Source organism: Camelus bactrianus, chromosome 19 (genome assembly GCF_048773025.1).
Source record: "Camelus bactrianus isolate YW-2024 breed Bactrian camel chromosome 19, ASM4877302v1, whole genome shotgun sequence".
NCBI classification, from domain to species: Eukaryota; Metazoa; Chordata; class Mammalia; order Artiodactyla; family Camelidae; genus Camelus; species Camelus bactrianus.
Window position 1 is genome coordinate 47556369 of NC_133557.1, and position 144179 is coordinate 47700547.

The 144179-nt window shown below is 42.9% G+C and overlaps 2 long non-coding RNA genes across 4 annotated transcripts; both read left to right on the forward strand.

Moving 5' to 3' along the window:
• The first annotated feature begins 8711 nt into the window (after positions 1–8711).
• Positions 8712–25246, forward strand: LOC141574012 (uncharacterized). 2 transcript variants are annotated; one of them, XR_012500512.1, is made up of 8 exons: positions 8712–8840; positions 10230–10395; positions 13596–13725; positions 14121–16597; positions 21801–22184; positions 23835–23978; positions 24836–24922; positions 25064–25246. It is a non-coding gene; the product is annotated as an uncharacterized LOC141574012 (long non-coding RNA). The 2 variants fall into 2 exon arrangements; XR_012500513.1 differs by lacking the exon at positions 21801–22184.
• A 5861-nt stretch (positions 25247–31107) lies between these two features.
• LOC105069774 (uncharacterized) lies at positions 31108–89256 on the forward strand. 2 transcript variants are annotated; one of them, XR_012500515.1, is made up of 8 exons: positions 31108–33855; positions 34065–34360; positions 42196–42321; positions 44357–44550; positions 45437–45583; positions 53205–53339; positions 84165–84240; positions 88561–89256. It is a non-coding gene; the product is annotated as an uncharacterized LOC105069774 (long non-coding RNA). The 2 variants fall into 2 exon arrangements; XR_012500514.1 differs by having other exon boundaries at positions 31108–34360.
• The last annotated feature ends 54923 nt before the right edge of the window (positions 89257–144179 follow it).

Genomic DNA, 144179 nt, shown 5'->3' on the forward strand with positions numbered 1-144179 from the left:
TGCTGTGCAGTCTCCCGACCGTCTTCCCTCTCTGCCAGTCACCCTTGTCTTTACCACCGAGTGTACTGCATGAATTCAGGCACAGGGATGCCCAAAGCAACACAAGCCCACCGGCTGTATAAACAGTAGACTCCCAGCCCCACCTGGGCTCCATGGGGACAGTAGGCGTCCTCAACTTTCATGTGTCTAAGACAATCTTCTTCTTCAGCTGGAGGCTATAGAGAAAAAGAAAAGGTCCAAAACTTAGTTAGGTGAGGAATTCTTCCAAGGACCTGACTCTAGAGTCTACAACCAGGTGTGCCTACTCCCCTGACCTGGGGTGAAGATGGATTATTGATCAGCACAAACCCTGGTGGCCCAGCTCCTCGGCTTGGCTGCCCAGAGGGGGCTGGGGGAATGGGTAAGGCCAGGGCACTCAGGAAGAGCATGGAGGACCTGCCCTCTCCCCTCCACAATTGTAAACCCTTCCCCAAATATCAAGGAATTGGACAGCCACCACAATAAGGAGATGCTCCCATCTCTTCACTCACTCCTGTCCGTTCACTTACGTGCTGAGCATCCACTGAGTCACAGGACATGACACACAGGATGGCCGATGGGACAGGCTTGGTCCTTCCCCCTGGACCCTGTTCAATCTGATGGAAGAATGCTCACTCATAAACAGTTTCTCAAAAGGATACAGAGACCGAACACAAACTGCAGAGTGAATCAAATTTAAAAATATTTATGAAGATCCCCCAGTCTCCCCGCCTAAGGTTAACAGCACAAAGCAAAAAGATCTTGCCTTTGATCACAAAGAAAGTGGTCACCCCCTCTCAGGAGGAAAGGAGTTATTCTTTGAGCAGGACACAGAGTGCTCCATCGGATTGGACCAGGGCCTCTGCATTCATTCAGCAAATCTGTATAAGCTCCTACTATGTATGGGAATCTAGTAACTAGACCCGTTCCCAAGGCTCTTGGGCTTTATCAGTCAACAACAAAGACATGACTCCCCATCACTGGGGGCTCAGAGTTTTAGCAGAGGAAACAGGCAGCATGTTGGAGGTAGCAAGAGCTTGGAAAAATAAAAAAAAAAAAGAGTGATATGAACAAACTCAGGTGATGGAGTGGGGTGGGAGGCAGGCAGGAGAGAATAAGGCAATCCTGGCAGATGTCACGGAGTAATGAACTTGAAGCAGAATAGATCCGGAGGAAGAAGGAAGAGCCGGAGCCAGAAGCCCCCAGAGTGAGGGGGAGAGTGTGGGTGAAGAGGCAGAGCACGCCGGGTTCTGAGGCCTTTGTGACGACTTTGGCTCCTAATGAAATGGTGACACGTTTAGTGAGTTTTCAGGGGAGGAGAGATGTACTCCAATTTATGCTTTTTTGGGGGGAGGATTGTGAGGGTAATTTATTTTAATGAAGGTGCTGGAGATTGAACCCAGGACCTCATGTATGCTATGCATGCGCTCCACCACTGAGCTACACCCACGCCCTCAATGTATGCTTTTAAAGGCTCCCTCTGACTCTGTGGATGAGGGATTGTAGGAAAGCAAAGATGGAAACAGGAGGCTATTGGTGTCCAGGAAGCAGCTGAATGTGGCTCTTAGGAGGGCAGGGAGTAGGTGGTTAATGAAGACAGAGTAGACAGAATTTTCTAACAAGCTGGATTTGCTGTGTGTCTGTGTAAGAGGGAGAGAGAAAGGACACAGTTCCAACATCTGGACCTGGACAATGGGAGGGATGCCCTCTCCATCCACAGGGGATGGGACAAGGTGGGGCTGAACAGGTGGAAAGGGGCTGGAATCAGCTCAGTTCTTCAATGTCATGGTTAAGGGTTCCATTAGATATTAGATATCTTTCCTTTTTTCCTTTCCTTTTTCCTTTAAATATATTAATTGTATTATGTGAACGATTTTGGAATTTTGTTTCATGCCAATGTATATGTTATATATAGCCAAATGGAAAATGTATCAGAAAAGGGGAGAAATGAGGGCTTTCACATAAACTGTCCATAACATAGGTAACATTTCAATAAAACCAGTCTTCATTGCAAAAACCTCATCTTGGTGTTACATAAAAATAAATGAAAAAGACTATGTTGATGTATCATTATTTAATGTTACATAATAGCCCCAAACAAACACACTGTTTAACTATGTGGCTTGTGGAAATATTATTCACTTTATTCACATAAATACAGAAATGCAGAAAGGTTCTAAGGTAGAATAAGCATCTTAGTGGAAATAATAGAGATCTGAGCATTTTACATGATATATAAGGACTGATTCAAAATTTGGAAAAGTAATTTACATAGTAGAACATATGTATGAATGTGAAAGCAAGATGAATGAAAGAAAAAGAATATGAGTATCAGGGAGAGAGTTCCAAATGGAAAGGGCAAATCAGGGAGTTTTGGACAAATCGAGAAATTGATGGCATGCCAATTTCCAAGTCTGGTTGCTTCCACCAAAGGTACAGCAAAGAGAAGAGAGACCCAGGACCCAACTCTGGGGCACATCCACAGTAAAAGTTTGGAAAAAAGAGGAGACTTTGGCAAAGGACCAGCCAGTGGATCGAATGCGGAGCGATGGGCTGGAGGCCAAGTAAAGCAGGAACACGGGGGAGGAGGGATGGAAGAACTGGGTCAAATGCTTCCAAAGGCCACACATGATGAAGACTAAAAACTGACCAATATATTTAGCAATTTGGGGTCACTGATGGTCTTGAAAGAGCAGTTTCCATAGAGCAAGGGATCAGGGGAAAAGCCAGAGTGGGTGTAAAAGGGGATGACTCAAGAGACTATGCAGACAGTGAGTTTAAACTACTCCTTTAAGATTTGCTGCAAAGACAAGGGGTGGCAATTGGTGGGGGCGAATTAGGGTCAAGAAGTGCTGTTTGTTTCTTTTAAGAGGATGGACTTTTATATACTGATAGGAGCCATCTAGCAGGAGAACAAAATAGATGAGATAGTGAGAGAGATGATGGTTGTGGGAATCACAGCTCAGAGAAGAAGGGAGGGATGAGACCTCCGGGGACTTTTGGAGGAACTGGCTTTCATGTCACTTGTAATAAGAGGTGGGGCACCAAGAGTGAGGTCACAGACATCAGAAGGCGAGCGGATGTGAAAGTTGCTGGTGAAAGTTCTCTTCTGTTGGCTTCAGCTTGCTTGGTCAAAGTAGAAATGTAACCTTACCAGCTGAGGAACGAGGAGGAAGAAAGAGTTACTGAAGTCATGAGCAGAAAATACGAAAGAGCCTTCAGGGATAATGGGACAGTGAATAGAGCAAGGGGAGACAGGGGGAGTGTGCTACCAGAAAGTTACATTTTATCTTTGAGGTCCCCAAGTGTGTGATGTGTGATTGCCCTTCCTGCTGTCTATGAAATAAAAATTAACTGTGGTTCAGGGAAAATGCTATTTCATTCTAAGAGGCTGCCTGTTTCTCAGGAATGTTCATCTTAAACTGCAAACAATACAGAAAATGTTGAAAAGATGAACTTGTGTACCTAAAGACCCACTATTTTCTATAAATTTGGTTACTATTTAGTTCCCCTATCAATAACACATAACTGATACTGCCTAGGATATAGGTACATCGATGCTTAAAAGGAAATGAGATCTGTATCCTTTTCCTAAACTCCATGGCTTCCTTAACATCCCATTTCCCTTGGAATTTAAGGAAGTCCGGTATAAGAAATGAGAAACAGTTTGAGAAAAACCCGGCTCAGAATTACACAGCACAACCTCAGCTCAGAAGTATACAGCCATAAAAATTTTTAGAAGCAAAACTCCGTAACTACTCTTAAAGACTTTTGAAAACCTGAGCCTGCCCATATGTTTCCAAACTGGAAAGGTACTCCAACCAATTGCCCGGTACGGGGACCAGAGGCTGGCCAGCCTTTTCTGTAAAAGCCAGAGAGTAAATATTTTCAGTTTTGGAGATCATTTTGTTGTAACCATGCAGGTCTGCAATAAGAAAGTGAAGAGCACTGGGAGACAGGAAACAATTCGACATGCCCACACCCTCCCTTCCACTCAGGGCAGCTTCTCTATGGTGGGGAGCTTTGCCACAATCACTTGTTGCTTTGTTTCCACCTTACTGCTCAAGCTCAGAACTTCAGGTGAGCCTGGTCCTTCAGAATCCATGCAGAGAGAAGGCTGAGTGGGGTTGGGGACCCCACCTGACAGAGAAGAGAGATTGCTTGTCACCATGACATGAGACAATCACACCTTCTGGGGTGAAAGGGAACAAAGACAAGGGAGGGGCATAGCAGTGGGGCCACTGGGTCACCTGCTAGTCTTGCTCTCACTCCACGGCCACACTGGGGGCCTGGGAGGTGTTGGGCCTCAGCTACAGTGATTAGTCTGAGGGGACTCAGGATTAAGGACCCTCCACCCCCTCACTGGGTTCCAAACACAGCCTAAGTCTACCCTATGAGTTTCTTTATCTCAGCTGGAAGAATACCTGATCAGGCCAGACCCAGAGCCCAAGCCAAACACGACAGGGGTCACGTGGGGTTGTAACCCCGTGATCAGTGGTCAAGGTCTCCTTGCAAATCTGCAGAACTCCCTGTTCTGCCTCATTCCTGGGAGAAACCCCAGATCTCCTGCTCTGTCTGTTCTTCTCTTGAGGCTATTGTCCTGGAGGGATACAGAGTCTTTGAACCTGACCCTCCAAACGTACATAAGCAGCCTGTTCAATAAAAAAACTATGCACTTTTTCACATTTGCCAGTTTTTTGATTCCAGAAAGGCTGTGGGACTCATTCTCACTGTCTCCTGTGCCCCCACCACTTCGTGGTCCTAGCTCATGGAAACAAGATTTCCCACAACTGCACCCTGCCTCCCAGCTGGTCAGAAGGAAGTGTCCCTCTAAGACACAGGTGTTTGTGAGGATCCTGTCCCCCCGCAGAAAGCCTACTCCTGGAGCCACAGACAGGGAGCTGGCCTCCTGAGACGCTCAGCTCTAATTCAAAGCCTAAACTGAGGACCCCAAACATTGCTGAATGACTTTCTGAGTCACCTGGACTGGAGGGGCCTGATTTTTCTATGGAGGAATGTATGTAGCACAGCCTCCATTTTCAGGGCTGACATTCATGATGGATATAGTTCCCCCAACTGCACCCCAGGAAGGAGAGGCCCTTCCATCACACTGGTTGGAAACTCATCCCAGGGGAGTCATGAAGCACCGCATCGCTGCCAGGTTCAGCATCCCTGCAGAGTGGTCTCTGCCCCTGAGTGAGCCCCTTCAATGGGCCTCCCCTGCCCCGACACGACAACACCCCAGGCTGTGCCACAAATCTGGGGCTCTGCATGTCCAGGGCACACAGGTGGGACCTGAGCCAGGTGTCCCCTGGGCCTCCAGGGGCAGAGGCCTGCCTCTGCATCAGGGGAAGGTGACCCCACATGTCTGGCTGGACATTCTCACTATGGACCTCCAGGAGCCCTGGGAGCACTTTTCCTGCAGGTGTTAGGGAAAGACTTTGGGCAGAATGACTTGCTGTTCTGGGCCCACGTGCTGACCACAGGAATCTACACTCCCCAGAAAACCCCGGGAGCCTCACAACTTGGTCACTTGGTGGCCTGGGTACCATGGTCTCCTTGGCCATCCCATGAGGGTCGTCCTGGCAGGCATGGTCTCCAGGTGCTCCCGTTAAGATATCCCCCTTGGTTTCTGTGGTCACAGAGCCCACACCAGAAGCTTCCAGTCCTGTAGTGACCCCCACAGCAGTCACCTCCCCTGTGCATGTCCAGGGACAAATGACAGCAATTTATTGCCAGGAACCGTGATGAACAAGGGGGTGGGATTCCATACTAAGTTCAGGATCCTAGTAACTCACTCTGCACCCCAAAAAGCATCCATGAGAAATGTGTGTATTGGGATGTTTGTGCCCCTAGGAGAGCTGCTCCTCAGGGCTACTGGGACCCTCCAGCCCCTCTCAATGTTCTCAGAACCTGGGTCTAAATTTCTATCTCCCTGCTTTGGTGGAAGGCCGCCTGTGTCTTGTGGTCACGGGTCGCTTTATTGCATGACTTTGCATGTTCTTAGTGCCCGTCCTGCTGTCCTGTGCCCGACTCCCAAGATGATCCCACTGACCCTTGGCTCCTTGTGTGGGTCAGGGACTCTAAGGCTGCCCCTTCACTCTCCTCCTCTGCCCCCACCCCTGGGACCACCCCAAGATTGAATGGGAGGTGTTTGTAAATGAGTCTCACACGAGGACATGACTGAACAATGCAGGGCCTCCCAGGTGGGAAGCACACATGCTCCGTTCTCTGAAGTGGACCCTACAGCCCCACACTGCCTCCCAGGGGTCTACTCAGGACACAGTCTCCCAGTTCTGGACAAGGCATCTCCCTGGAATCCTTGCTTCCAGAAGAGTCTGTCTGCCCTTCTTCAGAGTTTAGAGTTGTTCCAGTGTCCCTGACCACCAGAAAGCCCAGCAAGGACCCTTCAGAGAACTGGGGAGACAAGGAAGTTATGTGGCCACAGGTTTCACAGGACACATCTGCTGGAACACCGGGCCAAAGGGCCGTCCTCCTCCCTTCTCAGGTGTGGATCCTGTGGTAACTTTTTGCAGGGAGCCCGACTGGGGAGTGGGGCCCAGGGCAGTTCATGGGGCTCTCAGGGCAGGGAAGACTTGGGTCAGGCGGCCTTGCTTGGTTTCCCTGCTGGGCCAGCTCTGAAAACCCCAAGTTCCTCTGGCTGTGGCTGGAGACCCCCCAAGCCTCAGGGCAGGGCCCTTTCTCTCGGACTCCATTGCCTGCAAAGCCACGCTGGTGCTGGCACTGGGGAAAGAGCTTTATTGCCCTCTCGTGACTAGGTTGCCACAGGTGGATGCTGCGGGCAGCTGGACGGAGATTTAGCACTTGCTCAGATGTGAGTGTTTAGGCAACTTGACACCATGTCAACTAGCCTTAAACATTGGAAAGAGGACTTTCCTGGGAAAGATGGAAATTACTTTCAGTAATTTGTCTATAGATTTCTTTTTTTCTTTCTTTCTTTTCTTTTTGTTTTTTCCTTAAGGACACATAAAAGTTCTCCCAGGTCATTCCTGGTAAGGACCATTATCCAGGGATCAATCAAGAAATGAAGGAGGAGAGGGGTGAGGATATGGGGAGAGAGGAGGGGAGATCAGATCCCAAAGAGAGGAGATGCCTCTCCCTGTGGCCGCACACTGGGCAGTGGCTGCTGGCATCCAGCTCTCCTGTTCTCAGACCCATTTCATCCGGGGGGTGTTTCCGAAAGAAACAATGTTGGAAGGGCCATGGAGGACACCTAGACCTCCCAGAATGGACAGCGGGAGCACAGTCATCATGCTGGCCCTGGGCTCTGGAGCCAGACATGCAGTGGAGACCACAGGTCTTGTGAGAAACGACTCCCAGCGTGTTCAGAGCTGTTTCTGGCCCTGTCCCAGCTAGAGGGCAGAATCCCCAACCTCCAGAAAGAGAGGCCAGGCCGCCCACACACCAGGTGCTGTTGCATTTGTTGGGGAACACTGATCTTTGTTTGTGACATGTTTTGCGGCTCTCTCTAAAAACTGCTTTGACTTACGTTTGTATCCCAGTCACCCATTCCAGGGCAACAGAAAAAGCATACCCTACATCCCTTTGCACTCAAATCTTCCCCAAAGAGCAAGTATTTGCCCATGAAAATGCCAGCTGCTTTTCGAAGGCCCCCTAAATACCCAGCAGTGTGGGCGATATACTCATGATCAGGGACAGGAGGAGAGGGACCAGCGGTCCTCCTGCAGGCTTGGCCTGGTGTGGCAGCTGCCCTGTGGGTGCGTGGTGGGGAGGGCCATGCAGGGAATCCTGTTTGAGGGGCCTCTGTTCACGCCTGCATTATGGTCTGAGGTTTCATATAAAGGATCCAGGTGTCCTAACTGGTCAGATACAGCCCCCCACCTTCAGGGTTAAAGCCACTGGGAATTCAGTACCTCTAACAGTGAAGTGCTCATTATGGGGAAAGGTCATGTGACACTCCGGGAACAGGGGCAGTGGTGCTGGGGAAGGCAGGGAGTGCAGTGAAGGGTGGGGGGAGCAAAGCCCTTTGCTCTGGAGTGAGGGTTCTTGGGGAGATCACAGAGCAAGGCACACACCATCCCCACTCTATACCCCAAACTCCTAGCCCCGCCAACACATGGGCCGCTCTGCGCCCTCTCAGCATGGCCCTCCTGTGAGACCGCAGCCAACCCGGAATCTGGCACCCCTGTCCTACCTCCCCTCTTGTGAACAGATCCCGTCTTCTTGGAAACTGCCCAGCAGCTTGAATTCAAGGCCGGCAGCGGGCCTCTTGGATCTGCAATTCAGGTGCCCTAACTGGCCAGCCGTGTGTGCCTGGGCTCAGTCCTCTAACTTGCCCACCGTCAGACCGGGTTCACGTCCGGTGAAAGTGGAGGCCTCGGAGGCCAGGCAGAGCCCCGCACACGGACAGGTGATGGTGCCCCCGCCCGGCAGCAACGCCCAAGCCTCTGGCCGGGGCCACTTCAAGGTGAGGATTTCCGCGCGGCCTTGCCCACCCCAAACCCGCCCAGCTGCCCCATAAGCCTCCCCCTCACCACCGTCCTGGGCGTGCCCTGGCTCCCATTGTCTCCTCAAGTTCTGCCCTAGCAAGTCTAGTCTCCTGAGGACGCACGACTGAAGCTCTAAGGGAGGGCCCTGAGGCGTTGCCATGGCTACAGGCTCCGCCCTCCGCGCGGGCCGGCGTGCACTTCTGGGGAGGGGAGCGGGCTCAGGAAGTGTGTAGCTGCCAGGGACCATGGTGTTGCTTGCTGCTGGGGATGGAGGCTTGCTCGACCGGGCAACTAGTTCTGGCCTGGTCAGTCGGCGGCCGACATCCTGTCTGAGGCGGCGTCCCACAGACGGTAAACATATGTCCGCGCCGTCGGTGTGGCCGGTGGACATGGACCGGGGTGGGATCGTGGTTGGGGTGGCAGCCGGGGGTGTCTGTGGTGCCTGGTAGCAGGTTGGGGCGGCGGGGACAGGGCTGGGTCACAGGCTGAGCCTTTCCTCCCCCTCAGGCCCTGGGGCTGGGGCCGCGAGTCTGGGTCGCCCTGGTTGGTCGCAGCCTCCCAGAACCCACAGGGAAGGGCAGGCCTTAGACCCCTCTTAGATGAAGCAGGGCCTTAACTGTGTTTTGAAAAGCCCCAGAGTCAGATGTTGGAATGGGGTGGTTTATCAGCCTTTTTGATCTGCAAGGAAATTTCAGTTCCATCCAGTTGGTTCCTTCAGTAAACCTCAGGAATAAGACACAAGCGTCAGTGCCAATTAGCAGTTATCTAGGGCTTGACCCAAAATAGACTGTGCGGGGTGTAGGGATGGTAGAAGGGATCCTCCCTCTCGAAGTTAGCAGTCTTCTGGGATAAGAGGCCCCAGTTGAGGATTACATCCTCATCTGCAGTAATGGAGGTTGTGGGAAAGACACAGAGAAGGGATGAGTGGGGAGGCTGTAACTCATTAGAGAATCCAGGACCCTTGCCTGGCTCTTGTGCAGAAGAGTCTCGCCTAGGATAGGGCAGAAGTTATCCAAGTGTATCCAAGGCCCCTGAGGTGCAAGACCATTTTCATAGAAATGCCGGGATGTCACCTGCCTTTTGCACACTCTTGCTCTCCCGAGTTCCTGTGAGGTTTTCCAAGGAAAACCTGGCATGTGATATCACAAAATAGGGAATGCAGAGGCAGTTAGAATTCAGCTCTCACCAATCCAAAAAGAGATTTGCAGAAATTAAAATCACTGCTATTCTACTCACTAATGATTTTTGTTTTGAAAAATAGACTTATTCTTTGTTTAAGAGTATTAATGGTAACATGTAGTAGGTTGTTAATATTTTTAAGTGAATTCATACACTTTTTTTAAGTTCTTATTTAACTTCTAACACAGGACCTGTTGATAGATTTAACTCACATAAATAGCAGCCTTTTGGAATTCTCAGAAATTGTTAAGAGTGTATAGGGTTCTGTAGACCAAGAAGTTTGAGAGCCCTTGGAAAACGGGTGCTCAGATGCTAGTCAGGTTCTTAGTGGTGTTAGACGGATGCCAAGATGTCTTCCGCAACTGCTCCCGGACTTGAAGTAATTGGCCACATGGAGATGGGTGGGCAGTGCCTCCACTTTACAAACCAGAAGCTGCTGAATGTGTCTGGAGTCTAGGCCGTGGGCTGTTCAGGGATTCCTGTTCTATCTGTTATATCTAAGCCGGGATTCGTGTGCAGAGGCCTGGCCCTGAAGACCCGCTCTCCTTTGTTCCCTGACAGGTACATTCTGTGTGACGTCAACCTTCCAGAGGGCTTCAGTCTCCGTAGGAACGTCTGCATCTACATTGCTTTCCTCCTGAAGACCCTGCTGAAGATGGAGGAGTCGGTACTGGTGCCACCCCCTTGGGGACACTTCTACCAATGGCAGAGTCTCGACATCTACCAGGTCAGGATTCTCTGGTCCGACTTCTTTGATCTCCCAAGTCTCAAGAGAAACATCCCTGACGTTGAGTACGAGCAGTTCATGGCACGTGAGGTGGTGGTCATTTAACTGGGGCCAGGTGGTCGTTGTTCTGGTTCCGATCTGAAAATCGGGCAATCTTGCTCTGGGCTTGTCAGTCTGCTTAGGTGCCCTACTCATGTTTCCCACACTGCAGGTGAATTTGGTCTTTCCATAATTTTTCTTGGGAAATAGATTTGAAGTTTATGAGCTCTATGTCCCCTCCTCTATGAAAACCCTGGCCTCCTGGTGAGATGGAGCGTTGAGAAGGAGGCCACTGCCACAGAGGCCTTGTCCCGGTGGGACTTGCTCCCTGTGCAGCCAGGGCTTTTCTTGTAGGAAAACATGTTGTTTGTGTAGTAGCATGTCCCACGTGCTGGAGAAGATATGTAACTGCCCATCCAGTATACTTTGGTCCTGCTCAAGCTTCCCATTTTAAGTTTTGTAAGAGACGAGAGTTGAAGATTTTCTTTGAATAAAGGTATTTAGAGCTTATCAATTTTTTTAAATTGAAATGTGGTTGATTTACAATGTTTTGTTAGTTTCAGATATACAGCTTTTTTGTTAATTTCAGGTATACAGCATAGTGATTCAGTTGTATAAATACATAGTCTATTGTTTTTCAGGTTCTTTTCCATTATAGGTTGCAATATACTAAATATTGTTCCCTGTGTTCTACAGTGAATCCTTTATGTTTGTCTGTTTTACTTATAGTAACTTCTATCTGTTACTCCCAAACTTCTAAGTTTGTTTTCTAAGTCTGTGAGTCTGTTTTTGTTTTATAAATAAGTTCATTTGTATCATTTTTTAAAATTCCACATATAAGTGATATCATATGATACTTGTCTTTGACTTATTTTAGTAAGTGTGATAATTTCCAGGTCCATCCATGTTGCTGTAAAGGCATTATTTCCTTCTTTGTTATGACTGAGTAATATACTGTTATATCAAAATATCACATGTTTATCCAGTCATCTGTCTGGGGACGTTTTGTTTGCTTCTATCATTGGCTATTGTAAACAGTGCTGCTGAGAAAATTGGGGTGCAGGTATCTTTTGGAATTAAGGTTCCCTCAAGATATATGCCCAGGAGTGGAATTGCTGGATGAAGTGATAAGTATATATATATATATATATATATATTTTTTTTTTGTCTTTTGAGGAATCTCCATACTCATTTCCACAGTAGCTGCACCAAGCTACATTCCCACCAATGTAGGAGGGTTTCCTTTTCTCCACAGCCTCTCTAGCATTTATGGTTTGTGGACTTTTGAATGATGGCCATTCTGACTGCTGTGAGATAATAACTTATTGGAGTTTTGATTTGCATTTCTCTGATAATTAAGCGATATTGAATATTTTTTTATATGCCTATTGGCCATTTGTGTGTCTTCATTGGAGAATTGCTTGTTTAGTTGTTCTGCCCATTTTTGGATTTGGTTGTTTATTTTTTTCTTATTAAGTTGTATGAACTATTTATATAGTCTAGAAATTAAGGCATGGTCAGTCTCATCTTTTGCAAATATTTTCTCCCATTCCATAGGTTGTTTTTTTGTTTTGCTTATGATTTCCATTGCTGTGCAAAAGTTTATAAGTTGAATTAGGTCTCATTTGTTTATTTTGGCTTTTATTTCTGTTGCTTGTGTAGATTACCCTAGGAAAACATTGCTTAGATGTATGTCAAATAACGTTTTGTTTATGTTTTCTTGTGAGAAATTTATAGTGTCTTGTCTAATGTTTAAGTGTTTAAGCCATTTTGAGTTTGTTTCTTTTTGTTTTTTTGTGACTCTATTGTATGCTTTTGATTTGTGCTTACCTTATTTTTCAACTATATCAACCCATAACTATATCTGTTTCCTATTACTATATCTGATAATCAAGTAGGCTCCAACACATCCTAAGAATAATGAAGAAAAAACGAAAGAAAAAAATCTATATTTTCTTGCTCCCCTCTCCCATTCCCACCTTTTTTTATTTTCATATCCTTTTTCATTTTTACATCTTCATGTTTATTCTCTTGTAACTCGTTATTGCATTTCCAACTATTGTTTTCATGTTTCTATAGCATCCTGCTTTCTCTCTGTTTAGAATAGAACATTTTAATGTCTCTGTTAGGTTCAATATTGCTGAGTTATCTCCCCTCTCCCCTCCACCCCCATCTCTGAATCCTCAGTCCAGGATAGACAAACCATTCTAGCCTTCATCGGTTCTGGGAAAGCAATATTCAGAGTGGGAAAAAAATTGAAAAATAATATTTTGTGTGTTGCTTTCTACCCTTGCCCAGAGATGAGAAACATCTGAAAGTGGAGGAAAAAGTTGGAGGTGGGGAGCACAAAGTCTTTTCTTCGTTTGCTACTGAAGAAATGATTGCTTTTGTAATTAATGATGATGCCCTTTAAATTGGTGAGATCGAGATTCCACAGCTTCAGCGCCTGTGAATAACCAGCCGGGATAAAGCTCTCCAGGGCCCCTGCAGTGGGAAAGGCAGCCCCTCTGAGTACCTGTTGTTCTGTATTCTTCCTGCCTCCACACGGGTTCGCTAGGCACCCTGCAGGACAATGCAGTTACCAAGGTGGAGGACAGGGAGACCCCTGCTGGGTGGCGAGCCACAGAAGCCCACATTTGAAGGATAAAGTGAAGAGTAGTGAGGCGGGCGTAGGAACAGAGGATAGTTGAGACCCAGGATGGTGTCCTGGAGTCCAGCAGGTGAGGCTGGTGGGGCAGATGGGGCCCTGGGGCATGGGCCTTCCTTGAGGGATCAGAAGCAAAGATATGAACCAAAGAACTGGATTCATGTGGGAGAACGGTGCCCCCTGGTGTCCGGGGGCAGCGCAGTGTGCCCAGTGGGAGCTGGCACTTCCCCAAAGCTGGGTTGACATGTCACAACCAACTCACTGGGGACCGAGAGGCACTGAGATATTTTTAACTTTTTGTCCATCTTCCTGGAAAAGAAACTGCTGCCTGTTGAATAGCCTGTGTCCTTAGTGAAAATTAAAGACATGAAGCAAGATTGCCTCAAAAGTCATCCATTGTGTAGTTGTTAATAAGGGTCAAATGCAAACTTGAATAGATGAAATCAAACATTCATCATCGGATTTTAAAATCCTTTAAAATAAAAATTCTTGCTGCCTTTGTTCTTCATTTCAGGGTTCACTTGGTGATAATAATAGTAACCAAAGCAACAGCAAACCCTCACAGAACTCTGTCCTGCTGTTCCAGGAATTCCTTGTTCACGACAACCCAATGTGTTGGCATCGTTATGAGTTCCACTTTACAGGTAAGGACATTCATTAATCACATGGCTAGTAAATGGCAGAGCTGGGACTTGAACCCAAGCTGTGTGGCCCCGGATCCCCCTCTCAGCCCCTTCATTGTAGCTCATCACTTGGCATGCTCGACACAGGCCAGCATTTAAGAGCAGCATGAATTTGGTCAAGGCTGCTTCACCGTTTCGTCTCTGTTTCCTCATCTGTAGAATGGGGGTGTGGGAAGTGATCTCTTTGAGCTCAGTGGTCACTTCCTCCAGCTCTGCTATTCTACTGCTTTGAGTTAGTTTAGTAAGTATCCGAGCCCCTGCATGGCCCACACATGGGGTGGAGCTTTGCTAGGCCCTGGGTTACAGAGAAAAGTAAGGTCAGCCTGCTTCTCCAAGGAGCCTGTGTCCCTCCACAGGAAACAGCTGCGAGGCCCAGGCTCCCTCACTGGCATTCAGGGGCTGGCAGGAAAGTCTGATAGGGGAAGATGGAGGCAGAGCCGCTCCAGGAACAGTGGTGGCCTCACAGCTCTCAGAAGTGGGAGCCTCTGTCCAGTCTGCTGAGAGGGGAGTCCTCAAGAGGCCAGTAGCCCTCCCCAACCTAAGCACTCAGGACAAAGTTCCAGCCATCCCTGCAGTGTCACCATAGAGCCAGTCCATCCTCATCACTTTACCTCTGTGCTCCTTTGTCCTGGGCCCTCTCTTCTCCCTACACCCAGAAGACTTTTCTCCCTCTCTTCTCTGAGTGTCCCCTCACTTCACCCGTGGTCCCTGCTTCCTGGGCAACCATCTCTGGATTTGACGCTTTGCCCTCTTACACCCCCCCATTTGATCAGGAACCTGGGATGTTCTCCTTGTGCTCACTTTCCACCTTCACATCATTGCTCCTCTTCTCTTGGGAGCCACTGGAAAACCCAGATCCTTTCCTAGCAGTGCCTGCCACCCTGGCCTCCCTGCTCATCTGCCTCAGTCAGGAGCACCTGGACAACCAGCTCTGTATTGCCTCGCCTCCTACCAACAAGACGTCAAAGTTCATTCTCCCTCCACCACCCAGTATTGTCATTTTAGGGTCTTCTTCTCCATCAGCCTGAGCCAGCCACCCCCATTTACCCTACCACCGGGCTCATACCTGGGCGTTTCTCCACTCCAGGTCCAGCCTCTATCCTTTAAATGTTCACCCCTAGCCATCCAGCTGTTTATCCATCGGCCTCACTGGCCCTCCTTTACCCTCACTGGGGCATCAAGCGCTGAGCACTCTGCTTTCCTGCCTGTGCACGTTCCTCTTACTTCCACTTCCCCAACTTCCAGCTCTTCATCCACAGTCAGCACTCTCTTTATGACAGAGAAAACTCCCTTGACCGTTGATCTTTTCAGTTCCTCACCAGTCCGACTTCCATCTCGTTTCACCCAGCTCTATTCGTCCTGAGCCTGCAGGCAGCAGGCTCTCCCAGCACAGATTTCTAAGACTACAAATCAATGTCCACCGTGTTGCCACTGCCAGGCAATGCTCCAGGATTTCTCTAGTGAGCACATTTCCCCACTTATCACTCAGTGGTGTCAACATTCTCTGCTCTCTGCACAACCCTAACCTTCCCTCTGTCTCTTCCCTGACTCCCAGCAAATGACCTTGCCTCCTGCTTCAGATAGAATGACATGTTACTGGAAAGGAACTCGCTCACCTGCAGCAAATATGCTCACCTCACCTTTTATCTGTCCTTCTCCCACCTGGAATCTATCTGTAGTTGTTCTTACTTTAGTGACTTTAGTTTACATATATATACACAGTTAAAAGTATAGCATACTATTGGTTACCTTCTAGGGGTTACTTTTTTCATTTAAACTAGAGTGCATGATTCATCCATTTCATTGCATGTACCTGCAGTTCATTTGTTTTAACTGACCTTAAATGCTGTGTGTGTGAAAATAACACAAGCTTAAGCCAGGATTCAGGATGCTGGTTACTTCCTTTGAGAAGAGACCAAGAGCAGGTTAGGGAAAGGGGACACAGTATGTCATTCCCAATAGTCCTGTTCTGATGCTGGGTGATACGTTCACAACTGTTTCTTATAATACTAATTTTAATACATAAATAACTCTGTCAGATGCGTTAGATGAGAATGTGCCATGAACAAAGACATATTATGGGTAATATTACATAATTATTGTTATGTAATCTTGTTATAAATTATATTAATCATAATCTTACATTATGTGTTATATATTATATAGATGCATGAATTATATATTATGTATATAAATACCTACATATGTGTCATATATTATCTGCTAATAAATAAACAGGACATAATATGCTAGTATATCTACTATTATATATTATTTAATAAATAGTAGCATATTGTATCATGTTATTTGACATGGCACATAATTTTTAATAAAATAAGAAATATGTCACTATATATAATGGTAATTAATAGAATTAAATACAAACGCCCACAAGTTTTAACTGCAAGACCGCTCCAGCTGTCACTGTGATTTCTCTTCCCTTTCATGGTCGAGGTCCTCACATTGCTATCCATACCCCCTTTCATCTCCTTATCCTGAACCTTCCTCCTCCTCCCATCCCATGTTGGCTTTTGCCCCGTGGTCCCGCTAGTCACCAGCAGCCTCTGGGGCACTGATTTCCGGACACGGTCTCATGCCCCAGCTCACCTGCCTGTCCGCTGCCTCTGCCACCTCTGTTGGGGGTGGGGCGGGGGGCAGTGTGCACCTCTTGTCCTGGAAGAGAACACAGCACAGACTCAGTGACCAGCAGCAGGTGTGGCCGGGACCTGCAGGACTTGGGGGAGAGCCAGGCTGTCTGCATCCAGACCGGGGGCACTTGGAGTGTGAAGAAGCGCCGTCCTCACTGCCCCTGAAGTGAGGAAAACACCCTCAGGTGAGTTAAAGTGCTTATGACCTAGGTCTGTTGGCTGGAATGGACAAACGGGCCCCTAAGGGGAGGGTAGTTGATGTTCCAGGCCCCACCAAGGCCCTAAGGGCTGGCGGGGAACCAGGCTGGATGCCCAACTGGACCCAGTGACCCCTCGGTGGTGGGGCCTTTGAGAGCAAGCAGAAAGCCCTTGGTCTCTGGGAGGAATGGGGCAGTGTGGGAGCATCCCTGCAGCGAGACAAGTGACATCAGGGCCTGTGGGATCCGTTTTTATGGCCACATCGAGCCTCAGCAGAAGCCACAGCAGGAGTGGATCCTTGTCTCTCCAGCTGTCATCCTCGTGTCTGAGTGCCAGGCTTCAGACCCGATACCCTGAGGGCGCTAGGACTGTTATAGACAGAGTTGGCTGAGGGAGGCCTCAAGAGGGCGGTACTGGCCTTCCTGCCAACACGATTACAGGAAGATCGAACAATCCATCGATGGGAAGACAATAAGAATCATGGTCACATCTGGACCCCAAGCTTAGACGTGGCTCATGGGTAACATGTATCGACAATTCAGCGAGGTGCTCGCCAGAGCTAGATGCCAGGGCAGCCATTCAGGAGTGGCACTAAGGAGCATCGTGGTGCAGAGAATGGACTGGGGGCCTGCAGGCTCCTCCCAGGAGGAGCCTCAGTGTTTGGGAGGTGACTAACATGCCTCCTTCATGTCACCAGCAAGTGATGCCACCTGTGGAAAATCAGCTGTAATCCTGAGCCGGGTCAGCCCTGGGTGGTGTGATAAAGGCTCCTACAAGGGGGTGCTCCAGACGGACACTGGTCCAACCAACAGGCTGATGAGTTTCCGGCCTCTGTTTATCATGCTTCCATAGTCAAGAATAAGGAGAGAGTTGAATGGCTCACCGTGAATATTTTAACAACTTGAGAGGGTTCTGTGTCTCACTGCATTTCAGTGTCATCCGGAGGAATTCATGTGGTGTTTAGATCCAGGTGTGGCTAATGGGCTCTCGGTTCCTTATCAACCTGGCAAACCCACCAACCCTGTATGGCCAGACTTTGGCAAATGCTTTCCCTTGTTAGAGCAAAACCCTTCCCACCCACGCCTGTGATGAGATTTTTTTTTTAATTAATGGGAATGATGATACCTTACAGCCTCCTCAGAACTTTCCTTAGGGATTCTGCCCTTAGACCATGGCAAGGGGGCCCGCTGCACTGGGTCCTGCACTACAGAGGCTTCCTCTGGCTCTGACACTTCCTCTGGCCACGTCCTTCATGGGGTGGAGTCAGTAGGGCCAAGGGGACAGAGTTATTGGCTCCATCCCATGCTCTGGAACCCCAGAACACAAAATGCCCTGCCTCAGCAGCCCCTGACCCATTTCTAGTGTGTTCACTGGCTTTCCCCAGAATTCAGATTCCCAGGACACACAGAGAGTCCAAAGGGCAGCTGTTGGCATGGAGGGTATCGGCAAAGCCCGGACGTGAAATCTGAGTGTCCCCTTTGCACATCCAAGGCCCCTTGTGGCAAGGGATGGACCCAGCATTGGGAATAAAAGGGTCAGGGTAGTGATCAGAGACTGGGAATCAGCTCTCCCCACATGCTCACTTTCTTTGCAGGACTCCCCTTGGTCTGGGAATTCTGAATTTGAACCTGGCCTTCCCCCTAATAATGAATGTAAATTTGTAAAGGCAGGAGTTAAAATCTACTGCACTTAAAATATTTAGATATGTAGGATGTGAGTTCCCAGGTATGCTCTGGCCTTGCACTTCCAAAGGTCCAGAGCAGTTATATTGGCTCTACTGAGACTGTAAGTGGCAAAGAACATCTCCAGATAGGAGGGGCTCCTGCTTCACGGTACGAAGTCAGGATCTTCTAAGCAGACAAAACAATGGACACTGAGACCCTCAATTGTAAGTTGATTTAGAATAACGCCAAAGGTGTGTATGACATGTGTGTGCACGCGCGCGCACCTGGGGATGTATGTGGTACATTATTGTGACTGTGTGTATGTGTGTGTGTGTGTGTGTGTGTGTGTGCATGCACCTGGGGATGTATGTGGTTGTGTGTATGTTATGTGTGTGTGTGCACCTGAGGACGTGTGTAGTTGTGTGTATGGTATGTTTATGTGTGGTAAATGAGTCCGTGTGTGTGTGCTTGTGGGGATGTATGTGGAGCAGAGTCAGTGTGTCTGCACGTGTTTATGTGCACGTGCATGCATTAGTTTTAATAGTAGAAGCTGTCTTTTAGAATTCTGAAGTAGTAAAAATTGTATGATGTCCTTCGCTGTATAATTCAAAATTAAAATAATCTTCAAGCACCAGAAATTTATTCCCCCCCAGACTCTGATTTTTTTCCATATTGATTATGTCCTCATTTTACTGATGAGGAAACTGTAGCTTAGAGATGTTAACTGACTCAACAAAGGGCATGGAGCTTGCGAGCCCAGGGCCAGGATGCAGTCCAAGCCACGCTGGTCCAGAGGCGTGGAGCCCTGCTCATGATCACGTGTGGCCTCTTGGCCGGGGGAACAGATTCTGATGGGCTGTGGCCAGCGTTCAGGCTGCCCAAGCCGGGGACTGGGGAAGTCGGGCAGAGAGTACCAGACTGCATATGAGAGTGAAGGGCTGCCCAGAAATCAGATAGGTTCCTCTGTCTTGGATGAGTATGGAGGCTCACTGCTCATCCTTGATCCCTTTCCTGCTGGCTAAAAGGGGCCAAGGCCCGCAAGAGCACTTCTGAGAGCTGCCTGCCAAAGCCTGGAAAAGGACTGTTCAGGACTGGCTCTGCAGTATGGGCAGAGGAAGGAAATGTCGCCTCTTGGTGGACATCCTTGGTGATGGCAGTAGGAGACCTAGCAGCCTTGGTATGGATGTGGCAGTACAAGGTCCTAGTGGATGATCATTTTCACGTGTCTTAAAAATCATTGCTTCATATATTTTATCTATTTTGTGGTTTATTTTAGGATGGTAAATATGGTCTCTGTTACTGCATATTAGCTGGATTGATTAATATTTTTATTGTTAATTTTCAATCATTTGGAAGCTATATTGCCTTTTAATGAAAATTCTCTCTAAATTTTATAGATCATTTCTAAGTTCATAACTTTATATGTAATTGGTCCAGTATTCCTATAATAGTCTCAAAAGTGAAATAATCTCTTAGATGCTGTTCCTCAGTAGTAATAAATTTAGCATAATTTTCCTCTTTGCTCTTCCAAATTGTCTGCGTTTTGTGTGTGTGTGTGTGCGTGTGTGTGTGTGTGTGTGTGTGTGTGCTCCAGTTATTCCTTTTTAGAGAGTTGTTCTAAGGTTGTTACATTAACAATGAAAATATAGGTATAAACTTCTTGGATTACATTGCTCACTTCCACTATTTAATCACTTGCCTTTCCCACTTTTGAGTTATTTACTTATCGGGACTTCCAAATCAACTGGATACATGACTGGCTAATTATTTTCAAGTGGTAGACTTGGAACCCTTACATGTCTGTATGCAGCTTTATGTTCTTCTCATCAACAACTCTCAGTGTGTTGTTGAAGGACCAAGCCTTTTTTTTTAAAATATGGCATTATTTTTCATCACCAAAAAAAAAAAAGTTTTCTTGATTTAAAGTTCTGTCTTTTTATGACTGTCTAGTCTAGTCTGGTGAATTATATAAACAGAGATTTTCTTAATCTTCCTCCTTCTTTTTGCCACAACTCTTATTAAATGAGAAGCATGTTTTTGCCATTTCTCAGATGGGCTTCCACTTTGACTTCCGCTTTAAACCATCACCGCACTCTTTTTCTTCATGCTTATTATTGAATAATTGAGCTCTCTATCGGATTAAAGATGGTTGCCGTCAGAGATGTGTGGCTCCCTGTCCAAATGTCCAAGGGAAGAGTAAAGGAAAGATTCCGGTTTCTGGTGGTTACATTTTGTCAGGTTACAGATCTAGTTATCCATGAGGCTGCGGTGGAATCTCCAATATCTTCACTCAGAGTTTCCTTTTTCTGGCTTACTAGGGGAACCGCATTAGCTGGGTTCACGGCGCTCTGGCCCTTGTCAGGATCCCTGTGCTGTGGCAGCCCCTCTCCCCCCTTGTCATTTTGATCTTGTAAACTGGGTCCCAGCTTTGTGAACCCTGCCCCTGGCGAATTGGATTGCCCCCCACGCGACGTGTCCCCAGTTCCTCGGCGTCCTTCACTGCCATCAGCTAGCTCCAGTAAGGGCACGAGCTGGCTTCCACTGAGGTTCTTCCTCCTTCCTCTCCAGTCAGTCTCTCCTTTCCCACCAGTTGGCCCTAAACCTTCTTTCCTGCACTACATACGCTGAAGGAATGCCTCATCATTTCCAGCAGCTAGGTGGCGCTCTTCTATACTTGGACCACTTCAGTGCTTGCAGTGGACATTTAGGAGGTGGGAAGGAAGAGCTTGGGGGTTCTCCGTATCTAGGGGCTCCCTATCCAGCAGATTCAACTAACTGTGGAGAGAAAATATTCTGGAAAAATCAGAAAGTTTCAAAAAGCAACACTTGAGTTTGCCATACACTGGCAACTACTTACATTGCATTCATGTTGTATTAGATACCACGAGTAAACTAGAGATGATTTAAAGTACACAGGAGGACACAGTGAAAGAGAATGTGACAACGAATGTATGTGTATATTTATGTATAACTGAAAAATTGTGCTCTATGTTGGAATTTGACACAACGTTGTAAAATGATTATTACTCAATAACAAAACGTTTGTATATATAAAACAAAGTACATGGTAGGATGCATGTAAGTTCCATGGGTGGCTTTGTGGTATTTGTCTAGACAGCTAATGTCTGGCACAGACCCTGGGTCATCGGAAACAGTCTGCTGACTCATCAAGAAGAATTGTCGAGTTTGTGATGTAAGAAAGACGACATGATCTCTGATCTTACACCATCCGGCAATGGTAAAAATAATTTCACCTAGAACTACAGAGGCAAAATACGTGTATTCTTTTCCTCTTTGTGATCCTGAGATCATAGGCATCCTGGAACGTAGCGGTCACTCTAAGCTGTCTGTCCCCTAGGCTGTCACGTCCAGCTTCAACATATTTTTTAGAATTTGTAGGGATATGTGTACATCACCCCGTCTTAGAGCAAATGTCACTTCAGCCTGACCCAGTTTAATGTTTATGTAAAAATCAGAAATCTTCCAAATTGAAGCCTGAAGAAATATTTCCCATCTCTCCTTCTAGTCTGTCTGCTATCTGCATCCCACATCACCACTGCTCACCTGTGTCAGGCCACCTTCCATCTAGAAACATTTTCGGTGGGACACTTGGATGGGACCTAATTACAGCAGTAATGAAACTGGTGCCATGAAAGTAGGCTCTGCACAGCAAGGATGCTTTGATCAGAGGCCTCAGCTGTGGCCTGCATGGTCTGTTCACGTGTTCTGCCTGGCTTCCCTGCAGACGTTCTGCAGAAAATCAAGGCTGCAGTTAAAGTCATAGAAGGCCTAAGAAATCCAGAAAAATAGAGTGAAATTCATCTCCTTGGGAATATTTTTGAAAACCACCCACTAATAGGAAGAAGAGATTTAAGAGGTTCGTTTCAGAGCAGATGATGTCCAACTGCAGGTGGGTCAGTTTTGTCATTTATGCTCGCTAGTTGGCTTTCTGCTGCTTCTAAAATGTCTCTGTTTAGAGAAGTGGCCTGAGTCGGCACTCAGACCAGAATGATGAGCTGGGCCTTGTGACAGCCAAGCTCCTCTGCTGTGTAGTAACCCGCTGAGAAGGAAGGGATGGCCCAGGGCTTCCTCTGACTCTCTCCCTCAGTTATAAACTCTCTGAAGGGAAAATGGAGTAAAAAAATCTTAATTCAGTATGGTATTGTCAAAGTATAAAAATAATTGTCTTTAGAGGGGAGGGTACAGTTCAAAATGTAGAGTATTTGTTGGATTCAATTCCCAGTACCTCAATGTAAAAAAAAATAAAAAAAATTTTTTTTTAAAAAGAAAAAAGAACAAAGAAGAGAAGAGATCTCAAGCAACCCAACTTTAAAAAGGAAAAAAAAATGTTTTAAATAAATAGTAATCAGCTTGGTATTTGCTAGATTATGAGTTTGGGATTAAAAGATACACACTACTATGTATAAAATAAATAAGCAACACCCAGGTCCTTAATAACCTAGTTCAACCTGAATCCTTTCTCTTTTTTCCCCTTAGCAACCCATGGAATCCTCTGAAATTCTCCTCTTATAAAAGAATTCATTTAAGGATCTTTGAAAGTTACTGGTTAAAACAGTTATATGTGGTTCCATGTATGTAGTTCTAGTAGGAAAGATAGACAATAAACCAGTAAGCAAATAAATATATTATGTACTGCCAGGTACTAATAATTGCCACAAAGAAACATAAAGCATATTAGGAGAGAAATGTTTAGGAAATATGTGTGTGCTATTTTAAATAATATGGTCAGATAAGTCCTCTCTGAGGGTAAAATAATCTGAACAAAGACCTGAATGAAGTAAAATAATAAGCCATGTAGGTAACAGACAAGAAAAGCCTCCCAGGGCAGGAGAAGTGTAAGTACAAGACTTGGAGTTACAAACACAGCTGTCCTGGTGGGAACCATCTGGGCGCTGAAGATTGGCTGGAGAAGAACGGTGAGAGCTGAGGCTGTAGAGATGTGTGAGGGACTGGATCACACAAAGCCTTGGTAGGGACTCTGTGTATTCTTCGGAAAATCACGAGAATATTTTGTACAGGAGAACAACTTGATCTGATTCATACTTTAATAAGACCATTGTGGGTAATGTATGGGGAATAAACATTGGAAGCAGGGCAAGGTAAGCTGATGGGAAGCCAGTGGGAAGAGTGCTGCTGAGCTGGAGAGAGACACCGAGGTTGGGCTGGGATGATGGCGGGAGACGGGCTGTAAGGGGTACATGACTTGACAATAATGGTCGCAGGCCTTAGTGCTTGAATTTCACACAGACAGACAGAGTGGTTCAGGTTGACGGGTATGTGATATTTGGGGCTGAGTCACAGTTTTTCTGCTGGGACCTGACAGGAGAATAAAGTGGGAACGTTGATGTTAGTAAGAAGGTTTGGTGGGCATTGAATTCCCCCTAGTGCCGTGGGTCTGTTTCTCTGTAGATGAAGTCAGCAGAGCAGGGATGGGTTTTCCTACTTCTGCAGAGAATTGCGTATCCTCCTCATCGACAAATTCGAGAGGCCGATCTGCCCATCCAATTGCAACACCTTGAATCTCCTTCTTTCTACCTAGGAGGAGATTTACCTCTAAGATGCCAATCAAAAATTCCCGTGTCCAGAGTTAGAGCTGTGTGCCTTTGGGATGATCTCCGAGTTGCTTCCACAGAGGCTTGGTGTGCTCTCTCTCCCTCAGATCACACAGTTCTCCTTCAGCCAGGTGAGTCTTAGCAGAGAAGGTTTCACAAATAGCCCCTCTCAGGCCCTGGGGAGCAACCTCCCGATGGGCCAAGCTCTGAAAGCAAGCATGAGGTCGAGACAAAGGAGCTGGCCATGTGCGATCTTGGTGAGGGCTTTCTCCAGGGAGCCATCTGGAAGGTTACATGAGGACATTCTACAAAATGGTGGGAGGGTTGATGGTATAAATGGATTTTAATTTTTGCTCTAAATCTGATTCTGTCCTTCCGTTTTGTTAAGGAAGTGTTCTTAGGCTAGCCATGATTCTCCTTTGTCTTTCTTTCTATTTGATCATATTAGAAATTTAGATAGGGTATTTATTTTAGGGTAAGAACCTATAAAAAAATTCCTTGCAAATAGCGTCTTATTGGGCATTTGGACAAGACAACCAGTAAATTCTCCCAGCAGTATTGAACCCCCTTGTTCCTCCAGGGGGTCTCCAAATATATACATGTCCCAAATCTGACCTAAAACCAATGAGCCTTTTTTTATCACTTCACCATGGACAAAAGATGTCACTAAAGAAGGTGAGGAAAGAGCAGGTCCAGAATCCCTCCCTAAGAGCCCACAGAAGTAAAGAGGTAATGAACGAGACAAACAGTTTATTTATACACATGCAGGAGCCAACCAGAAAAGTAACTACCATGTTAAATGGTGAAAGTTAAAGGCTTTTTATCAACCTAACTTAATAGGGCAAAGGTAGAGGAGAGAATTGGCTTCCATGACAGGTTTTCTTCTACATCTATTGAATCTCAGGTATCTTCAGCTTAAAGTGCTTTTGTATTAACCGTGGGTTCCATCTGGCATCCTTTTCCTCGAACTTTGTTCTTCTTTTTCAAGATTCACTCATTTATTCGGAGCCCCTGGATTTTCCACGTGAATTTTAGATTGATTGTCAGTTCCTGCAAAACACCAGCTGGGATTTCGGTAGGCATTCTTTGAATCCTTAGGTCTATTCGTGGACTATTGTCATCTTAGTAGAAGGAAGCCTTCTGCTCCATGAATTTGGGATTGTTTTCTGTGAATGTGGGTCTTAATTTCTCTCACAAAATCTCTCATGTATTGTAGTGTTCAGTGTCCAATTCTGGTACTTCTTCCTCACCTCCATTGTATGCTGATTCAGAAAGGACACTACCTCCTGGAGAACCTCTGCTGCCACGGAGCTGACTTGGAACTGAGTCCTGAGAAGGCTTTGTTCTTTACAGATTCTTAACTCCTGTAGAATTCATATTTTACTCTCATAAATGCTTATTGTCCACATAATAAATCTTTTAAAAATAGGATTAATTTACTTTAGTTACACCATAAATGAGTAATGAATGTGTTACATTAACATAGAATTTTAATCCTTTTAGAATTAGTAGAGCAACGCAGACACATTACAAATAATTGAAATACTACCTATAAGGGAAGGGAAGAGATTTGTAAATCCCACCCACATAGGTGACTGTCATGAATGATTTGGTGCTTATCTCTCAGTCTCTGTGTCTTTCAGTATGTCTCTGTCCATCTCACTCACAATCAGATTCATTTACACCTATGTTGATTTCACACATATGTGGTTGTGCAGATGGGACCCTGTATGCAGATGGTGGGTCTGCATACTTCCACCCTGAGGCCTCCCTTGACATTGGGTAGAGACCAGGCACCCACTTTTCCAACTACAGAGCATTCATTCATCTACATGAACCAGAACGAATGGACCCCATCCCCTCTCCATTTACTTTAGTGTTTCTTCAATTCCAAATGTTTTGACCAGTGCTGTGATGAATACCGTTGAAAAGACATCTTTGAATAGTTGTGCAAGGATTTTAGTGGGATGAACTTTAAGGATCCTGGGGAAGGGATGTACCTGTGGCCCTTTGATGCATACTGCACCCTGTTCTCCCGAAGAGGAGTGTCCGTTCACTCTTCCCTCCAGGGTACCTGCTGGAGCCTCTGCCTGCTCACATTGTCACCAGGGCTGGTTTTCACCTAAAGACCTCCCAGTGTGATGGTGACAAGTGTTGTTTGCATAGTGTATCCATCTGCCTGTGTCCTCACCTGAGACATCAAGCATCTGAAACACACACTGGCCACCTGCACTGCCTCTCATTGGAACTGCCCATGTCTCTTCTGTTTCTTTATACAACACTGGGTTTCAAGACCTTTTTGGGTTACAGTGATGTGAAAACTTTCTCCAACCTTGGGTTATGAGGAACGCTTTTTCCAGGTTGTGGTTTGCATTTCCAGCTGTTTTTCTGGGCTTTTGCTTGTTTTTTGATTGTTAGGTTTTGTTTTTGACACAGGAAGAGCTAAGAATCTCCTTTCTGTCTTCTGGCTGTGGTGTCACAGGGGGAACAGCAGTGTCTAACCTGAGATAATGCACAGTTACTAGAAGGGCTTCATTTTGCACATCACATCTTTAATCACCCTGGATTTCCCTTTCAAATAATAAAAATGCTATATCAAGTGAAAACAAACAAACAAAATAATTACCAGCCCCAGCTTAAAACATGTGGACAGGCACAAAAAACCACCTTTCATAAAATTTCATTGACAGGGAACACCCATGAGAGGTAAAGATACCCAGAGAGAAAGAGGACTCGGGGCTGTCAGGAGCTGGGTGAGGGTGGAAGGGGAGTGCACACTCTGGATCCAGGGTTTTACTTTGAAGACAGAAATAGTGTGAAACTTGATGGTAGTGATGATCGCACATCATCGTGAATGCACTTAATGCTCCTGAATTGCACAATTTAAAAGGGAAAAAGTCTATGTTTTACTACAGGAAACTTTAAAAAGAAAATATAATCTGAAACAAACAAAGAAAAGTAAAGAAAAACTGAACAAAAACATCTCCAGCGGAAGGGAAGTCAAGTTTGGGTGAGGGAGGGGACTGATGGTGGGATTTTGGAGAAGAAGGTGTTGGTGGGTGCAGAGGGGGCTTTGCCCCAGGGGTTGGTGATGCCTGAACTGCTTCTCCGTTGCCCAGCAGTCCAGGTGCAGGTGCAGGTGCAGGTTCAGGAGTAGCTGCAGGAGCTGCAGGAGGGAGCTCGGGGTCTCCTGCTGGGTCCAGATCGTCCTTTTTTTTTTTTGTCTCTGATATCTTCCCCTGTCCCTGCCTGCTCTGGATCTGTAACTGTTGGAAGTGGAGAGAGTTTTAAGTCTTGTGGAAGTGCTCATGCTGTGGGAGAGTAAAAATTGACCCACCTGCCTCCATTTCCATGTGCCTCTTCAAGGACAGAAATCTTCCCAGAGCTTTCCAGACAGCTCCCACCCAGAAAGTGCCCACAGGATTGTTCTGTGACTGAATTCTTCCAGACAGCTGGTCTGAGGCCATTCTTTGAACTGGTCCCAACAGTAGCCTCTGGGGACGCCTCCCTGTGTGGTCCAGACCTTGGCCCTCCCTCACCTACACACATGCACCAAGCCCTGCCCTTCTCAGCTTCGGGCTCTGCTTTGGGGGCTCCTGCTCCTCCACCTGACTTACAGCGAGGTGGGCACGGTGCTCCAGGTCAGAGCCGGGTGTGCTGAGCTGCCCGTCACTCCCGGGCAGGTCCCTGGGAGAGCCTTGGGTGATATCTGGGTTGGAGGCCTGCCTCATTCATTTCTGGGCTGTCATGGTAGGGACACCTCGGTATCCAGACTCACCTGAATCCTGCGCTGGCCCTCAGAACTGTGGCACACCAGCCCCTCACTTGGGGAGGTGGCGTGGGTGTTTTTATCTATCAGCTCCTGTTCAATGTGAGGAGTCTGGCTCTGCAATGACAGTGACCAGCAGCTGGCCCGGTCTGGAAGTCTCAGAGCCCTGCCTGACCAGGACCACTCCTGCTTCTGTCCACTCAACCCTCTGCTGCCAGATCAGACTGGAAACTTTTCAGCTCAGACAGTCACCCGGGAGGGAAGAGATATACCCAGAGAGCATGTGCTCCACCTCGGGCAGCAGGATGCTGCCCTGGCTCTCCACATCCCATTCAGCCAGCTTTGACCTGGGCTGTGGATGTGACCGGCCTCAGGCCTCTGACCTGCTCTTCCTTGAGGTAGAAACCCACCCCCTACATTACTGCCCCACCTCCACCAGCCAGGAAGGGGCCGGGTCTACCTGGGTTGGATGTGAGTGGTGGCCCGACCTGGGCGGGCCTGCCTTGGGCTTCCCTATGTTACCTTGGGTCTCTCTGCCCAAAAGGCCAGAGGTGCCTGGGGTGAGACCTAACCCAGCACCGGCACCACTGGCCCAGCTCCTCGCTGCAGGCTTCCTGGGGGCTGAGACCTCGGGATGTTGGGATGCAGCAGAACATGCCTTTGTCTCCAACCAAGTGAGCTGAGTAGGGGCTTCTCAACAGAGTGGGTACCTGGTGACCTCGGTTCCAAATTGTGCTCTTTTGCCAGGGAAGTGAGGTCACTTCCTGGGGTCCCCTTACCCAAGCTTCCTCCTTAAACAAACCTCCCCAAGGGTCTTTCTGGGCTGCCAATGGCTCACTTCCCCCCATGCCATGTTCTCACATAGCGACACCAACCCAGCCCTCCCCATAGCCCTGGGGAGGCCTGGATACAGCCAGGGCCGCAGCTCTGAGGACACAGCGGGGTTCAGACCTGGCTCCACCCACTCAGCAGTGCTATCACCCTGGACAAGCCACGTGACTTTCAGGGTCTCCCCAATCCCCCATCAGCACAGTGGGGATCATTATGGCCCCTGCTTCCTAGAGAAGCCATCCTATCTGTAGACCAAGTAACACCTACTGCACCCGTCACCCCCACGGGCTGGCATCACAGGGAGCTCGTGCACAGACTCAGCAATGAAGGACCCCACAGAAAGGACCCCACAGAGGGCTGGCAGAGTGCAGAGCACATGCCACACAGACCGAGGTCTGCCCTGGGGTCTGGAGAAAGTCACCTTCCTTGCTGCTTGCTTCCCGGCTTCCGGTCATGGGATTGAAATTAAATACAACTGTGACATCATCTGCTCTGGCATACAACCTCCTAGGTCATTCTGTCATGTTGACATACAGGCCCAGTGTCCCATCTCGTGCTCTGTGGTTGGCTGCCCCACAAATGGCTCCCTGTTTTTTTCCTTATGGTCACACGTCCTTGTGTGATCCCCACACTCTCCCCTGGAGGGTGGATGGACATTGGGACCAAGTTCTGACATGTAGACTGATTTGTGAAAATGTGCGTGCGTTCCACTCATTCCCAGCTCCAGTGTTTATCTTCTCTGTCTGTCTCTCAGTGCCTCTCCCTCTGTCCTGTCTCTCTCTCTGTTTCTCTGTCTCCCTCTGCTTCTCTGTGTTTCAGTCTGTCTGTCTCATTTCCTGTATGTATGTGTGTATATATTTATGTGTCTATGTGTGTATATATTTATGTGCCAATGTGTGTATTTATGTGTGTGTATTGTTAGGGCCCAGGGAAGGTCACTTCTGAAAATGCCTTGATGACATATTGATTATTTTGAATTCATGCTACTGAAGAAAAATCACCTTTGAAACTTGTGCAAGCACTTTGGTGGGATCAGCCCTAAGGATCAGCACTACTGGGGAGGGATGAACCTGTGGCACTTTTATGTGTCCTGTACCCTGTTCTCCCAGAGAGGAGCGTCCATTTGCTCTTCCTTCCAGGCAATCTGCTGGTTCCTCTGCCTTCTCACATTGTCACCAGAGCTGTTTGTCACCAGGCTAAAGACCTACCAGTGTGATGGTGGTCAATGCTGTCTCCACAGTGTGTCCGTCTGCCTGTGTCTTCACCTGACACACACTGGCCACCTGCACTGCCTCTTATTGGAACTGACTTTGTGTGTCTTCTTTCTTTTCAGAGCACTGTGTTTCAAGAAGTTTTTGGACCACAGGGATGTGAAGCCTTTCTCTGACCTTGGGTCATGAGGAATGCTTTTTCCAGGTAGTGGTTTGTCTTTCCAGCTGTCTTTCTTGGCCTTTGTTTTCTGGTTTTGTTTGGTTTTATTTTGCCACAGGAAGAGCTAAGCATCTCCCTTCTGGCTCTGGTTTCACACTTAGAAAAGCAGTGCCTACCACGAGATTACGCACATAGTTACTAAAAGGCCTTCATTTAGTACATCTCATCTTTAATACATCTGGATTTTCCTCTCAAAATACAAAAATTCTAATTCACATAAAAAAAAATTCACCCATCACTGCTTAAAATATATGGGCAGACAAAAAAATAAATAGCCACCATTTGTATGATTTCATTGATAGGGAACCTGCAGGATAGGTAAAGACACAGAAAGAGAAAGGGGATTAGGGCTTGTCACAGGCTGGGGGAGGGAGAACATGGGGTGTGCTTTGGATACAAGCTTTTACTTTGAGGAAGAAAATAGTCTAAAACCAATCATGTTGGTCTCACAGCATTGTGAATGCACCTAATGCTCCTTAATTACACAATTTAAAATGGGAAAAGTCTAAATTTTATTCTTATAAACTTAAAATATAAAAATAGAATATACTATATTTGAATATAAAAAATCTGACTCCATATTAGGTCTGTTCTTTTGGCTTTAATCCTATGCCTGTTTTCTAGGCTTAGTCATGCTAGCTCTGAACCTTTTGTAAAACAATGTTGCCTTTATCCTGAAATATACAGGAGAGCTTATTCTCAAGGCTCTGATCTTTAAGAATATTAACACCTTTGCACTGATATAAAGACAACAAGTTGCAGAATAGAAAATAACTTTTGTCTTGTTAGAGGTTTTACAGAGGCACTATGACCTGATCCACGTAGACAGCTGCAGATCAAGATAATGACAGACTAATGTCCTGGAGAACCATCTTCCCCGAGTCAGACTTCAGGCTCTTTTTTTAATAATAAGGGCAAGGGCTGTCGTTGGTTGCTGCAAACTTGGCTTGGTGTAGGATTACTTTGTTCTTGGAATCCTTTGCTGCTGTCCACGTGAGTCAGATCATGGTGTCCCTGTAAAACCTCTAAGAAGACAAAAGTTATTTTCTATTCTGCAACTTTTTGTCTTTATATCAGTGCAAAAGTGTTAATATCCTTAAAGGTCAGAGCCTTGAGAATAGGCTTTCCTGTTTATTTCAGTGTAAAGGCAACATTGTTTTACAAAACGTGCAGAGCTAGCAAGACTAAGTCTAGAAAACAGAGCACAGGATTAAAGGAAAAGGAACAGATCTAATATGGAGTCAGATTTTTTCTTTTCCATTACAGTGCCTTTGGGTGAGAGCTAAGAGGATGATGCTTCCTGGGCGTGTCCTCCACTGTCCCAGGCTGGGGTTCAGGCAGGAGCCCTGCCAGATTCACCATGACTGTGGACCTGATCTCCCACAGAGAAAGTAACAATTATTGGATTAAAATTACCTGTCAAAATCCCTTCAATTGCCTGTAAACTATACCACAGCAGGGGATGTCTCATTGGCCAGTCCATTGTCAGTCTCCCTTGATGCAAGGGACCAGCATCGTGGCGGGCTCCAAGGTGGCCTGGCCAGTGCAGCTGCCTTCTTTGCTCTGCAGCCTTGGCTTCCTAACGTTGGCACTTTCAAAACTCCCATCCCTCTTCCCTCTGGCCTGGTGTGAATGAACAAGGTCACTGCACCCACCTGGGCTGAGCCCAAGCCACACACAAAGCCCCATACACACAGCCCACCATCTGCTTTCTACATTTGGGCTCAAGTGCGCCCTCTGAACTCCCCCACTCCCAAAGGTCCGTATGCCCAGTGCCTCCGCCCTAGGGGTCTAGATCACCATCAGGACCATCAACCACCCAAGGCCCACAGGCCAGTGGTGGTCTGCCTGGGATCACCCTGACCTGTAGACTTAGTTGAGGCACAGGGAGCTGGGATCAGGGTGCCAGAGCGGGAATTGGAACCTCCTCCAGCCCAGCCTGCCTCACCCTGTAGCCTCAGACACTAACTATGCAGGTGCACACTAGGCCGGATCCCCCGCTGGTGGCAGTAGTCATCATTACAGGAGCCCAGATTTCCCCGCCCCAACCACAGGGTGAGGGGTGAGGGAGTCAGCTCAGTGTAGGGGTGCACTCGGAGTGAAGGGGATCCCGTGGTGACGGGGTACAAGTTGAAAGCTGAGGGGTCCACTCAGAGTGGAACTGACCTGGCTGAGAGGTGAGGGGGACAATCTCAAGATGTTGGGGGTCCTGCAGTGAGGCACGAGGGGTAAGCTTGGGGTGTAGGGGCCATAGCTTAAGACCTAGCAAGATGGAGTGTCAAGGCAGGGACCTCAGTGTGAGGAGAAGGAGCCCTGTCTTCAGGGTCTGGTGGGATACTGGGCCTGGCCGGGAGTGGGAGGGTAGTAACAGGAAGGGGAAAGTTAGCAGGGGGAGAGGGGCTGGCTGGGTGTGGACTGGACCAGGGCGGTTGTGGTTCTAGTTCAGTGCCAGGACCCAGTCGGTGGCGGGATGGGGCCGTTGGGGATGAAGTCCCAGCGGGAGGAGCAGGAGGGGCGCCATCTGGCTCCTCCCAGCCCCAGTGGCCAGGTTCGGTAAAGCAGGAGCCCAACCCGAGCAGTTTGCGCTGCGGGAGGGAGGAAGGGGGCGCGCACTTGCAGACGCACAGACGTGCGGATGCCGGAACCGCCCAGAACGAGTGGAAGCTGGCGGGAGCCGGTTGCTCCTGGACCAGCTCCTGGAAGAGGAACACGGCCTGGGGTCTGGGCCGCTGCTGGCCCTCGGCTCAGCTGTCGCTGCTGGCAGGTAAGGGGGCGCTGGTGGGGCCGCGCTGGTCGGGGAGCCAGCTGGTGAAGCCTGGGCTGTGCAGTTGGGAAGGCGCACAGGGAGGGGTGCATAGGTGAAGTACAGGCCGCACTTTCGTTAGGAACATGAGGCAGGTCCCGGCAGCTGCTGTGGTTCATGGTGACCCCCCTACATTAGTAGTCCCTGAACCCCGCATTTTTGCCGCCACATATACCCGGGTTTAGGATAGCAGGTACAGCCCCAGGAGGTGGGAAGGCGCCAGACGTCCCAAGAGCATCTCTGACTGGACCTCAGACCATGGCCTGCTCTCAGGAGGCAGGTGCGGTGCTGTCTCCGGGTCTCGGATGGGATGGGGCTGCCCCATGAGAGCCCCTGAATTTGCTCCCATCTCCCCCACGGCCTGACCATGGGTGCTGCCTCTAAAGCCCCAGGTTCGAGGGACTCAGCTTACAGGTCAGTCTGCTCCTGGGAGGTTGGCGCGGTGCGGTCAGTTTGTGGGGATGGCTTCAGCAACAGCGGGAAATGGTAGCAAACCCCCGCGCTCTCACAAGGCAGCCCCAATCCCGCCATCGCAGGTGCCGCCATCCCCTGACAGCACAGCACCCGCCTTCCAGGAACAGGCTGACCTGTAACCTGAGTTTCATGAAACTAGGGTAGCAGAGTCCAAGCCCAGGCCATGCGCTGGGGAGTTTGAAGCAAATCCACAGGCTCCCATGGGCAGACCCCATAATCCGCTGCTGCCTTCGACCACACCGCACCCTCCTCCCGGGAGCAGGCTGACCTGGGGACCGTGCCTGGGGCAGCAGAGGCTGAGCCCAGGACAGGCCACGGGGGAGATGGGGGCATATTGACCAGCTTGCCATGGGCAGCGCCCCTCTCCCCGCCGCTGCCCCAGGTTCGCCGATCAATTGTTTCCAAGTCACTGGGCTCCTGGCAGGCAGGTGCGGTGCCGTCAGGAGGCGGGGGCTGCGGGGAGGGGTGCTGCCCCAGGGGGAGCAGGTGGACTTGCTCCCATCTCCCCCAGGGCCAGGTTCGTAGGACGCATGTCATGTCAGCCTGTTCCTGGGAGGAGGGCTGAGTGTACTTGGGGCAGCCTCAGTGGCTGACAAGGATTTTAGAAGTGGGATCTAGCCCAGCATAACTAACTCTCCTTTCTTCTCTTGCTTCCTCAGTTGGTGGCTGTATCGCCTTTTTCATTATAGGTTATTGCCAGGTAATGAACATAGGTCTCTGTGCTATACAGAAGAAACATTATTTAAAATCTGTTTTTATATATAGTGGCTAACATTTATAAATCTCAAACTCCCAAATTTATCCCTTCCCACCCCCTTTCCCTGGTAACCTTAAGATTATTTACTAAGTCTGCAAGTCTGTTTCTGTTTTGTAGATGAGTTAACACTGTCTTTTTCTTTCTTTTTTTAGGTTGCACATATGAGTGATATCATTTGGTATTTTTCTGTTTCTGGCTCCCTTCACTTAGAATGACGATATAGGTCCATCCATGTTGCTGCAAATGGTGTTATTTTGTCCTTTTCATGGTAGAGTAGTATTCCAGTGTATAAATATACCACAACTTTATCCAGTCATCTGTTGCTACATTTAGGTTGCCTCCGTGTCTCGGCTATTGTATAAAGTGGTGCTACGAATACTGGGGTGCAGCATTCACATTGGAGTTCCCTCCAGTTATATACCCAGAAGTGGAGTTGCTGGATCATAGGGTAAGTCTACTTTTATTTTTTTGAGGGATTTCCATGTTTTCCATAATGACTACAACAAACTGCATTCCCACCAGCAGTGTTAAGAGGGTTCCCTTTTCTCCAAAGCCTCTCTAGCATTTATCATTCATGAACTTCTGAGTGATGGCCATTCTGACAGGTGTGAGCTGATATCTCATTGTAATTTTGATTTCCATTTCTCTGTTAATCAGTGATATTGAGCATTTTTTCATGTGCCTATTGGCCATTTGTATGTCTTCATTGGAGAAACGGTTGCTTAGGTATTCTGCCCATTTTTGGATTGAGTTGTTTGTTTTTTGTTATTAAATTGTATGAGCTGTTTATATATTCTGGAAATTAAGCCTTTGTCAGTCGTATAATTCGCAAATATTTTCTCCCATTTGTAGGTTGTTGTTTTGTTTTACTTATGGTTGCCTTTGCTGTGCAGAAACTTATGAGTTTAATTATGTCCCATTTGTTTACTTTTGCTCTTATTTCCATTGCCTGGGTAGATTGCCCTAGGAGAACGTTGCTAAGATTTATGTCAGAGAATGTTTTGCCTATGTTTTCTTTTAGAAGACTTATCATGTCTTGTCCATGTACATCTTAAGCCTGTACTCTAGATCTGTGCTTCAGTTTTGAATTTTGAGCTTTTTAGAGAACACCTACTCTTAGCTCATATGTCAGATTCAACATGTATAAAGCTGGTTTCATAATCTTTTTCTTGCAGTGTCTCCACTTATTCAGTGGGATAATTATTCTTCCAGTCCTGAATACCCAAAGGCTTGGAATAGTCTTTACTTTATCTTTCTCTCATCACACTCCACATTTTGTCAGCTTCTGGAACTGTATGATTTTGGTTTCAAGTGTCTATTCTGATTGCTGATACTCTGATGAAGAGCTTTCATCCCTGATACTTGGATGTTCTCTCCCCACCTTTCGATCTACCTACAGTTTTGACCCTCCAACATGTTGAGTCAAGTCAAAGACTTACTACAACCTGATCTCAGCCAGGTCGTCTCAGCCCTCCATTTTTGGCCTTACCTTATGTGTTCCAATCATTATGTGCCTTAGTCCCCTAGTGTAACCTGTGCTTTATCAAAAGCCAGGAGTCTCCAGCCTTTTCCTATCCAGTCCTCAGTTAAAACAGCTTAGAATTGCCCTGAGAACTAGTTGGAGCCCCGTCCCCTTCATAGAGTCTTCCCTACTTACTCCAAATACTTCTAGCTCCTCTTTGTATTCCTGCACTGTTTATGACTGGTAGCCCGTAATCTTGGCTTTGAGTACTGACTTGGTACCATTCCCGGGTGGTTTCCAATGTGCCTCCTCACTTAGCTGGTAACTGGAGAAGACTCCCTTGTTCAGCCTCCTTTATACCCCTCACCCTGCTTAGCATCAGGCAATAGCAGGCATCAAGACAGTGCTTACCTACTTTATTCACAGGGGTGGTGGTGTGGAGTACAGCTAATAACTTTTAATTCAGTGTTGCAATTAAAAAAGAAAGCCAAGAAAATCCATAAAACTTTATCTCCATGTTCAGTTTAGTGCTTTACCTCAACAGTTTTCTTAACTCTGTGTTTAAATTCACATAGTGTTCAGTGCTTGTACAGTTCCCTGAGGCAAACAGGTGAGATGTTATGTTTGACTTTCACGTTACATATCATATTGGATATATTTATGGAATGACAAAACCTTCTTTTATAAGTAAACAGCCGGAAGCCCAGAGAGACTAAGAGCCTAACCCAGAGTCACCTGGTTAGTGTTGGGCACAGGCCAGGACCACGGTTCACATCTTCCAGCTGATCCTCTTCCAGTGCCTTTTCATTCCAGTGCTGGGAAATGCAGCCCCATCAGCCAAATGGCCAAGTCATTTTGCTGCCCTCTTACCTGCCAGTGATGGCAGTGCTATGAAAAGTGGCAAAAGAAAGGTCAGAAATAGGAGTGATAAAAGACATAGAAGTGCTGGAAATGGATCCTTAACCTCCTTCTCCCTATTTAAGCACCTCACAAGTGTCCCACTCTGACAGTGCTATTCATTTTTTATAACATAGCCTTTAAAATGAGACTGATCTTTTATAGGACATGCTTTTACCGTGATCCCTTTCCTGCTAGTAGTCACTGACAGGGACAGAAAGTGCCCGACTGTGCTCTCTTTGTCACGTAGGTGGGAGGGAAAGTGGGAGAGGGAGCAAGTTGAACTGGAGCTGAGCTTTTTACAGCTCTGTTGTTCTAGGATCAGAGCAGTTCCACTCCTGCTTTTGTCACCTCTCCACCTCTGAGTCCCAGACACCCCCTCCTGCCTGCTTCCACACACACCACTTCCTGGGGGAGGACATGGTGGTGGGCAATGTGCCCTCCGCCCTCCGCTCTGGGAGGTGCAGGCGTCTGCTTCAACTGTTAAGCCATTATGGTAATTGGGCATTCCCAGCTTTTCTAGACATCTCCTTTCTAGCTCTGAGAAATTGGAAATGTAACTTTTAGCCATAAATGGACTATATTAATGTATTCAGTGTCATTAATGTGATGTTACCTGTAAGGTATTCTGTGACTGGATATGAGGTTTTTTATCTCACAGGATGCTTCACATCCAATTCTAAAAGCCTACAGACTGCAGGTGTAATTCAAGTTCTTACATGTCTATAGGGCAGACATGAACATTATTTGGTAATATAACCATATGTTCATAGATTACAGTTAGTCTGCCAGCTCTGTATCTAATTAAAGTTTAAATTCCAAACACTTGAAGAAAATTTGCAGAACATGTGTTTTTGCCTGTAACTAGTTGCAAAAACTGAAAGCAAAACTCTACCACAAACTATAGTGTGTCCAGTGGAGAAAGCCCTCTGCTTTTACAACCTCTAAGTAATGCAGTGGTTCTTTGGGTGAGATGAAGGATGCCAGCGTATTTTGTTCGGAAACTAGAGTGGCATGACAAGTATTCTGGGACTGGTTACAGTTGAACCTCTACTTCCTATATCCTGGACTCATTACAGAGGCAATGTTAGTGTGGTAACCAGCTTCTGAATGCAAGTGTATCTAGGAAGACAACAGAGAAAATAGAAGGGATATAAAGTAATGGAGGAACTTCAGAGCAGTAGAAATGATGACTTTGACACCACCACCAGCTGCTGACGTGAACTTGGCAGGAATTTGTGAGAAGCGGTGGTTGACTCATTGCAAGCAGGGAAGCCCTGCAGGTTTTGGGTGAACAGGCAAAGGGGAGAGCAGAGATGGTGGCCACCTGGGAGCTGAGTATTTGTGTTCTGAATGTGAAAATGTCTGGCTCCCTGTTCAATTTTGCAGCCACAACTTCACATGACTCAGGGCATTATTTCCACCAGAAAACCATAAAAACATAACCTCTGTTTCCTTAAGTGTTTGTTCTCGATCTGAGATGATTGTCCTGTGGTGGGAGGTAAGTGGGTGATGGGGCCTATTACATCACCCCTTTTCACTAAAAGTCTACCTAGCTGCTTTTCACCCTACTCCTAGAGGTGCTCTCATTCTGTTATACTTAGACCTGTAAAAAGGGCTTTCCTGAATTCTTACATGAAGAGGGATGGTTATGTGTAGTTTTAAAAAATTGCTTGGGTCATATGGTCCTTTGTTCCCTCTATTGGAAATCACTCTTCCAGAGCAAATTGTATGCATCTAAAGAAACTATGTTATTTCTAAGATGTCTTCAGAAGTTTTGCTGTAGGTTTAAATCTTTGCTTGGTGATGGCATCCTGATTGTTTGAAGGAGGCAGCCCTCATTAGAGGCTTTATTTGCTTCCTGTCTGAGAGTTCCATTACTGGCAGTAGATTGTTCTTAGGCAGAGTTAGAAAGTTACCTGGTCTGAGAAGCTGACCTTGCCTGCAGTTGGGAATTGGCAGAAGAGTCAGTTATGGAAGGAAGGCTTTAGGATTATCTGGTAACAGAGTTCTGGGATTCCAACCCTGGGAAACCTCAGCTCTTGTAGAGTATGTTCTGTAACAATAGGCTATTGGAAAAGTTTAATACTTGCTATGGGATGTAGAGTTGGGAAAAGACTTAAAAGTAAAAGAACCTTAAAAAATAATCTCCTGGGGAGGGTATAGTTCAAGTGGTAGAGCTCATGCTTAGCATGCACAAGGTCCTGGGTTCAATCCCCAGTACCTCCTCCAAAAATAAATAAACTTAATTATGTATGCCCTGCCAAAATAAAAATAATTAAATAATACAATAATAAATAAATAAAAATATTATAAAAGAATCTCCAAATATTTTAAAGACAGTTCTCAGAATGACAGCTTTTCTGCATAAGACTAACTCTTCACAGGGGAAGCAGGGAGAAGGTGTAACTTCACTTATGGTAACTTAAAAGGTAAACCTTACCCTCCCACTTGGCTGTTTCCTGGTGTACGTTCATCTTCCACATCTGTAGTTTTAGACATGATGTATCAGTTTTTGGTACTCCATTCTGCTTCTGAGTGAGAGACTGACACAAAGTCACATAACAATTGAAAAATTGTACAAAGGACTTTATTATTAAAAATGTAGACCTGTGGCAGGGTGCTGCATTTGCAAGTGACTCTCAGTACAGAGAACACTTAAAAGAATGCAGTGTTATTTCTTCTTTATTCCTTTAAGCCTTTGAATAGAAGCTTTTCTTTGCAGAGTTTCTGGAGTACATCAGAAAAAGCAGGAACTAAAAACAGCTTTAAGAAAGCACCAGTATAGACGTTGCTTATTGTATGTTATCTGCCTTAAAGATAATTCTTTAAAGCAGGAAGTTGTAATTCTCAATTTCTTAAGCAAATATAAATATTCATGACTCTTAATAACATTCTTTGTAGGACAGAGCTGCTTTTGCTTCCATTCTGAGCATTGAAAGCCTTCTATGATATTTCTACCAGTCCTCAATATTTTATTTTCCCTCTGTTGTGAACTTAAATTATTAAACTTGAAACAGATATAAATATCATTAACTTGCTACATATGTAGATATTCAGTGTTACATGGTCAGAAAGTTTGTGCACATCACATGTATCTTCATAATTCCCCCCTTTCCAACTGTGTTCCTGATGAAAGGTTGGTGGGAAATGGCATTATGGGGATATGTCTTACAGTACACAGTGTTTCCCCTGTCCCCTCTACCAGATCTGGATGTTCTTTCAACTTTCAGCTTCTAAACTTACTAGCTCTTTTTCATAAGACAGGTATAACTCATCCCCCTGTGCACACACACATGCGCACAGACACACACACACAGACACACACACACACACACACACACACACACACACACACGGCTGTAGGGGTTAGCGTGCACCATCCCATTCTCCCACTCCAGCTCTGGACCCACCCACTGGAGGCAGTGTCTTGCACTAATTCATTTGTAAGTTCCCTTTAAAAACTCTAGTGGTCGGGAAACTGGACTGATATCCACACCTAGTAGGCAGGCCCTCAAGGGATCAGGTGTCTCTCAATTAGTGTTGATTCTGGGCCTGGGGACATGAGCAAGGTTAACTTCTATGGTTAATGCCAGGTTATCTTAATGTTTGAGTACCTGGGTTTCATGGCTTCCTGTACCATCTGTGTGACCAATGATTCCCACATTTCTGTTTCCCACTAGACTTTTTTATCCAACTCTGGACTCTTACAATCTTCTGCTGATTTGACATCTTCACTTGGAACTCTGATATTAAAACCAACATGTGTAAAAACTGAGCTCTTGGTCCTCCTACCCCCCAAACTGGTTCTTTCTGCAGCCTCCCCCATTCAGTTAGTGGAAACTTAATCCTTCCAGCTGCTTGGGTCAAAAAACTTGGAATTATTCTGACTCTCACTGACATATCACATGCATTCTGTTAACAGATCTGGTTTAACACTGCCTTTAAAACATATCCAGAACCCAGCCAATTCTCACAATGGCTCCTGTCTCCACTGCTGCTTCCCTGCCCTGAGCCACTGTCCTCTCCTCATGCACAGCCCTTCTCAGTGGCTTCCCTCCTTTCATCTCTGACCCGTATTGAATATTCTCACCTAACAGTCAAGTGAGCCTTTGAAAACCTAAGTTAGATTGTGTCATCCTTCGGCATTGCCTCCCCATTTCACTCCGGGTAAAAGCCACAGTCCTTACAACGTCCTCCAAGGCCCTACAGGATCTGCACTGACCCTTCCCCGCAGCCCCCACCCTGCCCCATCCTGGAACATGCGAGGTGCACGCTGGCCTTGGTGATGGTTATTCCGTCTGCCTGGGCCTTCTCACCTCTTAGTCCTAGTCCTAACCTCAGTCCTCTGTGTGGCCTGCTCTGGTATTTAATACAACATCACCCTCATCCCATACCCTCAACTCTCTTTACCTTGCCCTTTTTTCTTTTTTCCATGGTTCCTCTTTCCTAACATGCCACCTCCACTGCTGCTCTGTTGTGTGAATTGTCATCTCCATCCCCCACCCCAGCTAGACTCCAAGCTCCGCGAGGACAGGACTTTTATTTTGTTTATTGATCTATTCCAAGTGCCTAGACTAGTCCTGGGTACATAGTAGGCAGTCAAAAATTATTTGCTGAATAAATTAAAAGAGTATTTTAAAAATGAATCATCCTTTCAGGAACGGGTGAGGAAAGGAAATTGCATGAAGGAAGATGGTGCAGTAAATAATGATATTTGCCTGTTATTCTTTGTGTGATATATATATATATGTGCTTTAGTCTTAATTTGGTATCCCAGTTTCTTAATTTAATAGCTGTATTAAGGTATAATTTACAGGCCATAAAAGTCACAGATTATAATTGTACAAGTCAGCCATTTTAGCTATTTCTAGAGTTGTGCAACTGTGTCCTCAAAAAGTCCCCTTGTGTCCGTCCATATGCACTTAGACTCCCCCCCAGTGGCACCCTGATCTTATTTGTTTTTGTTTTTGTTTTTTGGCAACCACATCTCAAAAGAATAATTTACACAGCAGTACTAATATAGCTTTGAACATTTAGAAATGACACACTTAAATATGAAATCAACTGTCATTGCTGAATGTAGGTAGCAGTATTAGACATCGGTGAGAAGAACGGACTTGAGTGTCAAACTGGCTGCAGTCTTACCCAGCTCCACCATTTACCAAGTTAACCAAATTATATTCTGCCTCAAGCTCTTTATCTGTTATATGGGGGTAATAATAGCAGCTTACAGAGTTGTTGTGAGGATTAAGCAAATAGGGAAACAAAATTTAGTATAGTGGCCAGCTTATGTTATTACCTGAAAAATAGCCTTGCAGGTAAACAGCAAAATTCAAATCAGTTTCTAAGTTTCTAAAGTATGTGCAAAACATGATCCAGTTCCTGCCTGGTTTGTAAACACGTATGCCTACTGCAGAAAGTAAAAGCAGTTTAATTTCCAGCAGAAAAGATCATTTCTCAGCATTTATTTCAAAGGTAGTTGCAAAACCATTTTTACTAAATTTTCTGTGCCCATCTCTGATAGATCTCTGACACCAGGGAGGTAATTATCTACTTTTTTGTTAAAATTATGCTGACCATCAGAAAGTGTTCTGAATTATATTTTAGACTTTATGTTGGGATATACTGTGAGACTTCCTCTAAATGAATAGGGGGGAGGTGCATTCATTGTTGCTCTTGTAGCCTGATAAGCCTGAACTAAATTATCTTATTTTAACTTTTAATTAAAGTAATTAATTAATTTTTGCAGGGGGGTGGTAATTAGGTTTTTATTTTTTATTTTATTTTTAGAAGTACTTGGGATTGAACCCAGGCCCTTGTGCATGCTAAGAATATGCTCTTTCACTTGAGCTATACCCTCCCCCCTAAATAATCTTTAATAAGGTCTTTTTCTCTGTTTTGTTATTTTCTTTTATGTACAGTTGCGCAAAGCAAGGTCATCAGAAGCCTCTCAGTTCCAAAGATGATAATACTGAAAAATATTTCACAGTGACAGTAAATCCTTGGCATATGAAGAAAGATTGTAAAGTCCTGAATGAATTAAGAAGGTATTGTTACGTTAACATACATGTAACCATGGCTCTCTTACCTTTATTATTCACTTTATAATGAAGATATTCCCCACCCATCAAGGTTGCTTAGTTTGATATAGGGAATATCTAAAGCATTTTTTGAAAGTTTTTTTAAAATAAGTAAGAAAGCAGGTAATTTATCAGAAGTGTGAATGGTGTAATCTTCTCTGTCTAGTATGGTAGCCACCAGCCACATGTGGATATTGTGAATTGAGATGTTCTATAAATGGAAAATACATAATAGATTTTCAAGACTTTGTACGACAAAAATAAAGTAAAATATTTATTAATAAGTTTTAAAAGTGTTAATCATACTTTTGAAATGATAGTATATTGGATATTTTGGAATAAATATAGTTATTACTGGAATTAAATTCACTTGTTCCTTTTTATTTTCTAAATGGGATTACTGGAAAATCGTGACTTGCATTATGTTTCCATTGGACAGTGCTGGCTTCTAACTTATTGCAAATAATATGAAAAGAAAACTTTGTTTAAAAATTTTGTAATCAAGTAGTTGATTTACATCATATTAGTTTCAGGTGTACAACAGAGGCTCAACATTTTTATAGATTATATTCCATTTAAAGTCACCATAAAATAATGGCTATATTTCCCTGTGCTGTATTATACATCCCTGTAACCTATCCATTTTATACGTAGTACTTTTTACCTCTCAATTCCCTACCCCCATCCTGCCTCCTCTCTCCTCCTTCTCCCCATTGGTAATCACCAGTCTGTTCTGTGTACCGGTGAGTCTATTTCTGTTTTGTTATAGTTATTAATTTGTCTTGTTTTTTAGATATACATATAAGTTAATACATAGAATATTTGTTTTTCTTTCTCTGACTTACTTAGCATAATACCCTGTAGGTACATCCATGTTATTGCAAATGGGATTATTTTATTTTTTGTGGCTGAGCAGTATTCCATTGTGTGTGTGTGTATGTGTATATGTGTGTGTGTGTGTGTGTGTATGTGTATATATTATACATATATGTATATAATATACCACACCTTCTTTATCCAGTCATCTGTCAGTGAACATTTGTGTTGTGTTGTTTCCATGCCTTGGCTATTGTAAATAGTGCTGTAATGAATATTGGGGTACATGTGTCTTTTTTAATTATATTTTTCTCCAGACATATGCCCATGAATGGGATTGCTGGATCACACGGAATTCTATTTTTAGTTTTTTCAGGAACCTCTATACTGTCCTCCATAGAGGCTGCACCAATTTACATTCCCACCAACTGTGTAGGAGGGTTCCTTTTTCTCTTAAAAGGTCAAAAAGTCTCTTCCTTTATATACTTTCCTTACAGTTTAGGACACAATTTGGCAATAGCCAGATAGAATTTAATAGCAGTAAATACAGTATTTTTTTAAATGGTCATGCAATATGGATAGATATGTTATTGATGAGTTTGTTCCCTATTTTTGTAGATGTGGAAGTTTTTATAGCTTCACAGACATTTCAGTCTTGCAGACAGAAAATTTTTTTGCATTTTGCTGAACTTGTCTGGGTGGTTTTATCAAATTTGGTCCAGGCCTGCAGAGGTGAATACACATCCAAACCTGAACCATTTGAATGTCTGCAAGATTTTAAAAGTCTAGAATATCAGATCTGGACTATAAATCTGGTAAATAACATCAGTGAGTGGGACACAAAAAAACTCCATTTGAGTGCAAAACCTTTCATAAGCCAACAAAGGCTTTGAAATTGTGGCAAAGCCAGAGACTTTTGTGCACCACAAATGGCCACAAACCCACGGGGACAACCACAGGCCTTCTGGAGTGCCAAGGGAATTCCATGTGAAGAGTCCAGCACTCACAGGAATCCAACAAGTCCCTGCCAGCCAGAGCAACTTCATTGCTACTGTGCTGTTTTAAGCAAATGTCTTTTCATCAGGTTCAAATTGATTTGTTGGTTTTTTTTGCATAAAAATATCAAACAACTTCTTGTTCCCTTGGTGAAAGTAAAAGCCTAACATTTTCTGATTTCTTTTGACAGCGAAAAAATGAGCCTATGAATCTAACCTCATCTGTGATGGTCTGCAGCTGGAATCAACCAGATCAGTGTCAGTCCCTTTGCAGCCATTGGCTGGGAGCCTGCATGTTACCTGGAATGACATTTGAAACATATCACCCCAGCCATGCCTTCTTTTTGGGCTGTGAGAGGACCAATCCGAATTTGCATTATTGAATGTATGTTTCAGTTTCAAAGCTAGGAGATCTTTTTTAATAGCCAGAGAATGTAGTCATAAATATATCTATTAATGTATTTATGCAAGAAAATTTTAAAGATTTTTTATTATAAAAATTTACCCCCCAAAATTGAAAATGTAAGAATAGTGGAATTAAAAATCATCTATAACTTAATTATCTATAAAGAATCTTAAAATTCTTCAAAACATTTTTTTTGCTCAAATTAGATATTTTTCCCTTCCAAAAAGGAAAATTATTTCACATTGTTTTGCTTTTTCCTTTTATTATATATTCCATAACAATATACATAATTCTTCTAAATCCTTTTTAATGATTGTTTAACACTATATTGAACAGATATATAAATAGTCCTAGGTTTGAGAAATTTAAAAAATTTTCATTACAATACCACGTCAAAGGATATTTTAGTGTTTTTATTTTTAGTTACTACTTTGGACTAAAAATTAACAAGTTTGTTTTTCTTCATCTAAAACTTTGGTAATTTTATGAATGAACTGTAAGGATTTTAAATAACTTTTCAGTAATTTCAACAAAGAAATTATCTTTAAGGCAAAAATATATGATGGTTTGCAAATCTATTTTTATTATATCTTCACTTTTACCAGTGTCATATGTGTGTGTGTTTGCACACGTGCTTTAACTACCAGTAACATAAGAAAAATCTATGTACTGAAAATGTGAAAATAGTTAGTTTCCTGGTTTGTGTTTTCATTCTCCCAATATAAGTTTTGGATGACAAGCTTGTATTTGCAAAAGTACACACCCTGTGTGAGGTGCTGTGTATTTACGCTGAGATAATGCACATAAAATTGCCTCTGAAACCCAATGATCTGAAAACCCAGTCCTCAGCTTTCAATAATTTCAGCTGTTTTATGAAAGTCCTCCAAGTGGATGAAAGTATCATCAAGCCAAGCAAGAGTTTTTCACTGCCCTATTTGAGAAGAGCTGCGTGAATGACTTTTATATTCAGGATAAAGATACGTTCTTCAATCCAGCCACCAGAAGCCACACGGTAAGTCTAAACCGAGTTTAGCTGCTGTCTTAGGGGTGATTTAGAACCTGCTGTTGAATTATCAGTGATTTGGTTTGGTTGGTTTGGTTTGGTTTTTAAAAGCTGCCCATAAGAAGGAAAAAAATAGAAAGAAAAGAAATATGCTTACAGATTCCTGTTAGGATAGTACACAGTGGCTGTTTAGTTATCCTGTATAAACCGCACACTCTCTTTTAGAATCTTTTTAGATTTACTTCATCCTTTCTCAGATCAAGTATCAAGTAAGGGACAGTGTTACAAAATTCAGGATTAACAGGCTTGTGAGCTCCGGGATCTGCAAGGCAGCTTTCCCTCGCCATGGTGTAAGTCAAATGGCAAAAATGAAATAAAGTACCTCATGTATCCTCTGGTGTTAACAGGAAAGGGCTAATTTTCTTGACCTTGTTTCTTCCTGGGTAAAATGAAGATAATATGTCAGGAGGCTACAAGCTCATTTAGGGCAGGAACCATGTTGTCTTGTTCACTGCTGAATCCCAGGCACCGGGAAGACCGAGTTTAAATGAGTGAGTGAATGAATGAACTGTAGTTCCCCCAGAGTTACCATGTGTGGCAGTGTGGATTAACAGCTAAGAGCATAGACTCGAGAGTGGAGGGTACAGCTCAAGTGATGGAGCGCATGCTTAGCACGCATAAGGTCCGGGTTCAGCCCCCAACACCTCCTCTAAAATAGACAAATTACCCTAATTACCTCCCTACCCCCCATGAGAATTACCTTATCTCCCCACTACAAAAAAAAAAAAAAAAAAAAAAAAAAAAAAGAGAAGTGGCCAAGAGCGTAGACTCAGGCTGGAACACCTGTGCTGGTTTCTCACTGTTGACCTTGTAAAAGTCATTTAGCCTCTGTGTTTATCAAGTTCCTCATCAATAAAATGGGGATAATAATACTACCCACCTCGTAGAGTTGCTATGGGGATTAATGAATCTGTGTCAATGTTAGAACAGCCCTGGCTAAGAGTAAGTGCTATGCATCAGTCAGCTCTTTTTATAATTACTGATAGATGTTATTATCAACCAAAGAAGTATTAGTTCTTTGTAAGAGAAACACATGTTAGACCATTTCATTTATCATTTTCTGTAATTCAGGCTTTTTCCCTCTGAAATACCATTTTCTGGCTGTGCACTAGAATACCACAAGGCTTTCCAAAGTTTATCTGTCTGGGTTCTTGTCATGATGGCAATGTTGGAGAGTGTTGACATTTTTTAGGGACTCCGTCTGAGATGAAAGCAACCCCTCAAGTTCAGGAGCACTTCTCTAACTTATAACACCTCTCATGAAATGAAGTTTTTAAAATGTGACTGCTTCAGACGCTTAATGATGCCGTAAATGCAAGGATGTTATATCCAAGCTCTTTAAATAAATACTGTCATTGAAATAAAGGAAATACTATATTATAGTGCTCTATGACTTTGTTATCTTTGCTATCCATTTATCTGACTCTCTAAGACCAAAGAAAGCAAAGACTGAGATTGATCATTACTATTGTGTGGTACACGTATTTGTGGATGAAGGCAATACTGAAATGCCCTGTTTAAGATATTAAAACGGACACTAAACAGCTGTTTGATACACATGCATGAACAGAACAGGGAGCTGGGTGCAGGGAGCAGACACTGAGCTTCCTGGCTCAGAGACCCAGCATAGCAATCCAGCCCGGCAGTCCACATGTTTTATATTTATGCCCCAGCAAAATTAGCAGTGAGAGCCTGAAATGAAGTTTGGGGACACTTGCAAACAGCTGTCATGATTACTAATGTGGAACATCAGGATTCTACAGTGTTTAGTTGGCATCTGCACACAACCAGTTCTTTTGCACTAAAGCCTCTTGTAATTGCTGGTCCCACATCCAGGCTGAGATATCATCTCATGTGGTGTTTTGGAGGGAGGTAAATGGAGTCAGGGCCCACATTAAGGCTGGGTGGGTGATAATCTGGTTCTAGTACAGGAGAAAGGAAAGTAGGTCAGGTGGGAAGGAGAATGACTTGATTTAAGCTTTGTTTCTTGAGTAAGCTAAATATATAACATCATGTCAAGTTTCTTTGTTGTTTATATTCCATGTGCTGTCACAGAATAACTACTGAATTGTAGGGACAAAAAAGCCTGGGTTTTAGAGTTGACCCTGCCCCTAACCAGCCAGAGTCCAGGTTCCTCTGGGTGTCCAAGGAGGGGGCTGGACCATCAGGTGTCCTTCTACTGCAGCAGTTTGGGCACTTGGGTGGCCTAGTTTTTTGCTGTGTAAGACTGGCCCGCTTGTAGGACATTAAGCATCTGCAGGGCTCTCACCAGGTACCCACGGTGGTCCCAAGACTGTAACATCCAAGTGTTCATTTCTACCCACGTTTGCAAATGACCCTCAAGGGGTTAGTTTTAGCCCTGGGTGAAAATTATGAAAAATTATATGGTACTTCCATCCCTCCTGGCAAGTGAGGGCTCCTTATTTAGAAATGACCACGAAGTGTTAGCACCACATTTTATCAACAGAACATGTGAACACGTGGTGATTGTGATGCTCACCTGTTTGCTTCTGCTTCCCAGTGCAACTTCAGCCTCCGTCAGAGGACCTCAGCTGCCCCAATGAACAGGGCCTTCTGTGCAGGGAAAGGGCTCCTCCTCAAAGCATATACAAGAAGCAGCTCTTGGATCTCATCAGTTGAGCTGTTGTGGAGAGCACTCCAGTGGGAAGGGCTCAGGGTTTCCCTCACGGCATCTGAGTGTGATAGTCCTCCAAGAGTGTTACCAACCAGGAAGCTCACGGAGCTCTGAGCTTTGTTGCCCCAAGGTTTTACTGGAGGCTTTATTACAAAGGCATGATTGATTGAGTCACTACCAACATGGCTAACCCAAACCCTAACTGTAGCTCAAACCTTTCCTTAGCCCTAAACCTTGAGCCCCTTCCTCTCCTGGTGGTCACTCACCTGACACACAGCTCAAAGCCCCATTCCTCTAATCACATGGTTGGTGTCTCTGCCATGCCAGTCCCCATCCTGAGTCATCTTATGAGCACAAGCCATCCAAAGGTCCACCATGAATAACAAAAACACTCCTATCTTGGGAAATTTCAAGGCGTTAGAGGTTGCCTCCCAGGAACTTGGACCAAAGACCTCCCAAATTCTTCATTAAACAGGATTAAAAGTTAGATTTCACTTAAATGATAAAATGAGAGAAATTCTCACTGCTTTGCTGTATCTGCTGTCTGACACTGTCCCACTACACCACATGACTGTAATGTCTCACTCAGCATGGCTCTTCTCAGAGTACCAACGTCGGCTGCTCCCCGGGAGCTTATAGTGTTTGGCAAGGCGGCTGGGAAGAGGGAGACCAAGAACAACTGAGCAAAGAAACATAATTGGGCAAATAAGGAAACAAAACGTCTGATTGAAATGAAGGAAATAACACAGTGTTGAGATGGGGAGACATGGGGGGAATTGAGTCAAGAAAGCTATCTTTGAGTGGGTGACATGTGAGCTGAGATGTGGATGGTGAAAAGGAGGCCAGATTTTGAGGATCTGGGAAAAGTCATCCCAGGGATACAGGCAGCTTGTCCAGTGGCCCCAAGGCACATATGCATTCGGCAGGTTTGAGGAGATTCTGGAGCCAGTGCTGCTGAGAATGATGAGACACGAGGTTTAGAAGGGCATCAGGAGCACGGAAAGGAGTGTAGACACTAAGTGCAGTGAGAAGCAGTCATGAGAGTTTAAGCACTAATTTTCTCTCACTCAAATTTTGCAAAGATAATGTGGAGAATGAATTGCAGGGGCCCAGGAAGCAGGGAGATTGGGTAGGAAGCTCTTGGATTGGGCCAGTTGAGAGATGGTGAGAGCCAAGGTGGAATGCATTTGGGAAGTGGAGCTGACATGATGCAGTTATGGGCTGGATGTGGATGGTGAGGAGAAGAGGAGGGTCAAGGTAGCCCCAGGTCGGCCTGGAGCCAGGTGCCTGTTCATTCTAATCTCAGTGCCCCATGCACGTGCCCACCTACTTGGGCAAACCTCTTAATCTTCAAAGTGAGAGTTTTGAAACACTGTGAAGTATTTTCACTTGTTTCATATTTTATGGAAAATTTCAAACATGTACAAAAATAGGACAGTATAGCTAGCCTAGCTGTATCAGTCACCGAGCTCTAGAATTATAAACTCAATCACTGTTGTTGCATCTTTTATCTCCACCTCCTCCCCTCCCCCGCTACTGGGTCATTTTGAAGACAATCCTACATAGCTTAACTTTTCATTAGTGAAATGACAGGATCTCTTTTAAATACAATGGTAATATTTCTTTTTTTAGGGTTACAAAATAATTCCCTGATTGTCACAAAAATACATGTTTAAGTAGTTTTTGGATTGCCATCAGGATATAGACTAGTTTCAGACATTGCAGCTAACATATCTCTCAAGTGGGTTCTAATCTATGATTTTCCTGTTTCTCATTTTCCTTGAAATTTTTGAGGGGTTTCTCTATTTTCTGTTTGGCTGATTTCATTCCCCCTGTGGTGTTAGACTTGTTTCTCCATCCTATGTATTTGCTTTAGCTAAGTGATTTGATCCTCCCGTAAAAGCTTGATCTGATTGAGGTTCAACTTTGTGCAAGAATACTTGTTATGTAGAGTTTTGTCATAAGGTACATAATGTCCAGTTGTCTCTATTTTTTGTGATGACAGCAGCCAATAATGATTGTCACTTGGGATCATTATTTCATAAGGGATTTTATTTCATGCGGTCTTATTCTAATTTCCTCCCTTATTTATCAACAGGATCACAGTCATGAAGAGGCACTTTCTCATTAACCCAGGTTATCCTGTAGAACAGTTTTAAGAGGATGTTTTGTACATATGTAAATATTTAAAGTTGATACTTTTTTCTTTTCTTTTTATTTTTTTTTTTCTAATGGAGGTACTGGAGATTGAATCCAGGACCTCATGCATGCTGAGTACACACTCTGCCACTGAGTGTACCCCATCCCTCTTGAGATTCATATTTATATGATGTTTTCCTTCTGTTATTTTTGTTTTATGTTATACAGTATTTGATGGCAGGGCAATGGGTTTGATGGCTCTTTAATCATTCTTTATGGGCTTTTGGGGTTTGTGTGTGTTTCTGTTTGTAAAGAAAACAATTTTCCCACTATTTTAAGTATGTTTTGCTAAGGAAAATACGTTGATCTGTTCCCTGCTCCTGGTTCACGTGTTCCCTTTGTTGCTTCCAACTAGTGACCCCTTGAGCTCTGTGATAAGACTAGCATGTTGTTAATACAGGTTGAAGGAGATCTGAAGAGATTTATTCAAGGAGATGAAATTTGTAGACAATGTATTGGAAAGTATTGAGAAAGTTATTCATTAGGAGAAGTTCTGGGGTTGAATTGTTAAGTGCACAGAAAACTAAGCTATGAACCACCAAGATAATTATTAACTCCAGGAGAAACAAAGTAGGGAAGTAAAAAGTAAGCCTAGCAGACAACTTGCTACAGGTGTGAACAGTCTGTACAGAGCCCTAATAATGTAAAGTAAGGATATTGAGCTGGTCAAAATCATAATATAATCATGTCAAAAGTTTGGAAGAATGAAGGTTTGGGTGTGTAGATGAGATGGGGTTTGAAAGAGAGCTTAATCCTCATTTATCAAAATAGAAAGTAAAATATATATAAAGCTGAAAAAGTCAGTAGGCTGTGTTACAAGGATATTAGTCAGAGACAAGGGGGTATTTATTCCAAGAGTCAGCAGTAGGAGCTGAACGAGGTTGCTTCTGGCCAGGAAATGGGACAGTTGTTGGGAACTGCTCTTTTTTATAATCGGTGTTCTAGAACTGTTTGACTCTTTAATGAATGTATGGTATAACTTTGATAAAAAGAAATCAAAGCTGAATTTTGAAAAATTGATATCAAGAATTGGGGTGTTTTTGACACAGAGAGATAACAATCTGACAAAACTACATTTGAAGGGATCCTCATTATTCCTAGCCTTTCAGCAAGGACTAGGAGGCAGACATCTGTTTAAGGTTCAAAAATTCTTTCCGACCTTCTTGCCAACATGTAACCTTTGGAAGTAGTGAACTCCCCATCACTGTAAATATCCAGGCAGAGGCTGCCTGACCAGCTCTCTAACAGTAGCAGGTTGTGTTTACCATTGGCCAGTTGGAGGAGACAACTTCTAACATTCTTTCAGTTTTGAATGTGGCATTTCCAGGGTGGATAGTTGATAAGAATGTATTTCAAAAAGCTTAACAAGAAAGAGCCCAAGACATCTCTAACCCATTGCCAGGGTTTTCTCTGTCAGACACCATCCTGAGCCTGCCATCCATGAGCCAGGCAACAAAGCCCAGTCACATGAGAATGAACACACTTTGTCCCTTCTATCTGATTCGGTATCAGGCTCAGCCCTTTTCCCCATGGAATGGTCCACACCCAGGTCTCTGACGATGGAGCTGGTCTCACAGCTGCCCTGTGAGCGCTGGTCTAGCCCAAGGGTATTCCTGCGTGAAGTTTTCCAGGACTCCAGACTATTCTCAGAGCTGAGTCCTCACTAGGCTAAGCCCACAGAGGTCAACCCAGCTCCAGACTGAGCTGGAAGCCTCAGAGAGAACTCAGAGCTAAGGAAATCCACAGGTTTTAATGAACACTGCCGAGTCAGCAGTGAGACAGTTGAGGGAAGTATAAGCAACAGCAAGACACACCTGAGCAGCCATCTCATTGTTCCGCCTCATGTCTAAACTCTCTGTGTCTGCATGTCTCTGTCCCTTTCAGGACCAGACTGGCACCGCTTCCTGTCCTGCCTCCTTTCTTATAATCTTGCCTCCCTGGCCTGTTCCATCTACTCCAGATTAACTGAGAAATATTGAAAGGTTTTTAAAACCTAGGAACAACAGACATGCTAGATACAAAGAATACAGGGCAGTACCTTCCTCAGTCACATCCCTCCTGCCCTCTCCCATTCCCACGAGTTTTATAAATATTTTGTCAGAGAGACATTGCACTCCTAGTTGTTATCATTATCAGCCATTTTCTTATTATCTGTGGTTTACAATGCAATTGCTCCAGGGAAGTTCCCGAGATGAGGCAGGAGCAGATTACTGAGCCAGTTGTTGACGTTCACTTGTGTCATACTTGTTAAGATCGATCTTTGGGGGGATTTGTTGAATGTTCCAGTCTTTCTGGTGAGTGATGATGATCCCCTGCATCTGCTCTGGAGTTGGTCTTGCCCCCTCCTTTGTTCTGTTCTCATATACCTCTCTTCAGCAAGTGAACCTGTGATCAGTAAATCAATGATACATAAAATACTTCTTATTTCATAGTAGAATTTGGGGTCTGCTATGAAAACGCATATGTTTTAAGTGTGAATTGAGTCAGAGGCTTAAACTTCAAGCCCTCTTGATTTAGAATCAGAAATTAATATGATGGAGGGAGGGTATAGCTCAGTGGCAGAGTGCATGCCTTGCATGCATGAGGTCCTGTGTTCAATCCCCAATGCCTCCATTTAAAAAACAAATAAATCTAATTATGCCCCCGCAAAACCAAAGAAAAATAAAAAAGGAAATTAATATGAGGATGAAGCTACAGAGTGATTATGTGTCTTCTGAAACTACCATCTTTCTGCAGGAAATCCTATGGAGAGAAGGTCGGAATCTACTTTTCTTGTCTGGGCTATTACACTCAGATGCTCCTCCTGGCAGCAGTCGTTGGGGTGGCTTGCTTGCTGTATGGATATTTTAATCAAAATAACTGTACCTTGAGGTAACTTCTCTTTATTCCTTGTTACCATGCTAAAAAGTTGACTAGATATAAAATGATTTTCAGGATCTCCGACTGGCTTAGTAAAAGAAGACTCATTGCAGAGCACTTTCTGCTTTGGATGATACATCCCTTTTGTCCTGAGGATAATAAATAAGTGAAATGGAAAAACATTTTTCTTAGATAATGCAGCCCAGCCTCTGAAAGGAATATTACCCTTAGGAAACACTCCAATATCTTAAGACAATACTACACTTGAAAAAGAAATGAGGTCTTGAGGGAGGATCATCCTTGAACTTCTGGCCCCTAGAGGAATGCTTCACTCAGCCCTACAGATGTGGACTAAGAGCAGCCCTGATATCTCAGGGTTTCAATGGCAAAACTGGTAAAATTAGTGCTTTTCTGTATTTAGAAATGCTTCTTAATATATATGGAGATATACATGTTCAAAATCTCAAATGAGCAATATTTTATTATTGTTTTACTTAAGCAAACAAACAGCCCTTACAGTGTTAGGAAGGCAAAAAAGTGATAAAGAATTAGTTTGTGCTTTATGTCGAAATTAAAACACCAACTGCACTGTCTGAAGGGAAATACGTGAGTGCCAGAACACTGAATTTCACCACCACTGCTCTGAATTGTGTGATTAGTCCTTTGCTTTTGGTGGCCTCAACCTCCAGAGGGGTGCAGCACCGAACCAGGAATTTTCTCTTGTTCATCTGGCCTCTGTCCAGCTGTGATGGTCAGATCCACATTTCTGGGTACCAGCAATGAGCTGCTGACCAGATTTCTCTAGCCCTGAGCCTATCAGCCTGGCTTTTCAGGAAGAAGCTTACACGGCAGCTCTGATGTATGGGCATAATTATCCATTCTGTTTAACAGGATTCTGAGGGTGTGTGCCCAGTATGGCTTCTTAGCTAGAAAGCTGCAGATGGTTTTTGAAGTACTCTCCTCTCTTCACCAAAAAAAAATGAGTTTAGGGCCAAAGGCTGAATATTGATGTCTTTTGCCTAAGTTTGTCTTTGGCTTCTCCATTGTTTTGTATATTGTTCCAACCAGGAAAAGGCATCTCAGAAATACAGTGGCAAAGTAAAAAGGTCATATTTTTATAAGGTTCTTGCATGGTAGTTTTTCTTATTATAGTTCATTTTAGGAAATGACAGTCACACCACAAATGTCCTACTCTTTGACACAGATTAATTTACACAAAATGTAGAGGGCAGAGGTAGGGATATTTTGGGGATAATCCTCCTGTGCTCAAAGCTATTTGGGCTCTGTTTATTTAATTTTTAAATAGTATTAATCTTATTTTTTTTATAGAGGTACTGGGTATTGAACCCAGGACCTTGTGCAAGCTAAGCATGCACTCTATTGCTGAGCTCTACCCCCTAAATATTTTCAGTTAATTTTACTCCATACTGAGTAGATTCACAAGAGTAGAAAATGTATTTAAGCTGTAAGGAATAATGATCTGTCTTCCAGTTTAAGAAAAAGAGCATAACTGTTACCAACTAAGTGCTTTGTTTAGTTTCATCCCCCCAATTTAAACTCTGGAAGTAACAACTACATTAAATACTGATTTTTTTAAACTTTTTTTTAAAAATAAGTTATAGTCATTTTACAATGTTGTGTCAAGTTCCAGTGAAGAGCACAATTTTCAGTTATACATGAACATACATACATTCATTCTCACATTTTCTTTTGGTGTGAGCCACCACAAGATCTTGTATATATTTCCCTGATCTACACAGTACAATCATGTTTATCTATTCTACATTTTGAAATCCCAGTCTGTCCTTTACCAGCCCCTGTCCTCCTGGTAACCACAAGTTTGTATTCTATGTCTGTGAGTCTGTTTCTGTTTTCTATTTAGGTTTTCTTTTTTGTTTGTTTGTTTGTTTGTTTGATTGTTTTTTAGATTCCACATATGAGCGATCTCATATGGCATTTTTCTTTCTCTTTCTGGCTTACTTAACATAAAATGACATTCTCCAGTAACATCCATGTTGCTGCAAATGGCGTTATGTTGCTGGCTTTTATGGCTGAATAGTATTCCATTTTATAAATATACCACAACTTCTTTATTCAGTCATCTGTTGATGGACATTTAGGCTTTTTCCGTGTCTTGAGTATTATAAAGAGTGCTGCTATGAATACTGGGGTGCAGGTGTCATTTTGAAGTAGGGTTCCTTCTGGATATATGCCCAGGAGCGGGATTCCTGGGTCATATGGTAAGTCTATTCCTAGCTTTTAATGAATCTCCATACTGTTTTCCACAGTGGCTGTACCAAACTGCATACCCACCAGCAATGTAGGAGGGTTCCTTTTTATCTACAGCCTCTCCAGCATTTGTCATTTGTGGACTTTTGAATAATAGCCATTCTGACTAGTGTGAGGTGATACCTCATTGTAATTTTGATTTGCATTTCTCTGATAATTAGTGATATTGAGCATTTTTTCATGTGCCTATTAATCATTTGTATTTATTCCTTGGAGAATTGCTTATTTAGGTCTTTTGCCCATTTTCAGACTGGGTTGTTTGTTTTTTTCTTATGAAGTCGTACGTGCTACTTATATAGTCTGGAGATCAAGCCTTTGTCGGTTTATTTGGCAAAAATTTTCTCCCATTCTGTAGGTTGTATTTCTGTTTTATTTATGGTGTCCTTTGCTGTGCAGAAGCTTGTAAGTTTCATTAGGTCCCATTTGTTTATTCTTGCATTTTTTTCTATTGATTGGGTAGACTGCTCTAGGAGAGCACTTTTGAAATGTATGTCAGTTAATGTTTTGCCTATATTTTCTTTTAGGAAGTTTATTATATCTTGTCTTATGTTTAAGTCTTTGATCCATTTTGAGTTCATTTTTGTGTATGGTGTAAGGGAGTGTTCTAGCTTCACTGATTTACATTGCTGCTGTCCAGTTTTCCCAACACCATTTGCTGAAGAGACTGTCTTTATTCCATTGTATATTCTTGCCTCCTTTGTCGAAGATGAGTTGACCAAAAGTTTGTGGGTTCATTTCTGGGCTCTCTTTTCTGTTTCATTGGTCTATATGTTTGTTTTTGTACCAAAAACATGATGTCTTGATTACTGTAGCTCTATAATATTGTCTGATGTCTGGGAGAGTTTACTCCAGTCTCTTTCTTTTTCTTCAGTAATGCTTTGACAATTCTAGGTCTTTTGTGATTCCACATAAATTTTACTATGATTTGTTCTAGTTCTGTGAAATATGTCCTGAGTAATTTGATAGGGATTGCACTAAATCTGTAGATTGCCTTGGGCAGTATGACCATTTTAACAATATTGATTCTTCAATCCAGGAGCATGGGCTATCTTTCCTTTTTTTTTTCTTTGTCTTCTTTAATTTCCATAATCAATGTTTCATAGTTTTATGTGTATAAGTCTTTCACCTCCTTGGTTAGATATACTCCTAGTTATTTTATTACTTTGGGTGCTATTTTAAAGGGGATTGTTTCTTTACTTTCTTTTTCTGTTGATTCATCATTAGTGTAAAGAAATGCAACTGATTTTTCAGCGTTAATCTTGTAACCTGCAACCTTGCTGAACTTTTTTATTAGTTCTAGTAGTTTCTGTGTGGACCTTTTAGGGTTTTCTATATATAGTAACATGTCATTGGCATATAGTGACACTTTTACCTCTTCTTTTCCAATCTGGATCCCTTTTACTTCTCTTGCCTGATTGCTGTGGACAGGACTTCCAAGAATATGTTGAATAGGAGTGGTGATAGTGGGCAGCATTGTCTTGTCCCAGATTTTAGTGGGAAGCTTTTGTGTTTTTCACTGTTGAGTGCTATCCTGGCTGTAGGTCTGTCATATATAGCTTTAATGATGTTGAGATATGTTCCCTCTATACCCACTTTGGCGAGAGTTTTTATCATAAATGGGTGTTGAATTTTATCAAATGTTTTTCCTACATCGATTGAGGTGATCATGTGGTTTTTGTCCATTCTCTTGTTGATGTGATGTATTACACTGATTGATTTGCATATGTTGAACCACCCTTGTGTCCCTGAGATGAACCCCACTTGATCATGATATATAATCTTTTTTATATGTTGTTGGATTCTATTTGCTAGTATTTTGGTAAGGATTTTTGCATCTATGTTCATCAGTGATATTGGTCTGTAATTCTCTTTTTTTGTTGGTGTCTTTGCCTGGTTTTGTTATCAGGGTGATGGTGGCTTCATAGAATGAGTTTGGGGGTATTCCCTCTTTTTCAATCTTCTGGAAGACTTTGAGAAGGACTGGTACGAGTTCTTCTTTGTATGCTTGGTAGAATTCCCTGGTGAAGCTGTCTGGTACTGGACTCTTATTTGTAGGGAAGTTTTTCTGTATTGCTAATTCAATTTCATTTCTAATGATCAATTTGTTCAAGTGGTCAGTTTCATCTTGATTCAGTTTTGGTGGACTGCATGTTTCCAGAAAATTGCCCATCTCCTCTAGATTATCCATTTTCATTCCATATAGCTTTTCATAGTATTATTTTATATTATTCTGTATTTCTATGTTATTTGTTGTAATTTCTCCATTTTCCTTTCTTTTTTAAACATTTTTATTGATTTATAATCATTTCATAATGTTGTATCAAATTCTACTGTTCAGCACAATTTTTCAGTCATTCATGGACATAAACACACTTATTGTCACATTTTTTTCTCTGTGAGTTATCATAACATTTTGTGTATATTTCCCTGTGCTATATAGTATAATCTTGTTTATCTTATCTACAGTTTTGAAATTCCAGTCTATCCCTTCCCACCCTCCGCCCCCATGGCAACCACAAGTCTGTATTCTATGTCTATGAGTCTATTTCTGTCTTGTATTTATGCTTTGTTTTTTGTTGTTGCTGTTGTTGTTTGTTTGTTTTTATTTTTGTTTTTTAGATTCCACATATGAGTGATCTCATATGATATTTTTCTTTCTCTTTCTGACTTACTTAACTTAGAATGACATTCACCAGTAGCATCCATGTTGCTGCAAATGGTGTTATGTTGTCGGTTTTTATGGCTGAGTAGTATTCCATTCTATAAATATACCACATCTTCTTTATTCAGTCACCTGTTGATGGACATTTAGACTGTTTCCATGTTTTAGCTATTGTAAATAGTGCTGCTATGAACATTGGGGTGCAGATGTCATTTTGAAGTACGGTTCCTTCTGGATATATGCCCAGAAGCAGGATTCCTGGGTCATATGGTAAGTCTATTCCTAGTATTTTGAGGAATCTCCATACTGTTTTCCACAGTGGCTTACCAAACTGCATTCCCACCAGCAATGTAGGAGGGTTCCCCTTTCTTCAGAGCCTCTCCAGCATTTGTCGTTTGTGGATTTTTGAATGACGGCCATTCTGACTGGTGTGAGGTGATACCTCATTGTAGTTTTGATTTGCATTTCTCTGATAATTAGTGATATTGAGTATTTTTTCATGTGCTTTTTGATCATTTGTATGTCTTCCTTGGATAATTGCTTCTTTAGGTCTTTTGCACATTTTCGGATTGGGTTGTTTGTTTTTTTTCTTATTGAGTCATATGGACTCCTTATATATTCTGGAGATGAAGCCTTTGTCGGTTTCACTTGCAAAAATTTTCTCCCATTCCGTAGGGTGTCTTTTTGTTTTACTTATGGTTTAGTTTGCTGGGCAGAAGCTTGTAAGTTTCATTAGGTCCCATTTGTTTATTCTTGCTTTTATTTATACTAAGAGAAAATTTTTGAGATGTATGTGAGATAATGTTTTTCCTATGTTTTCCTATAGGAGGTTTATTGTATCTTGTCTTATGTTTAAGTCTTTGATCTACTTTGAGTTGATTTTTGTGTATAATGTAAAGGAGAGTTCTAGCTTCATTGTTTTACATGCTGCTGTCCAGTTTTCCTAAAACCATTTGCTGAAGAGACTGTCTTTATTCCATTGTATATTCTTGCCACTTTTGTCGAAAATTAGTTGACCAAAATTTTGTGGGTTCATTTCTGGGCTCTCTATTCTGTTCTATTGGTTTTTATGTCTGTTTTTGTACCAATACAATGCTGTCCTGATGACTGTAGCTCTACAGTATTTTCTGAAGTCTGGGAGAGTTTTTCCTTTAGCCTCTTTCTTTCTCTTCAGTAATGCTTTGGCAATTCTAGGTCTTTGATGGTTTCATATAAATTTTATTATGATTTGTTCTAGTTCTGTGAAATATGTCCTGGGTAATTTGATAGGGATTGCTTTAAATCTGTAGATTGCCTTGGGTAGTGTGACCATTTTAACAATATTGATTCTTCCAATCCAAGAGTATAGGATATCTTTCCAATTTTTAAGTCTTCTTTAATTTCCTTCATCAGTGGTTTATAGTTTTCTGTGTATAATTCTTTCACCTCCTTGGTTAGATTTATTCCCAGATATTTTATTATTTTGGGTGCTTTTTTAAAGGGGATTGTTTCTTTACTTTCATTTTCTGTTGATTCATCGCTAGTGTAAAGAAATGCAACTGATTTTTGAATATTAATCTTGTAACCTGCTACCTTGCTGAATTCTTCAATCAGCTTTAGTAGTTTATGTGTGGACCTTTTAGGGTTTTCTATATATAATAACATGTCATTGGCATATAGTGACACTTTTACCTCTTCTTTTCCAATCTGGATCCCTTTTATTTCTCTCTCTTGCCTGATTTCTGTGGCTAGGACTTCCAGGACTATGTTGAATAGGAGTGGTGATAGTGGGCATCCTTGTCTTGTCCCAAATTTTAGTGGGAAGCTTTTGAGTTTTTCACCATTGAATACTACGCTGGCTGTAGGTTTGTCATATATAGCTTTAATGATGTTGAGATATTTTCCCTCTATACCCACTTTTGTGAGAATTTTTATCATAAATGGGTGTTGAATTTTATCAAATGCTTTTTATGCATCGATTGAGGTGATCATGTAGTTTTTGTCCTTTCTCTTGTTGATGTGATTTATTACATTGCTTGATTTGCATATTTTGAACCACACTTCTGTCCCTGGGATGAACCCCACTTGATCATGATATATAATCTTTTTTATGTGTTGTTGAATTCTATTTGCTAGTATTTTGGTAAGGATTTTTGCATCTATGTTCATCAGTGATATTGGTCTGTAATTCTCTTTTTTTGTTGGTGTCTTTGCCTGGTTTTGTTATCAGGGTGATGGTGGCTTCATAGAATGTGTTTGGAGTATTCTCTCCTTTTCAGTCATCTGGAAGAGTTTGAGAAGGACTGCTATGGGTTCTTCTTTGTATGTTTAGTAGAATTCCCCGGTGAAGCCATCTGGTCCTGGGCTTTTATTTGTAGGGAGGTTTTTAATTGCTATTTCTATTTCCTTTCCAGTGATCGGATTGTTCAATTGTTCAGTTTCTTCTTGTTTCAGTCTTGGTGGACAGTATGTTTCAAGAGACTTGTCCATCTCCTCTAGGTTATCCAGTTTGTTTCTATATAGTTTTTCATAATATTCTCATATGATATTCTGTATTTCTATTTTATTCTTTGCAATTTCTCCATTTTCCTTTCTTATTTTGCTAATTTGTGCTCTATCTATTTTCTTCTTTGTGAGTTTAGCCAGAGGATTGTCGATTTTATTTACTTTTTCAAAAAAACAGCTTTTGGTTTGGTTGATTTTTTTCTATAGACTTATTAATCTCTATTGTATTTACTTCCTCCCTGATCTTTATAATTTCCTTCCTTCTGCTGCCTTTTGGGGCTTTTTGTTCTTCTTTTTCTATTTCATTCAACTGGTGGGTTAAATTGTTTATTTGAGATTGTTCTTTTTTGAGGAAGGCCTCTATCACTATAAACTTCCCTTTTAGCACTGCCTTTACTGTGTCCCATAGATTTTGAGTGGTGGTGTTTTCATTATCATTTTTCTCAAAGTATTTTTTAATTTCAGCTTTGATTTCCTCATTCACCCATTGTTTTTTCAATAACATATCATTTAATCTCCATGATTTCTTTTTTTTCTCCTTTGTTTCCCTGTCATTGATTTCTACTTTCAGGGCATTGTGGTCAGTAAAGATGCTTGAGATAATTTCTATCTTCTTAAAATTTTTGAAGTTCCTTTTGTGCCCAAGTGCATGATCAATCCTGGAAAATGTTCCATGTGCACTTCAAAAGAATGAATATCCTTTTTTTGGGGGGGTGTAATGCTCTGAAAATATCCACCAAATCTAGTTTTTCTATTGTATTATTTAATTTCTCTGTTGCCTTATTTATTTTATGTCTGGAAGATCTGTCTAGTGATGTTAATGCAGTGTTAAAATCTCCAATATGATTGTATTCCCATCAGTATCCCCCTTTATCTCTGTTAGTATTTGTTCCAATTACTTAGGTGCTCCTATATTGGATGCATATAAACGTGTGTTATTTCCTCATCTTGTATCACTCCTTTAATCATAAAATGTCCTTCTTTATCTTTCTTTATGGCCTTTGTTTTAAAGTTTATTTTGTCTGAGATCATTACAGCAACACTTGCTTTTTTGGCTTTTCCATTTGCATAGAATATACTTTTCCATCCTTTCACTCTCATTCTGTATATGTCCTTCTCCCTAAAGTGGGTCTCTTGTATGCAGCATATTGAAGGATCATTCTTTATTATCCATCTGCCACTTTATGTCATTTGACTGGAGCATTTAGTCCATTAACATTTACAGTAATTAATGATAGATATATGTTTATTGCCATTTTGAACTTATCTTTGCAGTTGAATTGGTATATCCTCTTTTTTCCTTTCTTCTTCCTTTTGTGGTTTGGTAATTTTCCTTTGTATTATCATGGATTTTGTTTAATTTTTGTGACTCCCTTGTAAGTTTTTGGCTTGTGATTACACTTTTTCATTAATCTATTAGCCCATTACTATAACTGTTTTTATTAAACTGATAGTAACATGATCTCAAACACATACTACTGATAAAAAAATTGAAAAGAGAAAGAAAAAAAATATTCTATATTTCCCTGCCTCCCTCTTCTACTCTCAATGATTTGTATGACTTTTTTTTTATAATTTTATGTTTAATTTATTTGTAATTCATGAGTTATCACCTTTCCAGTTGTGTGTTTCTCATTTCTGTAGCATCCTGCTGCTTTTCTATTTAGAATAGACCTTTCAATATTTCTTTTAGCATGGGTGTATTTTTGCTAAATTCCTGCAGCTTTTTCTTGTGTGTGAAATTCTTTATCTCTCCTTCTATCCTAAAGGATAGCCTTGCTGGATAAAGTATCCTAGGCTGCATCTTTTTTTTCATTCAGGACTTTGAATATATCTTGCCACTCCCTTCTGGCCTGTAGTGTTTGTGTAGAGAACTCAGCTGAGAGCCTTATGGGGGTTCCCTTGTAACTTACTCTTTGCTTTTCTCTTGCTGCCTTTAGAATCATTTTGTTATCCTTGACTCTGGCCATCTTGATTATGATATGTCTTGGTGTGGGTCTGTTTGAATTCTTCTGTTTGGGACCCTCTGAACTTCCTGTACTTGGATATCTGACTCCTTTCATTTTGGGAAGTTTTCAGTCATGATTTCTTCAAAGACATTTTCAATTCCCTTTGATCTTTCTTCCCCTTCTGGGACCTCTATTAGGCGAAGATTGGGATGTTTTATATTATCCCATAGGTCCCTTATGCTATTTTCACCATTTCTATTTGTTTCTCTTGTAGCTTTTCTGATTGGGTGCTTTCTATTGTCCTGTCTTCTAGGTCACTAATTCGTTCCTCTGCTTTATCTAGTCGGCTTTGCCAGCTATTAAATCATTCCTCATCTCTGTCAATGAGTTTACCCATTCTACTTGGCTCTTCTTTATAGCTTCTATTTCATTTTTGACATATTTTATATCTCTAAACACTATCTCTTTTAATCCCTTCAGCACTTTGATCACTTCTATCTTGAAATCTTGATCTAGTAGGCTATCGATATCCAGTTCATTGATCTTTCTTTCAGGCGATTTCTCTTGTTCTTTAAATTGGGAATGGTTTCTCTGCTTCTTCATCTTGCTGATACCTCTCTGGCACTGTGGTTTATGGAGTATCAGTTATCTATTGTCGTCTTTAAGGAGTTTATCTACCTAATGCCTATGTAGGAATAAGACTTAGGAAAAAAAGAAAAAAATAAGAGAGAGAAAGAATTTTAAAAAAAGGGAGAAAAAAGTTTTGAAAAGAATGTATAATGAATAACAGAAGAGCAAGTTGAAGCAGAATATCAATCAGGTTGAGAAGTCCTTTTAAAACCTTTAAGAAAAAGAGGAAAAGATGTATTTGCAACCTGTGTCTAATCAATAACAGGACATCAAAACCCAAAAGAAATAGAAATGAATTAAGAAGTAAAAATTAAGAGGGTAATAGGAAATTGAATAAGTACAGATTAAAAAAAAAGGGGGGGAGGGTCGGTGTTCTCTTGGAGTCTGTGTGCTTTTAATGTGAAGTATTTCTGTCTTCGGCCTGTTTTGTAAGCTCAGCTTGCTGTTTCCAGAGGCCCTCCATTGGCGCCCTCTTCTGTGCTGCTCCCAGTACCTGTTGGCAAGCAGATCATGCCTCCTCCCAACACTGGGTCAGGTGAAGCTCTCCTTTCCTGTGGGCGGGCGGGTCACTGCCCCTCCCAGTGCTGCAGTCAGATGTTGCAGACTGGCCAGGTAGGAGGGCAGGTCGCTTCCCTTCCCAGCAGCGCTTTCAGGGGCTGCTTTCCTGCCTGCAAGGTGGGGGGCTGTCCTCCCTCTCCCGACACCGGTAGGTCTGCTTCTCTGTGCTGCTGCGAGCTCCGCCTTAGGTCGGCGCTCCGCAGGTGGGCTCGGGGAAGGCCTAGGAACAGCCTTGTCCCTGCTCCGGGCCAAAACCCAGCTCCTTGTTTGTCTTGGCGGAGAAAGTTCTCTGAGGGACCAGGATGGAAGGATCCTATCTGTCTCGGGCTGTAGAAAAGTCTCTGTCTGCTCTTTGAGGCTGCTAAGCCCTTCGGTGTGGATGCAGGTTTCACCCCCGCCCTTGCCTGGATGCTAAGCACTGGAGGATATGGTGGCTGTGCCTGAGCCCTGCCTCTCTTGTTCTGAAAACTTTCCGCGGGTTTTCAGAGATGGAGATATGCACCCTTCCCCCCAGGGTACATCAACCGTGTTGTTTTATGGAGGGCCCAGGTTGTTCTACCCTGTACACCCACAGCTATGGCGCCCAGCCCCTTGCAGTCCCCCGGGGCTACCTCAGTGCAGCCGCCCCCATCATCCACCTGGTTTGGGCAGCCTGGACCTGCCCCCAGCTGCCAGCCCGTGTTTTGGGCTGGGTGTTGGGGGTAACCTCTGTGCCCATTTAACTTAGTTCTGTCAGTCAATGGCTGCTCTGTACAGATCCGAGCCTCAGAGTCTCCCTCTCTGTCCCACTGGCCTCTCATCTGGAGAGGGGAGACCCAGCGAACGAGTGCCAGTCCTTCTTTGCCACTCCCTCCCTGCGGGGCCCATCCCACCCTGCTTCGTCTATTGTTCTTTCTTTTTTCCTTTTCTCCTACCAGATTTTTGGCATCTCTATCTTTTGAGGAAGGAGATGTTCTGTCAAAGTTCCGCAGGTGCTCTGGTTGGCTGAGTGGTTCTGTGGATGTGAGTTTTGGTGTATTTGTGGGAGAGGGTGTGCTACGGGCGTCCTTCTGCTCCGCCACCTTCTCTCTTCCTCCATTTTCCTTTTTTATTTTTCTTATTTGTGCTCTCTCTTTTTTCTTCTTTGTGAGTTTGTCCAGAGGTTTGTCAATTTTATTTACTCTTTCAAAAATCTGGCTTTTGATTAAATTGATTTTTCTATTGTTTTTTAAATCTCTATTTTATTTATTTCCTCCCTGATCTTTATTACTTCCTTCCTTCTGCTGACTTTTGGGTGTTTTTGCTCTTCTTTTTCTAGTTCTTTTAGCTAGTGGGTTAGATTGTTTATTTGAGATTGTTCTTATTTTTTGAGGAAGGCCTGTATCACTATAAACTTCCCTCTTAGGACTGCCTTTGCTGCGTTCCATGTTTTGTGTGGTTGTGTTTTCATTTGCCTCAAGATTTTTAAAATTTCAACTTTGATTTCATCATTGACCAATTTTTTTATTTTTTTCATTTTTTATTGAGTAATAGTTATTTTACAATGTTGTGTCAAATTCTAGTGTAGAGCACAATTTTTCAGTCATACATGCACTTATATATATTCATTGTTGCTTTTTTTTCACTATGAGCTACCACAAGATATTGTATATTTTTCCCTGTGCTATACAGTGCAATCTTGTTTATATATTCTGCATTTTAAAATCCCAGTCTGTCCCTTCCCACCTCCTGCCCCCTTGGCAACCACAAGTTTGTATTCCTTGAGTCTGTTTCTGTTTTGTATTTATGTTGTTGTTGTGTGTATATGAGCAATCTCATATGATATTTTTATTTCTCTTTCTGGCTTACTTAACTTAGAATGACATTCTCCAGGTACATCCATGTTGCTGCAAATGGCATTATGTTGTCAGTTTTTGTGGCTGAATAGAATTCCATTCAATTAATGTACCACATCTTCTTTATTCAGTCACCTGTTGATGGACATTTAGGCTGTTTCCATGTGTTGGCTATTGTAAAGAGTGCTGCTATGAACATTGGGGTGCAGGTGTCATTTTGAAGTAGGGTTCCTTCTGGATATATACCCAGGAATGGGTTTCCTGGGTCATATGGTAAGTCTATTCCTAGTCTTTTGAGGAATCTCCATACTGTTGTCCACAGTGGTTTTCCTTGCTTCCCTCTCCCACTGTTAATGATTTAGATGTCTTCTCTTACAATTTTGTGTTTATTCTTTTTGTAATTCATGGCAGTTATCTCCTTTCCAGATATGAGTTTCTCATTTTTGTAGCACCCTGCTTCTTTTCTATTTAGAGTAGACCTGTCAATATTTCTTTTAGCATGGGTTTAGTGTTTCTAAACTCTTTTAGTTTTTGCTTGTCTATGATATTCTTAATCTCTCCTTCTATTCTAAGGGATAGCCTTGGTGGATAGAATATCCTAGGCTGCATCTTTTTTTCATTCAGGATTTTGAATATATCTTGCTACTCCCTTCTGGCTTGTAGTATTTGTGTAGAGAAATCAGCTGAGAGGCTTATGGGAGTTCCCTTGTAATTCACTCTTTGTTTTTCTCTTGCTGCTTTTAGGATCATTTCTTTATCCTTGACTTTGGCCATCTTGCTTATGATGTCTTGGTGTTGGTCTGTTTGAGTTCTTCCTGTTTGGGACCCTCTGAGCTTCCTGTACTTGGATATCTGATTCCTTTAGATTTGGGAATTTTTCAGTCATGATTTCTTCAAATACCTTTTCAATCCCCTTTGTTCTTTATTCCCCTTTTGGAACCCCTATTAGGAATAGATTGGTGCACTTTATATTATCCCGTAGGTCTCTTATATAGTTTTCATTGTTTTTTATTTGTTTTTCTCTCAGCTGTTCTGATTGGATGCTTTCTGTTCTCCTGTCTTGTAGGTCACTTATTTGTTCCTCTGCATTATCTAGCATACTTTGTACAGCCTTTAAGTCAGCTCTCATCTCAGCAAATGAACTTACCAATTCTACTTAGTTCTTTATAGCTTCTATTTCATTTTTGACATATTTTATACCTCTAAACACTATCTCTTAGTTCCTTCAGTTCTTTGATCACTCCTTTTTTGAAATCTTGATCTAGTAAGCCATCAATGTCTGTTTCCTTGATTATGCTTTCAGGGGATTTCTCTTGACCTTTTAATTGGGAATGGTTCCTCTGCTTCTTCATATTGCTCATATTTCTCTGGCACTGTGGCTTAAGGAGTATCAGTTATCTAGTTCTCCTGGAGATGCAGTGCTCTTAATGGTTTTATCAAGAGGTCTTTGTGTCTTTACCCTGTTTCATGAACTCAGCTTGCTGTTTCCAGAGGCCCTCTGTTGACACCCTTGTTTGTGCTGCTCCCAGTGGTTGTTGGCTAGCAGATCGTACCCCCCCAACACTGAGTCAGGAGCTGAGCTCTTACCAGGTGGGCAGGTGTGTCACTCCCCCTCCCAATGCCACAGTCTGATACTGGGCTTGGGGGAGGCAGGTGGGTGGATCACGCCCCCTCCCGGCACTGTGGTCAGGTACTGTGTTCCTGCCAAGACGGCGGGTGGCTGCCCACCCTTTCCTGGTGCTGGTCGCCCCACTGCTCTGCAGCTGCCCGCTCCGCCTTGTGTCAGCACTCCGAAGGCGGGCTCCGAAGACCGCAGAACGGCCCCAACCCTGCTCCATGCCAAATCTCAGCTCTTTGTTTGTCTTGGTGGTGTGAGTTCTCTGAAATTCCAGGGCAGATAGGTCCTATCTACCTTGGGCTGTAAACAAGTTTCAGTCCTGCCTAGGAGGTTGTGCAGCCACCACGTGTGGATTCAGGTCTCAGCCCTGCCCCCACCCAGGTGCTGTGCACAGGAGGACATGGCAGCTGTGGCTACACCCCGCCTCTCTTCTCATGGGAAGTGTCAGTAATGGCAGCACAGTTCTGAGGAGACAAAGGCTACGGTGCCCCTCCCCTCAGGTCACACCAGCCGTGTTGCTTTGCTTTTTTTTCATAATTTATGGGGGCCTAGGTTGTTCTTCCCTGTATCCCCTACCAGCCATGGTGCATAGCACCTTGCAGTCCCCCAGGGCTGCCTCAGTGTAGCCGCCCCAGTCCTCCACCTGGCTCAGGCAGCCTGTCCTGGCCCCCAGCTGCCAGCTCATGTCTCAGGCTGGGTTTCACAGGAACCCTCTGTGCCTGTTTAACTTGGTTCTTTCAGTCAAGGGGTGCTCGGGGCAAATCTGAGCCTCAGAATCTCCCCCTCCTTCTCACTGGCCTCTCCGTTGGAGAGGGGGAGATCCAGGGAACGAGCGTTGTTCCTCCTTTGCCACTCCCTCCCCACGGGACCAGTCCTGCAGTGTTTTGCTTTTTCTTCTTTCTTTTTTCCTTTTCTCCTTCCAGATTTTTGGCATCCTTGTCTTTCGAAGAGGGTGATGTTCTGTCAGAGTTCCGCAGGAGCTCTGGTTGGCTGAGTGGGTCCATACATGTGAGTTTTTGTGTATTTGTGGGATAGAGTGAGCTATGAGAATCCTTCTACTCTGCCATCTTGGATAAATGTTCGTTAAATACTGATTTTTATCATTCCTTAACATACACTATATATTCTTTTTCACATATACTTGTATGATTACAAAATATGACTAACTTTGTGTGCTTTTGAAAGTATATTTGCATAAGCAGAGGATACCAGAAATAATTCCTCTTTTATAAAAGGCCTGTTTAAAGATTATGTGTCCTTGAAGAATAACAGCTTTATGGAGATATAATTCACATACTATAAAACATAGCCTTTGAAAGTTACATTAAGGGTTTTAAGTACATTCCAGGGTTGTGCAGCCATCACCGCTATCTAATTTTAGAACATTTTCATCACCCCCAAAAGGGACCAGTAACTTTTAGTAAGTTACTCCCTAATCTTCCTTTCCCTTAGCCCCTGGCAGCCGCCACACTGCTTTCTGCCTCTATGGATTTACCTTTTCTGGGCATTTCATATGAGTAGAACCATACAATATGTGGCCTTTTGTGATTGTCATCTTTCATTTAGTGTGATTTTGTCAAGGCTCATCCATGGTGTAGCATATATCAGTACCCCATTCCTTTTTGTGTTCAAATAATATGCCATTTTTATAAATACACCACATTTCTTATCCATCCATCAATTGATGAGGAATAATTCTGTTACAAATGCTCATGGACAAGTTTTTCTGTGAACACATATTTTCAGTTCTCTTGAGAATATATCATAAAAATGGAATTACTGGGATATATTCTACTTTTAACATTTTGAGGAATTGCTAAAGTATGTTTTAAAGTGACTGTACCATTTTACATTTCCAGTAGTAATGTATGAAGAGTCCAGTTTCTCCACATCCTCAACTCTTGTTATTACTGGGTTTATATATATATGTATTTGTCAACCTAGTTGGTATGAAGTGGTATGTCATTGTGCTTCTGATTTCTGTTTCCCTAATGCCTACTGATTTTGAACATATTTTCATGTGCTTATTTGCCATTTGTATGTCTTCTTTGGAGAAATATCTATTCAAATTCTTTGCCCATTTTAAATGTATTTGTCTTTGTATTGTCAAGTTTTAAGTGTTCTTTGTCTATTCTGGATAAAACTCCCTTATCAGGGAAAATACTGGAAATATTTTTGCCCATTCTGTGTATTGTCTTCTTACTTTTGTGATGATATCCTTTGAAGCACAGAAGCTGTTAATTTTACTGAAGTTCAGTTTACTTGATTTTTTCTTTCTTTTGTTGTTTGTGATTTTGGTGTCATGTCTTAGAAGCATTTGTAATCCTAAGTCCTGAAGATTTTCTCAGTGTTCATTTTCTAAAAGTTTTATAGTTTCAGGTCTGTGATTTATTTTGAGTTAATTTTCATAAATGGTATAAGATAAAGGTTCAGTTTTCTTTCTTTCCAGGAGTATGTTCATGTGTCCCAGCATCAGTTTTGTGAAGGTTACTTTTCCCCATTGGATTGTCTTGGTACCTTTGTCAAAAATTACCTGGCTACATGTAAGAGTTTGTATATGAACTCTCAGTTCTTTTCTATCAATCTATTGCCTGTTCTTTATGCAAGTACCACACTGTATGGATTACAGTTTTGTTAGTGAGTTTTCAAAGTGGAAACTTCAAAACTTTGTTCTTTTTCAAGATTGTTTTGACTATTCTGGGTATCTTGCATTTCCATATTAAATTTAGGATCAGCTTGTTCATTTCTGCAAAAAAACCAGAGTTGCATCGAATCTGTAGGTCATTTTGAGAATCATTGCCATCCTAACAGTAGTAAAGCGTCTGATCCATGAACACAGAAGAGCTTTCCATTTATTTTAGGTCATCTTTAACTTCTATCAATAGTATTTTATAGTTTTCAGTATACAAGTTTCACACATTTTTCTCAATATTCCACACATTTTTCTTAATTTTCCTAAGTGTTTTATTCTTTTTGATGATATAAATTATAGTGTTTCCTTCATTTTATTTTTAGATTATTCACTGCTATTGTATAGAAATGTAATTACTTTTTATATATTGACTTGTGTCTTAAAACTTTGGTTGGACTGGCTTATTTTAATAGGCTTTTTGGTGGATTCCTTATGATTTTAATATATAATATTATGTCATCTGGAATAGAAATAGTTTTATTTCTTTCTAATCTAGAGGCTTTATTTTCTTTGTCTGATTGCTTTAACTAGAACCTCTAGTACAATGTTGATCTTGGGAGGAAAGAATTCAGTCTTTCACCATTAAGTGTGATGTTTGCTCTAGGTTTTTCATAGATGTTCTTTGTCAAGTTGAGGAAATTCTCTTCTATCCCTAGTTTTTATCCATTATTCTATTAATATCGCATATTACATGAATTGACTTTTGTATGTTGAACTAGCTTTGCATACCTGGATACATCCCACTTGATTGTGGTCTGTTTTATATGTTACTGGATTGGATTTGCTTGTATTCTGTTGAGGATTTTTGCATTTATATTCATAAGAGATAGTCTGTAGTTTTCCTGTGATGCCTTTGTCTGGTTTTGGTATCAGTGTAATACTAGTCTCATTGAATGAATTGGGAAGTGTTCCCACCTCTTTATTTTTAGAAGAGTTTGTGAAGCACTTTTTTCTTTAAGTAGTTGATAGAATTCACCAGCAAAGCCATATGGACTTAACATTTCCTTGTGGGAAAGTTTTGGATTACTATTTCAGTCACTACTTATTGTAGGACTATTCAAGTTTTCTATTTCTCCTTGAATTAGCTTCAGTCATTTATGTCCTTCTAGGAATTTAACCATTTCATCTACATTATCTCACTTATTGACTGTATAATTATTCATGGTATTCCCTTATATTCCTTGTTATTTTTGTAAGGCCGTAGTGACATCCTTCCTTTCATTTCTGATTTTAGTAATTTGAATCTTCTCTCTTTTTTTCTTCAATGCTAGCTAAAAATCTGTCAATTTTGTTGATCTTTTCAAACAACCAACTTTTCTTTTTGTTGATTATTATGTCTTGTTCATCTATTCTCTATTCCATTTATTTCTGCCTTTTGTATTTTGTTTGGAATATTTAATTCATTTGCATTAATTAATTTCTTATCAGGTTGAAGTTTTCTATATGTCTGTTTTCTATATGTCTTTTCTTCCTGTCTGCTATCTGTTTTCTATATGTCTTTTCTTCCCCATTCCTCTATTACTACATTTTTTGTACAAAGTAGGTATTTTCTAGTGTGCCATTTTAATTTGTTGTTTATTTTATCTTTTTCTTCTTCTTCTTTTCTTTCCTTTCTTTTTTTTTCATATTTTCTTAAGTGGTTGCCCTGGAGATTATGATTAACATCTTGTTTTAAAGCAATCTAGTTCACATTGATGCCAACTTAATTTCAATAGTACACAAAAACTTTACTTTGGTATCAGTCTTTTCCCTCCCCCTCCTCATGCTGTTACTATCATACAAATTACACCTTTATGCATTTATAAGCGCATCTGCACAATTGTTTTATGCAGTTGTCTTTTACATCAAATAGAAGAAAACACTTACATGTAATACTCTATTTATACTGTTTTATTTTTTTACTCATGTAGTTATCTCTACTAGTGCTCTTTATTTTTTCAGGTGAGTGTCCTTTCATTTACACCTGCTGGACTATCCTTAGTATTTCTTGTAGGGCAGGCCTGCTAGCAATGGATTCTTTCAGATTTTGTTTTTGTAGGAGTGTCTTAATTTCTCCTTTAACTTTTTTGAAGAATCATTTTACTGGATATAAAATAAGTGGTGACAGTCTTTTCCTTTTATCACTTTGATGATACCATCCCACTGCCTTCTGGCCTCCATGGTTTTTGATGAGAAATCAACTGTTTTTCTTACTGAGGAGCCTTTGTATATGTTGAGCCACTTTTCTCTTTCTGCTGTCAAGATTCTTTGTTCTTGTCTTTTGACACACTGAGTCTAATGTGCCTATGTTTAGATTTCTCTAAGTTTATACCACGTGGAGTTTGTTGAGTTGCTGGGAGGTACAAATTAATGTTTTCATCAAATTTGGGAAGTTTTTCAGCCATTATTTCTTTATATATTCTTTCTGCCCCTTTTTCTCTCTCCTTCCTTCTGGCGCTCCCATTATGTGTGTATTGGTATTGTTGATGGTGTCCCACGTATCTCTGACACTGTGTTCATTTTTTTTTCATTCCTTTTCCTTTCTGTTCCACAGACTGGATAATCTCAATAGTTTTAAGTTAACTGACTTTTTCTTCAACCAGTTCATATCTACAGAGAAACCTCTTTAGTGAATTTTTCATTTTAGTCATTATATTTGTATCTCTAGAATTTCTAGTTGGTTTTTAATAAAAATTTAATCTATTGACATTCTCTGTACAATGAGATGTTCACATACTTTAATTCTTTAGGCATGGTTTCTGTTAGCTCTTTGAACATATGTGTAATTGCTTATTTATGTCTTTCTCTAGTAAGTGCAGTGACTGGGCTTCCTCGGGGAGTTTCTATTGACTACTTTTTCCCCTGTGTTATGGCCAAACATTTCTGTTTCTTTGTACATCTTATAATTTTCTTTTGAAAACTGGACATTTAAAATATTACAATGTGGCAGATCTGAAAGCCAGATTTTCCTCATCTGCAGGGTTTATCATTGTTTCCATTGTCAATCCTGCTGCAGCTATTTATTTAGCTACTTTCCTGAACAAATTCTGTAAAGTCTGTATTCTTTATCATGCATGGCCATGAGATGTGTATGTGTGCAGAAAACCTAGTTGTCATCACTGTAGTAATGATTGGACAGTGATTTCTTTCAATGTCTGGAGCCAAACACTTGAGCTGTTGCCAGGTGGCTGTGTGTCTGCATGCTGAGGGATGGCCTCAGCACCGGCAGGCAGTCTGCAGCTCTTCCATAGCCTTTAGTTCTTGCTTATGCAGAACCTCAAGTTCAGCCAGAGTTGAAGGCTTAAGATTTTCTCAGATCTTTCCTTGCCATGTGCCACACATGTGTATGGCCTTCTATAATTCTCAGAATTTTTTGGAGATTTTTAACCCTACCTCCACCCCCAGAAAGTCTCATTACTCAATTTTGCCTTCTAAGTTTCCTAGTCAGCATCTAGCTAGCCTCTACTGGTACCACTGCCTCAGGCAGTTGTAATGTTAAGTACTCACTGCTGATTCTTTTCCACAAACAATCTGAGGATAGGCTGTTTGCACAGCATGAGTTTGAGATAGGTCAAATAGTGACAGCTCTCTGGGGATGGTTTTTTTTTGGGGGGAACTCCAAACTACTTCTGCCCCTACCTTGATTGTGAGACTTTTGCTTTTAAAGGCCACCATTTAGGTGAGGATACGGGGATGGGGTAGGTCAAGTTACAATGCCACCAAACTCACTATCTTTATGGAGATTTAGCTGTTTTTTCCTCAAATAAACACTCCCCGGATTGCTGGAAGCCTTTTTTTAATTTCCAGAGTCCTACAGAGGTTAATTTTGACAAATTTTGCCATTGTCATTGCTTCATAGAGGAGTAAGTTTTCCAAGATTTTTACTCAGATATTCTAGAATTGTACCCCATTTACATTTGTTTTTAACGGACTTACTTGCAAGAATAACTAATTCTACAGCTCCAGCCCCATTCACATGAGTCCATCTGCATGGCTTCTACAAGGAGCAGTGTGCAAGCTGTTGTCAGTTTGTTATTTTTCTTATTAAAGTGTAGGAGTTTTTAAAAATATACTCATGTAATAGCCCTTTGTCATTTTTACATGTTACAAAACTTCCACTAGCCTGTGGCTATTTTTTTCCCTCTCTTTTCGTTGCTTTAATGAAGTTCTCACTTTAAGGATTTTCAGTATATCAATATGTGGGTGCTGATCACATGGGAGAGACATCTAACTACTGTCTAAACCTCAGTCTTTGCTATGATTCACTGTCTAGAACATCTGAACACATCTACTGAACCCAGTATACCAATGGATGCTGACAGCCCTAGTTTAAAAAATGCTTTTTAAGTAAAGCAAAAAATATTAAATTTGACACTGGAAAAGACAAATCTCAAATTTTCTAGCTGATCTTGCTTTCTGTGATCATTAGCTACATCATGTTTATAGAGCCGACAGGAATATTGAGGTACTAATTTTATTTCATTGGATTTTAGAATGCAGATCACATTTCAGGCCCACTTATAACACCATATGTGTATCTTTAAGGATATGTACATATAATGATGTCTTTATTTGAAGTATCTTATTTTATTTTAAGTACTTACTGCTGTGTACCTAATTAAGGAAACCTAGGAACTGCAGAACTGAAATTTTTCATACCACCATCACCCCTTAGCATCTCTTTTGCACTTAGATGTTATGTGGCAGAGTATTTTTCTGCTCCCTAGAAATGACCAATGTTGAAGGAAAAAAAAAAACCCTCTTCTAATAAATATAGTCCAAATCACATGCTTATCTGAACAATAACCACCCTTTTAGTCCACACCAATCCATCTACTCATACTGACTCAGTCCTCAATACCGACAACCCACGGCTGAAGTCAGGGTGCTCAGCACACGTTCTCTCCCCTCCCCATTCCTTGTTGTTTCTGACCTACTTTTGTCCAATGCATCCTGCCAGTCTCTTCGTTGTCTGACTGCAGTTTTCAATTTTTACCTTTGAGTTCCAGTCTGGGCCTAGTGACTTCCAGAGAAACGCCAGTCACCTGGCTCAACAGGAGGGGTGGGGAGGATTTCAGGAAGCTGTTACCCTAACTCACTTGCACATCAGTGAGTGGCTTTTGTGACCATTCCTTCTAGATCTCTGCCATTCTGGCTGCATCCACCCCAGCAAAATAACGTAGCTCCTCCAACAACCTCTGCCTCCATTCATCTGGGTTTCTGCTTTCAGTGACACTCAGATGATGCTGATGGGCATTTTAAAATATATATATATACACACACACACACACATATATATTTTAATTGAAGTATAGTCAGTTACAATGTGTCAATTTCTGATGTACAGTACAATGTTCCAGTCATTCATATTCACGTATATATGTATGACTTCCTTTTCATATTCTTTTTCATTAAAGGTTATTACAAAGTATTAAATATAATTCCCTGTGCTATACAGAAGAAATTTAGTTGTTTAGCTATTTTTATATATAGTAATTAATATTTGCAGATCTCAAACTCTGATGGGCATTTTTAAAGCCACATCTGGAACCCTTGCCTCAGAACAGTCTGAGAAATATATTTTCAACCTCATAGCCTTTTGGTTAGGAAGTTGGAATAAAGGCTGAGCTGGCTTACCTACCTTGTCTGCCTTTGTGAGTAAAGAGGTCTGGAGTTTCAAGGCCCAATAAAATGTCTCAGCCCCTCAGCAACAAACTCTTAAAGCAACCAAAATGCTCCCATCTACCAGAGCATGCCTTGTCCTTAGACACTGCTGGACATAACCACCAACACTGTCTACGGGCATCGTCTTCACCTGGTGCATAATTTCTTTAGATGTCTAATATCCTGATTAAGAGGAAAAGCTGGTTTGGATTCCCAAGGTCACAGGCAGCCTTCTGACTACCTTTGGTGTATATATGTTCATAGAAGAGTCCCCTCTTTCTGATCAGCTACAGCTGCCTGGTGTGTGGTTTGCCAGAGAATGTGGGTGCAGTGCTCCCAACCAGAGTCCTACTAGTTGTTTTATTGCAGGAAGAGAGAGAGCAAAAGGGACAGAACAGGAAGTTCTTGTCCAGCCTCAAACACAGTCACCCCCTCCCAGGGCTCTCACTTTGGGACACACAGCAGTGCAAGTCAGCAGTGATGTGGCCCTGGTGTACTCCAAAACATGGTGTGGTTGTACTGGGCTATCAGTGTCTTTCATGGACACTGCAAAGTTCTCGGCTTTGTGAAATGGGGAACTAAGGAACTCCCACCCATGCCTGTAGCTCCCAGGGTTTGCATCCTTACAGGTTTTGAGGATTTGCTGACAACTCATTCTCTTTCACCAGGTCATTTCTCGGTTACACGGCTGTCCTGTGACTTCCTTATCAGAACTGCTCCTTAAGTTCAGGATTTAGTGAAAGATGCCATTTTACCCTGTATGTTCAAGTTCAGGGAGGAGGAGGAAGAGAGCACAGATCACAATTGCTATTTTGCTTTTTTATTTTGTTTTCATAAGCCATCTCCTATTGTCAAATAGACACTGAGCAAATGAATGGCCGCTACACTCCCATTTGAAGGATGAGGAAAATGACACTCATGGAGAGGAGACAAATTGCCTGAGGCACCAAAGACAAAAAGAGATGAGCACAGAATAAGATTCCTGCAAATTTCTTGGCTGTCATCAGCCTTTAGGTCCATGACAGAGTGCCGTGTGTAGTAGTAAAGTTGTAGCGTGCTTTTAGAAGGGTGTAGACGTACTTGTTTTTGTTGATACAATTGCACTGTTTTGTCTGGGACTCTGAAAAATAGAAATGGGTTGGAAAATGTTGGTTTCTCATCCTTGGTCCTTCCTCACCTTCACAGATATAAACCCTACCGTCTGTAGCAGGAATAAGACAGCCCCAGCCTTCCCGCCTCATGAGATCAGTCCTCATTCATTTCATCCCTGCCTGCCTGTAGGTGCTAAAGCACAGCACGATTTTCATGTACTGCATCACAGATTCTTGTGAAATTAGGTGTTTGAAGATAGAAACTCATGAAAGGAAGCTGCTTTTTTAATATAAAGTGCAGTAATTTTCTTAGCAGAGAAGGAAATTGAGGATTTTCTTCATTGAAAATCAATACAGATTTCAAGAACATCTGTATTTCTAATGCATAGAGTAAAATGACAAAATCTAGAGGGACGATGGAAACACAAGGAAGATACCCAAAGTGGCTTTAAAGCGCTTTTCCCAGGCTGGGCTCGTGAAGAGACTGTTAATTGACAGAGACCCTCTTCTCACCCGTAGTCCCTCTCCTTAGTTGGAAAGGGCCAGAGCTTCCCTTGTGTGGAGTCCTGGTGCTTCAGGTGAGTTGTGCGGTAGGGCAGTGCACATGGTGCTGCCTTCAGTCTGTCCATCCTGAATAACCCCCGGCAGTCAAGGGGCGAGGGTGTTGCAACCTCATGAACCAGCCGCCATGATCTCTGGGGTGTGTGCTCATCTCAGCTCATCCTGGCTCAGGTGATGGCAAAGCAGAGTGGTGGCTAGAGGTCAGTCATGAACAGCAGGGAGTAGCTGGAGTCAGCTGGAACCCAAGTGGCTAGGAGTCCCAGGTGGAATTCCCAGGACTTCCCACAGCTCATTCATTCAGCTAATACTTCTCCAGCACCTGAAATGTGCTGGTGCTTCTGCTGTGAACAGAACCAAATCCCTGCCCTCATGAAGGTGAGGTTCTAGTGGACATGAGAAATGACCATGCAGAAGCAGATCCAAGTCAGGACACATGGGTGCTGTCTATTTTGGAGTGCACAAGATGAGATCCTTTGGGAAGGAATGTATGATACAGGAAAATGTGGGGGAGAGGATGGCCATATCCCAGGTCTTTGTTGGGTCCCTGGGATTCACCTCACCAAGTGTGGGTCCTTGGCTTTGCACAGGAAATAATTCAGGAGTGAGCCACGGTTCAGTAAATGTAGATTTATTCAGAGAGCTACATACTCCATAGACAGAGTGGGCTGTTTCAGAAGGCAAGAGAAAGGCCATGAGGCGTGGGGTTTGGGTGCTCCATTTTAAAGTAAAAGTAGATACACACTCTACAGACAGAGTGTGGGCTGTCTGCCTCAGAAGGGAGAGAAGACACGAGGTGAGGGGTTGTTAGTTTTTACGCACTCAGTATCTTCATATGCTAATAAGTGGGAGGAATATTCCAACATCTTTGGGGAAGGTTCTGGGATTCCCAGGAATTGGGCCACCACTCACCCTTTGACCATTTATGGTCAGTTTGAACCTGTACTGGCACATGTGGGAGTGCCATTTAGCATCCTGCTGTATTTTGTTGAGTGTGTATTGAAGCTCAAGATCTACTGAGAGTTGACTTTTCCACCGTCTTGGTGCTAATGGCTGTGCCATTCTTTTAATGGCTGTGCCTGACCCCCTTCCCTCCTGTCTCATGAAGGAGCTCTGGACTGATTGCACAATTGCAGAGCAGGGGACAGAGTGGAAAGAACTTCATAAGTGGAAGGTGGAATGCAGTGTTGGCAGTAGAATTCTCAAGTCAATTATAAAGTAAGGGTCTTCTGTTTGCTGGGGGTACCTGGTGTCACATTAGGGAGCTGTGAACCTAGGGGACTTCAGTGAGTGGGTGGTTCACTGTGTATCCTGTGTTGCTTCTTAGGTGGCCCAAGGACAGTTGACTTATAGGTGACTCATACCCTCAAGAAGGGGTCTCTGTGGATTTTCTGCACGTGAGGCTAACATGGGTCACATAGGGAGCAGAACCAGCCAGTCACAGCTTGGTCCACAGTCACCTAGTGCCCTCAAGTCTTTCATCCCATGGATGTGTTACCTCCCCTTGGATGGGGACAAGGGCACAAGTGGTGGGGCAGCTTCTCAGTGGTGGAGATGTTGCTCTCCAGACCCAACACTCAACAGCATGGACCCCTGATATTGGCCACAGTCTTGGCTAGATGAGGCTTTTGGGTAGCTGAGCTCATGAGATGTGGGTGTTACGTTTCCATTCTCACCAAGACCTCTACTTTTGAAGGTTCTGGTCAGAGAGCCACAAATACTGCCTTACCCATAAACTAAGAACAGTTTCTTTCAGTCGGGGAAGGGCACACAGAAGGAGAAAGAGGATCACCCTGAGAGAAGGAAAAGCCAAATCAGTCCTGCCATCAGGGGCCTGACAGGTGAACCAACTCAGTTTCTTTTATAAGTTGTTTACTTGGAGGATCTGGGCTATTTGGGTGACCTGCAAGTGTCAGGAAATAATATGCAATTGTAGATTTCCTGATCTGGTGTTAACTCACCCCATTGTAGCTGTTGTGCAAGCAGATGGAACTTGTTGGATAACAGGCCGTGGCCTCTGCTCCCTGGTGGAGCCAGGAGATTACAATGTTAAGTACAACTGAGGGGGCATCATTTCTATGTTGAGAGGCCAGATGGCCTTACATAACTCTCATGCTGGATGTCTAACTTGCAGAGAGAAACTAGATTCCATCCAGCTCTCCAGCCAAGGAGGAGACCAGTAGTGGCCTCTCCCACCAACTGTGAGCTCTTTGCCTCCACTGACAGCAGCATCTATAGCAAAAAGCTGGGCTGTCACCTGCATTTCTCTGTAAACATCCGAGTAGCCACAGCAATGGCCTCGTGAGGTTTGGTGTGCCCAAGGAGGCAGGGAGGCAGTGTGTTGGATGGAGGGAAGAGTGCCAGGGTCAGACACTGGGCGGACAGGCAGGCAGTGATGACATCTGTGCAGGGCAGGCGCCATGGAACCAAGCCAGAAGGAGGCGGGTTTTGGAGCAGGGAGCTTGGGCAGTGCCGTGTTGTTTATAAGAAGATCCTGGGCTCTGGAGGCAAGAATGCATTGGCTTGATTCCTGACCCCAACCCTCATCTTGGGCAAATGTTTGAAGCTTTCTGTGCCTCTGTTTATTGGTGTCCCAAATGGGGACAATAGTAGCAATTACCTCTGAGAGTCAGGAGGGCCTTTATAGATGTCATTTCATTACATTCACAGCATCCCATGAGCACGGTTCTAGGTCCCCCATTTTACATGTGGCAGATGGGTAACCTTTCAATCAGTAATCACTCAGCTAAGAATGGTCAGAATCAGCATTTGAATTTTATCCCTGTGTCCAGATTATTTCTATTCTCACTCAATATTACTGGAAAACTAGTAAAGTCAGAACAAACACTGCTGGGAAGTGGGTGCTTGAAACATTTTTGTTGTCTTTACCATTGGGGAGTGTTGAGTTCACATTACTCGTAGCCCGTCCGAGGCTCCCTGTGTCTCCGGCTGTCCCTGGTGGAGTCTGCAGGACTCCAGGCAGCTTCTCCTTGCTCTCTACTCAAAGGCTGTCTACTCTTTACAGGTTGATTCTCAACCCTGACTGCTCAATAGAGTTAATGTCTAAAAACAAAGAAAAGTTGGGGAGGGTACAGCACAGTGGTAGAGCACGTGCTTAACATGCATGAGGTCCTGGGTTCAATTCCCACTACCTTCATTAAAATAAATAAAGCTAATTACCCCTCCAACAACAAAAAAGAAAGAAGTATTTAAAAAGCAAAAAACAGGACAAAGACCCAACTCCAGACCTGTAAAATCAGAACAGTGGGGGCGGTGGTGGGGCACACTATTTTTTAAAAGCTCCCAGATGCTTCCCATGTGCAGGAGGGTGACAGCTACACCTTCGCACCTCTTCTCACAAGCTTGTCCACTCACACCTGTTATCCTCTTGAAACAGGAAAACTACTTGTCTCAGCCTAGAACTTTCTCCCGATTTCTAGACTTTTATTTGCCTACTGGACATCTTTCCTGGAGCCCACAGGCACCCAGTCAGAACTGGATCAGTTGTCTCCTCTCATGACATCCCCGTCTTCCTGCCCTTCTTATTTCAGGGAATTGCACCAAAGACAGAAAGCTGGCTGGCATCTTTGACCTTTTCCTGCCCTTCCATCACACCTGTGGCCAATCTGTCCACCTGCTGAAATGCTTTCTTCTCTCTCCTCCTGGCTGGGCCTTGGTAGGCCTTGCCGTGTACCTGCCAGTAGGTCTCCCTGCCTCTATCTAGTCTCTTTCTAGACCACCTTACATATCTCCTACACCTTGAAGGCACACAGAGTCTTTTGTGATATGCACCTGTGATCTCTCCACCTGGTTGCCTCACCTGCCTCCCACACACTGTGCTCACTTCTAGACTATTTGGGGTTCCTGGAAGGGGCCTGGCTCTCTTTGGCCTCTCTCCTTTGCATATGCAGCTCCCCAGGGAGAAATAGCCTTAACATTATACTTTCACCTGATCACCTCTAGGGCATCTCAGAACTCACCAGAGTGGTCCCCTCCTCTGGGACAGCCTTGGCTACAGTTCTGGCTCTCTGCCCCGAGCACCCTGTGCTGACTGTTATCCAAGCCCTCTTAACACGCTTCCCTGGATATTTGTGTTTTTAGTGGGCATAATGTGCTGGTAGCAGGTACTTTATCATCAGACACAGTCATCTTCCTCTGACCATCACGTTACTACCTTTCCCCTGAGCTAGAGTACTAGATAGTCTGTTTTCATAAGTTCAATAAATTATCTACATCTTCTTTTTTCTTAAAAAAAGGCATTAACTCATGTTTCTCTTTAGTATCACCTATAAATAAAATGTGATTTTATTAACCATTTACAAAAGTGTTAAGGGTAATAAATATTAAGAACAGATTTCTGAAGCATCAGTCATCACTGAAGATCAACATTCTGCTGTTCTCTTTCTCTGTTAGTCACCTTAATTCTGGAGTTCTGGAAGCGGTGCTAGGCAGAACTTGAGTACAAATGGGACACGGTTGAGCAGGAAGAACAAGACCGGCCAGAATAGGAGGAGTGGTGTCCCCAAGTGGAGATAGATGAGATTACCCAGGAAAAGCAGGCGCTGTTTAGATACACTTTAGTCTGTTTACTTCTTGACTTGTCAGCCTTGGCTGCATGTTGGAATCACCAGGGGACCTTAAAAACTGTTTGTATCTGGATTCCATCACTGCAAACTCTGATGGTACTTAGTGGCCTGGGGTGCGTTCTGGCATAGGGAAGTTTTTAAAGCTCTTCTTGTTATTCTAATGTGCAGCCAAGGTGAAGGCGCACTGCCTGGAATGGTGGACACAGAAGAGAAGTGTGGTCTTTCCTTCATAATAACCATAAAAATGGAAACAAAAAAGACTGGTATAAATGTATAAGAAAAGAGGCATTGATTTGTGTCCTTTCATAAGACCAATGCAAAAATGCAAAAAAAAAAATAGCCATTATGACATAGATGTAGAAGGAAAGACACATTGGTTTTTATAGTTGATTCCCACTTTTTCACATGTGCCTTCATTATTGCAGCCTCCTTTTCATCGTAGACTAGGTGCCCCTTTGTCTTGAACTAAGTCCCGGTCACTGCTCCCCCATCCGGTTGGGATGTGCACAAAGCAGCGTGGCTCTCATCCTAAAGTCAGAGAAAGGGTAGAGGAAGCAGAGAAACTTTTGTTGAGGTGCCAACAGTGTTTGGGCTCTGAGCTAGGCATTTTATATAATTGGAGATGTAAATTTATTGCTGCCACTCCTGCTGCAAATTTAAAAAAAATGAAACTATGTATCTTTGTATAAATATTCCAGAGCTATGAAAAGATGATTTTTTGAGTCATCTGTATTATTGCTTCTTTCCATCAGCTGAGATAATTTAGAGCTGATGGTACTTGCAGTCAGCAGCAGCAGGACAGTAGGTTGTGAGCATGAGTAACTCTTGGAAAGAAAATGCTTTTACCAGGAGCATCTGAAAATGTCTCCAACTATAGATTTTATGAATGGAATCACAGATTTACAGAATGTTGGCACTGAAAAGGTCTGGAGGGAGCAGGTCAACCTCCTCCTTTTATAAATGGAAAAAAATGAGGTTCAGCTACCAGTAGAAGGTGACATTTGTCTTTTACAATGGAATAAGCTTCTAATAATCTCCATTATGAATAGTTCCCATTGTTTACAACTGAAGATGGGGGTCAAAGCATATGTTGGTGAAAGACTGTACATGCAGAGATGAAAGCTGAAACTTAGACAAAATTAGATGTTCATAATGTTTTTGAGTCCTGAAAAACAAAAAAGTATCATATTGGCAGCATACAAAAAATACTGAAGAAAAGTCATTTTGGTCATTTAAACTGCCAATTTTAAATTTAAAATTGCCAACTAATAATTTTAAAATTCCTTTGGAACATGCTCGTTCAAAAATTGAAGATGAAGACTCATTTCTCTTTATTGTTCTTCCTTATTCAAAAAATTGTTTATTTATTTTTTTTTTAGTTTTTTAATTGAAGTATTTTACTTTAATTGTGAATGCATTCTCCATTGTTTAGAGAGGCCAACATTGTGGTAGTGAGACCTTGGGAATGAAGCTGCCTAAATTCATATTTGAACACAGAAGCTTGCTTCCTGAGTGATCTTGGACAACTTAATTTCTCTGTGCCATAGTTTCCAATAAAATAAGAATAAGAGTGTTGCTTCCTCATGACTGTGGTAAGGATGGGTTGAATTAATGTACAGAATCTACTTGGGAGAATGCCTGGCACAGAGGAAGGACCATGTACTTATTTACAGCTATTATTATACTATATCTGCTTTTAAAATCCAGGTAAATATTGAGTCTTACTGATTTCATCTCTAAAATAAAATAAAAAATCTAAATATAAACTCTAAAATGGAAACTCTAAATCTTCATAGTTGTAGCTAATTAATACTTAAAGTTCAACCAAGAAACACACAGTGGAAACCAGTTAGCTGCAGACACCTGTGAAACTTTCTGTCCTTCACGGACTCAAAGCTATCAGTACATTCACTTCTGAAATCTAAGGCAAGCTCAGGAATAGAGCTTTTCAGCTTGGTCTCGTCAGGTACCAGATCCCTAAGCTCAGACCATGGCAGGGAAACAGTTTACTGTTCACATGTGCATTTTCAAAAAATAGTATTAAAAAGAACACTGTATGTATTTTGTTGTGTGTTTGACATCATTAACAGAAAAAAAAAAAAAAAGGAAAGAAACCCATGCAGTTATGAATAAGGAGGCTATGTCTGAAAACTTTTTGTTTTTTTTAATTATGCTTATTATTTAGTGACCAGTTAGGAGAAAAATCATTTCATTGGTGTAATACCTTGATTGACTAAACTTGTTTTTTTCTTTTTTTAATTAGGAAGAAGAGCACGTTCCCTTTACCACCTGTGGAAAGTGTATACATATAACCCTTTATGCAAGTACTCTTTTTCTGGGTAAGAACCTGCGACAGACTTTTTAAAATCTAATGTGAAATGCTGAGAAAACTGAAAGTCAAGCTGGGAACTATGTAGTCTCATAGAGAAAACTGTTTCCAGAAAACATCTGAGCCAATGCAGGGAGCCACTCTGGAGGTTTCACAGTCTCTTTTGCTCATAGTTCTTTTCACCTCATTTTTTCAAATCAGATCAGTGATTTAGGATTCTCCAGGGTCTGATTAAGAGACCAGATGGAGGCATTAAGAATTCTAAAATTTTCCAAGAGTAACAACCAAGGTAAAATGTCTAAGAATAGCCTAATAAAAGGATAGTAGGAACTATCAAAAAAAATTAAAAAATACTGAAAGACATAAAAGAAGCTTTAAACACATGATTCTAGATTAAAAGACCATATCTCCAAAATACCAGAACTTATAAAATTGATTTGGGGTTTATTGTGAATAAAATAATATTAGTAATATAATAATATGGTAATGAGCATTTTACTAGCTCAAGAATAGCCAGATTAGAGAATAGGATAGGAAGTCCAGATATGGGCTCTGATATCAATAATAATTTAATATATGAGATGGAAGTCATTACAAATAAGGGAGATAAATAAAGGTTATTCAATAAATGGAACACTTGTTAGCTATTTGGGGGGAGAAAGTAAAGTTTGAAATCATACAGTGAACCATATATTGTGATAAATTCCAGAAACATTTAAAAAAAAGTAACACGATTAAAAAAAAAACTAGAAATAAATATGGATGAATATACAACATCTAGATGTGCAGTAAGTTTCAGAGGAAAATATATAAAGATTTCCATGCATCAGAAGCATCCTAAATTTAAACAAAACACCAGAGGATGTTATTTGTTAACAAATCTGACAAGGGGCTAATTCCTTCAATACATAGAGAGTTCAGATCACTTCAAAGATAACACCAAAAAATCTCAGGAGTGGAGAAGGCAGAGAAGATGAACACACATTCACAAGGGAAAAAACAGATGTCAGACTCCAATGGTAATTCAGTGAGTGCACATTAAAATGAAATAGTTTTCCACCTTTCAAATGACACAGCTCTGTTTATGAGGATGAAGTGCCAGTGGTCACCAATCCCATGCCTAGGCTATTGGATACTTTTTGTGAAGTATGGTTGATTTGTGTTCATTTCTGTTGTACTCTTCCAGCCTTCTTAGAAAGCAGTTTGTCAGTTCATATCAAGAGTCAAAAATATTCATATGCTTTAATCCATTAATTCAGCTTTGAAAAACTTTTAATCAGGAAGTATTTCAAAATGGCAGGGAAAAGTCAGTATGGATGTAAGTCACTGACATACTTTTATATATATATATATAATCTCAGCCAAAATATTCTTCCAAACCTTCACATAGCTGAATATTATGCAGCCATGAAAAAGTGTGTCCATGAAAATATTTTATGACATGTCAAAGTGTTATGCTTATGATAGGCTTGAGAATAAAATTAATATGTAAAATGATTTTTAATATGCAAACAATGCACATTTATGAAGGAATTATGTCTATAGGTAGAAGAATTTTTCTTATTTTTACTTTTTATTCATTTTCAGAGTTGGAGTCTTTTGATTGTAGGTGACAAAATCAATCTCCAATGGGTTTAAACAATAACCAGAAAATGGGGATGGATAGGATTTATTGGTCCCTGTAAATGAAAACCTCAGGTCTGAGGTCTGGCTTCAGTCAAGGAGAGATATTTTAGCCCAGATGATTTCAAGGGCTAGTTTTGTCCTGTCTTCCTTCTGTGTCCAAGGGTGTCCCAGCATGCTGCTTCTAGGCCCTCAGCATCCCAGATCACACATCCATCCAAGCCAAAAGAGGTATCTTTTGGCAGCTTCCTGTCTTGATAGAGGAAGCTCATCATTCACATGGGCACCAACACGTATCTCCTCACATAACAGTGGCTCTTACTGGGTCATTTGCCAATTCTCAAATCATGTGCGAGGCCAATAGAATGAAGGGTATTATTTGTCTTAAACCAACTAAGATCTACCTCTGGTGCTTCAGGAAGAGTGGGTCAATCGAGCTTAAATCACAGGACTAAAAAAAAAAAGGGAGGTTATTTATCCTAAAGCAAAATCTGGGTCCTCTTCTGAGACTGGGGACAGATCCAGGACAGCAGTTCTGTCCACTATTGAGTACTTTCAAATTTTCTTTAATGAGCAAATATTAAAGTTATGATCAGAAAAGATGATATGTAAGAAGAAACTTGAGGAAGGAGAGTGGAAAGCTTTCCTGTTTCCTAAGAAATATTGAACCCATTAAGTGCTTGGAAGAAAAATAGAAATGTGTCAAGTTTGTAAAAATTCTGAAATGAATTAGAATTGATTTCACAGACCATGTAGGAGGCAGTGCTATACAGTTAGTGTGTCTTTGGGCTCTTTGAGTATTTCAGTTCTTTCACTTAATAGTTGCTTCATTTAGGGCAAATTGCATCATCTCCACGTGGCTCTATTTCCTCATCTGTAAAAGAGATATAATATTACCTTCTCCACAGGGTGATTGTGAGAATTTAGAAAAATAGATGTGTGCTGAAGCAATAGTAAGCATTTAAAGACTCTTAACTCTTATGATTACTTAATACATAATTAAAACATTATTATGCAGACTTTTTAAAATTACATACTATTTAAATGACCTATATGTGCTGTACAAGAAAGGAAGGCTCAATATACCTTCTAAAATACATTTTTCTCAGCCTTAAATAATTTTTACATTTAATCACACACACACCAAAAAGTTATTCCTTTCAAAAGCATGAAACCTTAACTGTGAAGAAAAGGATAATGAAAGAGAGTAGAGGAGGAAATAAAATGCTTTCTTTACAAACTGATGGCTTAAAAACTAAGAAAAACACTTTTTTAACACTTTGGTCACCATATTCATAGCTAATGCTTAGGTAGAGTTTTTCACATGCCTGTGGTTAATGTTCTGTTTTCACCTGTAGTAAATCATTGACTCATCACAATAATCCTATAAATTGCTATTATTATCCCCCCATTATATGGGTGAGGAGATTGAAGTCCCTAGAGGTTAAGAAATTTGCACAAGGCCCCACAGCTAGCATCGGAGCTGGGATCCAGATGCAGGAGTGTGGCTCCAGGAGGGGTTGTAAACACTCCCTCTGCTCTCCCCTGCAGGTGCAAGCCAGCATCCCGCTATTACTGTAAATAACATGATGTGCTTCACTTAGTCTTGAAATTCACATTCTTTGTAGCTTTCTCTCTGGGGCAGCCATCAGGAGCAGCCAGGGACACTGAGTACATGCTTCTGGACTATGACCAAGAAGGTAGATGGAAGGAAAACAGTTTAAAAATGGGATCTTTAATGTGCATTCTTCAGTGGCCAGAAAAATCCTGCCTAGTGAGGAACTGAAACCCTATCAGCCACATGCAAATTATGCTTCAGACACCCCCGTTGCCCTTGGGTCCACATAGTCAGAACTACAATGGATCAGGGATATGAATCTTGTGCAAATGCAGGGAGTATGAATACCTGCCATTTTAAGATTTCAAGGAATATGAAAAGCATGTGAAGCTTTCATCACCAGAGACATGCTGTCACTTCCAGTATTTCCCTCAGGGCGTGTCCACAGCTTCACTGGTCGTATTCAGAATGAAGATGACATCTAGCACCTGCTGACACCTGAATCAGTGAAATTTTCTCCCTTTAAAGGAAGCATATCCCCTTCAAGTGTTACAACTAATTCATAACCTAAGTAATTCTATAGATGTAGGAGGGATATTTTCATTTGTTCTGCTATCACAGACTTGTCTCCAAAAGAACATGCCACCAGTTACTCCATTTTCATCCATTTAAAGATATACTTAACAGGCTTCCTTCTTTAGTGCAGTTTTAGGTTTACAGAAAAAATTCACAGCAAGTTGCTCCGTGTTTTGTTTGTTTTCTTCAATAGTCCTAACTTCCTGCCGTTCAGGGAGACAAGAGACTATCATTTAGCAGGATGTTCAAAAGTAGTTTTCTGTCAACTTAGACCTGACAGAGGACACTTCTTGCCCATTGGATACTGTTGTGCTTATTAATTTTAAGGAACAGCTGACTATATTTTTTTGCCTTGTGGGATATTGTGTTCATAGTGGGAGAAACTCTTACAACAGTGTGTACACTTGGAATTAACATAGTAGCTATGCTAAAGAATTCAAAACAGCTTAAATGAAAACAGTGTGAATTGTGTATATATATACATATTTACTGTGTTAACTCATGTATCCATGGCTTTGATTAGGGTCTCAAAGCCGTTCACAGTTTTACAGACTTAACTTTTATTTATTCTAGCTGCAGAGCTCCCAAGGACCAGACTGACTATGAGAACAACCTAGCCATGGAGGTGTTCTTGTTCCAGATTGTCAACTACTACTCCTCGTGTTTCTACATCATATTCTTTAAGGGTAGATTTGTGACTTATCCAGGAGATCTGGTGTATTGGTTGTGAAAATACAGAAATTAAGAGGTGTGAATACAGCTTTGTGTTCTGACAGTGTAACCTGTCTCATGTTTTCTCTTAGTTGCCCAATGAAAAATGTCTCTACTCTCTGTTCCTTAGATTTTTTAGGCATAAAATAATCAGTTTATTTCATGTTAGAGCTATCTAAAATTTAAATGAGATTTTCTTTCTAATATTCCAGTGTGACCCAGGTGGCTATCTCCTTGAACTGATGACACAGCTGACAATAATAATGGGAGGACATTCAATCTGGAATAACATACAAGAGGTGTTACTTCCGGGAGTACTAAGTCATGTGATCTTGTACTGAGAACAGCCCACCCATCCAAGTCATTTTCCTGAGTGCCCATCTCTAAAACAGGGGAGACTCTCTGCTTATTAAAGCTCTCCAGATAAGATGATCCAGTCAACAGTGTAAATGTACCTGCTGTTTAATAATTATGCTTAAATACCTTTTTTTTATGTTTAACTTAAATCCCCAAGTGCTATAGTTTCTGCTTATTAGCCCATCACTGCAGGCTGACTGATCAGAGCCCTTTGAGAGATGGCCCTTTTTGGGGCCGTGAACTAAGTTTTCCCACAAATTCCCACAAATTTTTCCTCCTTTTGTACAATCATTTAAAAATCCATAACAGGAATTTGTTGAGTGCCTAGTATGTGCTAGTCACTATATTAAGTGTTGTACATATTTGTGTGTGTGTGTGTGTGTGTGTGTGTACAATTTAATCACCCAAACAACCCTTATTCTTATCTTCCTTTTGCAAATGAAGATCCTGTGGCTTGAAGAGGGTAAATGATTTGCCCAAGCTCTCATTGTCAATAAGAGACTACCGTGGGATTCAGATGTAAGACCCTATCTCTCTGAATCCATGTTCTTCTAAGAACAGAGGCTCTCTTGGGATCCTAAGGCACAGGGTTACATAATGTTTTAAGAGACACTTGCCTAAAATAATAACTACAGAGGTTTTGACTTACTGTTCTCTTCCTAATAGTGAGAAAATCAGATGTTAGCTAAGGTCACACTGTCCTTTTGATTTTCACATAAGCCCAATCCTATATCAAAGTGGACAGTCCAGGGTTATCTGCAATTTCTGCACATTTCAAGGAGCTTACTGTATTCACCTTCTGTTGCTGCTGTAACAAGTATCCCCAAACGTCATGGTAGAAGGAAGAAAAAAGAAAATGTCTCCACTAAACAACACAAGTTTAACCTCATAGTGTTCGTGAACGCAGAAGCCTGCTGAAGTCAAAGTGTTGGCAGGGCTGTTTCTGAAGGCCCCAGGGGAACCTGTATCTTTGCCTTTTCTGGCTTCCAGAGGCCACCTGTGTCTTTTGGCCTGTGACCCCTTTTCTCTCTCTCAACGTCAGCACGGTTGTGTGCCTCTGACTCTGATTCTGTGGTCACATCTCCTCTTCTCTCTCCCCTCTTCTGCCTCCCTCTTCCTCCTTTAATGACCCTGGTGATTACACTGGGCCCACCTCTGTAATCCAGCTCATCTCTTTTAGAGTCAGCTGGCTAGCAACCTTAACCGCATCTGCAACCATGGCCCTCCTTTGCCAGGGAATCTGACCTCTTCATATGTTCTGGGGATTAGGACAATGACATCTTTGGGGGGGACAATTTTTCTGCCTACCACACTAACTTTTTAAGATAATTTCTGGCTTTGAGTTTCTGTTGTCATGAAACTGTTGATCTCTCTTCTGTCTTGCCTTCCACACCAGCATTCTGCTCCTGGCCAACCTAACTGCAGAGCTCACCCCTGTCTGTGGTGTCGCCCAAAACCACTTACACAAGCAGGCCTTACTGATGTTTGGAGCATAAAGGAGAAACTCAAACAACTTGAATTTTGAAATAAAAAACCTCCATCATTTTAAAATCTTCCATGACACAATAAAAAAATTTATTTTTTTAAACTGTTTTCTAATTTTTAAACTACTTTAAACTTTATTACTTTTTTAAAACTTTACTTTTTTTCTTATCATCCTTCATTGTAGGGTGCAGAAACCTGCTATTCTGCCCACCATATCCAAATTCCCTTTTATTGTTTCTCCTCTCTTCCCTAATCTTCCTTGTCTCTCCCTTATTACCAAGTTTCTCTCCATTCTCTTTATAGAGCAGTTAAATTCTTTTTTCTTTCTTTCTTTCTTTCTGTTTTTGCAGAGTGAACACCTTTGGGTGTCAGTGTGTCCTTCCACATTTCTTCACAAGGGCTTCATCTTTCAGCTTCAGTATGGATTACCGGGGTCTATCTCTAAACAAAGGCATTTCCCTTGTCCTCCAGCTCATCACACCCCTCAAAAAAAAAAAAAAAAGATTCTGATCTTCACTGTGAAATGAATCTTTTTTTTTCCCTACTGTGCAGTAGACAACTCTTATACTGAGCTCACAGTCAGATTTTTCCAGAGGAGTAAAAGTAGGTCATGTGCAAATAATACTATTTTTCTCTGTGAAAAGAAATAGATGAGATAGAGGAAATACTTAATTCAGATTACTCAAGAGCATTTCCTGAAGGAAATAGGTTAATTATTTAACACTAAATTTTGTTGACTCTGGTTATCAGTGAGGTAATTTTACCAATCAAGGAGAAAGATATATTTCCTAAATTGGTACTGAGCAATTCATGTGAAAAGAAACTTGCTCTCATGAACAAGTTTTAAGTAAAGGATGTATTATAGTATCTGTGGTTTGTTTATTTTAAGTAAGCACATTGTTGTAGGTTCCAGTGAGCTGAACTTTGCCTCCATGTATTTCTACTATAGACTAAAATATTTAGGGAATATATTTTGAATTATGTTTCCCTTGTTTGAAAACCAGGAATGCTGAATGGTAGCCAAGTTCGAGGGTGGCTTGTGTTTCCTCACTGCCTCTTCTCTTTGTATAAGGTGCCAGTTTCCTTCTTAAATTTTCATATAAAATCCTAACATACCAAAGATCTATCAATTACTCTTGCTGTGCCAAAACTATACCCATCCTCAAAAATACATAGGAAGGGAAAAGAAAACTTATCAAAGTTAGCGACTATTTTCATGCTATTTAAATATGTCTAAAGGAACATAATGAAATGAATTTCACCATAACTCACCTGCCTCCACCCCCCAATTCCATGTGGCGTTCTTGAGTAGAATTCTGGGAGTAAATGAAGGAAAGTGATGCCGTGATCCAGGCTCCCTCTGGGGTCTCCCCAGCACTTGGATCGGCACCTGGTATATAGTAGGTCTCAGTCTGAGCCAGCTGAGTGAGTGAGTGACTCACAGGCATCGAATGCATAAGAGTAGTGAATTAACAGCATTGTTTGTAGGACTCAGAGAATAAGCTGAGAGTCCTGTGGCCTTCCCAGCCTCACATACTTTTTTGATATTGGGGTCATTTCTGGGAATTTTATTCTGTGCTTGACAAAAGGCTAGTACAAGTTCCAGCAACTTGCCCTGGAGAAATTTTATGATAAAATATTAAGAAAAATAGTTAAATGCCCAAAATGGCTTAGCATTGTCCTTTGGTGTTTAGATAATTTATGGCTGTAATTTTCTTACTTTATATGTTTTCTACATTTTCCACTGTGGGTATGCACTAGTATATAATAAGAAAAAGCAAATGTTTAAAAGAGAAAATCTCTCTTCTCCAGATATGATTTGGCTAGAGGATGAGTCAGAGACATATAATAAGAGAATCTTAAATATAGGTGTCCCTCATTCACTCTTTAAATTCAGGAACAGGAAACTCAGGAATGAAATAGATTCAGAGAATCAAAGATACTTCTATTCAAGATTAGCAAGTGGGGGTGTCCTCAAAAGAATTAGTGATTTTCTATAGTGCAGAGATTAAATGTGATAATGAAGGTACCAAGACAGCATGAGGTAGAAAGTACCAGGTGGCAAGTACTTAGTAAAGGGCAACTTACTATGATTATGCTAATATGTGTAGTCAATTCCCAAGCAAATGATTGTGTAACCCCTGCTAGAGGGAGAAAGCTTCCAGCCTTGGCTGGAGAGGGGGGTGGATCCAGTGTCTGTATTTTTTAAAATGTCTACAGGTGCTTCTCCTGTGCAAATTGATATTGCTGCATGAGAACCATAGCCCAACAGAAAACCCAAAAGACCGAGGACAATGATGGGTAGACGACAGCCCAAGCTTTTCTGCCAAAGATGAGTGGTTCCACTCAGGAAGACTTAGCAAGAGGCTCAGAGTCTTAGCTAAGGACAAGCAAGTTGGGACTTCTAATAGGACCTAATGCCATTCGCGGGGGAGGGCAGTTCAACACAAGAAGGGAGCGCCAGATGAGTTAGCATGGAAGTTCCATCCTGGATCCAAACCGTGATGGATTTGGGACACAGAGGGTAAAAACCCTGTTTCCCTGGGGCATGGACCGGATTCCACAAGAGGCTGAGACAGGAAGTATGAGGTAGAGAAAAATTCCCCCAGGAGAATCCCGAGTCTGGGTGCCAGGAAGGGTGATGGACGAGCGTGGTCCCAGCGTCCCAGCTCCACCTGCACCGCAGCATTCCTATTGGCTGTGGAGCTGTGATCTCCTGGCTAAAACTCAGACCTGGCTGCAGTGCTCCAGGCTGTGGCCTGGGGAGCGGCTTCAGCAGCAGGCTGTCCCCCACAATCTCATTGGTGCTGCAGTGACCACCACCCCTGTGTCCATGATGTCCCCAAGCCAAGGGTCTAAGTGACTTCAGCCCTATTTACAGGTGGCCACAGCCAGTTGGCCTGTGCTGCTCAAAAGGAAGACCCCGCATGGGGTTTTGATGTGTTAGGGGGTTTTCTAATACGTGGCCTGCTTTGAATCATTTCATCCTGACAGCAGCCTAGGCAGTGGAAGTTTCATCTCCCCATTTTATTTCAACAATTTTTTTGTTGAAAGTATAGTTGGTTTACAATATTGTGTTAATTCTTGGTGTACAGCATAGTGATTCAGTTATACATCCTTTTCATATTCTATTTCACTATAGGTTATTACAAGTTATTGAATGTAGTTCCCTGTGCTATACAGTAGGACCTTGTTGTTTGATGCAAAAATTACTAAACAAAGTATTTGCAGACTAAACCTAGCCATGTATATGACAGAGTTGAGTTTATCTCAGGATTTAAAAGTGGTTTTGATCTCCAGGATCTCTTTATCAATTTATCATAAGTAAAGAGCCTGTGGACCCCTTCTCAGAAAAATGTTTTAAAATCATAAGATTTAGAGAATAAATAAGGAAGATAATTATACTGAAAAGCAGATATCAAGATATAGAAATGGACATTTGTGATACAGTAACATCTGAATTTTTGGAAGAAGTGTTGAATAATAGGATCCAGTGGTGGGTCTACTAACCGCAACTTTCTGCCACAGAAGTGAGTGCAAATCATCTTCTGAGATCTGCAACAATTGCATTTTGAATGTAAATAAAGTTAAGTAACAAATAAGCCATGAAGTGTGGATTCAGATTCAGGGGTATCACGAGTCTGTATCCCCAACAATTCCCAGAGCTCCCTGCTCTTCCCCTAATGTCATTGAAAGAAGCGGGGAAAGTTTGTGAAGTGAAGGGTATGTTCTATTGCAAAGAAATCTCGTAGCAAACCTGAGAGCATGGCCAGTGAAAGGTTAACGCTGAGATCAGAGGCACTGTGAAACCTAGCAGGGGCAGCTCTTTACAAGTGAAATCATATACTCTGTGTATGTCCATGTGTGTGTGTGCATACAGACGTGTGTCCATGTACAGGGTATACACCTGCCTTTTGTGTGAATCCTCCTCATTGTCTAAATTTGAAATCCATCCGAAAGTGCAGTGCAGTCAGCCGAAGCTCTGCCAGACGCTAAGTTGTCTGTTGTTGCTCTGTCTCTTCTGCTGAACTCCATGAGTAAACCATATGCCAGCTGTTACTTTCAGGGACAACAGCTCTGTAGGCTACAGGTGCGAGCCTTGTTTCACTGCCAACTCCGAATTCATTTCAGGACAAATTGCCATTTGAAAAAAGGGGAAGCATTCAGTTGGCCCACAAGACTCTGAGTGAAGAAAAAAGATAAGCTTACAGACAGCTCTGTGGGACACCATCCAGGAGGGGGCAGAGCACTGGGCTGCGAGTCGAGGCTGTGTTTCTTCCAAGCTCTGCACTGACTTTGAGGCGGCATGTCACTTCTTTGGCCATTGATTTTTTAAGCTTAAATTAGGGTCTTGGACCTGTTTGATCCAAAATTTAGAGTATCACTTTTCTGCTTGGTGACCCTCCATGGCTCCCCAATTCCTTCAGAGGGAAAAATGCCCACATCCTCACTGTGATCTCTTAGGCTCCACCCCCAAAACCATCACTTATTTCCTGTTCACTCTGGCTCACACCAGCCTCCATGCTGTCTGTCCAGCGTGAGGGACCTCCAGGCCTGGGATCACTGTTCCCTCTGCCCCTCCTCTGCCCGCCCCTTTGCCTCCTTCTTTGCCTTATTCAAAGGTCACTGCCCCATCCCCACTCCTCCCTACCACACATTCCTCGCCCTCCTTTATTTTCCTCCACAGCACTTATCACCAGCTCCCAGACCCTGTCTTTCTTTCTTTTACTTATTTTCTCTGACGATTTTCAGACTGGAAAGGCCATGGTGGATAATAGCAGAGAAATGGGGGGAAAACAGACAAATGAGGGAAGGTATCTTCTAAAAGCTAAAATGCCAACCTGAAAAGGAGGTAGGAGATAAAGTAGTAGTCATTACAGTTTTGGAAAACCCAGCTACGTAGTCAGGACTAGTTTTCACAATAGTTGGGGGTAGGGAGGCAGTAATAAAAAGAAATTTATCCTGAAAACAAGAAATTAAATTCTTGGGAAGATGATCTGTTCAGCTTGAAATGTCAGTAATACTTTTATGACCTTGGTCTGATAATATCCTGCCTTATAATTTGATCTGTTTGGCAGCTGGGTCATGAATCTAGTGGTGTCATAGTTTCGGGAGCAGAACAGACCACCCCATGATGGGAATGGGACTACCATCTGCAGCCCATGGGCAAACATGGGTTATTTTATGAATACCTTGAAATGAGTAAGTCATCAGTGGAGATTTCGATGCTGTCGGTTATACTAGAGTATGTTTTGGGTCTCAGAAGCATCGGTTACTGAGCCAAACAATGACCTAGCATACAAAAACGGAGCCCGCTTTTCTCCATTAGATACAATTATGCAGTCAGGCTTTCAAATAAGGTGCTTGTGTGTATCTGTGTCAATATTCCTTTTGTACAAAGCTGAAGATTTACTGCCAAGAATGAAATGGAATATTCATTCAGGTACGTCTCCACCATTAATTCTCAGAGTTTTCTGGTCATGTGTCTAAGGATGAACTCAGAACCGTTACTAGATGTGACTCAGCTCAGGCTGTAGCCCGTGTGGCACAGCTGTTGGCTGATATCCTTCTAAACAGAGTCATGTGAGCCAGCCAGCCTGTGCAGGAAGCCCGCAAGAGCATCCTGCCTCATGTCAGCAAGGTTCACATGGTCACCCCTTCCACATCTCACACCTGCCTTTGACATTTTTCCTATTTCTTCTGGCCGATGGTTTCTGACTGGTTCCTTGAGTGACCTCATGACAAATCACTGGCTTGAATTCAGGATGAATTTGCTGATCTGTAACATCGGTTGAGCACAGATCCCCTCCTTCTCCAATGTCTTTGTCCATTTGTGTGCATTTGCTTGGGCTCTGTTTCCCTTTGGTTGAACTTGGTTTTGAGATCTCGGTTGCCTTTAAATGGTTGCATCTCAAAATAGATTTCCATAGGAAACATCATCTTTTCTATTATGCACGGTGCGCTTTTATGTACTAGAAGGCTGATGATGTGCCCGTTTTGTATCTGAGCCCTTTCAGCTCATCACTGCCTTAAATTAGTTTTTTTTTTTTTTTTTAAGCTTAGGAGAACAGGAAAGGATTTTGGTCAATTGGCTTTGCATTTAAGCATGGGGGTTCATGTTTGCAAAGACACCCCTTTGTGCTTCCTGTTTATAAGTCTACAGATAGAGGGAGTTTTTTCTTTTTTCCTAAATCACATTCTATATATAAAATAATTGCTTTTAAAAATATACATTATACATGGAAATGCATCTAGTTCCTTCAGTGAGTGAAAGGTCATCTTGTGGCATCTTCAGTCAGTGATGCTTTGTGGCCTGGTGTCTGATTTGAGTTTCATTTTTGCTTTTGTTGTGTTTCGTGACCAGGTTCCATTAAGGGTGCAGCTGCAGTCCCTGGTGTAGAAGAAATGTTCATTTATTCTGCTTATTTTCAAAAGGACCATAAGCCAAAGACCTGTTATTCCAAAATGAGTCATAATTGTAAATATTTCTTATTGGGGCTATTATCAGCATTAATAATAACAACAACATTCTGGGGGCAGCATATCATTAGTTATTTTAACACACACAAAAAAGCCTTGGAAAAAAGTTATTATTCTAGTTAAGTCAAATAAAGGGCGTTGAACGAAAAAGTTGTACGTTTTGGGGAGAAATTGATAAGACTTTTAGAACTTTATAGTCTCATTAAAATCCCAATTAAATAATTCAGCCTCCCCCTACCCTGCAAAAAAGGATGGAGTAACAGCTTTTCTAGAGAGATTTTTCAGATTTATTAGTTTTCCTATTATCTAAATAAACCCTAATGAATTAGAAAAAATAATCCATTTCTGAGAGTAGGCAGTCTGTTATTCTGTATTCAACACTGGAGTGAAACCTATTTTTTGTTCTTTTGGTTCATGGGAGATAGAATTTCCAAGTGCTGTTTGAATTATTTTTGTTCCTCTAAAATAAAATGCCTTTGATGTTGATCTCCTGACCACAGTTTCCTCCTCCCAGTTTTCCCCGTGATCATTAATGACACCTCACCTGCCTTTTTAGTTATGTCTTTTAGCTGCTTAAGGGGAACAGCTTCTGACAGATGACCCTGGAGCCCTCTACCTATGCTATTTTGGGCCTTGCACCCAGCCACCAACCCTAGTCTCCTTCACCTGAAGTACCTTTCTCTGCTTTTCTGCCTGGAAGGATTCTTGCCACACCTTAGCAGGAACCCCTCCACTTTTTAAAGATTTTCTGCTCTCCTCTCTAGGCATTAATTGCACTTGATTCTTGTCTTGATGGTGTGTGATCGTGTCCGTGTCCATTGTGTTCCCAGGCTGGACTGATCCTGTTGGAGGCAGTAGTCAGGCTTTGCATGTTCCCGTCCTTGTCCGGAGCACCACAGCCTGGACCCTGGTTCTCATACGTGTTTAAGTGACTTGAGTTTGGAGTTTCAATACACTCACATACAACTGTTAGATGAGTTTGAGGTAACAATTCTCCCACGGTCCCCACAAGGTTCTATATGGCATATGTTTTTTTCTGAATGAAATTTCTCTTTTATTTGTTTTAGTGAATTCCCCACTGTGTTTTGAGATTATTAGAGTAACCCTGAGGTGTTAACCAAAATAGCTCTCCCCCCACCAGCAAATGATCCTGCCATCTGAGAACTCAGACATGGGACATAAGAGAAATAATCTATCAGTCTTAAAATCTGGAAGCCATAAGATACTGTTTTGTACTTAGAGCACCCACAGCACAAACAACAGTCTCTCAAGAATTTGGCGATGCCTTCCCAGAGGGCGGATGCCATAAGTGAAATGCAGTGAGTGATGAAGTGAGAACTCTTTGTCTCTGGTACTGCCTTTTCCACCCTTGCTGTGTTAACTTGATATTATTATATTATATTATATTCTCCATTTAATTTACTGCAGTTAATATCAGTTATTCTTCAACATCTCCTTTCACCCACCCCCTTCGTTCCCTCTCTCTCCAGTGCTATCCCACCCACGCCTCTCCTGCGCTCTCCAGGACCAGGCCTGTATCCCCCACACCCTCACCTCTGCTCTGTCTGCCCACCATCTGCACTGACATTTCCTTGTCTCCACAGAATGAACTTTCCAAAATGGCAGCTGAGCAACTGGGGGGGGGGATTTTAGACCTCTCATCTCTTTACTCATTCATTTATCCATTCAACAAACATTGAGTACCTGCTATGCCAAACACTGTATCAACTGCTGGGGAGACCAAGACAGGTAAGATTTGGTGTCTGAACTCCCCAGTCCAGGAGAGATATGGTGAGTAGTTGATGGATTGCTAGGCAGGTGAACACAAATTGGACTTCCTAGAGCTAGAGATATTTGAACTGAATTTTGAAAGGTGAATGGAAGTTAGCTCTCTAACGTGTGGTAGAGGGAGTGGACACTTCATGCAGAGAGGTAGAGACATATAAGAGTACACGGGCATGAAGCAGCTTGGCCAGACTGAAGAACAAGTAGGGCTAGAACAAAGTATCCATAGGTGGGAATATCAGGTACACAAGGCCTCTTTCACAATGGGTATCCTTTATGTATCCTTAAAGAAACAAGGATATATTGGAATATTTGTAAACAAGAGAATTGCATAATGTTTATGTTGAAGAAGATCTGGCTATTCTGGCAGCAGAAAGGAAGATGATATTTTGGGGGGAGGCCCATGTTTGGGGGGAGGATACTTCCGTGGGCCACCCCAGGTAACCCAGACAACAAGTGGCACACACCAGCAGAGAGGCCCTGGGCAGAGGTATAGAGACATGGGTGGCAGAAATGGTAACTGCGGCAGAGGTGACTGCATGGGGGGGGGTGCACAGAGCTGCTGAGATGACCTTCTATTGACCCATCCAGACAGCGAATCTGCAGGGGGAGTGTAAGGGGAGGAGCTGGTTTCGAGGAGATGGTTCTGTGTGTGACATTTTGAGTGTGAAGTGTCAATGGACATCTGAGGGGTGATGTCCATTGTTGAGCTGGATTCATCAGTCAGGAGCTCAGAGGAGCTGTGGGTGAGGCTGTGGGTATGATTCAGTCCTGCCAAGCAGAGGATTGAAGACGAGGCCCTGGAGAAAAGGGCCATGTACATGGCAAATTGGAGAAGGGAAATCCATCAAGATAAAGAAGAATAGCAGAGCAGTTGGGAGAAAACTATTTGAGGCAACACAGAGAAGGCTGTAACCTGGCTTAAGAGGGATTTTAACACTGACTAAAGGGGGCATAGTGAGAAGAGTGGGTGTGAGGGGCAAAAAAGCAAGAGCTAAAGCCCACCTTTAATTGCCAAGACTGGGGAAAAGGAGGAGGAGGACTATACTTAGGTAGCCTTTAAAAAACAGATCTGTGTATATCTGTCTGTGTGTGTGCATATGTACACACACAATTTTCTGCCTGGGCTTTTGAAATTTATTTAAGTAAAGCAGAAATCAAGGGGGGAAAACATTCCACAGAGAGGAAAATATTTGTCCATAGCAAATGCTACCTGGTAATCAAATAAACAGGGACTGAAAATGCCCACTGACTTTGGAAGATGCAGCCACCAACAGTGCAACTCCTGTCTCAGTTCCACAGTGAGGGCCATGTGGGATGCAGGACTCCGAGCCCTGGAGGACTCATCAGCGCAGGTATTTCTCCAAGAAACTGGACTTTAAAGGGAAGAAGAAAGTGCAGAAAGTATCAGAGAGCAATACAGGGCTGTGAGAGAGGGTCAGGTGAGAGTTTTGTTTTACAGTGGGCGTTTCTGGCCTTGCTGAGTTTCTAGGCCTTGGTTGTTGTTGGTCTTTGTTCCAAAAGCTTTTTAGAAAGTTCTTCTCACTTGAATATCTGAACAGATTAAATCATGTTGGGTTTCTTTTCTGGTGTTCTATTTTTTAGTTAAAAAAATCTGGAATTTATTTTCATGTCAAAAGTGAGGACACTGTACCAGGTCTTCCAATGAATTCACTAATTACTCCAGTACTTGAATCCACTGATTTGAAGTATCAGTTTTATAATATTACTAAAATCTCATAAATATCCATGTCTTTTCTTGAAATGTATTCTATTTCATTCATACTCTCAGTGCACTATTTCTAAACTGTTTCCATGACCATAGATTAATACCTCCTAGAGTTGGTCCTATATTATCCTTTTCCAGAATGTCCCTAATACTACCAATTCAAACATCATTCCTCATTATTTTATTTGTATATTTTTGTATATTTCTGGAAGAACTTTAGGATCACCTTTCAGATTTTTTTCTTAAATCCATTTGGGATTATTAACTGTATTTGCATTCAGATTCTAAATTTATTTTGGAGAAAAAATGTTCTATATCCCCCAAACTTGAGTCTGCCCAATGAAGAGTATGGTGCACTCTACTGTTCATTCAATCATCATTTTGTTTTTCTTTGTTTAAGTCATTTATCAGAATCATCTTAACATTTTTAACTAATTTATTTCTAAATAGTCTGTGCTTTTGTTGTCATTATAAATGATATGTTTTCTGGGTTTTGAACCGGGTTGATTGCTAATACAGTCTTAATTTCTGGCTTCTCTTGAATAAGAAGGAGATCTGACAGTGTGGGGCCCTCTTTCCAACATGGTGGCTGTGAGCAGTGCATTTCATTAGGATTTCCACTTGCCAATTTGCCAGTGGCTGCACCCACTCCACATATTTCTGCTACTTACCTGCCCCCTGTAGGCAGATGTGTTCATGTAGGGTTAGGTGGGTTATGGACACAGATACTGACATCACTGCTGCCATGCTGCTGATCCTGTGGCATCACTAACTCTGGTTCTTGCTCTCTGACCTCCCTGAATATGACAGCTCCTTTTGGGCTGTTGACCTGCTGCATCTTTCCAGTACTGTCTGCTTTTCTGCAACACAAACCTGCCTCTCAGGTCAGAAGTAAATGTCAGCTCCTCCTACCCAACCACCCCATCCACGGCCTTGCCCTTCCTGTCCAGAGTGGTCCCTATCCCTTGACTGAGCAGTAAACCTAAAGGGACTATAAATTTGCCTCTCATCCCCTGTCTTAGTTACATACCTGTGCTAGATTACTTTAAAGGTCTGACAGGAGGGGAGGATCTTAAAGTCTTTTAGATCTCTGGCCTTATCATTTCTAACTGCTCCCCCACACCATGGAACAGCTTACTACAGATATCTGCTGCCCCATCTGTAGCAACACCATGTAAATTACAGACAAATAGAAAAGAACTTCTAAGCCACCACCATAACTTTGACTTCCTGTGACCACACAGACAATAGAAATATCAATATAAAAATTCCTGAAGATGGATATTTTGCTTATGAAGACACTTTAATTGCATACTTTTCTGTGACTTGTAATAACTTCATAGACTTCCTAAATATGCTGCACTCACCTTCCCAGACTCAAGGGAGTTTGCTCACTTGCCTATTTTCAGCATATTTCCTCCAACATTCTCTATGCATAGCTTTCCCAAGGGTACATTTCTTATTTCTATTTAAATTGTTAGATACTTCTACAATATACTTTTTTTAATCCTAAATTACAAATCATCTTCCAAGATTGTATTATTTTCAACACTGATAATGAATAATATGCTTCAAGATTCCCAAGTTTATTACCAGCAAATAACTATGGTTGGTTAAAGATTTTTAAGTATGTTATTCCTATTAAGGGTATATATGTGAAAGAAACAGGTTGTAATTAGTCTTCTTCCCAGAGATTTTATATTTGCCTTTTGTTTGGATTCTTTCACTGTTGAACATTATTATTACCATGAATGCCTTTTCTCTTTGGGATTTAGTTTACCATTTGCCTCTCTGTTTACAGGAGTAAAGGAATATATGTTGTCCTTCCATCCATCCACCACTCCATGATGTGTGTCCATTCCTTCAACAGGTATTCAGTTTGGGTTCACCACCTTATTTGTGGCCTCTTTTCCACTGGCCCCTCTGTTGGCTCTGGGGAAATCAGAGTGGATACGTGGAAACTTGACTACCCAGTATAGACGCATGGTGCCAGAAAAAGCCCAGGACATGGGAGCATGGCAGCCCATTATGCAAGGAACAGCAATTCTGGCTGTGGTGGACCAATGTGAGTAAAAAGGCCTCACGGGGTGAAGACCTTGAAAAGTCCAAAAATGCATTAGCGTTGCTTCCTAAGGAATCCAGCATTGGGTATTGTTTAATATGAAAGGGAGATGCTAACACTATCATCGTTATAACCAACATAGTTGCAACTTTAATTGTTATTATTTTTAATATATTTTATTTATAATTATTATTTGTGGCTTACAAGGGCTCTTACAGAGGCAGTTGTTAAGAAGCGTGGCCATTATACTGTTGCTGAAGTGTTAATTCAGTAGAAGCATGGTAATAGTATTAATAAGTACTCACTCTTTTAATCCTCACATGACTATAAAGATTACCCAGCAGTGCTTGTATAATGGAGATAGAAATCTACCCTTTTAAGTGTTTGTAGAACCTAAAATAAGAGCAGACATTCCACCGTAATTTGCCATATATTCCAGACTATCAGTTTAAATTAGGAACTACCTAATGAGGCCACATAAACACTTTGTGCATCTCCAATCATTCATTACCTTCCTGGTCCCCTGGGGCAGAGATTCTTCCAGGAGGTGGTCCCATCTCTCTTTCCCACCACACTCTTGGCCTTTGCTACCCACTGTTGGTCATTAGCTAAGCATCCTCATGTCCTGCATGTGTCTGAGCTGTGAGGGAACAGAACTCAGCTGTTTACAAACTGTTTGACTATGACCAGTCTGAACACTCTCTCTCCTTCCCTGCCCCCACCCCTACAGGGCAACAGGGATTTCACAACCACAGTGATTCCCATGCCAGCCCATCAGGGAACCTCCTTCCCTAGAAACAACCTTACAGACAGGGCTGTCTCCTCCCTTACTTCACTGCCAATTTCACTCCCAGGTTACAGTCCCCAACAAAAGGCTATCCCAGTTTGAATTTCTTAATCAAGTCACATTGGCCCTGAGTCCCTGGCATTTTCTCATAAGCACTCATAGAAACAGAACAGGGACTGGCAGTGGCTGTGGGCCTGGTTCCTGGGTGAGGGGACTTGCTGGGCCCTTCAGGTTCTGTAGTCTGGCCCAAGCTCAGCTCCCAGCATGGCAGCTTCCAATCTGCATGATTTCGGGCCAGACTTCAACAGTTCAGAGCTTCATTTTATCATCTGCAAACAGGATAATTCCTTGCCGCATATTTTAAGACTGTTATGCACCACAAAGGGTGCTTAGGGAATTCAGTGAGTTAATGCATGGAAGTCACACAGCCTGGTCCTCAGGGAATGTTAGTTATCTTCATTATGCACCATCAATAAAATTGGCTGCACAGATTTGGCCAGGTATCAAAGCTACAGGCACAGGAATTTGACAATATGTCACTGTCTGGATCATAGTCACAATTTTACACAGTAAAACAAGCTACCTGGGACCACCCAGCTGTCATCCCACCCGACTCCCCACCCCAAGATTCCTCAATTTATCTGATTTGCTTTCTACCCCTACTTTTTGGAGAAAGTTGGCAAATCACACACAGTCAATGATGACTACGTTATGTCCATTCCCATTCACTCAATTTGCCCAATTTTCAGTATCCACTGTACTGCAAAACATAGACTTATGTTCAGAAATATGACAGCAAGGCCTTTCCAGTTCCACAGTCAGAGAAGTATGAATCTGTCGTGTTTAATATGCCATATGACACTAAGCAAGGCAGGAAAGCGGGCTCCTGTGCTTTAAGAAAATTTTTAGCAATGATGTTTGAAACTAAAAGTGTTTTTGTTTGTCCTCCAGCTAACCAGAAAATTAAGTTGACTCCTATTACCCATTACTCAGGTGTCCTGCTTTGATTGTATTAGGCACTTTTCCCTCATCTCCCCAGCATGGCTTTGCTCCATCAGCATAGATGGAGTGTCTCCAAGGCTGCTTCATGTGCATGGGCATGTGTGTGCACACACGTGCACCCACTGATTGGTGCCACTGATTCATATCCAGTAGTTGTTCTGTCTTATAACTCAAGCATTGCTTTATTAACCCTAGAAAACTGCTTTTAGATAATTGATTGAACTATAGACCATCCTCTTGCCCACATTAGGAAATGACATCTTCCAAGACACAGGTCCTGTGTGCTTGTACATATGTATAAGTAAGAATTAAATATGTATGTCATCCCCTCACATATTTAATTTGTGCCTTCCCAATCGAATGTGCACAGTAAAGGCTAACTTCCCATAACAGGAGAACTTTTAGGAATTAAGAAGAAGGAATTAGCCACCAGGGAGAAGACAGGATATCAAGCAGGAGTTTGGTATAAAATCATTTATTCTAAAGCTGCTCTGTCTCAATAAATAAATGGAATTGACATTGTTGTATCATGCCAGAGCATCTGCTATTGAAGACTGATTTTAATTTACTTTGATGTAGGTGGAAAATTGTGTCAGAACAGCATGGGAAATGAAGCACACTGCATCTATCTGTACTCCTGAAGTGTGTCTCAGAGCTGCTCAGTTTTGAGGAAAAGTATCTTGTCAGGAGACAATAGAATTATTTTCCTTGTTGGAATTTTTGTAGCTTCCAGAAGCGCATCTGCAGGTGATTCTGTAAAAGTCTAGAGTTGAATTAAATAACAGGAAATTTTAGTCTATTGAAATCTAGGAGAAGTGAAATATTTTTGCCTAACACCACCACCACCACCACCACCAGGCAAGCACGTGTACACCCAGAGAGATTTCACATCAGAGGAAATGACAAAGCTGGTTCTGTTACCGAGGCAAAACTTATTCTGCTCACTGCAGAACAGTGATATATAAATAAATCAGGAGGTGAGGTTTTGGGGCAAGGAGTAATAACTTTATTCAGAAACCTGGCAGACCAAGAAGTTGGGGGACTAATGTCCTGGAGAACCACCTTGTCCAAGTCAGAATTCAGGGTCCTTTTAAACTAAAAATGGGAGGGGGTGTGGTTGGTTGTGCAAACTTCTTGCTATAGTCATTCTTTGTTCTTGCAGCCATCCATGTGGGTCAGGCTATGGTGTCTCTGTAAATCTCCAACAAAACAAACGTTATTCTCTATTTTGCAACTTGCCATCTCTGCATAAGTGCAGAATTGCTAACATCCTTAAAGGTCAGAGCCCCGAGATTAGGCTCTCCTGTAGATTTCAGGCTAAAGGCAACATTATTTCACAAAAGGTGCAGAGTCAGCAAGATTAAGCCTGGAAAACAGGGCACAGTGCTTAAAACTGAAGGAATAGATCCAATATGGCGTCAGATTTGTTCTCCTCTATTACAGTTCTAGTTGGGGGAAATTTTGCAATAGAAAATCCCCTTAGTTGTTTTTCTTGCTTTGCTTGAGATCTTGTTTATTGGCTTGTGGTCTCACGGTGTCTAAACCATATGTTCAGATGAATATTATTAAAAAATATGGTGCAGAAATCATATCTGTTCTGCTTCAAAAAATGACTGAAACACTTAGCTTTGTTTATTCCCACAGAATTTGGATTGAATCTGTTCTCGAATTTATTCTTCCTTGAAACCAATTTTTTACTGGAGGGTTTAAAGCCCAAATTAAAGAATTTTGGAGAAAACTCATGTAATTCATAAGAGCTTTACATCCGAATTTAAGACTGACCCATATTTATACTTTTAATCAAGGAACACAATAAACTTTGTTAGTCGATCATTTATGATGTTTTTAACTTTGTCCATGTAATCTTTTGGAAGTTGAGAGGCTTAGACACTTGATCTAACAAAACAGGTGTCATTGCTTGACTCTGTGAATGGAAGAATCCCAGTATAGTTTCCTGCTAGTATATTTTATTAAAAATAATAAAGAACTCTTGCTCTCTAATAAAGCAACAGACAGAATCACATACTGAGTGTTTAAAATAAATCAGACTATGGGTTGACTTATCTAAACAAGTCAAGATAGTATAGGGAAAAAGTATGAATTTGAAGGAAAATATATTTTATGCAATTAATATTCTATTTTTAAGAAGCAAATGATAAAAAAACAATTTTTAAATCATTTATCTACAAAAGAGTTATATAAAGCCAACTTATTTTCATAAGTGTTACATATACAAAAGGGCTATCTTAATCTACATTATTAAAGATTAAATTATACCAAAGAGATCTCCAAGGTTGATTGATTTTCATGATATTTCTAATTTTTGAAAATATAACTTACATATAACATATCCAAGTGGCTCTTGAGTTATCCACAGTACCCTAGTCTAGAGTTATTATTACTGTACTTAAAAAATGTAATAGGCAAGGATCAGGCACTTGCTTTTGAACTGCCACTGGATATTCCCTTAAGTTAAAGACCAAAAGTAAAGTAACTATTCTACTTTAAAGCAGTTGTTCAAAGGTTTTAAGACATTCACTGTCTATATCCAGTTTACAGGAAAGAATTAAGTTTTCTGAATCTTAAAAAAAAAAAACTGAAAATGAAATTCTGTCATGTCTGTTGACCATAAGTATAAGGGCTCTAAATTAATGCTCCTTTTACTGTTTTCCTCCCAGCATAGGCCATGATCATCGCTTTCACACCAGACACGATCTCCTGCCTGGTGTGTTACTGGTCCTTCTCCATCCCACCCTAGGGGGACCACCTTCATGACACCATGGAGGCACACATCAACAAAACCCTCTGCTAGTTCAGCATCATGGACTTCAAAAGCAGAAGCAAGGAAAATCCATCCATTAGGCCTAGTAACCATACCTCATGCAGGTAAGTTCCGTTTACAGGTGTTTAAAAATGCATTTCATCTTTTATAGGACTTTTATTGTAATATAATTCTGTTTGGCATCACAGCTGACAGAGGTTTATTTTTTCCCTAATTTTATTTTCAATTAAACTTTAAAAAGGAAAAGATATAAAAGTTAACACAGACTAGGATTAGAACCTTCAAACCAAACCATAAAGCAACATTTTAAAATGAGAGTTTCAAGTGATTACAGGGAGATGTATCCAGGAGAAAACTTTTTTTTTTTTTCTGTTTTACATTTGAGTGCTTTATTTTGTGCTAAAAATGTTTCTTTTTTTATTCTTTTTCTCTTTTTAATTTTTTATTGAGTAAAAAAAAATAGTCATTTTGCAATGTTGTATCAAATTCCAGTGTAGAACACAATTTTTCAGTTATACATGAACATACGTATATTCATTGTCACTTTTCTTTCACTGTGCAGGAGAAAACTCTCATATATTAGAAATGAAGAAACTCTTAAGCATTCCAAAAAGTAAGATAATTCAATTGTTATGAGTAATGTGTTATTTAAACACAACCTGATGATCCTGAATGATGACAAACTAGCACAGTCACTTAACAAAGCAACACAAAGACAAACAATGTAACCTGGAAACCACTAGTTTGTTCTCTATAAGTCTGTTTCTTTTTTGTTATATTCACTAGTTTATAATTTGTTGTATTTTTTAGAGTCCACGTATAAGTGATATCATACAGTATTTGTCTTTCTCTGTCTGACTTATTTCACCAAGCATAATACCCTGCAAGTCCATCCATGTTTTTGTAAATGGCAAAGTTTCACTTTTTATGGCTGATTAGTATTACATTTTATGTATGTGTGTTTGTGTGTATGTGTATGTGTATATATATATATATATATATATACCATGGAACAAATGGTAGTTCCATTTTTAGCTTTTTGAGGAACCTCCATACTGTTTTCTACAGTGGCTACACCAATTTACATTCTCACCAACAGCATAAGAGGGATTCCTTTTCTCCATATCCCTGCCAACATTTGTTATCTGTGTTATTTTAGATGACCATTCTGACAGGTGTGAGGTGATGCCTCATTGTGGGTTTGATTTGCATTTCTCTGATTATTAGTGATGTTGAGCATCTTTTCATGTGCTTGTTGGCCATCTGTATGTCTTATTTGGCAAAATGTCTATTCAGGTCTCCTGCCTATTTTTCAATTGAGTTGTTATACAAATATAGTTTATAATGATATATGTAACAAACATCAAAGCTCCTAAATACATGAGGCAAACATTGACAAAATTGAAGGGAGAAGTAGACATCTCTACAATAATAGTAGGAGACATCAATAACAAACTTTCAATAATAGGTAGAACAACAAGACAGAAGGTCAGTAAGGAAATAGGGGGCTTGAACAACATTATAGATCAGTTGAACCTAAGATATATATATATATATATATATATAGAAAATTTCACTTCACAACAGCAAAACACATTTTTCTCTAGTACAAATGGAATATTCCCCAGGTTACACTATATGTCAGGCCACAAAAATGTCTCAATAAATTTAAAAAGATTGAAATCATGCAAATAATCTTTTAAATCAAAATGGAATGAAACTAGATATCAATAGCAGAAAAAAACCTGGGAAGATCCACTAATTTGAGGAATTAGCACCCTTAAACAACCCATGGGTCAGAGAAGGAATCATAAGAAAATTTAGGAAAACTGAGTCAAATGAAAATGAAAACCTGACATATAAAACTTAGGGATTCTGTAAAAGTAGTAGTAAGAAGGAAATTTTTACCTGCAAATGCTTATATATTAAAAAAAGAAAGATTCCCAAATCAACAATTTACACCTCAAAGAGCTAAAAAAGAACAAACTAAATGCAAAACTAGTGGCAGGAACTTAATAATAAAGATTCAAGCAGAGATATTCAAAATGAGAACAGAAAAGCTACAGAGAAAAATCAATAAAACAAAGAGTTGCTTTATTGAAAACATAAACAAAATTGACAAACTTTTTGCTAGATTGACTATGGAAAAAAGATACAGACTCAAATAACCAGAATCATAAATGAAAGAAGGGATATTACAATAAACTTTACAGAAATGAAAAGTATTATAAGAGCATTATGAAAAATTGTACACCAACAAATTGGATATCTCAGATGAAATTGACAAATTCCTAGAATCACAAAACCTACCAAGACTGAACCATTAAGAAATAGAAAATCTAAACATCCAAAATTAGTTAGGAGATTGAATCAGCCATCAAAAAACTTCCAACAAATGAAAGCTCAGGACCAGAAGACTTCACTTGTGAAGTCTACCAAACATTTACAGAAGAATTAACACTAATTCTCCCCCAAACTCTTCCAAAAAATTGAAGAGGAGGGAACATTTCCAGACTCATTTTTGGTGTCAGCATTACACTGATACCAAATCCTGACAAGGACACTATAAAAATTGCAGACCAATATCCCTGATGAAAATTCTCAAGAAAATATCAGGAGACAGAATTTAACAGCACATTTTTAAGTATTATACACTGTGACCAAGTGGAATTTATTCCTCGAATGCAAGAATGGTTCAACATACAAGTATTAATCAATTTAATATATCACAGTAGCAGAATAAAGCTGAAGGGAACCCATGATCACCTCAATTTATGCAGAAACAGCATTTGACATAATTTAACACCTTTTAATGATGTAAACCCTTAACAAACTAGGAATAAAATATAACTACCTCAACATAATAAATGCTACATATGAAAAGCCCACAGCTAACAAACTCAATGGTGAGGCTCAGAGCTTTCCTTCTAAGAAAGCTTAATAGACTAAATTCTTCACAAGTAAATTAACAAAATACCGTTAAATAGAATAATATTCAAGATTCTTATATCTTCTTTATAGACCAAAAAAAAAACCACCCCCAAAACAAAAAACTTACACCAGGAATATAATGATAAGATTCCCTGGTTGAGGACAGCAATGAACAGGAGACTACAGTAGACAGGCGAATAGATTGTATACTAGGAAATATTTAGAACGATTACATAAAATTTATATTAGTCAATAGACACATAAGTCAATGAAACAGAATAGAAAACCCAGAAATAGCCTCCACCCAAAAACAGGCAACTGATTTTTGACAAATACACAAAAAGCAATTTTTGAAAAGTCTTTTCAACCAATGGTACTGGGACAATTGGATACGCATAGAAAAAAATGAACCTTGACCTAAGTCTTACACCTTATGCAAAAATTAACTCAAAATGAATCATAGACCTTCATGTAAAACATAAACTATAAAACTTTTAGATGATAGCATAGGAGAAACCATGGGGAGCTGATGCTGAGTGGTGACTTCTTAGACTTGACACCAAAAGCATGACCTATAAAGGAAAAAACTCAGCATATTGGACTTCATCAAAATGAAAAATGTTTGCTATATGAAATAGCCTGTTGAGAGGACAAAAAGACAAGATAGAGCAAGGGAGAAAATATTTGCTAACCACACATCTGACCAAGGATTCATCTCTTAAGCCCACATCAAAACTCCACAGTAAAATAAAGAAACAAAGAGAATTCAATTCAAAAAGTGGGGAAAAGGCATTAAAAGGCATTTCACTAATGATATAGGATTGGAAAATGCACACATGTAAAGATAGGTGATATTAGAAGTCATTTATGGAGGAAGTGAGCTTTAAACCTGACCTCAGATAGAATTTCATAAGTTAATAGGAGTGTAAAACATAAGCTCAAAGATCCCAATGGATCCCAATAATGTTCTTTCATCTACCATTTACTTTTAAAGTTTAAATTTTTCTGCAGTAAAGTAGCATTATGTCTAGTATAGTTCTGTTATATATATGTAAATAGTTTATATATATTTTCAGATATTTAGGAATACTTGAACACTACTTCATTTTATTGAAGTTATTTATTTAGAAAAATTTAGGTATGGTAATGTTTTTAAGATATGTTTTAGAGATAAGTAAATACTTAAGTATTGACTAATAAAATATTATGCCTTTTTCTTTAAACAAATAACCCAGTGATGGATGGAAGAAAGTTGGTGGGAGTGTGGATGAAGTAAGTCTCAGGAAAAATTGAAAGAGTTCAAGTTGTGTGAAAGGTATATACTGGCTCAGTATAATATTCTAATTTCCACAACTTTGAATTTTTCACAATAAAGATTAAACTAAATTAAAATATATGTACATGCATGTTTCTATGTGAATAGGAAAATAATATCTGAAAAGATACATGTCAAAATGTTAACCATGGTTATCTATGGCATGTAAAATTGGAAAGAAGGAAAGGGAAATTTCTATTTTAACTTTACAGATGTTGAGACTTGCACAATGAACATATTTTTAAATTAGAAAAAATGACTGATATTCATGATTGCTTTTTATAATTAATCCCTTTAATCAGTGGATTATACATTATAGAAAGTTTTCAAGTTTATAAAACTTTAAGAAGGCTCAAATATTGCTAGAAATGTACAGAAAGAAAAGCATATAAAACGTATTGATGAAGCTAAACTCGAACTTCTTGTCCACAATATGATCCAGATATTACGATTCTTTTTTTTTAAAGAAAATAAAATAATCCAAATGCACTGGCTCATCCACCAGATATATATTTATTTAAGACATAACAACAGAGTTGGGAAAATTACATAGTGGAAATATTCAACAATGATCCAGAAGAATGAATTTACCTTGGGCTCAGTTTATGAAATTTGAGTCTTTGAAAATACACTTAATTATATTCATAACCACTTGGGCTCAGTGTCTTCTTTAAAATATGAAATTAATGATGCATTTTTAGAAAACAAAAAGATCACAAAATTTATTCTAACTTGGTGCTAAGTAGAAAAGAAACTGTCATTGGGACAGTCTCTGGTCTTATCTATAACAAAATGCAGGGGAAATTTGTGAAAGATAGGGATGGGTCCCCATTAAGACACTTCATTTATTTACTCCTGAGATGACTGAGAAGAATGTTGTTTGTAAATTAAAAAGCAAAACAATACTGCCCCTAGTGATGGATTTATATTTTCAGTCATTATTTGAATTTTTCTTGTTTTTCAAATGGAGGGACTGGGAATTGAACCTGGGACTTCATGAATGCTAAGCATGTGCTGAATCACTGAGCTATGTCCCCCACCCTGAACTGACGCATCTAGAATGTTGGTGTTCAAAGTGATCACTGATATAACTGGGTTAATATCTATCCATTACAGCCCACGTTTTCTTGCTCCAGCACTGGTTCCTGTGGCAGTTTCTGCTGGTAAGTCTCTGCTCTAGTAAGCCATGTCTCCCTATATTTGCCTGTATGTCTCTTCAAACTTGGAGGTAGCAGCTTGCCATGTATCCTCTCTTTTCTTATGGATCCTAGAAGAGTTGCTGATTTTTCAATCCATTAAACTTTTTTACTAATTGTTAGAATGAAGTAGTGACTTCCAGTCTCCTTGCATGTGGAACTAGAAACTGGAAATCTTTCTTAAGTTTTTCAACAAAGAAATATGGAAAAATGTCCACGTTTGTGGGAGGCAACTGAGCAAATACGTTAGAGAATTCAGTTGACGTGGCTGTGCTGGTCAATGTGGGAGAGAAGTCACAATAAGAGGAAAGGAGGGTGATCGGTTAGAGGGATGGTCAGGCTCCCTGCAACTACCAAGACACTACATTTCCAGCTCTTTCTTGTCAGGCAGTTTTATGCAGGAGCCAACCAGATCAGCAGCCCTGCACAGAAATATTTTGTTAACAGAACTATTTGAAGTGGCTGAGAATAGTTTGCTTTTCAATAAATATTGAGATAAAAGATACTACTGAATGCAGAACAATGTTCTAAGGTTGGAAGTAAAGAGTGTCACAAGAAGGACAGATGCTATGGTTTTCCATAAAATCATAAGTCCACAGATGAGAGTCGAGAAATGTGAATTTTGGGAGCCTAAGAATTTTGGACATAAATCAAGCCAATTTACCCAATTGTTAAATTCAGAGGTTTCTTTCTTTTCTTTTCTTTTTTTCTTTTCTTTTCCTTTCTTTTCTTTTTCTTTTCTTTTCCTTTCTTTTCTTATTCTTTCTTTTTCTTTCTTCTTCTTTCCTTCTTTCTTTCCTCTTTCCTTCTTTCTTTCCTTCTTTCCTTCTTCCTTCTTCTTTCTTTCCTTCTTTCTTCTTCTTTCTTCTTCCTTCTTTCCTTCCTTCTTCTTCCTTCTTTCCTTCTTTCTTTCCTTCTTTCCTTCTTTCTTTCTTTCTTTCTTCTTCTTTCTTTCCTTCCTTCCTTCCTTCCTTCCTCCTTCTTCCTTCCTTCCTTCCTTCCTTCCTTCCTTCCTTCCTTCTTTCTTTCTTTCTTTCTTTCTTTCTTTCTTTCTTTCTTTCTTTCTTTCTTTCTTTCTTTCTTTCTTTCTTTCTTTCTTTCTTTCTTTCTTTTCTTCTTGTAGTCTAAGTTACCACTATGTTTAATTCAATAAACTTGATGTGTCCTTCACAAAAGTGACTATAGCTCACTTGTGTGGTACATGTTTGTGTGTCTAAAAAATCACTTTGAATTTATTTTCTACTTCACTGAGTGCCTGTATGTGCTGGATTCTCTGTGCTAAATATACAATTGAAAACAGTCCAATTTCCAATTTCCAGAATTCGAATTCTCATCAGAAGAGTAGGGACATACTAACACTGGAAAGGTTTTGTCCCATGGAATACTAGCTGCAGATACAGTGTGGTTCTTGATTTATTTATTTATACACTGTTTTTTCTGACCAATATTTTTATTCCACTCCTTTATGGTCCTAAGTTGCCTAATTGCTCTAATTTTATGCCAGCTACTTGAGAATGAATCTAGAAGTGGAAGGTAAAGCAGACAGTCACAAGCTAGCTTCTAGGTAAACATATTACCCACTGTTGATTTTTCTTGTAAGAATCTAAGGGTATTCACAAGCTAAGTTACCTAGGGTGTTCAAAGAATAAGGTGATAGTCCAGTGACATTTATAAATAGCCATTGCATGCAAAATGTTAGGTCTTAGGAATTAAGTAACACAGTCACTCTTCTTCTTTTGCCATAAATATCAAGAGAAAACTTTATAAGTGTATAAGAAGTAAGTTTTTTAAATCTTTAAGAGAATAAAGTATTATATGGGAGGTATATCACGGAATTATTTATTTAAAGTTTCACAGAAAGGTGATACATGAGATAATGTTATTGAATTCCTCTACAGTAAATAATGCTGGTTTTATGGATTTCAGAAAGGAAATATTTATGTGAATTAGGCTGGATAAAGAAACTCCCTAGAAACATTTACCCTGCTTTCTCAGCATGTTTCCTAGAGCCAGTTTCAAGTTAAAGGCAGTTTGCCCTGGAAAACCGAGTAGGAACGAGTGCCTCCCTTTATGTATATGGGTTGGACAGTCAACCTAACACAGAAACTATGGGTTCCCAACAAGCTAGGTGAAGGATGGCTTCCACACACATTCAGATATCAGAATGGAACATGTGCAAAAACTTTCATTCAACTAGCACAAGGGGCAAGGATACATCTATAAACACTTACGCTGATTTCTCAGCATGTATTCTACAGCTGGTTTCACTGTAAAGCAGATTGAACTAGAAAAATAATTAGTGCCAGTGCTTGAATTTATAAATAGAGGTAAGCCAGTGCCCCTAATCCAGATACTTTGTGTTTCCAACAAGATAGGTCAAGGATGGCTTCCACACACAGTCAGGTCCCAGAATGGAATATGCGTAGAAGCATTCATTCATCTAGCAAAAAGGACAAGGGTACATGTAGAAACACTTACCCTAATTTCTAACCATGTTTCATAGAGCCGGTTTCAAGGTAAAGGCAGTTTCAGCTCGAAAACCGAGTTGGAACAAGTGCCTCCCCTAATATACATAGGGAGGCCAGTGACCCTAACTCAGAAACTGTTCCCAACAAGATTGTTGAAGGATTGCTTCCAAATATATTGGGAACTAACATTGGAGTATGTGGGGAGGAGTTAATTCAACTAGTACACATGGCATGAGTATATATAGAAACACTTATCTGATTTCTCAGCATCTTTCCTAGAGCCGTTTTCAAGGGAAAGGCAGCTTGCACTGGAAAATCAAGTTGGAGTGAGTGCCTCTCCATAGATATGTAAGAAGTGTAGATCCCCTAAAACAGAAATTCTGTGTTCCCAACAATCCAGGTGAAGGACATCTTCCACAAACATTTGGATCTAGGAATGAACCATGTGGAGACACCTTCATTCATCTAGCATACAGAGCATGGGTCCATGTAGAAACACTCTCTGAATTCTCAGCATTATTCCTAAAGCTGGTATTAATGGAAAGGCAGTTTGTGCTGAAAAATCGAGTTGCAGCACATGCCTACCCATGGATATATAAGTAGCATAATTCCCCTAAGACAGAAAATCCATGTTCCCAGCAAGCTAGATGAAGGAAAGCTTCCACACACATGTAGATCCCAGAATGGAGTATGTGGAGAGACGTTCATTCATCTAGCATACAGGGCATGAATACATCTACAAACACTTACTCTGATTTCTCAGAAATTTTCATAGAGCTGGTTTCAAGGGAAATGTATTTTGTGCTGGAAAACAGAGTTGTAGCCAGCTCCTTCCCATAGATATATAAGTAGCTTACTTCCTCTAAAACAGAAACTCTGTGATCCCAACAATCTAGGTGAAGGACGACTTCCACACACATTCCGATCCCAGAATGAAATACTTGGAGCGGCTTTCATTCATCTAGCCTACAGGGCACGGGTACATCTAGAAATAATTAATCTGATTTATCAGCATGTTTCCTAGACTCGGTTTCAAAGGAAAGACATTTTGTGCTGGGAAGCTGAATTGGAGCGACTGCCTTTCCATAGGTATGTAAGTAGCATAGTACCCCTAACACAGAAACTCTTTGTTCCCAACAAGCTAGGTGAAGGATGGCTTTCACACACATTTGGATCCCAGAATATAGCATGTGGAAAGACTTTCATTCATCTAGGATACAGGGCATGGGTACAAGTAGAAACAATTACCTTGAAGTCTCAGCATGTTTCCTTGTGCCGGGTTAAGAGAAAGGCAGTTTTCACTGGGAAAACGAGTTGGAGGGGGTGCCTACACAATGGTATGTAAGTAATGTAGTTCCCCTAACACAGAATGTCTCTGTTCCCAACAAGTTAGGTGAAGGACGGCTTCTACAAATATTCGGATACCAAAATGGAGCATGTGGAGAGGCGTTCATTCATCCAGCATATAGGGATTTTGTACATCTAGAAACCCTTACTATGATTTCTCAGCATGTTCCCTAGTGTCAGTTTCAAGGGAAAGGCATTTTGTGCTGAACACCTACTTGGAATGAGTGAATGCCCATAGGTATTTAAGTAGCGTAGATACCCTAGCCCAGAAACTCTGTGTTACCAACAATCTAGGTGAAGGACGGTGTCCACACACATTAGGATCCCAGAATGGAGTATATGGAGATGCATTTTTACATCTAGCATACAGGGCATGGGTATATATAGAAATACTCTGATTTCTCAGTATGTTTCCTAGAGCTGGTTTTAAGGGAAAGGCACTTTGTGCTAGAAAACTGAGCTGGAGCGAGTGCCTCCCCATAGATATGTAAGTAGCATAGTGCCCCTAACCCAGAAAGTTAGTTTTGCCAACAATCTAGCTGAAGGAGGTCTTCCACACACATTCAGATCCCAGAGTGGAGTATGTGGAGAGGCGTTCTTTCATCTAGCATAAAGGGCATGGGTACATCTAGAAACAATTAGCTTGATTTCTCAGCATGGTTCCTAGAACTGGTTTCAAGGGAAAGACACTTTGCACTGGACAACCGAGATGGAGTGAGTTCCTCCGTTAGATATTTAAGTACTGTAGTACCCCTGACACAGAAACTATTTGTTCCCAAAAGTTAGCTGAAGGACAGCTTCCACACATTCGGATCCTAGAATGTAGCATGTGGAGACACATTCTTTCATCTAGCAAACAGGGCATGGGTACATCCAGAAACACTTACTCTGATTTCTCAGCATGTTTTCTAGAGATGGTTTCAAGGGAAAGGCAATTTGTGCTGGAAAACTGAGCTGGAGCGAGTGCATGCCAATAGGTATGTAAGAAGCATAGATCCTCTAGCCCAGAAAATCTGTGTTCCCAACAAACTAGGTGAAAGATGGCATCAACACAATTTCGGGTCCCAGAATGGAGCATGTGTAGAGGCTTTCATTAATCTATCATACAGGTAGTGGTTATATCTAAAACACGTACTTTGATTTCTCAGCATGTTTCCTAGAGCCAGTTTCAAGTGTAAGGCAGTTTGTGCAGGAAAACCAAGTTGAAGTGAGTGCCTCCCCATATATATGTAAGTAGTGCAGTCCCCTAACACAGAAACTCTCTGTTCCCTACAAGACAGGTGAAGGATGGCTTCTACACACATTTGGATCACAGAAAGGAACATGTGGAGAGGTGTTTGCTCATGAAGCATACAGTTCTTGGGTACATCGAGAAACATATACACCGATTTCTCTGCGTGTTTCCTAGTGCCTTTTCCAAGGGACAGGCAGTTTGCCCTGGAAAAGCAAGTTAGAGCAAGTGCTTCCCCATAGATATTTATGTGGCATTTTTCCCATAACACAGAAAATCTTTGTTCTCAATAAGCTAGGTGAAGTATGGCTTGCACACACATTCAGATCCCATTGAGGAGCATGTGGAGATGTGTTCTTACATCTAGCATACAGGGCACGGGTATTTCTAGAAACACTTACTCTGATTTTTCAGGATGTTTCCTAGACCCGATTTCCAAGAAAGGAGTTTTATACTGGAAAACCGAGTTGGCATCAGTGCCTCGCCATTGATATGAATGTAGCTTAGTTCTCCTAACAAAGCAACTCTGTGTTCCCAACAAGTTATGTGAAGGAACTCTTCCACAGACATACAGATCCCATAAAGGAGCATGGTGAGAGCCATTCATTCATGTAGCTTACAGGGCATGGGTACATGTAGAAACACTTAGTATGAGTTTTCAGTATGTTTTCTAGAACAGGTTTCAAGGGAAAGGCACATTGGCTGTAAAACTGAGCTGGGTAAGTTCATGCCCATAGATATGTAAGTAGCACAGTTCCCAAAACCCAGAATCTTCATGTTGACAACAAGCTAGCAGATGAATGGCTTCCACACACAATTGGATCCTAAAATGAAGCATGTGGAGGATTGTTCTTTCATCTAGCATGCAGATGCACTAAAGACTCTCTTGTTCCATTTTCAGATCTCAATGTGAGTGGAAGCCGTCCTTCACCTACCTTGTTGGGAACACAGAGTTTCTGTCTGAGGGGAACTATGCTACTTACACATTTATGGGAATGCACTCGTTCCAACTCAATTTTCCTGAGCAGACTGCCTTTCCTTGCAAACCAGCTCTAGGAAACTTGCTGAGAAATCACAGTCAGTGTTTCTAGATGTCCCCCCAGCCCTTGATGCTATATGCAGCAACACCTCTCTCCTTGTTCTATTCTCAGATCTGAATGGGTGTGGAAGCCGTCCTTCACCTACCTTGTTGGGAACCCAGATTTTCTGTCATAGGACAACTGTGCTACTTAAATACCTATGGGGAGGCACTCACTTCAGCTCGATTTTGCAGTGCAAATAGCCTTTACTTTTAAACTGGCTTTAAGAAACATGCTGAATAATCAGAGTAACTGTTTCTAGATGTCCCCCTGCTGTATATGCTGGATGAATGAACGCCACTCCATATGCTCACTTCTGAAGAAAGGGTGGAAGCCTTCCTTCATCTAGCTTGTTGGGAACCCAGAATCTGTGTCCTGGGGAACTACACTACTCACATATCTATGGGGAGGCTATCGCTACAGCTATGTTATGCAGTATAAATCATCTTTACTTGGAAACCGGCTCTAGGAAACATGCTGAGAAATCAGAGTAAGTGTTTCTAGAAATCCCTCTACCTTTTATGCTGGATGAAAGAATGCCTCTCCACATGCTCAATTTTCAGAACTGTATGTGTGTGGAAGCTGTCCTTTACCTAGCTTGTTGGTAACCCAGAGTTTCTGTCCTAGGACAACTATGCTACTTACATACCTATGGGGAGGCAGTCACTCCAGCTTGGTTTAGCAGGGCAAATGGCTTTAACTTTGAAACAGTCTTTAGGTAATATGCTGAGAAATCAGAGTGTTTCTAGATGTCCCCATTCCCTTTATGCTGGATGAATAGATGCCTTTTCTCATGCTCACTCCTGAGATCTGAATGTGTGTGGAAGCCTTCCTTCATCTAGCTTGTTAGGAACCCAGAAGTTCTGTGCTGGGGAACTATGCTAGTTACATATCTATGGGGAGGCACTCGCTCCAGCTCAGTTTTGCAGTGCAAATCGCCTTTGATTGGAAACCGGCTTTAAGAAACTTGCTGAGAAATCAGAGAAAGTGTTCAAAGCTGTGACCCTGCCATTTATGCTGGATGAATGAATGCCTGTCCACATGATTACTTCTGAGATCTGAATGTGTGCGGAAGCCGTCCTTCAACTCTCTTGTTGGCAACTTAGAGTTTCTGTCCTAGAGGAACTTCGGTACTTACATATCTATGGGGAGGCACTCGCTGCAGCTCGGTTTTGAAATGCAAACAGCTTTAACTTGGAAATGGGCTTTAGGAAACATGCTGAGAAATCAGACTAAGAGTTCCTAAATATCCTCCTCCTCTTAATGCTGGATGAATGAAAGCCTATCCACATGCTCACTTCTGAGATCTGAATGAGTGTGGAAGACATCCTTCACCTAGCTTGCTGGGAATCCAGAGTGTCTGTCCTAAGACAACTACGCTACTTAGAAATCTATGGGGAGTCACACGCTCCAGCTCGGCTTTGCAGTGAAAACCATTTTAACTTAGGAACGGGCTTCAGGAAACATGCTTAGAAATCAAAATGCTTCAATATATCCCTCTCCACTTTACACAGGATTAACACCTTTACACATGCTCACTTCTGCATCTTTATGCATGTGGAAGCTGTCCTTCATCTAACTTCTTGGGAACACAGGTGTTCCCTGTTATGGGAACTCCTCTTATTACCTCTTCTATCCATGGAGTGGTACTCACTGCTACTTGGTTTCCAGCGCAACACCCGAATTTCCCTCAAAACCCGCCCTAGGAGACATTAAGGAAGGTCACGCTAAGTGCTTCTAGTTGAACCCAGGACCTTCTTCTAGATGAAGGAACTTCCCACAGCTCCAATCTGGAACCAGAAAGTGTGTGGAAGGAAGCTGTCTTTCACACAACTTGTTGGGAACACAGGTGTTCCTCTTAGGGGTACTCTGCTAAGTAACTCTTCTAACCATGGGGATGCACTTATTGCATCTTGGCTTTCCAACACAACACCCGCCTTTCCCTCAAAAAATGCCCTAGGAAACATTCACAGAAGTCACGCTAAGTGATTCTAGGTGAACCCAGGCGGTTCTGATTGATGAAGGAACATACCCACACGCTCGATTCTGGAACTTGAATGTGTGTGGAGGGAAGCCATACTTCACACTGCTTGTTGGGAACACAGGTGTTCCCTGTTATGGGAACTACACAAATTACCTCTCATCTCCATGGAGAGACACTTGCTGCTACTTGGATTTACAGCACAACACCCGCCTTTCCCTCGAATCCTGCCCTAGCAAGAATTCAGGTTAGTCACGCTTAGTGTGTCCAGATGAACCCAGGCGCTTCTGCTTGATGAAGGAACCTCCCCACATGCTCCATTCTGGAACCCAATTGTGTGTGGAGAGAAGCCGTCTTTCACGCAGCTTGTTGGGAAGAGAGGTGTTCCCTGTTATGGGATCTCCACTAATTACCTCTCCTATCCATGGGGAGGCACTCACTGCTTGTTGGCTTTCCAGCTCAACACCCACCTTTCCCTTGAAACCCACCATAGGAAACATTCAGGGAAATCACGCTAAGTGCTTCTAGGTGAACCCAGGTGCTTCTGCTTGATGAAGGAACTTCCTGACAAGCTCCATTGTGAAACCCGACTGTGTGTGGAGGAAAGCTGAACTTCACACAGCTTGTTGAGAACACAAGTGATCTCTGTTAGGGAACTCTGCTAATTACCTCTGTTATCCATGGTGAGGCACTCGCTGCTACTTAGGTTTCCAGCACAACCACCGAATTTCTCTCAAAACACGACCTAGGAAACATTCAGGGTATTTATGCTAAGTGCTTCTTGGTGAACCCAGGCCCTTCTACTTGATGAAGGAACCTCCTCACATGCTCCATTCTGGAACCCGAATATGTGTGGAGGGAAGCCGTCCTTCATGCAGCTTGTTAAGAACACAGGTGTTCCCTATTTGGGGAACTCCACTAGTTACCTCTATTATCAATAGGGAGGCACTCGCTGCTACTTGGATTTCCAGTGCAACACCAGCCCTTCCCTCAAAACCCTCCATAGGAAACATTCAGCGTAATCACGTTAAGTGCTTTTACGTGAACCCAGGCGCTTCTACTTGATGAAGGAGTCTCCAAATATCTCCATTCTGGAATCCGAATGTGTGTGGAGGGAAGCCTTCTTTCATGCAGCTTGTTGGGAACACAGGTGTTCCCATTTCGGGGAACTCCGCTAATTACCTCTCTTTTCCACGGGGAGGCACGTGCTGCTACTTGGCTATCCAGTGAAACACCCACCTTTCCCCCATAACCCGCCCTAGAAAACATTAAGAGAAATCATGCTAAGTGCTTTTAGATAAACCAAGGCATTTCTACTTGATGAAGGAACCTCCCCACACGCTCCATTCTGGAACCCGAATGTGTGGAAGTTTGTTGCACTTCACGCAGCTTGTTGAGAACAAAACTGTTCCCTGTTAGGGGAACTCCGCTAATTACATCTCCTATCCATGGGGAGGCACTCAATGCTACTTGGGTTTCCAGCACAAACACAGTCTTTCCCTGGAAACCTGCCCTAGGAAACATTCAGGGAAGTCACACTAAGTGCTACTATGTGAAACCAGGCACTTCAGTTTGATGAAGGAACCTCCCCACACACTTCATTCTGGGACCTTAATGTGTGTGGACGGAAGCCATCTTTCCCGCAGCTTGTTGGGAACACAGGTGTTCCCTGGTAGGGGAACTCCGCTAATTACATCTCCTATCCATGGGTAGTCACTCGCTTCTTCTTGGCTTTTCAGCACAACCCCGAACTTTCCCTCGCAACCCGGCCCAGGAAACACTCAGAGAAATCACGCTAAGCATTTCTAGGTGAACCCAGGTGCTTCTGCTTGATGAAGGAACATCTCCACACGCTCCATTCTGGCGTCCGATGTGTGTAGAAGGGAGTCGTCCTTCCCGCAGCTTGCTGGGAAGCACAGATGTTCTGCGTTAAGGGCAATTGTTCTAATTAGCTGTCTGAGGGGGAGGCGCTCGCTGCTGCTTGTTGGTTTTCCCGCTCAACCCCTGCCTTTCCCTCACAACCCGCCCCAGGAAACACTCAGAGAAATCACGCTAAGCGTTTCTATGTGAACACAGGCACTTCTAATTGAAGAAGGAATCTCTTCACACGCTCAATTCTGACGTCCAAGGGTGTGTGGAAGGGAAAAGACCTTCTCGCAAGGGAATTGTCGTTGTCGCAGCTTGCTGGGAAGCACAAGTGTTCTCCATTAAGGGGAATTGCGCTAATTAGCTGTCTGTTGGGGAGGCACTCGCTGTTGTTCTTTGGTTTTCCAGCACTACCCCCTCCTTTCCCTCACAACCCGCCCCAGGAAACACTCAGAGAAATCACGCTAAGCATTTCTAGGAGAACCCAGGTGCTTCAGCATGATTAAGGAACCTCTCCACATGCTCCATTCTGGCGTCTGCGTGTGTGTGGAAGGGAGCTGTCCATCCCGCAGCTTGCTGGGGTGGACAGGTATTCTGTGTTAAGGGGAACTGTGATAATTAGCTGTCTGTGGGGAGGCACTCGCTGCTGCTCCTTGGTTTCCAGCGCAAATATCGCCTTTCCCTTGCAAACCACTCCAGTAAACACTCAGAGAAATCACACGCAGCATTTCTAGGTTAACCCAGGAGCTTCTGCTTAATGAAGGAACCTCCCCGCATGCTCCATTCTGGAATCCGACTATGTGGGGGGGGGAGGTGAAAGCCGTCCACCAGGCAATTGCCGGTAAAACAGGTGTTCCCTGTTACTGGCAACTCCGCTAACTACCTCTCCTGTCCATGGGGAGTCACTCGCTGCTACTTGGTTTCCAGCGCAACCCCCGCAATTCTCTTGCAACCCGCCGTAGGAAATATTCATGGAAGTCACCCTAAGGGCTTCAAGGTGAACACAGGTGCTACTGCTTTATGAAGGAACATCCCCACACCCTCTACTCTGGAACCCAACTGTGTGTGTTGGGGGGAGAAGCCGTCCTCCACACAGCTTGTTGGGAACACAGGTGTTCCCTGTTAGGGGGAACTCTGCAAATTACCTCTCCTGTCCATGTGTAGGCATTCGCTGCTACTTGTCTTTCCAGCGCAACCCCCGTTTTTCCCTTGCAACCAGCCCTAGGAAACATTCAGGCAATTCACGATAAGGGTTTCTAGGTAAATATAGTCCCTTCTGCTTGATGAAAGAACCTCCCCACATGCTCCATTTTGCAACCCGATTTTGTGTGTGTGGGTGGGGGAAGCCGACCTCCACACAGCTTGTTGGGAACAGAGGTGTTCCCTGTTAGGGGGAACTCCATTAATTACCTCTCCTGTCCATGAGGAGGCAAACACTGCTATTTGGATTTCCAGTGCAACCCCTGCTTTTCCCTCAAAACCCGCCCTAGGAAACACTTAGGAATGTCACAGTAAGGGCTTCTAGGAGAATCCATGAGTTTCTTCTTGATGAAGGAATCTCCAAGCAGGCTCCATTCTGGTACCAGTCTGTGTGTGTGTTTTTGAGGGAAGCGATCCACCATGTAGCTTGTTTGGGACACAGGTGTTCCCAGTTGGGGGAGTTCCGCTAATTAATTCTCCTCTTCATGGGGAGGCACTCACTGCTACTTGGCTTTCCAGAGCAACCCTCGCTTTTCCCTCGCACCCGCCTTTGAAACATTCAGGGATGTCACGTTAAGTGCTTCTAGGTGAACTCAGGCCCTTCTGCTTGATGAAGGAACATCCACACTCGCACCATTCTGGAACGTGACTGGGTTTATCGGGGGGAGAAGCCGTCCTACTTGGAGTATTTTGGGAACACATGTGTTCCCTGCTGGGGGAACTCCGCTAGTTTCATCTCCTGTTTATGAGGAGGCACTCGTTTCTAGTTGGTTTTCCAGACCAACAGCCACTTTTACCTCCTAACCCGCCCTTGGACACATTCAGGGAAGTCATGCTAACGGCTTCTATTTTAAAACAGTCACTTCTGCTTTATGAAGGAAACTCCCAACACCTTCCAAGCTGGAACCCGACTGTGTTTGTGTTGGGGTAGTAGCATTCCACCACATAGCTTGATGGGAACACTGGTGTTCTCTGTTAGGGGGAAGTCCATGAATTAATTCTCCTCCTCATGGGGATTCACTCGCTGCTACTTGGGTTTCCAGCATAACCCCCACTTTCCCCTTGGAACCCTCCCTAAGAAGCAATCAGGGAAGCCACGCTAAGTGCTTCTATGAGAACCCAGGCCATTCTGCTTGATGAAGGGACCTCCCGACATGCACCTTTCTGGAACCTGTCTTGTGCGTCGGGGGTAGAAGCCATCCTCAACGCACTTTGTGAGAACACAGGTGTTAACTGTTACAGGTAACTCCGCTAATTACCTCTCCTGTCCAGATGTAGGCACTCAATACTACTTGGCTTTCCAGAGTAACCCCCGCCTATCCATGCAACATGCCCTAGGAAACATTCAGGTATGTCACGTTAAAGGCTTCTAGGTGAATTTATGCATTTATGCTTGATGAAGAAACCTCCCAGCAGGCTCCATTCTGGGACCCGACTGTGTGTGTGTTGGAAGGGAAGCGTTCCATTATGTAGCTTGTTTGGAACACAGCTGTTCCCAGTTAGGGGGAACTCTGCTAATTAATTCTCCTCCTCTATGGGAGGCACTTGCTGCTACTAGGGTTTCCAGTGCAACCTCAGCCTTTCTCTCACAAACCGCCCTATGAAACATTCAGGGATGTGTCGCTAAGTGTTTCTTGGAGAAACTGGATGATTTCCTAGGATCAAGGAACCCCCTCACACACTACATTTGGGAACCCGACTGTGTGTGGGGGAGGGGAAGAGCTGTCCTCCACGCAACTTTTTGGAACACAGGTGTTCCCTGTTAGGGGAACTCCGCTAATAACCTAGCCTGTCAATGGGGTGGCACTTGGTGCTACTTGGATTTCCTGTGAAAACCTCCGTTTCCCTCGCAACTTGAACTAGGAAACATTCAGGGAATTCATGCTAAGTGCTTCTAGGTGAACCCAGGTGCTTCTGATTGTTGAAGGAACATCTCTACTCGCTCCATTCTGGAACCCGAGTGTGTTTGTTTATGGCTGAAGCCGTCCTTCACTCAGCTTTTTGGGAACACAGGTGTTCACTTTATGTAGAACACCGCTATTTACCTCTCCTGTCCATAGGGAGGCACCAGCTGCTATTTGGCCGTAGAGCAAACTCTCGACTTTCCCTTGCATTCCTCCCTAGGAAATATTCAGGGCAGCGATGTTAAGTGTTTGAAGCTGAACCAAGTCATATCTGCTCCATCAAGGAAAAACTCCACACACTCCATTGTGGAACCAGAGTGTCTTGGGAGAGAGGGAAACCGTCCTCAAAGAAGCTTCTTCAGAACACAGGTGTTCCCTGTTATTGGGAACTGCTCTAATTACCTCAACTGCCCATGGGGATGTACTCACTTCTACTTGGGTCTCAGCACAACCCCTGCCTTTCCCTCGATCCCAGCCCTAGGAAACATTCAGGGAAGTCACGCTAAGGGCTTCTAAGTGAACCCAGGTGCTTCTGCTTAATGAAGGAACATCCCCACACGCTCCATACTGGAACCGGCTGAGTGTCTGTAGGTGGGAAGCCATCCTAAATGGAGCTTGTGGGGAACACAGTTGTTCCCTGTTAGGGGAACTCCTATAATTACCTCTCCTATCGATGGGGAGGCACTCGCTGCTACTTGGCTCTCCAGCTCAAACCCCGCGTTTCCCTCAGAACCCGCCCTAGGAAACACTTTGGAATGTCACATTAAAGGATTCTAGGTGAATCCATGTGTTTCTGCTTGATGAAGGAACCTCCCAGCAGGCTCCAAACTGGAACACATCTGTGTATCTGTTTTCGAGGGAAGCGAAAATCCACGTACCTTGTTTGGAACATAGATGTTCCCAGTAAGGGGAAACTGCTAATTAATTATCCTCTTCATGGGGAGGCACTCGCTGCTACATGGGTTTCCAGTGCAACCTCAGCCTGTCACTCGCAACCTGCCTTATGAAACATTCAGGGATGTGACGCTAAATGTTTCTTGGAGAAACTGGTTGATTTCCTTAGATGAAGGAAACTCCTCACACACTACATTCGGGAACCCGACTGTGTGATAGGGAGGGGAAGAGTCGTCCTCCATGCAGCATTTTGGGAACACAGGTGTTCCCTCTTAGGGGAATTCCACTAATAATCTAGCCTGTCTATGGGGAGGCACTAGTTGCTACTTGGATTTCCTCCACAAACCCCCATTTCCCTCGCAACTTCAAGTAGGAAACATTCAGGGAATTCATGCTAAGGGCTTTTAGGTGAACCCAGACACTTCTGCTAATTTCCTCTCTTGTCCATGTGGATGCACTCTCTGCTCCTTGGGTTTGCTGCGCAGCCCCCAAATTTACCTCTAAACCGGGCCTCGTAAACAATCAGGGAAGTCACGATAAGGGCTTCTATGTGAACCAAGGCGATTCTGCTTGATGAAGGAACGTCCCCACACTTTCCATTCTGGAACCCGTGTATGAGTGTGTGTAGGTGCAAGTCTTTCTCCATGCAGTTTTTGTGAACACAGGTGTTCCATGTAAGGGGGAATTCCGCTAATTACCTCTCCTGTCCATGTGGAGACACTCGCTACTCCTTGGCTTTCAAGCGAATACCTGCCTATTCCCTCGCAACCCACCCTAAAAAACATTCACTAAATTCATGCTAAGGGCTTCTAGGTGAACCCAGGCGCTTCTGCTTGATGAAGTAACCTCACCACAACCTGCATTATGGAACCCGAATGTGTGTAGTTGGGAAGCTGCCTTTCACTAAACTTGTTGGGAATGCAGGTATTCCCTGTTATGTAGAACCGCTAATTACCTCTATAGTCCATGGGGAGGCACTCACTGCTACTTTGCTGTACAGCGCAACCCCCACATTTCCCTTGAAACTCTCCCTAGGAAACATTAAAAGAAATCAGGCTGAGGGATTCTAGGGTATCCAAGGCCTTTCTGCTTCATGAAGGAACATGCCCACATGCACCCTTCTGGAATCTGACTGTGTTTGTAGGGGGGAAGCCCTCCTACATGCAGCTTCTCCCGTGTTAGTAGAAACTCTGCTATTTTCCTCTCTTATCCATGAGGATGCACTCTCTGCTCCTTGGGTTTGCAGCGCAGCCCCCAAATTTCCCTCTCAACCCGCCCTAGGAAACATTCAGTGAAGTCACGATAAGGGTTCCTATGTGAACCCAGGTTATTCTGCTAGATGAAGGATCGTCCCCACACTTTCCATTCTGGAACCCGTGTATGAGTGTGTGTAGGTGCAAGTCTTTCTCCATGAAGTTTTTGTGAACACAGGTGTTCCATGTAAGGGGGAATTCCGCTAATTACCTCTCCTGTCCATGTGGAGACACTCGCTACTCCTTGGCTTTCACGCGAATACCTGCCTATTCCCTCGCAACCCACCCTAAAAAACATTCACTAAAGTCATGCTAAGGGCTTCTAGGTGAACCAAGGCGCTTCTGCTTGATGAAGGAACCTCACCACACGCTGCATTCTGGAACCTGACTGTTTTTAGTGGGGAAGCTGTCCTTCACTAAGCTTGTTGGGAATGCAGGTATTCCGTTATGTAGAAAACCGCTAATTACCTCTACTGTCCATGGGGAGGCACTCACTGCTACTTTTCTGTACACCACCAACCACACTTTTCCCTTGCAACTCTCCCTAGGCATCATTCAGGAAATTCACGCTCAGGGATTTGAGGTGAACCAAGGTCTTTCGGCTTCATGAAGGAAACACTCCACACACTCCATTCTGGAAACTGACTGTGTGTGGGAAAAGGGAAGCCATCCTGCAAGAAGCTTGTTGAGAACACAGGTGTTCCCTGTTAGGGGAACTTCGCTAATTACCTCACTTGTCCATGGGGAGGCTCTGGCTTCTCCTTGACTTTTCAGCTCAAACCCCAAATTTCCTTCAAACCCGGCCCTAAGACACATTCAAGGAAGTCACGCTAAGTGCTTCTATGTGAACCCAGGTGCTTCTGTTTGATGAAGGAACCTCTCCACACACTCCATTTTGGAACCTGACTCTGTGTGAGGGAGGGGGAAGTCTTACTGCAAGCAGATTTTTGGATCACAGGAGGGCCCTGTTAGAGGGAACTCCGCTAATTACCTCCCCTATCCATGGGGAGGCATTTGCTGCTACAGGCTTTTCAACGCAACTCCCGATTTCCCTCAAAGCAGGCCTTAGGTAACATTCAAGGAAGTCATGCTCAGGTATTCTAGGTGAAACCAGGCCCTTCTGCATAATGATGAACATCCCCACAGACACCATTTTGGAACCCGACTGTGTATATCAGGGGGAGAAGCCGTCCTCCACGCAGATTCTTGGGAACAAAGGTGTTCCGTGTTAGGAGAAACTGCTAATTAACTCTCCTGTCCATGTGGAGGCTCTCACTGTTTCTTGGCTTTCCAACACAACCCGAAAGTTCACTTGCAACACGCCCTGGGAAATATTTAGGAATGTCACAGGAAGGGCTTCTAGGTGAAACCACACGTTTCTGCTTGATGGAGGAACCTCACAGCCGGCTCCATTCGGGAAGTCGTCTGTGTGTGTGTTGGGGGGAAGCATTCCACAACATACGTTGTTGGGTATACAGGCGTTCCATATTAGGGGGAACTCTGCTAATTATTTATCATTTTCATGTGGAGGCACTTGCTGCTACTTGGCTCTCCAACGTGATCCCATGACTTTCCTTGAAACCCGCTGTAAGATACAATCAGGGAAATCATGCTAATAGCTTCTATGTGAACCCAGGCCCTTCTGATTGATGAAGGAAAATCCCCACACGCACCATTCTGTTACCTGACTGCTTACATCAGGGATAGAAGCCGTCCTCAATGCAGTTTTTGGGAACAAAGTTGTTCCCTGTTAGGTAGAACTCCGCTAATTACCTCTCCTGTCCATGTGGAGTCATTCGCTGCTCCTTGGTTTTTCAGTGCAACCCCCTATTTTCACTCGAAACCTGCCCTAAGAAAACTTCAAGGAGGTCACGCTTAGGGCTTCTAGGTGAAAACAGGCCCTTCTGCTTGATGAAGGAACATCCCCAGTTGCAGCATTCAGGAGCCTGACTGTGTTTGTCGGGGTGAAAAGCCGTCCTCCACCCAGTTTTTGGGAACACAGGTGTTCCTTGTTAGGGGAACTCGGCTATATAACTCTACATTCGATGGGGAGGCACTCGCTGCTACAAGGGTTTCCCGCGAAACCCCCCGTGTCCCTCACAACCTGTTCTAGGGAACATTCAGGGAAGTCATTCTAAGGGCTTCAAGATGAACCCAAGCGCTTCTTCATAATGAAGGAACCTCCCCACACGCCCCATTCAAGAACCCGTCTGTGTGTGAGGGAGGGGGAAGACTTACTACAAGCAGCTTGTTTGGAACACAGCATGTCCCTGTTAGGGGGAACACCGTTAATTATCTCTCCTGACCATGGGGAGTCATTCGATGCTCCTTGGCTTTTCAGTGCAACCTCATCTTTTCCCTCGAAACCTGCCCTAAGAAACCTTCATGGAAGTCAATCTAAGGGCTTCTAGAAGAACCCAGGAGCTTCTGCAAGATGAAGGAACCTCCCCACACGCCCCATTCAGGAATTCGACTGTGTGTGAGGGAGGAGGAAGACTTAGTACAAGCAGCTTGTTTGGAACACAGCAGGTCGCTGTTAGGGGGAACTCCGCTAATTACCACGCCTGTCCTTGGGGATTACCTTGCTGCTACTTGGCTTTCCAGCCAAACCCCATCTTTTCCGCCACAACCCATGCTAAAACTTTGAGAGAAGTCATGCTAAGAGCTTCTATATGAACCCAGGCCCTTTTGCTTGATGTAGGATAATCCCCACTTGCACCCTTCTGGAACCTGACTGTGTTTGTTGGGGGGAAGCCCTCCTTCAGGCTGCTTCATCCTTGTTAGAAGAAACTCTGCTAATTTCCTCTCTTGTCCATGTGTATGCATTCTCTGCTCCTTGGGCTTGCAGCGCAGCCCCCAAATTTACCTCTCAACCCGCCCTAGGAAACATTCAGGGAAGTCAAGGTAAGGGCTTCTATATGAACCCAGGCGATTCTGCTTGATGAAGGAACGTCCCCACACTTTCCATTCTGGAACCCGTTTGTGTGTGTGTAGGGGCAAGTCGTCCTCCATGCAGCTTTTTGTGAACACAGGTGTTCCCTTTTAGGGGGAACTCCGCTTAATACCTCTCCTGTCCATGTGGAGACACTCGCTACTCCTTGACTTTCAAGCGCATACCTGCCTATTCCCTCTCAACCCACCCAAAGAAACATTTAGGAAATTCACGCTAAGGGCTTCTAGGTGTATCCAGGCACTTCCGCTTGATGAAGGAACCTCTCCACATGCTGAATTCTGGAATCAGTTTTTCTGTGGGCAAGTGTCCTGAATGCCACTTGTTGGGTACACGGTGTTCCCTGTTTTGTGGATCACTGCTAATTACTTCTCCTGTCCATGGGGAGGCACTCGTTGTTACTTGGCTTTCCAGCATAACACCCACCTTACCCTCGAAACCCTCTCTAGGAAAAATTCAGGAAAGTTATGCTAAAGGGTCCTAGACGAACACAGGTATTTCTGCTAGATGAAGGAACTTCACCACACAGTCCTTGCTGGTAGCCGACTGTGTGTGTTGTGGGGGAATCGGTCCACCACGTAGCTTTTTGGAACACAGATGTTCCGTCTTAGGGGAAACTCCGAAATTTACCTCGCCGGTTCATGGGGAGACACTCGTTTTACTTGGTTTTCCAGCATAACACCCACATTACCTTCGAAACCCTCCCTAGGAAACATTCAGGGAAATCAAGCTGAGAGCTTCTATGTGAATTCAGTTTCTCCAGCTTGATGAAGGAACATCCCCAGTAGCACCATTTTGGAACCTGTCTGTGTTTGTCAGGGGGAAATTCCGTATTCCACGCAGCTTTTTGGGAACACAGGTGTTCCCTGTTAGGGGATCTCCACTAACTACCTCTCTTGTTGACTGGGAGGCATTCGCTGCTACTTGGGTTTCCTGCGTAACCCCCCGTTCCCTTGTAACCTGCCATAGGAAACATTCAGTGAAGTCACGCTAAGACTTTCTAGGTGAACCCAGGCGCTTCTGCATGATGAAGGAACCTCACCACTGGCTGCATTCTGGAACCAGACTGTGTAGAGGGGAAGCTGTCCTTCACTAAGCTTGTTGGGATTGCAAGTATTCCCTGTTATGTAGAACACCGCTAATTACATCAACTGTCCATGGAGAGGCACTCACTGCTATTTTGCTGTACAGTGCAACCCACACTTTCCCTTGCAACTCTCCCTAGGAAACATTCTGGGAATACACGCTAAGGGATTCTAGGTGATCCAAGGCGTTTCTGCTTCATGAAGGAACATCCCCACTTGCAACATTCTGGAAGCTGACTGTGTTTGTATGGGGGAAGCCCTCTTTCTTGCAGCTTCTTACGTGTTAGGAGAAACCCTGCTAATTTCCTCTCTTGTCCATGTGGATGCACTCTCTGCTCCTTGGGTTTGCTGCGCAGCCCCCAAATTTCCCTCTCAACCGGCCCTATGAAACATTCATGGAAGTCACGATAAAGGTTTCTATGTGAACCCAGGTTATTCTGCTTGATGAAGGAACGTCCCCACACTATCCATTCTGGAACCCGTGTGTGTGTGTGTAGGGGGAAGTCGTCCTCCATGCAGCTTTATGTGGACGCAGGTGTTCCATGTAAGGGGGATCTCCGCTAATTACCTCTCCTGTCCATGTGGAGACACTCGCTACTCCTTGGCTTTCACGCGAATACCTGCCTATTCCCTCTCAACCCACCCTAAAAAACATTCACTGAAGTCATGCTAAGGGCTTCTATGTGAACCAAGGCGCTTCTGCTTGATGAAGGAACCTCACCACACCCTGCATTCTGGAACCCTACTGTTTGTAGTGGGGAAGCTGTCCTTCACTAAGCTTGTTGGGAATGCAGGTATTCCCTGTTATGTAGAACACCGCTAATTACCTCTACTGTCCATGGGGAGGCACTCACTGCTACTTTGCTGTACAGAGCAACCCCCACATTTCTCTTGCAACTCTCCCTAGGAAACATTCAGGTAATTCACGCTTAGGGATTCGAGGTGATCCAAGGTCTTTCTGCATCATGAAGGAAACACTCCACATACTCTATTCTGCAACGTGACTGTGTGTGGGAGAAGGGAAGCCGTCCTGCAAGAAGCTTGTTGAGAACACAGGTGTTCCCTGTTAGGGGAACTCCGCTAATTATCTCACCTGTCCATGGGGAGGCACTCGCTTCTCCTTGATTTTTCAGCTCAACCCACATATTTCCGTGAAACCAGGCCCTAAGAAACATTCAAGAAAGTCACGCTAAGTGCTTCTATTTGAACCCAAGCGCTTCTGTTTGATGAAGGAACCTCTCCACACACTGAATTCTGGAATCTGTCTCTGTGTGAGGGAGGGGGAAGTCTTACTACAAGAAGTTTTTTGGATCACAGGAGGGCCCTGTTAGAGGGAACTCCGTTAATTACCTCCACTATCCATGGGGAGGCTCTTGCTTCTACTGGCTTTTCAACGCAACTCCCGTTTTCCCTTAAAGCAGGCCTTAGGTAACATTCAAGGAAGTCATGCTAAGATATTCTAGGTGAACCGAGAAACTTCTGCTTATATGCTGAACATCATCTCAGACACCATTCTTTAACCCGACTCTGTATATCAGGGGGAGAAGCCGTCCTCCACGCAGCTTCTAGGGAACACAGGTGTTCCGTGTTAGGAGAAACTGCTAATTAACTCTCCTGTCCATGTGGAGGCTCTCAGTGTTTCTTGGCTTTACAGCTCAACCCCAAATTCCACTTGCAACCCGACCTAGGAAACATTTAGGAATGTCACAGGAAGGGCTTCTAGGTGAACCAACAAGTATCTGCTTGACAGAGGAAACTCCCAGCAGGCTCCAATCTGGTATCCGTCTGGGTTTGTGTTGGGGGGGTAGCATTTCGCAACATACCGTTTTGGGAATACAGGTGTTCCATGTTAGGGGGTACACTGCTAATTATTTATCCTTTTCATGTGGACGCACTTGCTGTTACTTGGCTTTCCAACGTGATACCTCATTTTCCTTGAAACCCGCCCTAGGAAACAATCAGGGAAAACATGCTAAGAGCTTCTATGTGAACCCAGGCCAATCTGATTGATGAAGGAACCTCCCCACAAGCACCATTCTGTTACCTGACTGCTTACATCAGGGATAGAAGCCGTCCTCAATTCATCCTCAATGCAATTATTGGGAACAAAGGTGTTCCCTGTTAGGTAGAACTCCGCTAATTACCTCTCCTGTGCATGTGGAATCATTCGCTGCTCCTTGGCTTTTCAGTGCAACCCCCTCATTTCCCTCGAAATCTGCAGTAAGAAACCTTCAAGGAAGTCAAGCTAAGGGCTTCTACGTGAACACAGGCCCTTCTGCTTGATGAAGGAACAACCCAAGTTGCAACATTCTGCAACCTGACTGTGATGTCGGGGGGAAAAGCCGACCTCCACGCAGCTTTTTGGTAACACAGGTGTTCCTTCTTAGTGGATATCCGCTAACTACCTCTAATTTCGATGGGGAGGCACTCGCTGTTACAAGGGATTCCTGCACAAAACCCAGTGTCCCTCGCAACCTGTTCTAGGGAACATTTAGTGAAGTCATGCTAAGGGCTTCTAGATGAACCCAGGCGCTTCTGCATGATCAAGGAACTTCCCCACACGCCCCATTCAGGAACACGAGTGTGTGTGAGGGAGGGTGAAGTCTAACTACAAGCAGATTGATTGGAGCACAGCAGGTCCCTCTTAGGGGGAACTCCGCTAATTACCATGCCGGTTATTAGGGAGGACCATGCTGCTACTTGGCTTTCCAGCCAAACCCCGTCTATTGCGCCGCAACCCGCGCTAAAACATTGAGAGAAGTCATGCTAAGAGATTCTATATGAACCCAGGCCCTTCTGCTTGATGAAGGAACATCCCCAATTGCACCCTTCTGGAACCTGACTGTGTTTGTTGGGGGGAAGCCCTATTTCATGCAGCTTGTTCCGTGTTAGGAGAAACTCTGCTAATTTCCGCTCTAGTCCATGAGGATGCACTCCCTTCTCCTTGGGTTTGCAGCGCAGCCCTCAAATTTCCCTCTCAACCCGCCCTAGTAAACACTCAGGGCAGTCACGCTAAGGGAATCTACTTGAACCCAGGTGCTTCTGCTTGATTAAGGATCCACCCCACATACTCCATTCGGGAAACTGACTGTGCGTGGGTGAATGCAGACACTCCACGTAGCTTGTTAGGAACACTGGTGGTCCCTCTTAGGTGGAACGGAGAAAAAAACCTCTTAGGTCCATGAGGAGGCAGTCGCTGCTTCTTGGCTTTACTGTAGAAACAACACTTTCCCTCACAACACACTCTGTGAAAAATCCAGTGAATTAAAACTATGAGATTCTATGTGAACACAGGGGCTTCTGTATCATGAAGTTATCTCACCACACAATCCAATCTGGAAACCAGATATGTGTGTGTATACTGGGGAAGCCTTATTCCAGGCACTTTTTCGGAACACAGGTGTTCCCTGTTAGTGGGAACTCCACTAATTAACTCTCCTGTCCATGGGGGGGCACTCCCTGCTACATGGTTTTCCAACGTGATCACCTCTATTTCCTTGAAACCTGCCTTAAGGAACAATCATTGAAAACATGCTAAGAGATTCTTTGTGAACCTAGGCCCTTCTGATTGATGAAGGAACCTCCCCACAAGCACCATTCTGTTACCTGACTGCTTACATCAGGGATAGAAGCCGTCCTCAATGCACTTTTTGGGAACAAAGTTGTTCCCTGTTAGGTAGAACTGCGCTAATTACCTCCCCTGTCAATGCGGAGTCATTCCCTGCTCCTTGGATTTTCAGGCCAACACCCTCTTTTCCCTCGAAACCTGCCCTAAGGAACCTTCAAGGAAGTCACGCTAAGGGCTTCCAGGTGAACAGAGCCCCTTCTGCTTGATGAAGGAACATCCCCAGTTGCACAATTCTGGAACCTGACTGTGTTTGTCGGGGGGAAGAGCTGAACTCCACGCAGCTTTATGGGAACACAGTTGTTCCCTGTTAGTGGAACTCCGCTAATTACCTCTCATTTCGATGGGGAGGCACTCGCTGCTACAAGGATTTCCTGCGCAAACCCCAGTGTCACTCGCAACCTGTTGTAGGGAACATTCAGGGAAGTCATGCTAAGGGCTTCTAGATGAACCCAGGCCCTTCTGCATAATGAAGGAACCTCCCCATATGCCCCATTCAGGAACCCGACTGTGTGAGTGGGAGGGGGAAGACTTATTACAAGCAGCTTGTTTGGAACATAGCAGGTTCCTGTTAGGGGGAACTCCGCTAATTACCACGCCTGTCCTTGGGGAGGACACTGCTGCTACTTGGCTTTCCAGCCAAACCGCGTCTATTCCGCCACAACCCGCGCTAAAACATTGAGAGAAGTCATGCTAAGAGCTTCTATATGAACCCAGGCCCTTCTGCTTGATAAAGGAACATCCCCACTTGTACCCTTCTGGAACCTGACTGTGTTTGTTGGGGGGAAGACCTCCTTCATGCAGCTTCTTCCGTGTTAGTGGAAACTCTGCTAATTTCCTCTCTTGTCCATGTTGATGCACTCTCTGCTCCTTGGGTTTGCTGCGCAGCCCCCAAATTTCCCTCTCAACTCGCCCTAGGAAATATTCAGGGAACTCAAGTTAAGGGCTTCTATGTAAACCAAGGCGATTCTGCTTGATGAAGGAACGTCCACACACTTTCCATTCTGGAACCCGTGTATGAGTGTGTGTAGGTGCAAGTCGTCCTCCATGCAGCTTTTTGTGAACACAGGTGTTCCCTGTGAGGGGGAACTCCGCTAATTACCTCTCCTGTCCATGTGGAGACACTCGCTACTCCTTGGCTTTCAAGCGAATACCTGCCTATTCCCTCGCAAACCACCCTAAAATACATTCTCTAAAGTCATGCTAAGGGCTTCTAGTTGAACCCAGGCCCTTCTGCTTCATGAAGGAACCTCATCACACGCTGCATTATGGAACCCGAATGTGTGTAGTGGGGAAGCTGCCTTTCACTAAACTTGTTGGGAATGCAGGTATTCCCTGTTATGTAGAACACCGCTAATTACCTCTACTGTCCATGGGGAGGCACACGCTGCTACTTGTCTATCTAGCAAAACCCCCAAATTTCCCTCGCAAACAACCTAGGAAACATTTAGGGAAGTCAAGCTGAGAGGTTCTATGTGAATTCAGGTTCTCCAGCTTGATGATGGAACACCCAAGGTAGCACCATTCTGGAACCTGACGGTGTTTGTCAGGGGGAAATGGCGTATTCCACGCAACTTTTTGGGAACAGAGGTTTTCCCTGTTAGGGGATCTCCACTGAATACCTCTTTTGTTGATTGGGAGGCATTCACTGCTACCTGGATTTCCTGCGTAACCCCCCGTTTCCCTCGCAACCTGCTGTAGGAAACATTTAGCGAAGTCATGCTAAGAGCTTCTAGGTGAACCCAGGCGCTTGTGCTTGATGAAGGAACCTCACCACATGCTGCATTCTGGAACCCGACTGTTTTTAGTGGGGAAGCTGTCCTTCAATAAGCATGTTGGGAATGCAGGTATTCCCTGTTACATAGAAAACCGCTAATTACCTATACTGTCCGTGGGGAGGCACTCACTGCTACATCGTTGTACAGTGCAACCCCCACATTTCCCTTGCAACTCTCCCTAGGAAACATTCAGTGAATTCACGCTAAGCGGTTCTAGGTGATCCAAGGCGTTTCTGCTTCATGAAGGAACCTCTCCACACACTCCATTCTGGAACGTGACCCTGAGTGGGAGAGTGGAAACAGTCCTGCAAGAATCTTGTTGAGAACACAGTTGTTCCCTGTTAGGGGAACTCCGCTAATTATCTCACCAGTCCATGGGGAGGCACTCGCTGCTCCTTTAGTTTTCAGCTCAACCCCCACATTTCCCTCAAACCAGGCCCTAAGAAACATTCAAAGAAGTCACGCTAAGTGCTTCTATTTGAACCCAGGCGCTTCTGCTTGATGAAGGAACCTCCCACACACTCCATTCTGGAACCAGATTCTGTGTTAGGGAGGGGGGATTCTTACTACAAGCATATTTTTTGGAACACAGCAGGTCCCTGTTAGAGGGAACTCAGCTAAATGCCTCCCCTATCCATGGGGAGGCACTTGCTGCTACTAGCTTTTCAACGCAACTCCGGCATTTCCCTCAAACCAGGCCTTAGTTAACATTCAACGAAGTCATGCTAAGGTATTCTAGGTGAACCCTGGCCCTTCTGCTTAAAGATGAACTTCCCCAAAAACACCATTCTGGACCCCGTCTCTGTATATCAGGGGAAGAAGCCGTCCTCCACGCAGCTTCTTTGGAACACAGGTGTTCCGTGTTAGGAGAAACTGCTAATTAACTCTCCTGTCCATGTGGAGGCTCTCACTGTTTATTGTCTTTCGAGCACAACCCCAAATTTCACTTGCAACCCGCCCTAGGAAATATTTAGGAATGTCACAGGAAGGGATTCTAGGTGAACCCATACGTTTCGGCTAGGTGAGGAACCTCACAGCAGGCTCCATTCTGGATGCCGTCTGTGTGTGTGTTGGAGTTGAATCATTCCACAGCTTACCTTGTGGGAATACAGGTGTTCCATGTTAGGCGGAACTCTGCTAATTGTTTATCCTTTTCATGTGGAGGCACTTGCTGCTACTTGGTTTCCAACGTGATCCCCTCTTTTTCCTTGAAACCCGCCCTAAGAAACAATCAGGGAAAACATTTTAAGAGCTTCTATGTGAACCCAGGCCCTCCTGCATGATGAAGGAACCTTCCCACACTACCCATTCAGGAACCCAACAGTGTGTGAGGGAGGGGTAGACAATACTAGCAGCTTGTTTGGAACACAGCAGGTTCCAGTTAGGGGGAGCTCCGCTAAATACCTCTCATTTCCATGTGGAGACACTCACTACTCCTTGGCTTTCAAGCACATACCTGCCTATTCCCTCGCAAACCACCCTAAGAAACATTCAGGAAATTCATGCTAAGGGCTTCTAGGTGTACCCAAGCAATTCTGCTTAATGGAGGAACCTCCCCACATGCTTCATTCTGGAACCCAATTGTCTGAATTTAGGGGGAAAGCTGTCATCCACGCAGCTTGTTGGGAATAAAGGTGTTCCCTTTTAGGGGGAACTCTGCTAATTACCTCTCCATGGTGAGGAAGTCACTTTTAATTGGTTTCCTGCGCAACCACTGCCTTTACCAGGCAACCCACCATAGGAAACACTCAGGGCATTCACGCTAATGGCTTGTACTTGAACCCAGGAGCTTCTGCTTGATTAAGGATCCACCCCACATACTCGATTCAGGAAACCCACTGTGCGTGGGTGAATGCAGTCCCTCCACGCAGCTTGTTAGGAACACATGTGTTCCCTCTTAGGTGGAACTGAGATAATTACATCTTAGGTCCGTGAGGAGGCAGTCGCTGCTATTTGGCTTTACTGTGGAACCATGACATTTCCCTCAAAACGCACTCTGTGAAATATTCAGTGAATTCACGCTACGGGATTCTATGTGAACACAGGGGCTTCTGTTTCTTGAAGTTATCTCACCATGCACTCCATTCTGGAACAAAGATGTGTGTGTGTGTAGGGGGGAAGCCGTCTTCAACGCAGCTTTTTGGGGACAAAGGTGTTCCCTGTAAGTGGGATCTCCACTAAATAACTCTCCTGTCCCTGTGGAGGCACTCGCTGCTACTTGGCTTTTCAGCGCAACCACCATCATACCCTCGCAACCTGCCCTAAGAAATATGCAGGTGAATTCTCGGTAAATACAGGCGCTTCTGCTTGATGGAGGAACTCTCCACATGCTGAATTCTGGAACCAGTGTTTCTGTGGGCAAGTTTCCTTAATGCCACTTGTTGGGAACATGGTGTTCACTGTTACGGGGATCACTGCTAATTACTTCTCCTGTCCATGGGGAGAAACACGCAGTTACTTGGATTTCCAGCATAACCCCCACCTTACCCTTGAAACCCGCCCGTGGAAACATTCATGGAATTTATGCTAAATGGTCCTAGATGAACACAGTTGTATCTGCTTGATGAAGGAATCTCTCCACACAGTTCATGTTGTTAGACGAGTGTGTGTTTTGTGGGGGAAGCGATCCACCACGTAGGTTTTTGGAAAACAGGTGTTCCGTCTTAGGGGAAACTCCGATAATTACCGCTCCATTCCATGTGGAAGCACTCGCTGCTACTTGGCTATCTAGAAAAACCCCCAAATTTCCCTCGCAACCCTACCTAGGAAACATTCAGGGAAGTCAAGCTGAGAGCTTCTATGTGAATTCAGGTTCTCCAGCTTGATGAAGGAACATACCCAGTAGCACCATTCTGGATCCTGACTGTGTTTGTCAGGGGGAAATCCCGTATTCCACGCAGCTTTTTGGGAACACAGGTGTTACATGTTAGGGAATCACCACTAACTACCTCTATTGTTGATTGGGAGGCATTTGCTGTTACCTGGATTTCCTGCATAACACAACGTTACCCTCATAACCTGCCGTAGGAAACATTCAGTGAAGTCACGCTAAGAGCTTCTAGGTGAACCCAGGCGCTTCTGCTTGATGAAGGAACCTCACCACACGCTGCATTCTGGAAACTGACTGTGTTTTGTGGGGAAGCTATCCTTCAATAAGATGTTGGGAATGCAGGTATTCCCTGTTATGTAGAACACCGCTAATTACCTATAATGTCCATGGGGTGGCACTCACTGTTACTTTGCTGTACAGTGCAACCCCCACATTTCCCTTGCAACTCTCCCTAGGAAACATTAAGTGAATTCACTCTAAGGGATTCTAGGTGTTCCAAGGCGTTTCTGCTTCATGAAGGAACCTCTCCACACACTACATTCTGGAACGTGACTCTGAGTGGGAAATGGGAAGCCGTCCTGCAAGAAGCTTGTTGAGAACACAGGTGTTCCCTGTTAGGGGAACACCCTAATTACCTAACCTGTCCATGGGGAGGCACTCGCTGCTCCTTGACTTTTCAGATCAACCCCCACATTTCCCTAAAACCAGGCCCTATGAAAGTTTCAAGAAAGTCACTCTAAGTGCTTCTATTTGAACCCAGGCTCTTCTGGTTGATGAAGGAAACTCTCCACACACTCCATTCTGGAATCTGTCTCTGTGTGAGGGAGGGTTAAGTCTTACTACAAGAAGCTTTTTTGAAACCCAGGAAGTCCCTGTTAGAGGGTACTTCGCTAATTACCTCCATTCAATGGGGAGGAACTTGCTGCTACTGGCTTTTCAACGCAACTCCCGGCTTTCTCTCAAACCAGGCCTTAGTTATCATACAAGGAATTCATGTTAAGGTATTCTACATGAAAACAGGCCCTTCTGATTAATGTTGAACATCATCTCAGACACCATTCTGGAACCCGACTCTGTATATCAGGGGGAGAAGCCGTCCTCCACGCAGCTTCTTGGGAACACAGGTGTCCCTTGTTATGAGAAACTGCTAATCAACTCTCATGTCCATGTTGAGGCTCTCAGTGTTTCTTGGCTTTACAGCACAACCCCAAATTCCACTTGCAACCCGCCCTAGGAAACATTTAGGAATGTCACAGGAAGGGATTCTTGGTGAACCCACACATTTCTGCTTGATGGAGGAACCTCCCAGCAGGCTCCAATCTGGAATGCGTCTGTGTTTGTGTTAGGGGTATAGCATTTCACAACACACCGTTTTGGGAATACAGGTTTTCCATGTTAGGGAGTACACTGCTACTTATTTATCCTTTTCATGTGGAGGCACTTGCTTCTACTTGGCTTTCCAACGTGATCCCTCATTTTCCTTGAAACCCGCCCTAGGAAACAATCAGGGAAATCATGCTAAGAGTTTCTATGTGAACCCAGGCCCTTCTAATGGATGAAGGAACCTCCCACATGCACCATTCTGTTACCTGACTGCTTACATCAGGGATAGAAGCCGTCCTCAATGCACTTTTTGGGAAAAAGGTGTTCCCTGCTAGGTAGAACTCCTCTAATTACCTCTCCTCTCCATGTGGAGTCATTCGCTGCTCCTTGGCTTTTCAGTGCAACCCCCTCTTTTCCCTTGAAATCTGCAGTAGGAAACCTTCAAAGAAGTCACGCTAAGGGCTTCTTGGTGAACACAGGCCCTTCTGCTTGATGAAGGAACATCCCCAGTTGCACCATTCTGCAACCTGACTGTGTTTGTCGGGGGGAAACGCCGACCTCCACGCAACTTTTTGGGAAAACATGTGTTCCTTGTTAGTGGATCTCCGCTAATTACCTCTGCATTCGATGGGGAGGCACTCGTTGTTACAAGGGATTCCGGCGCAACCCCCAGTGTCCCTCGAAAACTGTTCTAGGGAATATTAAGGGAAGTCATGCTAAGGAATTCTAGATGAACACAAGCCCTTCTGCATGATGAAGGAACCTCCCCACACGCCCAGTTCAGGAACCCGAATGTGTGTGAGGGAGGGTGAAGACTAAATACAAGCAGATTGATTGAACACAGCAGGTCCCTGTTAGGGGGAACTTCGCTAATTACCACGCCGGTTTTTGGGGAAGACCCTGCTGCTACATGGCTTTCCAGCCAAACCCCGTCTATTGCGCCGCAACGCGCGCTAAAACATTGAGAGGAGTCATGCTAAGAGCTTCTATATGAACCCAGTCCCTTCTGCTTGATGAAGGAACATCCCCACTTGTAACCTTCTGCAACCTGACTGTGTTTGTTGGGGGAAGTCCTCCTTCATGCAGCTTGTTCCGTGTTAGGAGAAACTCTGCTAATTTCCTCTCTTGTCCATGAGGATGCACTCTCTGCTCCTTGGGTTTACAGCGCAGCCCCAAAAGTTCCCTCTCAACCCGGCAAATAAACACTCAGGGCAGTCACCCTAAGGGCTTCTACTTGAACCCAGGCGCTTCTGCTTGATTAAGGATCCACCCCACATACTCCATTCGGGAAACCGACTGTGCGTGGGTGAATGCAGTCCCTCCACGCAGATTTTTAGTAACACAGGTGTTCCCTCTTAGGTGGAACTGAGAAAATAACCTCTTAGGTCCATGAGGAGGCAGTCGCTGCTTCTTGGCTTTACTGTGGAAACACCACTTTCCCTCACAACCCACTCTGTGAAAAATCCAGTGAATTTACGCTATGGGATTCTATGTGAACACAGGGGCTTCTGTATCATGAAGTTATCTCACCACACACTCCAATCTGGAAACCAGATGTGTGTGTGTATAGTGGGGAAGCCGTATTCCACGCAGTTTTTGGGAACACAGGTGTTCCTGTTAGTGAGAACTCCACTAATTACCTCTCCTGTCCATGGGGAGGCACTCGCTGCTACATGGCTTTCCAACGTGATCCCCTCTATTTCCTTGAAACCTGCCTTAAGGAACAATCAGGGAAAACATGCTAAGAGATTCTGTGTGAACCCAGGCCCATCTGATTGATGAAGGAACCTCCCCACAAGCACCATTCTGTTACCTGACTGCTTACATCAGGGATAGAAGCCGTCCTCAATGCACTTTTTGGGACAAAGTTGTTCCCTGTTAGGTAGAACTGCGCTAATTACCTCCCCTGTCCATGCGGAGTCATTCCCTGCTCCTTGGATTTTCAGGGCAACCCCCTCTTTTCCCTCGAAACCTGCCCTAAGGAACCTTCAAGGAAGTCACGCTAAGGGCTTCCAGGTGAACACAGGCCCTTCTGCTCGATGAAGGAACATCCACCGTTGCACCATCCTGCAACCTGTCTGTGTTTGTCGGGGGGAAGTGCCGACCTCCACGCAGCTTTTTGTGAACACAGTTGTTCCTTGTTATTGGAACTCTACTAATTACCTCTCCTTTCGATGGGGAGGCACTCGCCTCTACAAGGGTTTCCTGCGCAACCCCCCTTGTCCCACGCAACCTGTTCTAGGGAACATGCAGCAAATTCATGCTAAGGGCTTCTAAGTGAACCCAGGGGATTCTGCCTGATGAAGAATCCTCCCCACACGCCCCATTCAGGAACACGACTGTGTGTGAAGGAGGGGGTAGTCTTACTACAAGCAGCTTGTTTGGAACACAGCAGGTCCCTCTTAGGGGTAACTCCGCTAATTACCTCTCCTGTCCATGTGGAGACACTCGCTACTCCTTGGCTTTCAAGCGCATACGTGCTTATTCCCTCTCAACCCAACCTAAGAAACCTTAAGGAAAATCATTCTAAGGGCTTCTATGTGTACGCAGGCACTTCTGCTTGATGAAGGAACCTCCCCACATTCTTCATTCTGGAAAGAGTGTTTCTTTGGGCAAGATTCCTGAATGCCACTTGTTGGGAACCCAGGTGTTCCCTGTTACGGGATCACTGCTAATTACTTCTCCTGTTCACGGAGAGGCACTCGCTGTTATTTGGCTTTCCAGCATAACCCCCATCTTAACCTCGAAACCAGCCC